Source organism: Gallinula chloropus, assembly GCF_964237585.1.
Source record: "Gallinula chloropus genome assembly, chromosome: 28".
Classification (NCBI taxonomy): domain Eukaryota; kingdom Metazoa; phylum Chordata; class Aves; order Gruiformes; family Rallidae; genus Gallinula; species Gallinula chloropus.
This window is the reverse complement of record NC_140113.1, coordinates 790,879-921,945: the sequence shown is the minus strand read 5'-3', so window position 1 is coordinate 921,945 and position 131,067 is coordinate 790,879. Positions and strand designations below refer to the sequence as shown.

Genomic DNA, 131,067 nt, shown 5'->3' with positions numbered 1-131,067 from the left:
TTTTGCCCCAGCTGAGAGACGAGCACCACGCAGTCAATTGTTTGTTTAAAAGGAAGGGAGGGGGGGAAGTTCTTGGGAGGGAAGTTAAGGGAAAGGAAAAATACAAGCCAAGAAACCAAAACCCCGGAGGCTGGGATAAGGATAGTTTACTAGAATAGCAGAAAGATAGATATAACAATGACAAGAGCACTTTAGAGCAAAACATATGAAACTGGTGACACACAATGCAGTTTCTCACTGAACCACACAACTCAGGCCGTGCAGCCCAGAGCCATCCCAAGAAACTGGACTGTCCACAAAAAAAGCATGTCCTAGAGCCGCCTGCTCCTCCTCCCACCAGCCCCCCTTTATACTGAGCATGACATAATTGGCATGGCATATCCCCTTTGGCCAGTTTGGGTCACCTGTCCTCACTGTGTCCCCTCCTTTCTCATTAATAGGGAAAAATGAACAACTGAAAAAGTCCTTTATTGCTTGGCAACAACTAGAAACATCAGGGTGTTATCAGCACTGCTCACCCTAACTCGCAAACACGGCATTCCATCCACTACTAGAAAAGAAATTAACTCCATCCTAACCGAAACCAGGACAGTTTTGCTGGATATGGTCAAGTGGGTTTTGCTGGATGATGTCCAGGCAGCACCAGACGAGGCTGTAGAGGTGATGGAGTGAGCTGGGCAGAGGTTGGTGCACCAGCTCCAGGATTTTGGTGTGCCAGTCCCAGCCAGCGATTGCCACTAGCCACCAAGTGTGAACTGAGTTTTCAGTGCTCAGCCAGTCCCTGTCTGACCCCCTGGGCTTTCCGCGGCTCCTTCCCGGCACAGCACGTCGTCGTTTGCTGGCAGTGATGGCTGGTGGTGGGGCAGAGGTGGTGATGCTGGTACCCGGGCAGTGATACCCGCCCTGCAGATGAGATGGAAGCCTCCATCCTCCCAACACCCACGTGCAGCTTCAATGCGTCACTACTGCAGGTGTGATGGGTACAAGGCAGAAATGCACCACTGCAGGTCAGAAGTACGACTGCACTTGTCACAGCCACAGGAGAGTCGCACAATGCGCTACTGCCAGCACAGCAGTCAGGAAATGCAGCGTTACAGCCCCAGCTGAGTCCCGGTGCTCACTGCTGCCGCCCGCAGGCAGCTCACAGTGCTCAGTGTGACAGCCACAGCAGATTCAGGCAACTCGTGGGCACGCTCCATACTACACGGTGTAAGTCAATCGCCCCAGACTACAAACTTTAACCATGTCACATATTCACTTCCTCATCTCACCGGGTCAGGGCTCTCGGGACATTCCCTCAGCCAGCCTCCTGGCAAGGGGGAAGGGTCTCCTTGCAGAATTGAAGCGGCTCCACCCCCCCCAGACTGAAACCCAGGGGTTTTATGACTTTGAGCAGTGTGACAGTGGGCAGGACTGTGCCGGGAATGGACAATGCCACCTTCCATCTGTGTCATTAGCGGTGCCCCCCCTATACCTATATATACCCTACCTGTAGCATGTCTTTGTATTGCCTGGGCCCACAGAAGCCAAACGGGCACCCTCTGGCTTGCCTTTATCTTACTGCCAGGCAGCTGAAGAGCAGCTTGACTGGGACTTGGGCACATTGTTTATTGAAGGAATTCAAGGCTCAACCCAGGTTTCAATTTGCTGAATTAGGCAGCGCTGCCCTGTTTAGGCTGAGCTTACAGGGCAACTCAGGTTTGAGCGATCTACACAGCTTCCCATGGGTTGTCTCTGCAGAGATGGGGCCTCAAGGCAATCCAAGGCTGAGTCGCTTTTACAGCCCCCCAGGGGTCTCCTCGTGCACTGGACATCACTGAAACCTGTTTGTGCAGCTCTGAGCCAGATGATCCCACATCGCTGCAGAGCCCACGCGCACCAAGCACGTGTCTGTGCTGCAGCATCTCCGTGGGATGCAGAAGTTACACACAGAGCTGAGCTGCACCTGCTGCTGGCTGCTATGAAGACACCTGGCTGCAGCTACCACTTTGTTGATAGAAGACTTAATTTGTGACAAGAAAAAATTGCCCTTTTTATTACTTTTTCCCAGACTCGAGTCTGAAGCTTTTAAGAAGCTGCAAAACTTTTCTATTTCAACAGAAAAAAATCCAAAGAGCAGCTCATCCCTGGTGAGCACTCAGTTGCCTCAAAACCCAACGCACCAAGATAAGAGGCTCTCAGAACGTCCTTAGCAATACTCAGGATTCATTTTTAATGAATCCCTTTTCATTCTAACCTTCCATTAACCTGTGTGTGGATGCTAGCACAGAGCTGAGATGCTGTCCTGTCGTCACAGATGACACATGGAAAGGCCCCAAACGTTGTCTCTTTGAGGATTTACCTTTACACTTGGCTTGGTCTACAGCAGGTCTGCGCTAACCAGGACAGCCTTTCCTGGGAGGAAGCCCTGCTTCCCTGTGTCCCGAGCACCAGCTCTGGCTTCTCACAAACCTCTCCCTGCGGGGGGCAAATAAAGCTCAGGCTTGATTTGCCTCAGGAAACAATCTCTGCTGCCTCTGCAAGTGCAGTCTCTGCACCCCTGACCAAAGTGTCTCTGGATTATGAGAATGTCTTGACCCGCTTTTAAGGTCACAGGTTCCCTCAAGGTCTGTGAAGGCTTTCTGTTGTGCCTGCCTACGACAATATGAACATCCAACCTGGCCTAGCTCTGCCGATGGGAGGAGCGGGCTGGAGTTGGGACGTGGCCTCTAGTAAGAGCATCTCCAGCGAAGGGTTTGGGCACTAACAAAAAGACCCTTTTTCTGAGGGACATCATAATTGCAGAAGCCTGAGCACTGTCCCTGCCAATACAGGCTCTGCTCCTGGCCTGCCCTTTGACACACACCTTCCCTCTTGGCTCCTCTGGCCAGAAAAGCCCAGCACCTATGCACAGCAGCACACACAGCAAGGGAATTTTGATCCAAAAGCCCTGAGGAGCTAAGAGGACAGGATTGCTCACCCCTACCCACATTAAAGACCATCTCAGCTGGGAGAAATCAAGAGGAGTTTTGCAGCTCAGGGGACCTGACACAGCCCCAGTAAGGTAGCATCACCTCTCACACAACAAGAGCCTCAAAAGCCGCTGAAGGGGAAACCACCACATTGTCAGCACCCCGAATATCGAACCCCACAAGCCTGCCTGACTGGGCAAAAGGGATTTGGCCCACTGGTTTCTGCCCAACACACACCGAACAAAGCATCACCCGCAGATGCTGGCTCCTGTGCCCCAGTACTACCAGAGCTGGTGGTGCTGGGGCAGCCCCCGGTACCTTCACCAGCACTGCTGAGAAACCCCTTTTGTCATCAACTGAGTCAAAAGTGCACATAGGGTCAAGGCTGGGTCACTCATCACTGGGAGAAGGTAGGAGGATTAATTAGGTTATAAAAACCCCACTTTTGACAAGAGGAGAGCATGTTGCAGAGCAGCAACAACTTCACTCCCCCCAAGGACTCCCCTCATCCCTTGCAGCGGGGGCACAGGTCCATGAGGGCAGCAGAACCACATACCTGGGTCTCGCTCGGGGCACAGCAGGTCTGGGGCTCACTCTCACTGTGCCCCTTTGGCTCTTTCACTGCCTGTGGGCAGGAGCAGAAGAGATGCTGCAGGGAGGGAACAGGACCAGGGGAATACAATGATCTCTGCCCTGATGTCAGCACTGCTGCTGCTGAACAGATCTTGGTTTGTGGGACATGAAAATACTCCAAAGCAACCTACAGGAGTTTCCCCAGCAGAACTTCTTTTTGGGAGAATTCTTGCAGTTATGTAGCTGCAAAAACAAAGCTCTTGGATGGAGATGATCAGGAAACCAAATGCCTTTTATAGTTACCAAATGAATTTACAAACCCTCTTTGACCCTTGAGATTCTACATGGGTAAAAAAGACACTTGAAATTTTACTCGATTTCATCATTACTGTAGTTTGCCTGTTTATTACAATTTTTAATGCCTTCTTGGATGTGTTTCTAACCAGAGGAATGAATCTCAGAGAGAGGTTTGGAGATAGGAGTAAGTCATATTTCAGGGATGCAATAAAAACCTAAGGAAGGGAATGTTAAAGTGGAACAGAATTTAGTACAAGCAGTACAAGGAGATGCTGACGAAGCAAGCGCCCGGTCCAGGACATCACTGCTGCCACTTCTGTTGTAACATCAGTTGGGAAGAACTGTTCAGATGACAGTAATAAATACCAGGTAAGGAAACCTGGTGTCAGGAACAGAAAGAATATCAGGAAGAGCATCAAGAATGAACTTGGAAGAGAGAGATTTCTTGTGGGCTGCTCTTCTCCCAGAACCAAGGAAGAAATGGAAAAGCAACTTATGTGTGCCCATGGATGCCAGCCTACCAACCACCCCACAGCCTGCGTGCACAAAGGCACCTGCAGCAGAGTGACACGGTCAGACTGCAGACAGACAGAGCTCCCTGGTTCTGGTACTTACAAAGCCCAGCTTCCTGGGGGAATTCCCTATAGAAAAATCACTTCCAATGCTGAAAGAAAAACACCCTGAGCAGGAAAGAAAAGGCAAGAGATACATGATGGCAAAAAGCAATTCCAGTTTTCAAGAAGAGCACTCCTGGGCACAAGGCATTTTCAGGGTGCTGAAGGCATTTGGTTTATTACCTTTTATATCGGTACCTCTTCATCAGCAAAGCAAAGAATGATGAAGTTCTCAGCTGCCAGAAGCTGGACTTTGGCTGCTGTTAACCCTTGCCAACTCTCCAGTTACAGACACCACTGGCTCTGGAACACAAAGTGTTGTTCACACCACCACCTTCTTCCTGAATTGACTGAATGATACAGAATAATACTTCAACTTAAGGAGAACAGAAAGAATTTGGGTGGTTGGGATGTGAGGGGAGTGTGGCTACAGCCCTTTGAGCTGTTCTTCTGGGGCAGCTACAGAATTTACTCCTAACAGTCTTGAAGACAAAGAGAGAGAGGATAAGGAAAGACTAAATAATGAGACCAAGGACCAATTAAGAGACAGGGTGTATCTTGTTTTCAGATAAGAGGGGTTCCTAACTCCTTTGTGCAGGAATGGCGTTTTGAGCCCAGAAAAGTGTTTTTGAGACTGGAGAAAACCGAAAAGAGCAGGCACAGAAGGAAAGGGGAAAAGCTCACTGAGAGGAAGATGTCCAGCCTTCATCCCTTAAGACCACCAGAAGATCCCCTGTGTGGCACTGAGCATGCTCTATCCAGGAGGAGTTAATGTAAATGACATCCTGGAAGTAACTTGCATAACCCTGCCTTTTCCTAGGTAAATATGTATGGTCAATCTCTGAGCAAAAGGAGTGATCTGGCTTTAAACGCTGCACACATTAGGAGGAGTGATGCCCTGTGTGCCCAGCACTGCAAGAAAGAATCCTGCTTCACAGTCACCAAGGCCGGGGAGTTTGGATTCCGCCTTTTCCAGGGTTCAACAAACACAAGACACTGACAAAACACACACTGCTTTTCATCCCAGGGAACGGGACCCTCACCTGAACTTCTCTCTGTTAGAAGGGATTTAGATCTAATTATGACCATTTAAAAATATCTCTTCAGCACTAATGATGGGAGGGAAACAGAGCAGCAGAATCCCTAAGAAAAGCCCTCTGTGCTGTGCAATTCTGTATTGGGAAGATATCGGAGGGGAACCCGGTGGGAGCCTGAGTAAGAAGAATTTGATGAAGTATTGCAATTAATGCCTTTTCTTTCCCTTTTCTAAGGAGAGAAGGGAAATGGGATGAAATTGGCTGTGCTAATTGGATTTTCACCCTCCAAGATCATCTGGAATGGCAGAGGGAGTGTGGGCTGCAGGATCATTTAGTATTGGCTTTAGAAAAAGACAGAACCAGAGAGAAAGAGAAACGACTGTCAGAAGGGCTAAAGCCCAACTGGAACTCACACCAGCCAGTTCTGTAAAAGATAACAGAAAATCCTTCTCTAGATAGATTAACAGTAAAAGGAGGGCCAAGGAGAATCTCCAGCCCTTATTGGATGAAGAGGAAACATTAGTGAGAAGGGATGAGGACAAGACTGAGGTACTTCAGCTGCTAGTATCTTAATGGGAAGAGATGAAAGCAATATTCCCTGAGTCTGCTTTACACAGATACAGAGCTAAAACCTCTTCCAGCTTCTGGCTTCTTGTCTTAATCCTAGTTGGGGAGCTTCAGATTCCAACTATGCCATAAAGAGCTAAACAAACAAAGCCATGTCTCCACGAAGACCTTAAACCCTTTACTAGTTCCTTGTAAAGTTGTGTACGGGGCAATGTTTGACCTAAGAAGGTGAAGAGACTTGCTAAGGGCCATGTGCACGCCTGTTGCACAGTGCTACACTTACACTAGGACATATTTTGCCCTATATGAATCAAAATATGATGAAAGAATGAAATATAGATCTCTCTGCCATTTCTTTATGCTAAGAACACCTGTCCCCTGTATTCTGATCTGGAATAGTAATAGTCTACAAGAAGACCAGAGTGGAATTATGGCCACATCGTTTCTTCTAGACATTAGGTCTTTTAAAGCTTCTGCATTGAACTTGCTCCCATATAATGAGGACTCTGTATTCACCTACTATTAGTTTACTGAGGAAGAACATGTTTTTGGAAAAAACATACCATTCTCCTGCCTATGGCTATCTTTAGGACAGGCTCCTTCTCACCCTTCCCTGCAAATCCTTGATTTTGCCTGCTAAAAGAAAAACCTAAGGGTTTCCAAAAGCCCAAGTGACCCTCAATGACACTGATGCCCTTGACAAAGAGCAGATTTTCTTGTGAAGAGTACTTGGAAAAGCTATGAAAACAAAGAACATGGTATGAATCTGAGAGATATATGCTATTCTTTGAGAAGTCTATAATAAATATATGGGACTTGAAAAGCCACAAGGGAAGAGAGATGAGAATGACTGGTTCTTGTGCCAGTGGTGTATGTAAAAATATATATGCTGCTATATTCATTATACAGCTACAGCTCCAATCCTGGACTGCTAAAGAAAAAAAGAAAAGAATTATGACCTAAAGCTGGAATCAAAGATGAACCTAGTTAAAAGGAAGAAAATGTAACAAATTACTCACATAGCTTTACTTAATCTGTTTCTTTTCCCTTACTCTCCAGGCTACTGATCCAAGGAGCCATGGATCACTCAGCAAATAATCCATTTTGCAAAGTACCTGCATCCTGACACAATATCAAAGTACTAATACTTCTCATACATGATACTAACATCTCCCACGGTCTTGAATGGCATTAGATGTGATACCTAGTTCAGAATTTTAGCACTTGGTTTTCTTTGAGAATATTATTTATACTGTTTTTAAAGGCTGTGATCAAAAGCAGCAATGCAGAGGAATTCCAGTGCTGTGAATTTCACTTCAAGGGCATCATTTTAACACATTTGAGTGCAGTCTGACTGACGTATCAAATCACTGAAAAACAGGTCACAATTGGAACCAATCCTGTGGAACTAAAAGGAGCTACGAAAAAAACTCACCAACCTTTCTAGTGTGGAGTTCAATACAGAGACTGGAGAGAAACAGGATCAGTGCACATTAGGGGGGCTCAGGATTTCCACCTAAAAGCACTGAAGACGTTTTTATCTCAGAAATTCTTTTCCACTTAGTTGCACCACAGTATGTACTGAAGTGCTGCAAACTACTTTTCACAGTCATCTCGGCAGCAAATCTGAAAGCAGGAACACCCCAGCATTCCCCACCCTCCCTGCCAGCATTGCCTCCTCTTCCTCCCTTCTGCCATTGCTTTTGTTCTGTTGTTGCTTTGGCCCTCATCTCTAGCATCAGCAGCATCCCTCAGTAGGGCTTTGCCTACTGTTCCTAATGCAGGCAGGACAGACAGCTTCAGGGTGTCGTGGGTGTTCTTCAGACAACACCAGTATGGACCACATCCATCACCAAAGTCTCTAGATTTAAAACCCCAACAGGCTAGCAAGGAAGAAGCCTAGTGAAGCCTCTGGACTACATTTTCGTTTGAACTCAAATGGTTTTAGAAAATTCAGCTGAAGCTGAATGCCTGACAGAGAGCTCAGCATTCACTGACATCAGCTGAGTGCTTATTTAAGTGGCCATCATCAAATACCAATGATACATTTAAAAATATTTCATTCAACATTCATTAGTCATTTCAACATATTAAAACCTCTTCAACATTGTACCTGAATTCTGTATTCACCACTAGCACTATGCAATTAAACTGACTCCAACTGCTGCTTCTTAGAAACTTTTAAGATCAATGCATGAACTGAATGCCAAATGTGCCAAAGAGTGCCCAAATGTAGGACACAAGGCTGAGAATTCATACCCCTTTGGTCCTTTGCCCTGAGATCTGGATTAAATTCCTTCCTCTGTAGCTCTGTCAAGTCCTATTCATGTCTCCATACTTCACCTTTAGTAAAAAAAGGATCGTTGTGTTTTCCCCTCCTGCTAAGTCTGTCTTGTCTCTTGGGATAGAATTTTCCACAGTACAAAGGCCACTCTGGAAGGCATCTTACACTGAAAGCCAAACCAGGTTCACACTTTTTACCTGCATCTCTGAAAACCTCCTTCCTGCTGGAAGTGCTGTATAATCAGACTGCATATTCAAATATCTTTGAAACTATCCTGTCATCCAAAGGATTACATTACTCAAGTTCTTCATTTGCTTTAAAAGTCAGTACTCTGAGGGAGGAGACCCAAGACAGCCTTACAATGTGAAGGCATGATGCAAAAGCAACGATCCAGGGGATGCTCTGGCTAGTCAACAAGCTCGGGTCTCAGCCCTGGAAGAGTAATACTGATGAAAACACTGACAAGGATTCCATGAAATTCTAAAAGAATGTTGTTAGGCTTGTGCTTCATGGGAAACAGCTGTGGAAGGAATAAAATAGATCTAGCAAAAAATGCATAAAGACCTGAGTTCATAGAGTTAGAACTGTTGATACAGGCCGATACTTTAAGGCTTGACACAGGTCATCATGCTGGTACAGTTGATATCTTCAAAAAAGGGATACCCAAGGCCGTACCTCTCACAGAGAGGTGAGAGGCCGGTGATCAGTCTCTCCAGCAAGGAACACGTGTCCCTGGTGCTGCAGAGGCTGCCACCAGTGCAAAATAAGGACACCACGGGTACCATGACTTACTCTGCCACACAAGAGTGTCAGGATTTCCAGAAGAATGCTGTGAGCTGTGTTGATGCTGACCCACAGTCAGAGACTACTGAAATATTTCTCAAGTATTTTGCTTGGGAGTTCTTCAGGAAAATGACTCAGTAACAATGCAATTCTGCCCAGTTACCCCCACAGTTCATTACCAAGGACTAGGCTGTAGAGACACCTCCAGTCTCTCTCACTCTTTAGCCCCCTTTTACAGCAGTGCAGCTGCACTGGTCCTCAGGGAATCCCTCCTGGGGTGGATTATTTCACAAGGAATCAGAAGAACCCAAACTAAGTGCATACTAAAGCCCAAGGCAGAATGTCTGGAGCTTAAACACACTGTCCCAATGAAAGGTCATGTCTGCAGTCTCCTCCTTGCACACAGTGTCACAGCGCTCTCTTAAAAAGGTCACAGGGAGGCTGGAAGTTCAGTGACAGGAGTATCGTGCCTTGAGCTACAGCATGACTTACTGCAAGCAGTGCTGCACAAGTGTCTAACACTAACTCTGAGACAGCACGGGGGGGCAGGAGAAGGAAACGCCACACAAGCTGTGACTATTTATCACTTTAGAAGAGGGATCGAATACTCTCCAATGAGCAGAAGCTGCCAGAACAGAAGCAAGGCTTCTCAGCACAGCAGGCAAAGGGACATTTTGCTACCTAAATGCTTCTATCTTCATCTTTCAGGCCACTTCTACCTGACACAAATCAGAAACAGCAAAAAAAAGAAAATAAAAAAAAGCAAGAAACGTCTACGTGGTGTCAGACAGCAAAACACCTCTGCATGGCATCGATACAAAGGTCAAGAATGAACACACAGGATAATATACTATTATTGTCTTTGTAAGAAATACTTTGGCATGGATTTAAGTTTATTTCCTAAAAGTACAAGCTGCCATATGCACTTGCCAGAACCCTTGACCTGATCAATTCCACAAATCATCATTTCAGTTCCTGATGGAAACCTAACCAGGCTGGTATGATGTGATGTCAAACAGTGCTTGTCTTTATTTCCAGCCACTCAGATGTCTGCACCCCTCTCTGCTCTTCTAAAGAGATGCTATTGCACTCAACACCCATACCCACACACACCATCTACCTCATCTGACTTTTGTCTTGACTGGTCAACACGTAGCAGTAAAAACTAATTCAGGATCAAAACATGAAGTTTAAACCAAGCATTTAAGTACCCCATAAGCAGGGTAAAAAGAAAGATGATTAGCATGGCAATTAATTCTGTCTCTGAGGAGATGACACCAAAGACAGGAAGGTTTTGATAAGCAGTTATCTACACAACACAACTGGTTCCAAAGGATCCTTCATTCTGAACACTCAGATCTATTTTAGCTGCACAGGCAACTGTTTGATAAGTTTGCATGAAGATGTTTTATAAATTCGAGCTGTACTTCTGCGGGGTTGGGTGTTAGTTAAGTATTTTGAGTGACAACAACTACAGTACTTGTTTTAAACACTATCCAAGCATTCCACAGAGCTGGGTAAGCAGACTAAAAGCAGCAAAAAAAAAAAAAAAAAAGCAAAACCTCAAATGCACCATACCAGGCAGGCTTTTAAAAATAATGAACCTAAGGTCAAATAAAATGTTGTCAATTAGCGAGAAAGAAGTCTGAAAACATAATATCACTGTGGAGTTCTGTGCACTGGCTGCCATGTCAGTCTAGTCTAGATCACATTTGATTCTCCCCTTTGTTCCTAACTGCCTGTTTGGTAGGCTGCAGCTTTATTGTTCAAGGCTTCAAATTACCTTCATCAATTTTCCCCTTAGCCTAGTGCCAGTTTGAAAGAGTAAAACAACTTTAAGTACTTTTGTAGTCATTTTGGGATCTTGCCCCCTACCCTAAATTACTACCCTGCAGCTGAACTTCAACCTCCTTCATTTGCTGATAAAAGCATGAAGGGAAAATGTGCTCAATTTACAGGATTGTAACAAGTGTACCTGGTCCTCACCCATTCCAGGACAGACACTTTCAAAGCTACTGCAGCATTACTGAGGTTTCAGAACAGACCTTTATTAACTAACCCTCAGTGATAGAAAATGGTCAGGAACTAAGGAGAACTTTTCCACAAATGGGGAGACCTATTTTTGCTCCCAGGTTGCATTAACCCAATTAGGAGGTGATCTTGAAAATCCTCATTAGCCAGAATCTAGCAAAGCCCTTCCTTGTCTTTCAGACACTGGTAACATAGGAAACAGCAGGAAGACCATCTAAATCTCTATCTGCACAACCCAAGGAGTTGTTTAGTAATCTTAATAACAAATACTGGTTAAAGAACCTGCAAGGCTGCCAAGAGACAAAGGTTGGAACCAGCTGAGCTTTCACCTGCCCAAAGAAAGCTTTCTGCAGAAACTTCAACAAAACCATTTCCTGCATTTTTTCTTTCCCTGACATCACAGGTTATCAGCCCCAAAAGTTTTCCCTGTTCACTTCAGTCAGGTCACATTCTGTGTGCACTTCAAGACAGAAGAACGTGACAGGAATCACATTTCTTCAAAATTAAAGAAAGCCCCAAACACACCCACACCACCACCACATCCCTCCCCCCACCCGCCCCCGATGAAATTACACACAATTTATGCTTTTAGCAGAAGAATGTAACACCTTGTTTTTGCAAAGAGGGAGGAAGGACATGGAAGTGGAAGCACGATTCATTAGAAACAAAGGGTGCCTGCAGATCTCAGATAAGAGCACAGCAAAGCCCCAGCTCCCTTGCATCCCTCCTTGCTAACAAACTTTTTCCCCCCATGCTTAACAGCCACAGTATGTTCATACCCTTAAAATGTGGGAGTGGGTTCAAATGAGTCCCCACTCCTGGATCAGCATTTCTCTATTCAGACTGTATCCTTTGCAGGACTAGTATAAAAATAGGCAACACTGCGTCAAAATAAAAGGACTGTCAGTTAGCAGATGCAAAGTACCTGCTGCAACTCTAAAAGTCAAACCCACCATTCAATGAAACTGCTTTTCACACTGCAGAAGCTGCATCTGAATCAAGTTCCCAGAGCTGCAGTGACACATGTGCTGTGCTAACAGCATCCTTTAACGGCGCTACGAATCCCTGAGGCAGAAGGACACAGCACAAACATCCCATTCTCAAGGGACTTTTTTCCCCCAACACAAATACAAAAAAATAGCATCAGCCAGCAACCAAACCACTACAAGCATGAATAGATAAAGACTGAAAATCAATGGGGAATCTGTAATATTTGGTTATATAGCATGCAACAAGCAATTCAGGTGATGTTTCTGTAATGGCTTTTCTCCTTTACAACCTACTGAGAGATGAGGCTTGGAGCTACATTATTAAATGCTGAAGGTAAAACCAAATGAATGAAACACACAGAAGTTGGAAGGAATCAATGCTGACAATGTGAGATGACATTTTTTTTAAATCAGGTAATAACAAGAGGAACAAGCATCTGCAGTTTCTCTGCTGTTCTACTTCCAAACAAAAACCTAGCCTTTTCTCAATAACATCATCTTTAAATGTTTTATGCCTTTCACTCTGTTAAGAAAAACTGAGAAACAGCATGGAACAATGCTTCCTGTTGTTGGCATCTAAAATGGATGTGTTAGTTTCACCACTGAATTGAAAGGTATGGGGCAGCAGTTCCCACGTATCCATAGATTATCTAACTAACCAAGACTGGCTATTTTCTCTTTTCATTTAAAAATGGACTGATTAATTGTAGTCACTATAAATTATAAAATTATTTATTAATTAGAAATCCCTCTTTCACTTTAATTGCATTCATTAAAAATATTATCCTACCAAAAGAAAAGGGTACACAGCTGCCCTTGCCTGCATCTTCTCCTTCCCCTCTGAAACAGGGCTGCCGGGCACACATGGGCACCATCCCAGGAATAAAGCCTGAGCCCTCACAGAATCACAGGGGAGATGGACAGTGTTCAGTGGTAGGACAAAACATGAAGTTCCAATCACATTTTGCTGCCAACTAATTAGCTGGTATAAGGCAGGGCTGCTAAGAGAGGCTGTGTCTGTACTACTGGATAGGAGACAATTGCTACTACAACGAGCACTAATAAATGTGATATCATCGCATCCCAAAGCACCACAAAGTAAAGTGAAAGTGAAAAAGGGATTTCCCATGCTTTTTCTCCAAAACAGAGGGCATCACTGTAACACTCCCACTCATACCATCCTTATCATAACAAACGATTCAAATCTTACTCAAGGGATGACCAGGCTGTAAGGAAAGCGCCTGCTGCTCTGTCAGAGCTCAGCTCTGAGCTGCACTGGGGGGGAAACAAACTCTGCTCTTTTAAAAAGTCGATAATGAGGCCAAGAGGAGCCATCTCCCACCCCAACAACCCATGCATTGCCCAGATGCAGCTTCTGCCTCCCCACCCTGCTCCTTCATGCTGGGGCTGCAGGCCCACCAGTGCCTGTTTCCATGGGATTGAGCTTGGTGGTGGCCGTGCTGGGCCTCTCCCAAGGATTGCATGGAAGGTCTCCCATCTCCTGCCCTGCAGGGCAGATCCAGGTTCCAGGGTGGGGCCTGCCCAGTGCTGAGCTCTGCCCCTGATACTCTGGCTACTCCTGTCCACTGCAGGCGTGGTGTCCCTGGATCCGCAGGGCTCTTTGAGAGCTACTTCTGTGGCCATGCTGGAGAGTAGGAAGGGGGAGACAGAGGAGGGTGATGGGGGTTGCAAGTGCCCCAGATGGGACAGCGAAGAAGGGCTGCCCATGCCCTAATGAGGCTCCAATATCCTCCAAATACCCTGCATGAGCACCCCAACAATGGAAGAAACCGGTCCTCGAGGACAGGATGGGACCACACAGCTCCCCGGTACAGCCCCTGCTCTGCCCCACTGCCCCTCCCCAGGAGTTATTGCAAATCCGTTACTGACTCTACATGGCAGGAAATATAAATCTCCTGTGGAAAGGCAAGTTGCTCATCGGGTGCTCAGGAGCTGCCGGATGCACCAGGCTGCTTTAAAACCACATCCTTTGCTGCCTTTGAGGTGCAGATTTATGTATGTGGGCAGGATTTGAGGCCCCACTGCCAGACAAGGAGCTGAAATTCTGCTTTTTAGCCTCTAAAGTAGAACCTAGATGTTCCCCTCTATTGGGTTCCCAATGCATGAGCCATGCTGAGCAGTCAGTCCCCAAACCACACAGCTGTCCATCCCAGTGGTACAGCAGCATCCTTGTAGCCACCCCTGTCCTTTATCTTACAACCCAGCAACTCTAAAGCCACTTGAACCAGAGTGCAAAGCCTTCCTCATCCACTCAACTGCCCCAGAAACTGAATGGGAGTCAACTTTCCGCCTTGCCCACTCCTCTCCTGGACCCATAACTGGGTCCAGTTCTGGGACCGGTGGTGTTTAGTATCTTCATCAATGACATCAACAGTGGCATCCAGTGCATCCTCTGCAAGTTACAGATGACACCAAGCTGAGCAGAGGGTTGACATGCCAGAGGGGTGGGATGTCATCTGAAGGGCCTGCAAACTCCCCAGGTCAGTGAAGCAGGAGGGTCCCAGCCCCAGCCATATCCTGCCCATTAGCAGTATGGTGGTGACAGCATCACCAGGAGTGGCTCCAAGCATTGGTACAGGCTCTGAGCAGTTGGGTTCCTGGACTCCACATTGTTCTTGGTTCCTGCAGCCCCAGACTCTTCCCTGTCTCCCCCACCCCTTTCTATGCCCTTTAGGTCTCCTCCACCACCTCACCCATCTCACAGCAGCATCCTATCGCATCCCACCCCACTGCATCCCAATACAACCCATCCAATCTAATCCCAACCCAACGCACCTCATGCCATCCCCACCCCATCCTACACTGCTCAGCTGTGGGTATGGCAAGTCCCAGCATCCATACCCAGACCTGGGGAAGGGGTCCAGGGTAAGGCCCATTGACCCACAGGTTGTCAGTGAGCTGTACCCAGCTCTGGGGGGCCTGGGAAGGGCAGAAGGGGGTTAGGAGGCAGAAACAGGGTTCACAAGCACCCAAGGTCAGTGTAGCAGTTGGGTCCCATCCCCAGTCTGGACTGGCTCTGAGCAGCTCGGTGTCCAGGCTCCACTTTGTTCTTTGATCCCACAGCTTAAGCCCCTTCCTGTGCACTGCATCCCCCTTCCCATACCCTGGAGGTCTCAGCCAACCCCGGATCCCACTCACAGCCGTATCCCATCCCTATCCTGCTCAACCCAACCCATTAAAACCAAACCCAAGCTACCCACATCCAAACCCACCACATCCCCATCCAACACCACTGCCTCCAGCTTCGCTGCATCACCAAACCCCACAGCAGCAGCAGCCACAGTGATCAATATTGCTAAATATGGCTTTCTGAGAGCCCCAGGCTGGGAAATTCTTTCCCTGCTCAGGAGTTTCCTCTTCTTCTGCCCCTGAAGCTCCTCTGGTACAAAGAGGCTTTCAGGCACAGAGCCTGGTCCCTAAACCAGCAACGAGCTGCTGTCACCTGTACCAAGGGCCCAGCTCAGAAGGGCAGGAGGGAAAGACACCTCAGGCTTGATCCCAACAGGATTGTGTGGTGTGGAAGGATGCAGACAGAAAAGAGGCATCAGGGGACACAGTGTGCTGGCAAGCAAGACCCGTGGCTGTCCCAAAAGCCAGATTGTGACCTGGTGTGCAGGACACCAACACACACACAGAGAGGGACTGAACTTATTCCATGCCTGTGCAGAGACGGGTGCTGGGTGGTAATTCCACAAAGCCAGCACCCAGCACACACAACTTGCCCCATCTTGATCTTGTGACAAGGTTAGGAAAAGACACATAAACTGATGCTAACTGGTTAGTAATCACCCCATCATCTGCTACTGGTCAATCATATCTAAATTAGCACAGATGTTCCTTGAAGGTGTTGGGGGATCACTTGCACAGTGCTTTAATTGGGTGGGTGATCCCAAACTGCTCCTACCACCTTTCCCTGCCCCCAGTTCCTGCCCATTCCTGTTGCCTTCATCCCACTCTGGCCATCCCTCAGCCCTCACCCCTGCTGGGGCAGAAGCTTTCCTCTTCCTCAGATGTTCAGCTCTCCCCAAGGATGCTTGTTATCAAAGCGTGCTTTGGATGAGTCCTTGGGCTCGTCTTCAGAAGGGGAGTTGTGAGCAGAGCCAGCCAGAGCCCTGAACCCTCAATTAACCATGCCCTATGCAGACAGAAATTCCCGTGTCTTTGCACTAACATATCCAGGCCCATTACCAGTTTTAATTTGGTGGGGGATGCCCAATGCAGCGAATGTGCCTTGCCAGTGTGGAACAGCATCTCGACTCTTTTCCCTGGTTTCAGCTGTAGCCCAAAGGGCTGCAGAAGCTGTGTCAATAGACACCTGCACATCCTTCTGCCTGCCAAATTCTGGGATATGAGTAACATCGGTTTGCCGAATTTGTAGTGCTGGCAGCCCATGGGGATCCACACCAGTGATCTGTACAGGTGCAAAAGGCTGGCAGCAGGGACATGTTTGTACAATAGTACCAGCCATTGCCCATGGTACGTGGAAGTGTCACAGCAACATTTTGGCAGATTGATAGGAAAAGGCATGGGAGAGCCGACCTTGTTCCAGCATACCAGGAACCAGCACAGACCATGCCGGTGCAGTGACATGGTCTACGCAGGCATTACCTTCTGTGAGAAAAACAGGCGTATGACTATCTATATGCACCACATAGTAAGGAGCTGGTCTGTTACTTAACAGAACTCATAGTTGTTTAAACAAAAGAAACAATGGTTCCCTAGTCACTTGCTTCAACCAACCTTTTTCTATCCTTCTAACAACCCCTGCTATGTATTGGGAAACCGTTACTGAATTCAAAGGCCTCAACCATCGCTAGAAGACTCTAACTGCTGCAAATAATTCCACAATTTGTGGTGAGCCTGTGATCTTAGCGATGTTGTGCTGCCAACAGCCGTTTTCAAACCACATAATAAGGGCTTTACCTGTCCTTCCTGAACCATCTGTGAACACCATCCTGCCTGCAGCAAGAGTTGGGTGACACATGGGTTGAGGCATTATGGATACCTCTTCACAAAAAGTAAACAACTTATGTGCTGGAAAATGAATGGAAATATGTCCTGGAAATCCTTCCAGAGCAATTTGAAGGGACAGGCTATTGGCTTGATACCACTCAAGGTATTCCAATGTTCGTGGCAAAAATAGAGTTTGCATGTCTTTACCACTCAATTCAATAGGCTGCCTGTGGCCTTTCTGAATTAAAATAGAAAACATTTCCAGTCGGGTCACTCTAGTTCTCTTTGATTGATATGATTAAAACACCCATTCAATTATAATTAATGGATCAGTTTCCAAATTTGGGATCCATTGTGCCAACAAACCCACAGGTTGCCTTTCTTGATTTGTAATACACAATTGTAAATCAGTCTTCTACCATTCCATGTGCTTGACGTTGTTGCAACATATGTGAAACCTGCGCTATTGCCTTTTGTGCTTCAGGTGTTAATGCAGGAACAGAAGCTAAGCCTGAGCTCCCCTTCAACAATGCAAACAAGGGTGCTAATATCTCATTGTTGAGTCCTAATAATGTTCATACCCAATTAATTGAACCCAGCAGTTTCTTTAAGTTGTTCAGAGTTATAATAGGTGTGTGCAAAGCCACTGTCTGAGGTTTGATAGCATGTTCTAAAATGTTCCATCCTAACTATTTCCAAGGTGCTTCCTTTTGCACCTATTTCCAGCCCATGCACAGCAAGACTACTGATTGACATTGAGTAGCAAAATGCTGCCCTTTTCTGCATCACAGGCAGATGCCAGCAGGCCTAGCAGCACTGTTGGCAGTGGCGTTTAATCCACTCCCTTGCCAATCAGGACAACAGCATTTGAAATGTCCTGGAATCTGTCAATAAACTGCATGTAGGGCTCTGTGGGTCCCTGCTTGATGCTGGTAAATGATTTTGCAGCCTTTCCCATCTCCAGTATCTCTAAAATGGCCTGATAAGTCAGTTTGACAGACTGCTTCAGGATTTCAGGTACCAGCCAAGCTTGGAGCTGCAGCGTGGCAATAGGCACTTCCCCCATTAACTGAGGGATCCCTGCAAGCTGCAAAGGGTCTCCTTCTTGTCTGCCCAGTTTACGACTGATGCCATCTGGCACAGCCCTCGCCAATGTGACTCCCACAGAACACGTTGGCGGGGGGTGTGTGTGTAAATATCAAGCCCGCTAACAAGCACATATCAAAAGGGGTGAGAAGATGACCTTTCATCACTGCCTGTAGTGAACTCTGGGCCTAGGGGGATGTAAAACCATGTTGCATTACTGTTTTCCGTAATTCCTTAATTAAGTCCCACTGGAACGGTTGCCAGTCATTTGTACAATCAGTGCAAATCACTACAGGGCATGCAAGACCAGCAGCAACTTCCAAATCCCCCTCTAAAGCAGCCTGCTTCCATACATCCCTCCAGTGTGCAGCCAGATTGTAAGTAGTCAAGGGGAGGGGTGTCACTGGGAGGGTCGTTCTGTGAACTCAAATCTGCCAGATTTGAGTTGCTAGGCCCTCACAGGGGTACCAAACCCTGGGAGTGATGGTGGTAACCAAGGCAGATGGATTAAAAGTGAAGGCGATGGCGACAGTGGTGGCGAAGCAGTACGGGTTTGCCTACTAGCAATAGGATGCCTTTAAGAGGCAGATTTGATTTCTCCTTACATTTCAACTGTTGCAGTGAGTCTGAGACCAGCCCCCACGTAGTTAAAGCTTTTGTAGCCATTACATCCCCTTTTGTAGCTGCCTCCCATAAACCCTCTCCTGTTTTTTCCCAAGCCGATGATAGAAAAGCAGTTTCTCAGTCAGCTGTGATGCCTTTACTTCTCAGCCCTGTCAGTAACAGAGTGTATACTAGTCATAGTTAATACCTCATTTCTTCAAAATATTATCAAGGATACACAAAATAGACCTTTCCACTGAGGACATCTTAGGCCCCATCTCCAAGGTCCCAGCCACTCACCTGTCAGGGTGATGATCATTTGCTAACTGCAACTGTTGGCTCCAGGTGGTGGAGAGACTACGTTGACCTTCTCAAGAAACTGAAGGAATTCAGTGTTTCCTAGGTCAAAAATGAGTGCAAATCCTCAGTGGAACAACATTATACTGGGGGATGGCTACAATGATGTCAAGTATCCCAACATCGTAGAGTTGCAAGAAGAACAAGTTAAAGAATGGGACCAATCCCAAGTTTGAGCTGCAAACTTTGTGAAAAGCCATAATTATAATGAAAAATGATACAGGTGCCTTAAAATTAGAAGAATTATACAGCCCTAAATTGGAGTTTGTGGTTTGACCCATGGAAAGGAAAAGCCTCTTGTCAAAACACTTCCACACCGAGTGGGTGTCCCCTCCCTGTAATTCAGGGATTGAGAGGAGATTTTTCATGTGACTGTATTCCTAAAGGATTATGGTGGCTATGTGGAGAAATGTTGCTTTACATGGCGCACACATTCAGAGGAGTGATCCCCTGTGTGCCCAGCACTGTGATAAAGGATACCTGCTTACTAGCCACCAAGGCTAGTGAGTTTTGATTCCGGCTTTTCAAGGCATCAAGTTCTGCAAGGAAATGCCTCTGGCCATCCAGAAAAGGTGTCACAGAATCACAGCTTCACAGAATCGTAGGAGTTGGAAGGGACTTCAAGAGATCATCAAGCCCAACCCCCCTGCCCAAGCAGGTTCCTTAGGACAGAACAGTACCTGTGTCAGTAAGTCCCAATCGGTATCTGTACCCACCTCTTCTTGGTTGCTCAGAGAAATCAATTTGCCAGTAGTTCCCTAGTATGTTTCCTTTTCCAGTGTTCCCTAATCATACCCAGTTACCTGTGTTGGAGTGACTTTTCAAACATATTTCACATCATTGAGTCACTGTCAAATTGTAATATAGAGAGATTTTTCCCTATTCATTGCGATTTAAAATTTATACACACTTGTTAAAAGTCCATGCCATTTCCAGATTGCTCCATAGGCATGCACAGCTCCAAAGGCACACTCAGAAACTGTCCATAGATTTATCCTTTTCCCTCTGAAAGTTCTCATGCTCTGGCTAAGGCAATAGTTTCTACCTTTTGGGCTGGAGGTCCAGTAGGAAAAGGATTTGATTCTATGAGCTGGTCGGTAGTGGCCACTGCATACCCAGCCTTATGGATACCTCGCTGTACGGAACTACAACGTCCGTGAACCAGGGATGTTGGGCATCTTCTGAAGGTTCATCTTCTGAATCAGGTCTGCTGGAATGCACAGCTTCCATTGTGGCTAACCATGTGTCTGCGGTTCGGTTGTGGTTTCACTGATGAGGGAAGCTGTTTCACAGTGTTGGTTACTCTAATCACAGCCTTGTCAAACGCTTCAGAAACACCCAGCCCGCCCTTCCTCCCACGCTGCTTTCCAGCTCTCGCTGGCTGCTTTCACTGCTTTTCGCTTTCACTCGCTAACCTGCAGACATGGGATCTGCCTGGCGCCCAGTGACGTCAGAGGCGTCTCGGGTTGCCATTGGCAGGCAGGTGGCCAAGCAGCCAATCGCGGGGCTCGGGGCAGGTCTGGCAGCCAGTGGCCCAGAGCCGGGCTCCTTTAATTCATTCAGCTCCTGCAGCCCCAGAGCAGAGAGATGGAACTGAGCCGGGCACTGGAGCTGGGCCAGGGCCAGGGCCTGGGGATGGGGCGACTGCTGCTGCTGCTGCTGCTGCTGCTGGGGCTTCTCTGCGGGGCGGCATGTGGTGAGTGCAGGCAGGGATCTGGAGCCCTTTCCCTGGGCGCTGGAACCCCTGGGTTCCCTTTCCTGGGTTCTGGTGCTCCATTCTCTTGGTTGGCACTGGGACCGCTCTTGACCCTCCTCCAGCCCAGAGCACCAGGACCACCCCGGGCTGCCCTTCTCTGGGCACCAGGAACTCCCCCAGGCGAAGGGAGCACCCAGTCTCTCCCACGGGACAGGGGGTGGCCCGTCAGAATGCTCCCCCACTTCCCCTCCTGCCCGGCTTCACCTTCCCCCGCTCAACCTCAGGGCCAAGAGGGACATCTGCGCCTGCAGCACTGAGGAGAGGAGTGTGGGCAGTGTCTGCAGAAGGGCAGGGGCTCTGCAGGGGACTTGCCCGTGGCCACAGATGCTTTGGGCTGTCCTGATCTCACAGGGATTGATCCAGAGTTACCCATCCCTTTGACTTGAGGTGACGCTGGAGTTGCAGCTTGTGTGGTACAGCAGCACAGGCACAGCTGCAATGCCCTGGCTGTCGGGCAGCCCAGGGGTACGTACGGCCATTGCTGTCACCAAACTCCTCCCAGACACAGCATGGGATGCTGATCAGCTTGACAGCACTACAATCAGCAGCTACTGCCACCACCTCCCAGAGCAGACTCATCACAGGTCCTACTGGGTTTTGGGACCAGCCACCAAACCCACCCCAACTTGTGCAGGAACCACAGACCACTGATGTCCAATGGCCCCAGATCTCCCACCAAACACCCCATCAGGGCAAGGCCAAGCTCCCAAACTTCAGCACCTCAAGGCAGCATCTGCACTGACACGTCTTTGTTCAAGAAGCCCCAAGATTTCCAGGCAATGTGCCAGGTCACCTGTGGCACAAGAGGACAGGATGTAGATCTGGGGAGGACACACAAGCCCAGGGAAAACAGGACCACACCCCAGCAAAAGCACACCAGCAACAAACCTGTCACCTCCAGGTCCACCATAGCTTCTCCATAAGACATGCCATCTGTCACAATGCAGACGTACTGACCATCATCAGAGGGTCTCAACCCAGTGATTTGCAAGTCCAGGCTTCCTCTGGAGAGACCATCTCTGACCAACTCTGTCCTCCCAACATATTCCTCCATCTGATCCCTGGACACGTCCTTCCCATTTTGGAAGTGGTGCACCGTTTCAGAGACCCTGCGCCGGATCCACCTGATGTCCAAACTCTGAACATCAACGCTGGGGGACAAGTGACATGGTAATATGACATCCTGCCCCACGGTGACACGGAGAGGGCGTCCTGGTCCCACCACCCCGAAGTCAGCTTGTCTGTGGAAAAAGCCACCTGGAGGGTGTAAGAGTCATATGGGGTCCCCCATCTTACCCCATCTTTCTGAATGTTGAGAATTAAATCATGATCCTACACTCCTGGAAACTGAGTTCTGCTTTAGTGCTCCTTATCTCTATGTGAGTATCCACAAACAAGCTGCTACATCGCAGACAAATTCTCTGTGGTGTATTTTGAAAGTAGCGAAGTAAAAATTAGATGAGAGAGAGTGAGCATGAGGGGGGAAACTGGGAAGGAAACATGAGTTTGGAAAACTCCACATCAGATCAGATGAGAAAAATGGATTGAACACTTGGGGGTACGGAGACCCCTTGGGTTTAGGTCAGGGTTTTTCTTAAAATAGTCAAATGGTTTTGAAGGTGGGAAGCTAAAAACAGGCTTTTTAGCCTCTAAAGGACGACCTAGATGTTCTCCACATCAGGCTCCCAATTCACGAGCCAAGCTGAGTGGTCTGCAAACCCCACAGTCCTCCGTCCTGCATCTATACAACCACCCCAGGGTTGAGGACTGACCAGCCACCCCTGTCCCTTTTCTTATGACACAGAACTCTAAAGCCACTTCAATCACAATGCAAAGCCTTTCCCACTTACCCAACTGCCCCAAAAACTCAACCAGATGCAAATTTCACCTTGCTGGCTCCCCTCCTGGAACCACAACTGGGTCTGGTACTGGAACCAGTGTTGTTTAATATCTTCATCAATGACAGGCTGCTTCACAAGAAGTGAAGCACATTGAGGTGATTCTCCCTCTCTGCTCTGCTGAGAACCCAAGTGCAGTACTGACTGCAGCTCCAGAGCCCTCAACAAAAGAAGGACATGGACCTCTTGGAGTGGGTTTGGAACAGGACATGTGGATGATCCAAGGGCTGGAGCACCTCTCCTACAAAGACAGTCTGCAAGAGTTTGGCTTGTTCATCCTAGAGAAGAACAGGTTCAGGGAAGACCTCAGAGCCCCTTCTAGTCCCTGAAGGGACCTAAAGCAAAGCTGGGAAGGACTGTAAGGCAATGTAGCAATAAGATGAGGGGCATGGTTTTAAACTAGAGCAGGGGAGGTTCAGACATGAGGAAGTTCTTCACTCTGAGGGTAGTGACACACGAGCACAGGTTGCCCAGAGAGATGGTGGAGGCTCCATTCCTGGAGACATTCAAGGTCAGCCTCGATGAAGCTCTGAGCAACTTGATCTAGTGAAAGCTGCCCCTGCTCACTGCAGGGGGTTGGACTCGATGGCTTTTAAAGGTCTCTTCCAACCCAGAGCATTCTGTAACTCATCACTCAGGGCTGGAGGAGCCCCGGGGTCGTCTCCACCCCCAAGTGTCAGGAGAGGGCAGTGTGAGGCCAAAAGAGCTGCTGAGCCCCAGCTCCCAGGCAGGACCAGCAGATCACCTCCCAGAAGAGCATCCTCCTGCCCAGGCTGGGATGCTTGTGTTACAGTCACCCTAATAAAACAGCTTAACTTCTAGGTTATTTTGGTTTTAGTTTAGAATATGATTTTGTTTTTAGAGGAGTTACAGCAGCTCTGAGAATATAAAGTATGTTAAGGCTTTTAGGGACAAGATGGTGTGTGCCCTTATCACTATGGAAAATCTCTATGGACTCTGAATTAAAACAGTGGCTACTGGTTATGGACCTTGAGTTAAAACAACAGGTAGATAAAGAAACAGGCAGTGGTTATGAAAGACCAGCTGAAGATGAGATGAGCATGCGCAAGAATGGGGTTCACTCGCGGACACGGTGAGGAAGACTATCGACCACCACCAGAGGACCCCACTCAACATAACCACACATGTGTGGAGGTCATTTACATATAATAATGATTCCCAGGAAGTAACATGAAAATGGTAATCAATACCCTCCCCTCTTTGTATTTAAAACAATCAGCACAGCTAACCAATGATTTTTATAGAATCAGAATATGGATAAAGTGAAGCAATCAAAAGCCAATCATGGCAGAGGTCAAGCTAAGAAGCGAGCATTTTGTGCAATGATTTAGATAAAAATTGTGTCAATATCTTGTACTTTGTACCTGAGGGGTGTCAGGCAGGTTCTGCTGTTCTCTTCCCAATCTCACACTTTTGCTGTCTGCTGACAGGACAAGCTCAGGATGAACCGTGTTGGGATCCAGGGTCACCATGTCTGCAGGGACAGGAGGAACCAGAACATCAGAGAGAGTGCTGAGGTGCTGGAACAGGCTGCCCAGAGAGGTGGTGGATGCCCTGCCCCTGGAAGTGTTCAAGGCCAGGTTGGATGGGGCCCTGGACAACCTTGTGTAGCTCCAGGCCTGGAGGTTGGTGTCCCTGCCTGTGGCAGGGGGTTGGAACTCTATGATCCTTGGGGTCTCTTCCAACCCATGCCATTCTATGATTCTATGATTGTATGATCAGAGACAGAGCTCAGTGTGAGGCAGATTTAACCACCCTGGGGCCAGGATCTGCCCCATGGGGCAGGAGATGGGGCATCGCCTTCCTCATACAGATCCCATCCCGGGGCTGGCCTGAGCCACTGCCAAGTCCCATCCCATGGCAATAAGCACTGGTGGGGCCTCTTCCCCAGTGTGGAGATGCAGGATGGGGAGGCAGTGGCAGGGTCTGGGTAGTGTCTGGGGGAAGATGGCTCCTCTAGGCTCCACTGATAGAGCTCACAAGGGGTGGGGCAGGCTAGAAAACAGCAGGGGAACAGCCTAGTGCCACAGTCTGGGTGTGAGAGTCACCCAATACACCCAGGCATAGCTTGGCCCCAGAAACTGGCCGGTGCAGATGCCCCTTGAACATAAGGAATGGGAGGAGAACCACCTCCCATGAATGTGTGCGGCAACCAAACCCCAAATGACCTGGACTGTGGGGCAGCAGGCTACAAGGAGAGAGGAGAGCTGGTCACATCCCAGAGCTGGTCCCAGCAGTTCTGGGTAGGGCAGAGGGCCTATCCCTGTGCTGGTCTGCTTGGGCTGCTGACTCTCCCAGGCACATTGCCATGGGATTTCCCAGACCCAGGGATGCCAGGATAGAGAGGACGGGCAAGGATGGAAAGAGCCAAGCACAGAGCACCTGGGAATAGGACCCCACAGTGTCCCAGATCTCAAAGACACTCACCCAGTGCTGCATCTCATTCCTCTGTGAGGTGGTTTGGCCCTGGCTAGAGGCCAAATGCCCACCAATGCCGCTCTATCACTCCCCTTTTCAGCCAAAAAGGGGAGAAAAATATATATTGAGAGGCTTAGGATTCAAGATAGGGACAGAGAGGGATCACTCTCCAATTAGTGCTTTGGGCAAAACAGACTCCACACAGAAGAAAGAAAACTAATTTATTACACTGCACTACACACCCAGTGAACAAGAGTCAGGTAATGAGAAGCGTGGCCAGGTCTTAAAGCACCTTTCCCCCACCCCTCCTTTCTTAGCAAACTTCACTTCATTCATGATTTTACTTCCTTCTTCCCCAGCAACACGGTGCGAGGAGGGGCAGGGAATGTTGAGTGGGGTTCCAGTCAGTTCCTCACAAGCCACTTTCCTTCTCCAGATCTTAAACCACCTCTACTTCCCCCCACCCCTCCCCTCTTAGAAGACTTTAGTCATAATTTCGATCCCTTCTTCCCTCCCCCACCCCCCACCATTGTGGCGTGGGGAGGGGCAGGGAATGGGGAGTGGGGTTTTCAGTCCGTTCCTCCCGAGTTGTTTTCCTTCTTACTTGGGGGGAGGGCGGGGAGAGGTATTCCACACACACCACTTCCCCAGCAGCACCGTGGGGTCCCACCCATGGCAGACGGTCCTCCACAAACTCCTCCAGTGTGAGTCCTTTCTATCAGGGTATCATCTCCTCACCATGTGCCTCAGCCTGGTTCCCTTCCATGGGGTGCTGACCTTCGGGTCCAAACTGCTCCAGCCTGGTCCCCCACAGAGTCACAAGTCCCCCAGCAAACTTGCTGTGGCATGGACCAGGCTGTAGATGTCTCTGCTCCCTGTCCTTTTCCATGGGCTGTGAGGGGACACCCGCTCTACCATGGTCTTCTCTATGGGCTGCAGGGGAATCTCTCTCTCTGGCACCTGGAGCACCTCATTCTTCCTCCCTGGCCTTGGTGTCTGCACAGTTTCTCACATCTACTCACTCCCTTCTCTGGGGGTAAAAAGCAGCTACTTGCAGTTCTTTCTTCTAAATGTGATTCCCAGGGGCGCTGTGACAATTGCTGATGGGCTTGGTCTTGGTCAGTAGCAACTTGAATCGGCTGATGTTTACTCTCTGGGGCCTGCAGAGCTTCTAGCTGCTTCTTACAGCAGCCACCTCTGCAGCCCCCAGTTCTCTACCTGCACATTGCTACAGAAAACTGCTACACTCTGGAAAGCAAAACCAAAAAGCAATGTGTGACCAGAGGGAACAGCTTCTCCTCCTGTAAGTGCTCCCGCAGGAGCTGTCAGAGCTTGGCAAGACCTCAAATTGCTTGTTTGGGAAATGGTAAAAGATCCCAGTCCCCAGGAATGTCTCCCTTGGACAGGTCATGTCCCATGGCTAATGCCCAGGGACAACCAAAGGGAAGAGGGGACAAATCTGGGCTGGTTTCCCCAAAGCAGGAAAAGTGCATGAATTGAGAGGATAGGCAAGGGAAAGGGCTGAGCACAGAGCACACGCGACAGGACCCCACGTCGTGCAGGTGCCCATGGCCACTCACCCGGTGCTGCACCTCATTCCTCTGGAAAGAAAATCAAAAAGCAATATTTATCAGGTAGGACACCTTGTCACCCCAGAAATGCTCAAGAAGAGCAGGAAGAGCACTTGCAGTTCCCAAATTACTGATTGGGAAGTGCAAAAAAACCCCAAACCCCAGGAATGTCTCTCCACAAGACTCACCCAGTTCTGCACCTTGTTCCTCTGGAAAAGAAGGAAAAAATAATATTTAACCAGGTAGGACATCTTGTCATGCCATAACTGCACATGAAAAGTAGGCAGAGCTCAGGCAGGCCCCAAATTACAGGTTTGGAAGTGCAAAGAGCCCCAAATGTCAGGAATGTCTCTTTCCACAAGACTCACCTTGTTCTGCACTTCGTTCCTTTGGAAAGAAAAACAAAAAGCCATGTTTGATCAGAGGGAACATCTCAAGAGGGTCTCTGGGACCTTTCCACCAGCCGGGTGCTCTGGCCGTGCTCCCTGTCCCCCTGCCCACACCCCACCGTGCCCTCATCCCATTCAGTCCTTGCCCAAGGGGAATTTTGATGAACGCAAAACATCTTTCTGAAGCAAACTTACGTTTCCTTCTCCAGAGATAAGCACCAACGCCAAGGAGCCCAACAGAGAGTACGAGGAGAGGCACACTCAGAACAGCTACCCAGGGACATGTATTGTGGAAAAAGGGAGCTGAGAAACAAACAGATCCACAGAGAAAGGGATGGATGTACAGTGGAGTCTGTGGGAAGAAGGACCAAGAAACTACCGCCCCACACCTCCCAGCCCTTGTGCCGCAAGCCCTGGACTCAAGGGGACAGAGTCCTCCCATGATCCCACATTCCATGCTGCACCCTAAGCTCAGAACAAAGCAGCTCCAAACAAGGCAGCCAACCCCCACTTGCTGCAGCCGTCGCACCGGGGATGTGCAGGGACGCCTCCTGCTCCTGGTCCAGGCGGCGGTTCCTGACCACACAGGACCAGTTCCCATCTCTGGTCCCCGTCACCACGATGGCATCTTCAGTGTCAAACAGTCCCCTGGCATCAGGGAAAAGTTTCTGGGAGACCGAGGGGACACGGTGCCCGTCGGGGTCTTTCCACAGCACCTCTGGTTGCGGGAACCATCCAGCCGATCGACACAGCACCCGGATGCCTCCGGCCTCATAACCCTCCAGAGAGAGTTGAGGACAAGAGCCTGTGGCTGGGGAAGAGCCCGGGGTTGGGGTCAGGGAGGGATGGGATCAGCTCTGATGCCACCACTACATCCCAGAGCAGACCCCTCACAGCTCCCACCAAACCCACCCCAACCTGTGCAAGAACCACTGAGTGTTGATGCCCAACAGCCCAAGATCTTCCCCCCAAACCTCACGGGAGAGCAAGACCGAGCTGCCCAGCTTCAGCACCTCAAGGCAGCATCTGTAGTGACCTCTCTTTGTTCAAGAAACCCCAAGGCTTCCAGACAATGTACCAGTTCTCCTGGGGCACCAAGGGAGGAGACAGGGATCTGGGAGGGACACACAAGGCCAGGGACACCATGACCACCCCTAGAAACACCACACCAGACACAAACCTGTCACCTCCAGGTCCACCATAGCTTCTCCATAAGACATGCCATCTGTCACAGTGCAGACGTACTGACCATCATCAGAGGGTCTCAGCCCAGAGATTCGCAAGTCCAGCCTTCCTCTGGAGAGACCATCTCTGGCCAGCTCTGTCCTCCCAGCATATTCCTCCATCTGATCCCTGGACAGGTCCTCCCCATGTCGGTAGTGGTGCACCGTTTCAGAGACCCTGTGCCGGATCCACCTGATGTCCCAGCTCTGAGTATCCACGGCTGGGGACAAGTGACACGGCAGCACAACCTCCTGCCCCACGGTGACACAGAGAGGGTGGTCTGGTCCTACCACTCTGAAGTCAGCTTGACCATGGAGAAAGACACAGAGACATGGAGATGGCACCTATGTTAATCAAGGGCGTTGAAAGCCAGGGCTGAGTTTGGCATGAGCCATGCATGCTCCATGCCGTGGGCATTGCTTTACTCTCCCATGGTCCAGAGACCCTGGAGAAACTGGAGTGGGAGTTGGAGGACTGGAAGGAGAAGGAGATTTCCCAGGAGCGGGAACTTGCTCCAGAAAACAACCTCCACCCCAGCCAGCCCCGCTTCAAGTGAGAGCCATTTGACGGGAGCACTGCATGACAGGACAGAACTGCCAGGGAAGCCAGGGTGAGGGACATACAGTGTAAAGAGCCCAAGGGAAAATGAAGCCATGCGGGGCCAAGCACTAGACTGGGGTCCCCCCACCCCACAGGAGGTCCCTGCCCCACATCTGCCACCCATAGCAGGTGAAAGCCCCGATCAGCCCTGCAGGATCCCTACCTGAACACAACTGGAGGATGTAGAGGGTCACCCAATACATCAGGAGGTCCCCAGGGCTCGCCGGGAGCCACATCTGTGGCTGTGCAGCTGCTGCTCTGCCCCACTTCCACTTACCACAGTTCATGGTAAATCCGTTACTGACCCTAAATGACAGGAAATATTCAACCCCCCTGCGAAAAGAGAGGTCCCTTCTAGGACAGAACGATTCACTGAGTGAAACATGCTCAAAATCATTCATCATTCTGTATTTGTGGTTTCCTTCTCGGTTGGGGGGTGGGGCATTCATTCTGGACCCCCTTCCCCTGCTACACCGTGGGGTCCCACCCATGGCAGACAGTCCTTCATGAACTTCTCCAACAGCAGCCCTTTCCCACAGGGCTTCAGCTCTTCATCAGCTGACCCATTGTGGGTCACTGCTATGGGTGCAGTCATAAATCACAATGTCTCTCAGTCCCAATCTTCTGTGGGGTCACCAGCCTCCCCCCAGCAAGCCTGCGCCAGCACAAATCTCTCCCTTGCTCATCTCCATGTCTCTGTCTGTCTCCATGGGGTACAAGTGCTGGTAGGGGATTGCTCCAACATGGGTCACAGCATCTCCTGTTTGTCTCCCCCTGCTCCAGTGTTGGGCCTCTCCATGGGCTGCAGGTGGGGTCTGGGCCTTTTCCATGGGCTGTGGGGGGACACCTGCTCCACCATGGGTTTCTCCAGGGGCTGCAGGGGCATCTTTCTCTCCGGCACCTGGGACACCTTCTCCCGCCCTCCCCGGACTTGGTGTCTGCACAGCTCCTTACATCTTCTCACTCCCTTCTCCAGTGGCAAAATGCAGCTGCTTGCAGTTTTCTTTCTCCTAACTATGATTCCCAGAGACGCTGTGACCATCACTGATGGGCTCGGCCTTGGTCAGTAACAACTCCAGCCTTGAAACAGCTGATATTTACTCTCTGGGATGTGCAGAGAGCTTCTGGCTGCTTCTTACAGCAGTCATTTCTGCAGCCACCCCCCCTTCCCCCCACCTTCCACCAGAACCCAGCCACTAAAAACTGGGACACTCTGGTTCACCATGTTCTACAGCTTTTGTTTGGGGTGCAGGGGACTCCCCAGCACCCACATTCCCCGTGTTCATGTTGAGGAGCACTGTATCTGCTCTGGACATTGCCAGATCCAGCTGGAGATGGAGGGCTGTCACAGCCCAGACAAAGTCATTGTGGTGTATTTTTAAGGTGTCATTGCAAAACTCCGATGAGAGGCAGTGAGCATGAGGGGAAAATCAGGGAAGGAAACTCCCCAACTGATAAAAACAGATGAGGTAAATGGATCAAACCCTTCTGAGTACAGAGACTCCTTGGTTTCAGAATGGGCTTTTTCTTAAAATAGCCAAATGGTTTTGAAGGTGGGGAGCTAAAAAGGCTTTTTAGCTTCTAAAGTAGAACCTACATGTTCCTCTCCATCAGGTTCCCAATGCATGAGCCATGCTGAGTAGTCCCCAAACCCCACAGCCCTCCATCCCAGTGGGACAGCAGCATCCCTGCAGCCACCCCTGTCCCTTATCTTACAACCCAGCAACTCTAAAGCCCCTTGAACCAGAGTGAAAAGCCTTCCTCATCCACCCAACTTACCCACAAACTGAATGGGAGTCAACTTTCCACCTTGCCCACTATCCACCTGGACCCACAACTGGGTCCCATTCTGGGACCAGTGTTGTTTAGTATCTTCATCAATGATAATGACAGTGGGATCCAGTGCACCCTCTACAAGTTGCAGATGACAGTGAGATGAGCGGAGGATCAACAGGCCAGAGGGACAGGCTGTCATCCAGAAGCACTTGGACCAGCTGGAGAGGTGAGCCCACGCAAACCCCATAAAGTTCAACAAGGCCAAGCTCAAGGTCCTGCACTTGGATCGGGACAATCCTCGCTACCAATACAGGCTGGGGGATGATGTGATAGAGAGCAGCCCTGCGGAAAAGCACTTGGGGCTGCATAACCCAATGCATCCTGGGCTGCATCACAAGAAGTGTTGCCAGCAGATCAAGAGGTGATTCTCCCTCTCTGCTCTGGTGAGATCCCACCTGCAGTGCTGAATCCAGCTCTGGAGCCCCAAACATAAGATGGACCTCTTGGAGTGGGTGCAGAGGAGGTCACAAGGATGATCAAAGGACTTGAGCACCTCTCCTAAGAAGACAGGCTGAGAGCGTTGGGATGGTTCAGCCACCAGCAGGTCACCTCACGGAAGTGTGTCCAGAAAAATGCAGTAGTGATGTCAATTGGGGCGTCCCACTACGCTGCCTCTGACTCCAGTTCCTGCTGGAGCTCCAGCATGTCTGGCACAGCAGCGCTCATGGGCAGGGTGACTCCATCCAGCCCACAACAGCCTGCTGTCACTCTCCACTCTCCACTGGACTTCACACTGTTCTTAACAGAGGAAGCTCTCTGTGCCCGCACACATCAAGGATCTGAGTCCAAGCCAGTGCAGAATGTCCCATGCGCACCTGAGCAGGGGGTACCCAGGCTGGGTCTCACCTCACCAGTACCCAGGGAAAAGTGCTCAGAACCCAGGGGGACAGGAGGGAAGAGCTGCTGCCCAGCCATCCCAGAGCCAGCTCGGTGGGCATAGCTCTGGCAGCACAGCCAGCAGTTCAGAACCAATCCTTGCTGGGACAGGATCAAGACGTTTGGGAAAGGTTTTGCCATGTTTGGGTTTCTCTCACTGGATGGCTACGCAGTCTCCTTCAGCTTTTGAGGATGCCTGTAGCTACAACAGTTGCAACTTGTATTAGAATCAGTTGTATTCAGCACGCCATAGTAAGGTCAGTGTCAGTTGTACAATATGCTCCCTTAGGACCTGGTGATGTAAATGCCACCCCAATACAGCCAGAGGACAAGTGAGACAACCCAACCACAATGAGCGTTAAGACTCAGCAAGGCTGTGTTTCCTTTTAACGGCAGAGACAGATGATGGTGGTAGAAATGGAATCCGTTGAGAGGGATATTATGAGTCATGCTCAGAGCACTGGTCTGTGGTCAGGGGCTCTCTCCATGGGTTGGGACCGCACCTGCAGTTCATGTTCTGCAGAGATCGAGAGACCTCATCTCCCATGGGTGAGGGCTTATGCACTCTTTGGGTCATAAACCATAGATCTCAGGAGCTGATAAGTCCATGGTAATAAAATCCTGACCAATACCCCAAACAAATGGGTTGTTAATGTCTGTTGGAGCCAGAGCAGTTTCATAGTTTCGGGGGGGGGGGGGTGGGGGGTGGGGGGGGGTGGGTGTTCAGATGTCTTCCTTTTTTCCTTTTTTTTTTAATCTTTTTTCTTTTTTTTTCTGTCAATCTGTCCTGGCCTGTTGTGTGAGGTTCTGTGACAGTTGCTCTCCTGTTTTCCTCAGAATTAGAGTTAATCTGTATTTTGCAGTGAGTGTAGTGCTGTGTTTTGGATTTAGGGTTATGGTACCACACTGATGGCTTAGTTGTTGTTAAATAGTCAAGGAGTTTTCAGCTTCTCATCCTGCCCTGTCTCTGAGAAGGGGGAGGCAGTCAGTAAGCTGGGAGCACAGCTCCTCCTGGCACCCTGAATGCTGGTGCTGGTCTGGATGTTCAAAGCCCTCATGGTTCCCATGGCAGTCGGCACCCCAGAACCAGAGGGGCTCCTATACCTTGGGCACACGGGGTCTGCGTCACAGCTTTATGTGATGTGCCCCCCGAGTCCTGTGGGCCTTGGGCAGGGTGGGGGCAGCTCTCATGTCGGTGCACAATCATCCCCAAGCCTCACTAAGAACAGGAGTGGGGGGTGCTGACAGGGTCCTTGCCCCACTGAAGGCCCAGGGTTGCAGCGGCCCCACAGCCCCATCTCCCTGGTCGTGTTTCAGGGGCTCACACACTGCAGCACATGTTGGCTGTGACCTCCTGGAGGAAAGTAGCACCAGAGGCTATTACCAAGGGACAGTCTTTTGGCTCTGGTTTCTGGCTGCTGCCCTTTGTCCCTGTGCCACCCCTCTTTACAGCAGAGTTGGCCGGGAGCTGCCTGCAGAGAGCTGATCACGCTGCGCCTGCCCCCACTGCTGCTCTGGTGGCTCTCATTGCTGGGAGAAATGCCTTCTTTCTCATACTTTGATAATTGGGCAATAGGGTTTTTACCAGTGTTTTAATTTTGAGATTGCAAGTGATGTCTTCTGCATGTGTACACATGGTAAATGGTCCCACCCTCCAGTGGGCTGTGCCTCCTCTCCCTGTGCCTGGGCTGCTCTCACAGCCTCGGGTCAAGGGCTGTGGTGGTTTTCCCTGGGCTAGAGCTGGTTTTCCCTGAGAGCTGAGTTTCTTCCCAACAGCCCAGTATGGTGCCGTGTTTAGGACTGTGTTGGGTCTGGCTGAGGTGGAGTTCATTTACCTCCAGCAGCCTGGCTGTGCTGTGCATTGGGAGTGAGCAGGGTGTTGGTACCAGCCCAGGGATTTGGCTGCTGGGGAGCAGGCCTGGCCCAGCATCCAGGCTGTGTCTCAAACATCCCCCTCACCACTGGACTGTGGGTGGGCAAGACCTTAGGAGGGGACACAGCCCGGACAGCTGACCCAAATGGCCAAGCAATATTCCAAAACCATCAGGTCATCCATAAAAGCTGAAAAGAGAGGAGGACAGGGCAATTTTTTTATTTATGATGTTTGTCTTCTGGAGAACTCCTATGCATACTGAAGCCAGGCTTCCTGGGAGGTGACTGGGCAGGGCCCACTGTGTGGGAAAGTGATGATCTTGCCAGTGTGTGGAACAGGCTGTGCCAGCGACCCAGTCGCTGCCTCCCCACCCTTCTACTCCCCACTGAGGCTGCAGCTCCACCATTGGTTGTTTCCCTGAGACTGAGATCAGCTGCGGTCATGCTGGGGCCAGTCCTGGGATAGGATCTTTAGGAGATGTCCTGTCTCCTACCCCATGGGGCAGATTCTGGCCCCAGGGTGGTGAAACCTGCCCAGTGCTGAGCTCTGCCCCTGATGCTCTGGCTCCTTCTGTGCCATGCAGATGTGCTGACCCTGGATCCCAACATGGCTCATCCTGAACTTGTCATGTCAGCAGATGGGAGAAGTGTGATAAGAGGAAGCGCATGGAAGAACCTACTCAACACCCCTCAGAGATTTACACTTCAGTGCTGCGTGCTGGGCTGGGAGGGGTTCATGGAGGGGAGGCATTGCTGGACTTGGAAACTCTGGGTTGAGACCCTCTGATGATTGTCAGTACATCTGCACAGTGAAATATGGTGCCTCTTATGGAGAAAGTGGTGTATCTGGACATGGCAGGTTTGTGGTTGGTATGGTGTTTCCAGGGGGTGGTTCTGGTGTCCCTGGGATTATGTGTCCCTCTCAGACCTCTGTCCTGTTCCTTCGTGCCACAGGACACACTACATGTTTTCTGGAAGTGTTAGGGCTTCTTGAAAAAGATGGGTTGTTGCAGATGCTGCCTTGAGATGCTGAATCTCAGCAGATCAATCTTGCTGTGCCAGGATGTTTGGAGAGAGATCTGGGGCTGTTGGGCGCCAATGCTCTGTGTTTCTGCACAAGTTGGGGTGGGTTTTGTTGCCAGTCCTGCAGCCCTGTTGAGAACTATGATGGTTCTGCTATCAGATGTGTTCATCACTTTGAGCTGAGGGCACACCTACCTGACTGTTGTGGTTTGCATGGCAAGGTGTTAGGCGTGGGGATGAGCACTGTAGGAGTTGACTTCTGCAAGAAACTCCTAGAAGCTTCCCCCAGGTCCAACAGAGCCAGTACCAGCCAGCTCAAGGACAGACCCACTGCTGACCAACGTCGTGCCAATCAGTGGCAGTGGTAGCACCTCTGTGATAACATATTTAAGAAGGAAAAAACCTGCAAGTGGCTGCATTTTGCTGTCAGAGAAAGGTGTGAGAAAGTTTGCAGACACCAAGGTCAGTGAAGAAGGAGGGGCAGGAGGAGGCACTCCAGGCACTGAAGGAGAGATTCCCCTGCAGCCCATGGAGAAGACCACGGTAAGGCAAGCTGTATCCCTGCAACCCATGGAAGATGATGGGGAGCAGAGATCCCACCTGCACCCTGTGGAGGACCGCATGCTGGAGCACCTGGAGATGCCTGAAGGATGCTGTGACACAGTGGGATGCCCACACTGGAGCAAGCTTAATGTTTGGTGACAGCAATGGCTGAATGTACTCCTGGGCTGCCAGACAGCCAGGGTATCATGGCCATTCCTGTCCTGCAGCACTGCACAGGCTGCTGGAACTCCAGCATCACCTTGAGTCAAAGGGACGGTGACCTATGGATGAGTCCCCAGAATAACAGGACACCTCAAAGTGTCAATGGCCAGGAATAAGTGCCCCACAGAGCCTCTGACCTTCTGCAGCAGAAGAGGAAACTCCTGAAGGCCACAGTGTTCCCTTCTCCCCAAGACCTCTGTGCTTCTTTTCCCTTACTGCTTCTCCTTTATTTTTCTTTGGCCTTCTGCTTTTTTCCTCCATTGTCCCAAACCCCCAAATGTCCTAAAACCACCAATGTGAAAGAGATGGACTCAGTGGAACTGGCTTGGATGGACAATTTGCCTGGGTCTGGTCAGGGTTGTGCTCATTGCCTCAGAAACAATGGTCATACATGAGAACACCAGCCCGTTTTGTGAAGGAAACATCTTCTAAAAGTGCTGAAACTCCCCTAGTGCTATTCTCCAGCACAAACTGCTGTGAGAGGCACAGGGTCCCTCACATTCCAGCTACAGTAAATCTGCAACTGACACTGGCTTAATGGTTGTTGAGGTTTTAGTCAGCCTTGTGCATCCAGCAGCTCGTGGCCACAGGGGGTTTCAAATATTACTTTCATTTAGGGCCAGTAACGGGTTTGCAATAAATCCTGGTGAGGAACAGTGGGACAGAGTAGGGGGCTGCACCAGGGACTCATGCACAGTCCTGTCTTGCCATTGAACACTGGTTTCTTCCACCATTGGGGTGCTCGTGCAGGGGGTTTGCAGACTTCAGTGTCTCTTTTGGGGGCAGGTGCAACCCTTCCTTGCCATCCTCTTTTGGGCAGGTGTAACCCCCATCACCCACTTCTGCCTCCCTTACCCTCCCTTCTCTCCAGCACGGATGCAGATGTGGCTCCTGGTGAGCCCCGGAGTTCTCCTGAGGTATTGTGTGACTCTCCATGTGTTCCTGCAGGAAGGGATCCTGCAGGGCTGGAGGGGGCTTTTTCCTGCTCCAGGTGACAGATGTGGGACAGGGAGCTGCCATGGGGCAGGGGGAGCCGTGGACAGAGCTGAGCCCCACACGGGTTTCACTTTCCTTTGGGCTCTTTACACTGTACATCCCTTGCCCTGGGTTCCCCTCCAGTCCTTTGAAGATCATTAAGTTCAACCAATCACATCCTAAGCTAAACCAGATCCCTAAGTACCTCATCTACCCTTTTTTTAAACTCATCCAGAGATGGTGACTCAATCCCCTCCCTGGGCAGCCTGTTCCAGGCCCCATCAACTCTTTCAGTAAAAATTTTTTTTCTAATACCCAATCTGTCCCTGCCCTGGCCCAGCTTCATGCCATTTCCCCTTGTTCTATCTTCTGTCATCTGGCTGAAGAGACCATCACCCACCTCTCTACAACCTCCCTTCAGGTAGTCGTAGGTGGTGATAAGGTCTCCCCTCAGCCTCCTCTTCTCCAAGCTCAAGAGCCTCATCTCCCTCAGCTGTTCCTCATATGATTTGCCCTCCATCCCCTTCCCCAGCCTGGTTGCCCTTCTCTGGACTCTACACTTGGCCATGTTAAACTTCATCCTGTTGGTCTCAGCCCATCAGTCCAGTCTGTTCAGATCCCTCTGAAGAGCCTCTCTACCCTCAGGCAGATCAACACTTCCTCCCATCTTAGTGCCATCTGCAAACTTACTGAGGGAGCATTCAATCCCTTCATCCAGGTCAGTGATCAAGATGTTGAACAGAACTGGCCCCAGGACTGAGCCCTGGGGGTGCCACTCGTGACCGGCCTCCAGCTGGATTTGGTTCCATTCACCACCACCCTTTGGGCCCAGCCATCCAGCCAGTTTTGAACCCAGCTGAGGGTCCACCTGTCCAGGCCAGTGGCAGCCAGTTTCTCAAACAGAATGCTGTGAGAAACCGTGCCAAAGGCTTTACTGAAGTCCAGGTAGACACATCCACAGCCTTCCCCTCATCCATTAAGCGTGTCACCTTGTCATAGAAGGTGATCAGGTTAGTTTGACAGGATCTACCTTTTGTAAACCCATGTTGACTGGGACTGATTCCCTGGACATCACGTGTGTGCTGCATAGTTGCTCCCAAGATGACCCTTTCCATGATCTTCCCCGGGACTGAGGTCAGACTGACAGGCCTGGAGTTCCCCGGATCCTCGTTCCGACCCTTCTTGTCTATGGGGGTCACATCTGCCAGGCTCCAGTCGAGTGAAACTTCCCCAGTCTGCCAGGATTGCTGGTAGATGATGGAAAGGGGTTTGGCAAGCACATCTGACAGCTCTCTCAGGACCCTTGGGTGGATCCTATCTGGCCTCATTGATTTGTAGGTGTCTAATTGGCCAAGTAGGTCACTAATCATTTCCTCTTGGATCATGGGAGCTTTATTCTGCTCTCCCTCCCTGTCAGCCAGTTCCTGAGGATGAATACTCAGGGAACATCCAACTTTACTATTAAGACTGAGATAGAGAAGGAATTAAGGACCTCAGCCTTGTCCTCATCCCTTGTCACTAATGTTCCCACTGCATCCAATAAGGGCTGGAGATTCTCCTTGACCCTCCTTTTACTGTTAATATGTCTATAGAAGGACTTTTTATTATCCTTCACAGAACTGGCCAGTCTGAGTTCCAGTTCAGCTTTAGCCCTTCTGACTTTCTCCCTACATTGTCTCACTAAATTCCTATAGTCATCCCAAGACAACTGCCCCTTCTTCCAAAGGCCATATTTTTCCCTCTTTTCCCAAATATCTTCCCAGATCTCTCTACTCAGCCAAGATGGCTTCCTTCCTCACTGACTTCTCTTCTGACAGACTGGGACAGCCTGTTCTTGTGCTGCCAAGATTTCCTTCTTGAGGAGCATCCAGCCCTCTTGAACTCCTTCGCACTCAAGGGCTGCTGCCCATGGAATCTTATCAAGCAGCTTTCTGAAAAGTCCAAAGTCAGCCCTATGGAACTCTAAGGTGGCTGTTTTGCTGTCTCCCTTCCTTACTTCTCCTAGTACTAAGACTTCTCCTAGTACTAACTAGAACTAACTCATTCCTCTGGAAAGCAAAATCAAAAAGCAATGAGTGATCAGAGGGAACAACCACTCACCCCATGGCTGATCCTGCGGGAGCAGCCAGAAATCAGGGTTGTTCCCCAATTTCTTCTTTCTGGAGAGTGGGAAAAGACCTCCAGAAATGGTTCCCTGCCAGCCGATCCCACCGTCAGCCCACCTAGCCTCTCTAGAATTGAGCATGAACATCAGGAACCCCCCAAAACCCAAGTCCTTCCTGGTGGCTCCTGTGCCAGGAGGTTTTGCTGGGGGAAGGGGCCAGAAGGACTCACCCAGCTCTCTGGACAGCAGCACTGAAAAGCAAAGCCAGAGGAAGAGGAGGTCAGGAGAGCAGCTTGCTTCCTCAGCAGGAACAGCTCCAGAGGGTCTCTGGGACCTTCCCACCAGCCAGATGCTCTGGCTGTGCTCCCTGTCCTCCCATCCACAACCCACCGTGTCCTTGTCCCCTTCCATCCTTACCCAAAGAGTTTTTTGATGAAGGCAGCACATCTTTTGGGGGCAAACATACCTTTCCTTCTCCAGAGATCAGCTCCAAGGACAAGGACTCCAACAAGAGAGCACGAGGAGCACACCCAGACTGGCCATCCAGGGACGGGCATCATGGAAAAAGGGAGCTGAGAAACAAACAGATCCACAGGGAAAGGGACCAATTTACACTCATGTCTGCAAGGAGAAGGACCAAGAGATCCCCGCCCCACACCTTCCACCCCTTGTCCCATGAGCCCTGGACTCAAGGGGACAGAGTCCTCCCGTGCCCCCACACCACCACGCTACATAGAATCATAGAACGGTCTGGGTTGGAAGGGACCCCAAGGGTCACAGAGCTCCAACCCCCCTGCCACAGGCAGGGACACCAACCTCCAGGCCTGGAGCTACACAAGGCTGCCCAGGGTCCCAGCCAACCTGGCCTTGAACACTTCCAGGGACAGGGCATCCACTACTTCTCTGGGCAGCCTGTTCCAGCACCTCACCACTCTCTCTGTAAAAAAATTCCCCCTAATATCTAATCTAAACCTTCCCTCCTTTAGCTTTAGTCCATTCCCCCTTGTCCTGCCATTATCTGCTCTTCTAAAAAGTCGAATCCCCTCCTGCTTATAAGCTCCCTTCAGGGACTGGGAGGCTGCAATGAGGTCCCCCCACAGCCTTCTCTTCTCCAGGCTGAACAAGCCCAGTTCCCTCAGCCTCTCTTTGTAGGGCAGGTGCTCCAGCCCAATGCTGCTCCAAGCAAGGCAGCCAATCCCCGCCCTGCTCCAGCGCCGCAGGGGCTGCTGCAGCCGTCGCACCGGGGATGCGCAGGGACGCCTCCTGCTCCTGGTCCAGGTGAAGGTTCCTGACCACAACGGACCAGTTCCCCTCTCTGGTCCACGTCACCACGATGGCATCTTTGGTGTCAAACAGGCCCCTGGCATCAGGGGAACGTCTCTGGGAGACCAAGGGCACACGTTGCCCATTGGGGTCTTTCCACAGCACCTCTGGTTGCGGGAACCATCCAGCTGATCGACACAGCACCCAGATGCCTCCGGCCTCATAACCCTCCCAAGAGAGATGAGGGCCAGAGCCTGTGGCTGGGGAAGAGCCTGGGGTTGGGGTCAGGGAGGGATGGGCTCAGCTCCAAGGCCACCATCACATCCCAGAGCAGACCCCCTCACAGGTCCCACTGGGGCTGCGGGACTGGACACCAAACCCACCCCAACCTGTTCAGGAACTGCAGAGTATGGATGCCCAACCACCTCAGAGCTCTTCTGCAAACCTCATGGCAGAACAAGTCCGATCTGCCGAGCTTCAGCACCTTGAGGTAGCCTCTGCATTGACCAGTCCTCATTCAAGAAGCTCCAATGTTTCCAGACAATGTACCAGGTCTCCTGTCACACAAAAAGTATGGGCCAGAGTTCTGGGAGGGACACACAAGCCCAGGGACACCACCGCTACCCCTGGAAACACCACAACAAACACCAACCTGACATCTCCAGGCCCACCGTAGCATCTCCATAAGAGGCACCATCTGTCACGGTACAGACATACTGACCATCATCAGAGAGTCTCAACCCAGAGATTCGCAAGTCCAGGTGTTTGTTGGTGAGACCATCTCTGGCCAACTCTGTCCTCCCAACGTAGTCCTCCATCTGATCCCTGTATATGTCCTCCCCATTTTGGTAGTGGTGCACCATTTCAGAGACCCTGTGCCAGATGTACCTGATGTCCCAGCTCCAAATATCCTCACTGGGGGACAAGTGACATTGCAGCATGACATACTGCCCCACAGTGACACAGAGAGTGCGGCCTGGTCCCACCACTCTGAGGTCAGCTTTGGATAAAGACACAGAGACACAGAGATTACACCTAGGTTAATTTAGGGTGGGGCATCTCCTTCCTCTGAGAGATCCTATCCCAGGGTCTGGCCCAGAACAGCCACAACCAGGCTCGGTCCCATGGGAACAGGCAACAGTGGGGCTGCTTCCCCGGCATCGAGAAGCAGGATGGGGAGGCAGCGGCTGGGTCTGGGCAATGCCCACACCATGCAGTACCACCAGCCAGAGCAGAATCACCTTGAGCAGGCTGTAGAGAACAACATCCAGGCAGGTTTTGAAAGTTTTGAGATGGAGACTCTACAGCCTCTCTGGCCATCCTGTCCCAGGGCTCTGCCACCCTCACAGGAAAGAAGTTCCTCCTCGTGGTTAGGTGGAACTTCTTATATTCCCTATAAATATGTCCCTGGAGATATTCAAGATCAGGCTTGATGGGGCTCTGAGCAACCTGATCTATTGAAGATGTCCCTGCTCACTGCAGGGGGGCTGGACTAGATGTCCTTTAGAGGTCCCTTCCAACCTAACACATTCTATGATTCTACTTTCAAATTTCTGCCCATTGCCTCTTGTCCTGTCCCTGGGCACCACCGAACACAGACTGACCCCATCCTCATGATACCCACCCCTCAAATATTTATCAGCATTGAGAAGATCCACCACCACCTCAGTCTTCTCTAGGCTAAACAGTCTCAAGTTCCTCAGAGATGTTCTAGTCCCCTCTCCATAGCCCTTTTTTGCACAGTCTCCAGGAGGTCCTTGTCTTTCTTGACCCAGGGAGCCCAGCACTGCATACAATATTCTGGATGAGACCTTCCCAGGGCAGAGCAGGGGGGGCAGGAGAACCTCTCTAACCTGCTGCCCACACATTTCTCTTCCCTGACCCTGAGGACATGTTGCTGGTCATGGTCAGCCTGAGTTCCAACAGGACTGCCATGTCTTCTTCCACAGCGCTGCTTCCCAGCAGGTCAGCTCCTAACCTGTACTGGTGCCGGGAGTTATTCCTCCTGAGGTGAAGTACACTACACTGGCCCTTTGCTATTTTGTGCCTGGTTCCTGCTTCCAGGTTTAGTTATTGAGTTTGGGCTTTGGTAAGAGGATGAAGAACTTCAGCAAAGCACCTGGGGTGGGGCCTCAAGTACTGCCCAGAATCAGAAGTTCCAAAACACAAATATAAAATGATGAGTGATTTTGAGAAGTGTGTTTCCTATGTAAGATAGTGTCTCCTAGAAGAGGCTTCTCTTTTTGCAGGGGGTAGAATATTTTCTGTCATTTAGAGTCAGTAACAGAACTACCAGAAATTGAGTTAAGTGGAAGTGGGTGAGAGCAGGGGCTGCACTGGGGAGCCGTGTGTGCCCTTGAGCACTAGTTTCTTCAGCCATTGTGCTCATGCAGGGGGTTTGTCGATTTCAGTGCCTCTTAGGGGGCAGGGGCAGCCCTACTTTGCCAGCCCCTCTGGGGTGGCTGTACCTCCCATCGCCCTCCTCTACCTCCCTTCCTCTCCCTACAGTCCAGCACAGCCACAGATGTGGCTCCCAGCAAGCCCTGGGGACCTCCTGATGTACTGGTTGACTCTCTGCGTCCTCCAGTTGTCTGCAGGGCTGGCAGGGGGTTTCATCTGCTATGGGTGGCAGATGTGGGGCAGGGAGCTCTGGTGGGGCGGGGGGACCCCAGTCCAGCGTTGGGCCCCACATAGCTTGACTTTCCATTGGGCTCTTTACACTGTATGTCCCACACCCTGGGTTCCCCTCCAGAACTGTCCTGCAGTGCTCCCATCAAACGGCTCTCGCTTGCACCGGGGCTGGCTGGGGTGGAGGTTGTTTTCTGGAGCAGGTTCCCACTCCTGGGAAACCTCCTTCTCCTTCCAGTCCTCCCACTCCTGCTCCAGTTTCTCCGGGGTCTCTGGACCATGGGAGGGCAAAGCAACCCCTGCAGCATGGAGCGTGCCCTGCTCATGCCAAGCTTGGCCCTGACCTACAATGTCCTCAATTAACACAGGCGCCATCTCCATGTCTCTGTGTCCTTCTCCATGTCCAAGCTGACTTAAGAGTGGTGGGACCAGGCCATGCTCTCCATGTCACCGTGGGGCAGGAGGTTGTGCTGCCGTGTCACTTGTCCCCAGCCATGGACGCTCAGAGCTGGGACATCAGGTGGATCCGGCAAAGGGTCTCTGAAACGGTGCACCACTACCGACATGGGGACGACGTGTCTGGGGAGCAGATGGAGGAATATGTTGGGAGGACAGAGCTGGCCAGAGGAAGGCTGGACTTGCGAATCTCTGGGATGAGACTTTCAGATGATGGTCAGTACGTCTGCACTGTGACTGATGGCATGTCTTATGGAGAAGCTATGGTGGACCTGGAGGTAGCAGGTTTGTGTCTTGTAGGGTGTTTGCAGGGGTGGTTGTGGTGTCCCTGGGCCCATGTGTTCCTTCCAGACCTGTGTCTCATCCCTTGGTGCCCCAGGAGAGCTGGCACGGTGTCTGGCAGCTTTGCGGGGTGCAGATGCTGCCTCAAGGTGCTGAAGCTGGGCAGCTCGAACTTGCTGTTCTGGGAGTTTTGGTGGGAGATCTGGGGCCGTTGGGCATCAACACTGGGTGGTTCTTGCACAGGTTGGGGTGGGTTTGGTGGGAGCTGTGAGGGGTCTGCTTGGGGATGTGGTGGTGGCCTTGTAGCTCTCCATCCCAGCATCCCTGGGGCTCGGAAAGCCCAAGGCCATGTGCCTGGGAGTGTGGGCAGGTCGGGCAGACCTGCATGGGGATGGACCCTCTCCCTTCCCAAGAACTCCTGGTACCAGTATGGAACATGACCAGCACGAGGGAAGCCATTCCTGGAGATTTTTGGGGGGTTCCTTTCCCCACTCAGGAATCTGGGGTTTGCCCGAACTCTTCATGGGCAGTTCTGGGGTGACAAGCTCTGCCCTCTGATCAAATACCGCTTTTTATTTTCATTTCCAGAGGAATGAGATGCAGCACTGGGTGAGTGTCCAAGAGCTCCAGCACAGCGTCGGGTCCTGTCCTGGGATCTTGGTGCTCAGCCCTTTCCCTCCCTGCCCATCCTCCCCATCCCTGCATCCCTGGGGCTGGGAAAGGCCAAGGCCATGTGCCTGGGAGGGTGGGCAGCTTGGGCAGACCAGCATGGGGATGGACCATTTGCCCTTCCCAGAGCTGCTGTGCACCAGCTATGGGATGTGGCCTGGCTGGTAGGGAGCCTTTCCTGGGATTTGGGGGAATTTCCCCGTTCCAAATCAAGAATTCAGTCTTTTCCCACGTTCTTTTTTCTCTTCATGAGCAATTCTGACATGAAAATCTGCCCCATCTGATCAAACATCTCTGTTTCTTTTGCAGAGGAACAAGCTGCAGCACTGAGTGTCTCCTTTTCTCTGGCATGGCGTGGTGTCCTGTTCTGGCATCTCGGTGATCGGCCCTTTTCCTCCCTGCCCGTGCTCTCCATCCCAGCATCCCTGGGGCTGAGGAAGCCAAGTCCATTTGCCTGGGAGTGTGGACAGCTTGGGCAGACCAGTGCGGGCATGAACCCTTTGCCCTTCCCAGAGCTGCTTGGACCGGCTCTGGGATGTGGCCAGGCTGGTAGGGAGCCTTTCCTGGGATTTGGGGGCAATTCCCAGTTCCCAATCCAATATTCAGTCTTTCCCACGTTCTTTTTTCTCTTCATGAGCAGTTCTGACACAAAAATCTGTCCTATATGATCAAATATCTCTGTTTCCTTTGTAGAGGAACAAGCTGCAGCACTGGGTGAGTGTTTCCTTTTTTCCATACCTGGGGCTGGGAAAGGCCAAGGCCATGTGCCTGGGAGGGTGGGCAGCTCAGAGAGACCAGCTCGAGGAGGGGCCCTCTGCCCTGCCCAGAACTGCTTAGACCGGCTCTGGGATGTGACCAGCTCTCCTTTCTCATTGTAGTCTGGAGGAAGTTTCTGCTGCCCCACACTCCAGGTAATTGGGTGTTTGATGCTTATCTGGGTGGTTCTCCTTCTGTTCTTCATGTCCAAGGGGCATCTGGGCTGGCCAGTGCGTGGGACTGGCTGTTTCTGGGAGCGTTGCGTGACTCTCACACCCCAAGCGTGGCACTGGGCTGTTCCTCCACTGTGTTCTAGGCTGTGCCACCCCTCATGGGCTCCATCAGTGGGGCCAAAAGCAGCCATCTCACCCCTGGCACCACAACCAGCCGCTGTCTCCCCATCGTGCACCTCCATGCTGGGTCTGCAGCTTCACTGGTTTCTGTTCCCATGGGACCGAGCTCAGCCATGGCTGTGCTGGGACCACACCCAGAATGGGATCTCTTGGAGGAAGGAGATGTCCTGTGTCCTGCCCCATGGGGCAGATGCTGTCCCCAAGGGGGTGAAACCTGCCCAGCGCTGAGCTCTGCCCCTGATGCACTGGCTCCTCCTGTCCCTGCAGACGTGGTGACCCTGGATCCCAACACGGCTCATCCCTGGCTTGTCCTGTCCCAGGATGGGAGAAGTGTGAGATGTGAAAGCAAATGTCAGGATCTGCCCGACACCCCTCAGAGATTTATGTATTGTGCCTGTGTGCTGGGCCAGGAGGGGTTCAGTGAGGGGAGGCACTGCTGGGAGGTGGAGGTGAAGGGGGCGGTGGCAGGGGATTCACGGTGGGCTCTGGGGGTGGCCAGGGACTCTCTGAACAGAAGAGGGAAATTACACATGAGCCCCAAAGAAGGGATCTGGGCGGTGATGCACTATGAAGGGAAGTTTCAGTCTCTCACCTCTCCTTGCACCCCCCTGTCCCTGTCCCTGTCCCAGGTCCCCAGCAGAGTCTGGGTGTGTCTGGACTGCCCGCAGGGGCTGGTGACTTTCATCGACGCTCACAGTGGGGCCGAGATCTTCACTTTCCCACCAGCCCCGTTCAATGGAGAGATCATCCGCCCCTTCTTTTGGGTGGAGACAGAGGGCACCGGGCTGTGCCTCAGGGAGGCCACAGCCCACCCCACTCCCTCCCTCCTCACAGCCCTGTAGAGACCCTGCCCTTCTGCAGACCCTGCCCGCACTCCTCAATGCCACGGAAGCACCTATATTGTCACTTCCCAATGCACAAAGCACAGCGGACCTCTGCCATACCCAGTCCTGCTCTGGCACCAGCATCAAGCCAGGCAGTGCACATCACAGAAAGGCATCTCAGAGGATGAGCAGCACAGTTCCATCAGAACCAGACCCTTCCAGATCACTCCTGATGGCCAAATAAATTCTGGAAAAGCTGATAGTGCTTTCTGGAGCAGTGCTGACGCTGTGCTTCTCTGTAATTTCTCCAGTAATTATCATTTATCTGGCCTGTTGTGGGTTGGCAGGAAGGCAATAATGTATCAGGTTATTAATTATGTTGCTTTGTCAATTCTCCACCATAGGTACAAGCAGATCTGTACCCCACCTCTGCCTGAGCACATAGTCACAGCAAGTCACTAGGTATTATTAATGGCACCACGTCACTCTCCACAGAGATTCAGCCCCACTTCCATGCAGAAATGGATTAAATGAGTCCTTTTCCATAACTCTGTGTAAAAAATGAACCTAAGATGAAGGTCTCCACAGGAATGTTATTTTTAAGCTGGAACTGCATATTCCCCACTATGGCCATGTCACCCCCACAACAGGGGCAACATTTGACCAAATGACACTTTGAAAATTGCCCTGAAGTCAACCAGCTCCCATGGATGAGATGTCTGCAGGGAAAGATCACCAGCTGTGTTGTGGCAGTGGCAGCTCTCCCAGACAGGGAAGCTCCTCTGCTGGATCTGGGTCAGGAGATCCCCTCCCGACCCCAGCTAGCCCTTATCCCCAGGGAGAGGGCACAACCTGACCTTTCCCTCTTGACTGTTTAGAACAGCCTTTCACCATCACTAGGCAATTAGACAAGTGGGAAATGTGTTTTTAAGGTGATGAGGGCTCACATTTCTCTGGTCAGAAATCACCCAGAAAAGCTTCTGCCCAGCCTGGAGTCCATCACTATCCTTTTGGTGGTCTTTGGTGGTCTTTGGTGGTCTTTCGCAATCGTGTGATTCTGTGATTCTGAGACTCCGGCCTTGAGCCAGCTGATGTTTTCTTCATCAGTATAGGGAAAGCTTCCAAAAGGCACACAAAAACACATGTGCCAAGTTTTCCTCTGGACACCATCCCTTCTGTCAAGTGTATAAAGTCACCACACAGCTCAGTGTCAGCCACACCTTGCTGAGGGTGCACTCGATCCCACTGTGCATGTCACGGGTACAAATATTCAATAGGACGGGTGGCAGGATGAACCTTGGAGGGGCAGCACTTTGGAGTGGTTTCCACTTGGACATGAAGCCATGGAGGGTAACTCTTCCTGTAAGCTTTTTGTTAACCCTTTCCATGCCCATGGAGGGCTGGCAAAGCTGTTGGGGGCAGCAAAGGACTCTGGGAGTGGCCCCGTTGCTACCAAGGATACGCGCAAACAGAAGCACCCAGGCACCATCCTGTAGCTGACCCTCCAGCGACCATGGCGCTCCCACCTCTGTGGTGCACTTCATGGGGTCTCTCTGCCCCCACCATGATGCCGCCCATCTTCCCAACCCCCTACACTGGAGGGAAGGCCTGAGCCCACTCCTGGCTGCTCGGGGACACACTCTGGGGAACTCCACAGCCCCTCTCGCCCCTCTCCCTGCTCCCTCTCAGTGCCCTCGCGCACACTCCTGGCCCAGCTGGGGATATGGTCACCAGTGTGTGTTCATGTCTCTCTTTCAGGACCCACCAACCTCTGCCAACTGCCAGGGCAGCAGCAGCAGCAGCCCTTCCCTGCACCCTCCCACTCAGCTGGGACAGACCAGAGGTTGGTCCACGTTTGGGGCCTGCTCGGCGGGTGCCTGAGGGATTCCCTCCGCCCCCCAGCCTGACACATCTCCCTCTCCCCCCTGCAGATCTGCCAAGCGGCAGCTGATCAGAGCTCCCCATTTCCAGTACCAGTCTGCCTCTGGCAACCCCCTCAATGATCAGTCACGGCATCGCTCCCCTGGCTGGCACTGTGCTTCAGGGGCCACACAGCTGCAGACACCCAGCAGCCTGCTTACACCAACAGCCCCCCAGGGACAAGCACAACTGTTCCTGCCCTACAGCCATCAGGGGACAGCAGCATCGCTTCCCCAGGACCACCCGCTCCCTGTCTGCACACAGTCCATCCTCTCCAGTGGAGACACAGACAGTCCGGTCCCCATGGATGTGGACAGTGTCTCAGGCTGGGACACCTGTCCTGTCCCTATGGATGTGCACACTGTCACAGTCTGTGACATCTCTGTGGACACAGATGTCCCCATGGAAGACGACACCCTCCCAGGCTCTACCATCTCACTTCGTCCTGTTGCAGGGATGGGGGGGAAATGAGAGGAAGGGAGACAGAGAGGGTGAGAGAGAGGGAGGATGGGAGGGAGGGAGGAAAGGGAGGGAGTGAGGGAGGGAAAGAAGGGAGGGAAGAGGGAGGAAGGGAGGGAAGGGAGGGAAGAAGGGTGTTAATTCTGTAGTTAGTACCTTTGATTACTGTTTTGTTCCAATTTTTCATTAAAAGCCATTTCTTGAGAACCTTTCTGTGTCTGCATGGGATGGGCGGGGAGTCAGGGGGCACCAGGCATCAAAATGGGCACAGTATAGGCACCCCATAGATCCCCTGCAAGCACCCTATAGACACCCTATAGATGCCCTGCTGGCACCCTAGAGATCCCCTGTGGACCCTATACATACCCTATGGACACCCTATAGGAACCTTATGGGATCCCTATAGACACCCAATGAGCACAATACAGGCACCTATAGACACCCTACAGATACCCTGTAGGCACCCTATAGATATACCCTATTGACACCCTATAGAAACCTTATGGGAACCCTATAGACACCCAATGGGCACAATACAGGCACCCTATACATCCCCTGCGGGCACCCTCTAGACACCCTATAGATCCCCTGCGGGCACCCTATAGACACCCTATAGGGAGGGGTGTGGGTACCCCCGGGGGTCTGGGTGGCCCAGAGGGTCCCTCACCTGCCGGTCCCTGGAGTCCCGGGGCCTTCTGGGGGTTGGGGGCTCAGCGACGCTGCCCCCCCTTCCCTCCCCCTCCCCGGCCATGCTGGCCCATGGTGGCCCTGGAGGCTGCTGGCAGCCGGGGGATGCTGGGGGGGCCTCTGTGCCATGGGGGTGCCACACGGCGGGGACAGCGACTGGACGGGGACCAGCGCTGGGGGGGCTGGGGGGGCTGGCATGTGTCCCCCCTGTGCTGGCCTGGGGGGGGGATGCTGAGCCCCCCACTCTGGCCTGTGCCACCTCCTGTCCCCCATTGTACCTGGGGGAGCTGGGACCTTTGGGGGGTCCTGGGGGGGGCAGGGAGGATCTCTGGGGGTCAGCAGGGACAGGGTTGGGGGTGTCCAGCCCCACCCTGGATGTGACCCACAGACCGACCCTCTCGCTGCCATGAGCCACTTTATTAATTAACCAAAGCCCTTAATTGGGTGGGAGCGGGGCCCAATCCAGGAGGGATGGGAGGGGTGGATTGGGGTGTGGGGGGGTCTCACCCAAAAACGTCGCCCAGGGGAATAAATCTGGGACATTTCTCTGTGGGGATGAACCTTCGTTCTGCTCCCCCACCCCCTCCAGGGCTTGCTGAGACCAACCCCAGCCCCCCTCCTCCCCCTCCAATTCGGGGGCTCCTTGGGGTACCCCCGCCCTTTGCTTTCTGCCACCCTCTCCTCGTCCTTCTGGGTCCCCCCACCAAGACCCCCTGCCCCCTCTCAGTTCAGTTTGGGGACTTCTTCCCTTCCCACCACCCCTCCTGGGATCCCTCCCCTCCCACCCCCAATGCTATGGGGACCCCCCCTGTATCTCCCCACTCCCAGGGACACCCTCACCCTCCTGGCGCTGGCCCTGTGCCTGAACCCCGAGGGGCACCCAGTCCCGCCATGGAGGAGACATGAGTGTCCCGGGGAGGAGGGTGGGGGTGGGCCCTGGTGTCCCCCCACATCTGAGCCCCCCCTGAAGCCCCTCACCGAAGCATCCCTTCGGTGGAAGCCTATGAAGCCGCCATGGTGCTGAGTGGGGTGGGGGACGCGCTGGGCTACCGGGGGGGGTCTCTGGGAGTACTGCACCTCCAGAGCCCAGATCCACGCCGAACTGGTTGAACTGGGAGGGCTGGGGGCCATCACCCTCGAGCCCCCCCAGTGGCCCATCAGCGATGACACCGTCCTGCACCTTGCGACTGCCGAGGGCCTGGCCACAGGTTGTGCCCCCACTGCACCCCTCAGGTGAGGGGGGGGGGGGGGGTTCCCCATTGTACCCCAGGGATGGGGGAGGTGTGGGGGAGGCTGTACAGGGGGGTCTGGGGGTTCCTCAGAGCTTGGGGGGGATGTTTTTGGGGGGGATCTCTCCATAGCCCCCCACAGATGCAGGGGAGGGTCCCCAATGTACCCCAGGGATGGGAGGGAGGGGTGTGGGTGGATTCCCTGCTGTACATGGAGATCTTGGGGGGACCTTATTTCTTTGGGGGATTTCTGAATGGGGGGGGGGCAGGTCACCATTATCACCCTGACCCAAACTGGGGGGGGCTTTTAGGTGCCCCCAACCACCCCCTGAGGGGTGGGGGCTCCAGAGAGTCTCTGAATGTCCCCCCAAAACCCCACGGGGCGTGTTCCCCATCTCCCCTTTCCTGGGAGTGGGTTCTATTGTACCCCAAAGCTTTGGGGGGTCAGTGGGGGAGGTGGGGGGGAATCAGTGGGGGGTGTGCCCACATTTCCCTGCATTTGAGGGGTCCGGGGGAGGGCTGTGGGTGCCCCCGCCCAGAGGGGCCTCACGCTGTGCCCCCAGGGCTGGAGGGGGAAGCTCTGCTGCAGGAGCTGGCTCAGCGCTACGTGGCCGCCATGAGCGACATGGAGGGCCACAAGCCGGGCCCCACCAGTATCCTGGGTGAGTGGGGGCCGGGAGGGGCCGGGGGGGGTCAGGTCAGGGGGTCTCATGGCCCCAACCCTTCTCCCCAACCTCCCCCTCGCAGCTGCGGCCTGGGGAGCCGGCGGGGTACCGCATCCCCTTCAACCCCACGGGCAGCGGGTGCGGGGCCGCCATGCGGAGCCTGGCCATAGGCCTCAGGTGGGGCAGGGGGGCACAGGGGTTGGGGAAGGTTCAGGGCTGGGGGCGGGGACGTGGAGGGGGTTACAGGAAGGTGGGAGGCCATCAGGAGTGGGGCAGGGACATGGGGGGACAGGGGGATGGGGGGTTCGGGGATGGGGGGTTCAGGGATGGGGCAGGGACATGGGTGGGCACAGGGGGCTTGGGGCGGGGTCAGAGCTGAGGGTGGGGACATGGGGGGGCACAAAGGGTTGGGGAGGCTCTCGGGGGGGACATGGGGGTACAGGGGGTTCGGAGAGGGGTCAGGGATGGGGGGGACATGGGGGTACAGGGGTTTTGGGGAGGGGTCAGGGCTGGGGGTGGGGACATGAGGGTCTGGGCGGGGACATGGGGGTACAGGGATTTTTGGGGAGGGTTAGGGGCGGGGACATGGGTGGGCACAGGGGGTTGGGTGGGGTCAGAGCTAGGGGGGCGACATGGGGAGCACAAAGGGTTCAGGGAGGGTCTGGGTGGGGACATGAGGGCATATGGGGATCGGGGAGAGGGGGGCTGTCAGGGCTTGGGGAGGTTTCACAGCGGGGACAGGGGTCAGGGTTGGAAGGGCTGGGGGGGGTTACAGGCGGTCACGGGGACGGGGGTGAGCGGCTGGACAAGAGGACATGGGGACACGGAAGGGGGGACATGGGGGTGTCAGAGTTGGGGGGTGGGGATATGAGGGTGTCAGTCTGGGGTAGGGGACATGGGGGGGACGGGGCATACAGGAGTGTGGGGGATGGGCCATGGGGGAAGGGGGGAGGGGCAAATGGGGGAACAGAACATCAGGGCCAAGTGGGGGGGCAGCATCGGGACGGGGGTCCCGGCCCGGGGGGACAGGGTGGTGCTGGTGTAGGTACCCGCACGCCCGGGAGCTGCCGGCGCTGATCCGGGTGAGCATCGAGAGTGGGCGCATGACCCACCACCACCCCACTGGTGGGTGCCAGGCAGGAGGGGGCAGGGGAGGGGGGGAGACACTGGAGCCCCTCTGAAAGCCCCATCCACATAGGGTACCTCGGGGCACTGGCAGTGGCCCTTTTTGGGGCGCTGGGGGCTTGGGGGGAGTCCCCGGAGCACTGGGGGGCTGAGCTGATGCGGGTCCTGCCCCTGGCATGGGACTACGTGAAAAGTGCTGGGGTGGCTGTGGGGGACAATGCTGAGGCCTGGCCCTTCTTCAGGGATGCCTGGCACCGGTGAGGGGGCACTGAGAGGGTTCGCTGGGGTCACTGGGAGCACTGGGAGGGGGTGGTGGGGATACCGGGAGGGGATCAGCAGGTCACTGGCATCACCCATTTCCACAAGGCTCTCTCCCAGTCCTGGCAGCGCAGCGCACTGGTATCACTGTGCTGTGCCAGAGCCTCGATGTCCCAGTGTCCCCTGCCCCACTGTCACTGCTGTCACTGCCGACCCTGGTGCCCAGTCAATCTGCAGGTTCGCCAGTGCCCACTGTGTCCCTGCCGCCCCCGGTGCCCCCAGGATGTCCCCAGTGTCCCCAGGACCCCTCCAGTGTCCCCAGGATCCCTCCTGTATCCCCAGGATCCCTCCAGTGTTGCCACCCTCAACACTGAAAGCGTGTCTGAGGAGTGCTGAACACCCCCTCTGCCCCCAGTGTCCCCAGTCACCCCAGTATCCCCAGTGCTCTTGGTTTCCCTGCTGTGACCGGTGTCCCCACTGCATCCACCACTACGGTGTCACCAGTGACCCCAGTGACCCCAGTGACACTACATCCCCGCTGACTCCAGTTCCCCCATTCCCCCGCTGTCCCTGCTGCTCCCAATACCCCCACGTCCCTGCTGCCCCCCGGCATTCCCAGGGTCCCCAGTGTTCCCAGTGACCTCTATGTCCCTGAAGGTACCTGGAGTCCTGGGGCCTTCTGGAGGGTGGTAGCCCAGCGACGCCGCCCCCCCTCCCCTCCCCGGCCGTACCTGGGCTGGGCACTGCAGGGGTGGCCAGGGTGCGGCAGCCACGATGCGCCCATGGTGGCCCTGGAGGCGTTGCTGGCAGCCCAGGGGTGCTGGGGGGACCTCTGTGCCAGGGGGGTGCTGCATGGAGGGGACAGCGACTCGACGGCGACCAGCACCGCAGGGTGCTGGGGGCTGCGCTGGGGGCTGGCCCGGGTCCCCCCCGGGCTGCACCGCTGCCTCGAGCACCGCGGGCGGCTGCGCGATGCTGCCCACCGCCTCCACACGCTGGCCTAGGGGAGATGCTGAGCCTTCCCCCCCCAACTCTGGCCTGTGCCACCTGCTGTCCCCTGCCCAGGGAAACACCATTGTACCCCGGGGGAAGCTGGGACTTTTGTGGGGTCCTGAAGGGGTCCCGAAGGGGTCCCAAACAGCCCTGGGAGAGCCTAGGGGCAAGCAATGCCCTTCAAGGTCTGCTAGGGGGCTCAAAGAAGCCCTGGAGACCACTGTAGCCCCATCCTGCTGGTCCTACTTCCCTCCACTGTTAGAGACCCCAGAATCTCCCCAAAGAGCCTTGGACACCCCCACAGTAAAAAAGCATCTTCCCAAATCACTGTCTGTCCAGATTTGTGTCCTGCATCTCTTGTCCTGTCACTGCCATGGCTCAGATGTCACATGGGCAGACCTCCTGCAGCCAAATCTTCTCTAGGCTGGTCAGTTCTGGCTGACCAGCTTCTCCAAGAGGCATCCAGACATGGGGCAGCTCAGGGGCCCTTCACTGGGCTCTCACAGTCGCTCAGTCTCTTCTCCTGGTAGCCCAGAACTTGGGCCCCGTGTTCCAAGGGTGGGCTCATCATCATCAGTGATGGGTGGAGAGGAAGGAGCCCACAAGCCCTGCAGCTGCCACCCAGGATGGTAGAAGACTCTTCTGGTGGCTTCTTGTGGTCACCTTAGTGGGCACCACAGCCTGAAGGTCTTTTGAAACACACAGTGCTGGGCCCCCAGGGCTCAGCATCCAGAGGGTGATGGCCTGAAGGAAGGGTGGACCACTGTGGTTAATCACCCCAAAGGTGGTGTGCCCAAGGGGTCTTGGGGTCAAGGGATCCCAAAGAGATGGTGGCCCAGCACTGCTAAACACCACAGTGGTGATGGGCCCCTCTGGAGGTTGGATGCTGGGGTTTCCCAGCCCATGGCTGATGGGTTCCCAGGCTTAATTACTCCAAGGCAGGATGACAATCCCATGACAGGGATATCCAAAGCACGTGACATTGTGCTCAGGGACCAGTTGGACATTGGAGGGTGCCAGGCTGGGAGCTGGAGGAGCTTGTTGGAGAGCCAAAATCGAAAGATCACCCCAGAATGAGTAACTCAGTGTCAGGTGAGGTGTGTCTCACTGGGGAGTCTTTGGTGTGTCATCACCTGAGGGACCCCCCACGGGACACCCCACCACCAAAGGCGGGGACACCCCCTTCCCCCGGGACTCCCACCCCAACCCTCCCCCAGAGGTCACTGAGTGCAGCCAGAAGCAATAAAGGAGATTTAATGTGTGGATGGGGCTTGTTGGGGGCTACTGGGGGGGGGGGGTAAAGGGGGGAGGGTGCAGCTAGGGAGGAAGGGGGGCCCGGGTGGGACTTGGGGGGGAGGAGGTAAAGGGGAGGAGGGCAGCTGGGGAGGAAGGGGGGACCTGTAGGAAGTAGGGTCAAGGCTTTTTGGTGTTGGGGGGTCCTGGGGGAGGAGAATCCCCAGGGGGTGTTGGTGGGGTGCGTGAATCTTTGTGGGAAATGTTGGCTTTTGGGGGGATTGTTGGGAGGCTGCCCCATTTCCCCCCACCTCCTCCCGCAGAGGGGCATGGGGATGGGGGTCAGATGGCAAGGGTTTTGCTGCTCCTTCTTCCTCCTCTTCCTCCCCGCCTTTGGTGGTGGTGGTGGGGTGTCCCGTGGGGGGTCCCTCAGGTGATGACACAGGTCTCCCTGCGAGTGAAGCTGCGGCGCTGCTGGCTGAGGCCTTGCTCCAGGCGAGCATCCTCCTCCTGCGCCCTGCAGGGAGGGGAAGGGAGGGCCAGAGGGGGTCGGACACCCCGCCCATCATCATCTTCCCCTTCGGGACTCTCACATCCACCCACGCCAGTCCAGGTCCCGCACCAGCTGGTCCCACTGGTTCACCAGTGACACCAGTTCCTCCAGTAGCAGCTGCTCCTGCTGGCACCAGGCAGAGGACTTCAGCCAGTCTTCAGCCAGGATGGGATGACGACTGCATCTCTGCCCCAGCGCTGATCCCCCTGGGGTGGGGCTCCTCCTGTCCCATGCAGATGTGCTGACCCTGGATCCCAACACTGGTCATCCAGAACTTGTCATGTCAGCAGATGGGAGAAGTGTGATATGTGGAAGGGCATGGAAGAACCTACTCAACACCCCTCAGAGATTTACATTTCAATGCTGCGTGCTGAGCTGGGAGGGGTTCATGGAAGGGAGGGACTGCTGGGAGGTGAAGGTGAAGAGGAGGTAGAGGAGATAATTCAGGGTGGGTTCTGGGGGTGTCCAGGGACTCTGTGAACAGGAAGGGTTATACGGACCTGAGACCTGAAGGGATGATACTGGGGGTGCTGCACTGCTTTGGGCACCTCTCCTCCCACCCCCGTCTCTGTCCCAGGTCCCCAGCAGTCTGGGTCTGTCTGGACTGCCCGTGGGGGCTGATGACTTTCATCGATGCTGACTTTGGGGTCAAGATCTTCACTTTCCCACCAGCTTCATTCAATGGAGAGACAATTCTCCCCTGAATTTGGGTGCAGACAGAGGGAACCGAGCTCCTGCTCCACTTCTACCCTCCCCACAGCCCCACAGAGCCCCTACTGTACTTCAGACCCTGCCTGCACTCCTCTCTTTGGTTGCAGAGGAGCAGATGACCCTCTGTGCCTTGTCCTAGCTGGTAGGAGCTGCATGTTATAGTCCTGCTGCAGACAGAACTGATTATAGTGTGATGGTGGAATCCATGTGGGGATGTGCAAGCTGTGGCCAGGACAGGTTTGTTTGCCCTGTGCTAGATTGTATTTCCCACTGACACTGCTGTAACCTCTTGGTTGCAGGCTCTGGTGCTTGTCATGCTGAAATCTATGAAGTAGATTTTGCAGGTGGGCAGGACAGAAATGTGTTTGGGTTGCTACCTGGACACGGTTAATTGAGGGTTCAGGGCGCTGCCTGGATCTGCTCACAACTCCACCTCTAAAGATGAGCCCAAGGACTCACCCGAAGCACGCTTTGGTAACAAGCATCCTTGCATCTGTTTAGGTGGCTTTTCCTAACCCTGTCACAAGACCAAGATGGGGCAGATTGTGTGTGCTGGGTGCTGGCTTTGTGGAATTACCACCCAGGTCCCGTCTCCGCACAGGCATGGAATAAATCCAGTCTTTCTGCTCTGTGTGTGTGTGTTGGTGTCCTACACAGCAGGTCATGATCTGGCTTTTGGGACAGCCACGGGTCTTGCTTGTCAGCAACCTGATGCCTCTTCTCTGTCTCAATCCTTCCACACCATGCAGTCCTGTTGGGAACAAGTATCAGTACTGGCTCGAAGCTGTCAGGTGCCTGGGCACCGCTTTGTTCTCGGTTCCCACATCCCCAGCCTCTTCCCATGCTTGGAGGGCTCGAGCAAACCTGGCCCCCCACTGACAGCAACATCCTGTCTCACCTTGCCCATCACAGCCCTTCCAAACCCACTGAAACCCATCCCATTACACTCCATACCACTGTATCCCATAACAACCGAACTCACCCCATCCCCATCCTGCCCAACTCTACTGACCCCCAGCTCCACTGCAGCATGAAACCACTCAGCAGCAGCAGCCACAGCAATCAATATCACTAAATATCGCTTTCCCAGAGCCCCAGGGTGGGAAAATAATTTCCCCAGTCAGGACTTTCCTCTTCTGCTGCCCCTAAAGCCGCTCGGGTACAAAGAGGCTTTTGTGCACAGAGCCCAGTCCCTAAACCAGCCACGAGCTGCCGCTGCCTGTACCGAGTGCCCAGCTCGGAAGGGCAGGAGGGAAACACACCTCAGGCTTGATCCCAACAGGATTGGGTGGCGCAAAAGCATGCAGACAGATGAGTGGTGTCAGAGGACATGAGGTGCTGGCTGAGTAGGGGGAACCCCAGAACCAAGACGAGAGGGGCCTGAGTTGGGAGTGGCCCCTGCCTCCCACCCTCTGCCCCGTGCTCACCCTGCTGGCAGCTGCCCCCAGGCTCCTGCTCCAACCACTGCTCCAAGCCCGCTGCAAATCCCCTTCAGTGACAGCCAGGAATCAGCACAAACCCCGCAGGAACCCCCACAGCTAGAGTCCATGTTCAGGTGCAAATCTTTACTGAAGCCAGTATTTATTGTTCAGGGGAGAGTGTCCAGCCCCATGCAGGTTTCTCAGAGATCACAGAACTCATCATCCTCCAAGGAAAAGTGCGACACCACATATATGGGATGGATGAAAATAGAGGACGTACAAGGAGAGTTAAGACCTAGCAGAGCTGGCTCAGGACAGGACCCCATGCCATGCCGGAGGTCATGGAGACTTCCCAGCTGCTGCTGGTCCTTTCAGTGGGAAGCGAATAATAAAAGGATGTATAATAGAGGGAAGAACTGTACATCTTATGAGCACTCATGAAGAAGCAGTCAGAGCTAAGGCAGACCTCCAAATCTCTCTTGATAGCTGTTGTAAAAGCCCAGGTCTTGAGCTTGCGTTGCTAGAAAGAAAAAAAACCCACAACAACATCTGATCAGGTGGGAAAGCTCCTCATCTCAAAATAGTTCATAAAGGAGCAGGAAGAGGTGACACAGACACCAAATTCCTTCTTTCTGATGTAGTAAGAAAGTCCCCCAAACCCAGAAATGGCTTCCTGCCAGCCTGGTCACATCCCAGAACCAGTCCCCAGCAGCTCTGGGCAGGAAAGAAGGTCCAGCCCCGCACTGAACTCCTTGAGCTGCCCACCCTCCCTGGCACATCACCCTGGGCCTTCCCAGACCCAGGGATGACGGGATGGATGGAGAAGATGGGCAAGGAGGAAAAAGGTTGAGAACAGAGTGCTCCTGTGGGACAGAACCCCACACTATGCCAGAGCTCACGGAGACTCACCAATCAGTGAAGCTAACATCTCTGTAAAGCAAAATCAAGGTTCGATCATCCGACTATGCTGCACTTGGAAGATGATTTTGAAGATAAAGCCTGTGAATGACATCAAACGGTGTGTCTGGGGAGTGCAAAAAGACCCCAAACCCACGAAACTACTCCTGGCCTGCTTGGTTGTGTCTCATGGCTGGTGCTCTAGAGAGGAATGAGGGGCAGGGCTCAGGCAGAATGTAAATTTCTTCCTTTTGGAATGTGGTAAAAACATAATGAAATGACAGAAATGGCTCCCTGCCACCCCAGGTACATCCCATGGCTAATGCTCTGCTCTCTGGGACCTTGGGAAGGTGAAGCCCCACACTAGTGTCCCTGAGCTGACCACTCTCCCAGGCATGTGATCTTGCGTTTTCCAGACTCAGGGATGCAGGGATGGAGAGGACGGGAAGGGAGGGAAAGGGCTGAGCACAGAATGTCCAGAACAGGATTCCACACTGTGCCAGAGCTCACGGAGACTCACCAAGCAGTGGAGCTAGTTTCTCTGTAAAGCAAAACCAATATTAGATCAAAAGACACAACTTGTCACCCCATAAGTGCTCATGAGTGAGAAGTCAAAGCATGGGAATTACATCAAACTGTTTATCTGGGGAGTGCAAAAAGACCCCAAACCCACGAAACTACTCCCTGCCTGGTCATGTCTCATGGCTGGTGCTTTAGAGAGGGAAGAGGGGCAAGGCTCAGGCAAAACTTAAATTTCTTTCCTTTGGAATGTGGTCAGACTTCTGTGAAATTACAGGAATGGCTCCTTGCCACCCAAGATACAACCCATGGCTGATTGCCAGGGCCAGGGCTCTAGGAACTTTAGAGGGTGAAGCTCCACCTTGGTGTCCCTGAGCTGACCACCCTCCCAGGCACATGGCCTTGGGCTTTCCCAGTCCCAGGGATGCAGGGATGGAAAGGATGGGCAAGGAGGAAAAGGATTGAGAATAGAGTGCCCGGGACAGGACCGCACGCCGTGCCAGAGCTCATGGAGACTCACCAATCAGCAGGACTAGCTTATCTGTAAAGCAAAACCACTATTAGATCAAAAGACACAGCTTGTTATCCTCTAAGTGCTCATGAGTGAGAAGGCAAAGCATGGGAATTACATCAAACTGTTTATCTGGGGAGTGCAAAAAGACCCCAAACCTACGAAACTACTCCCTGCCTGGTCATGTCTCATGGCTGGTGCTCTAGAGAGGGAAGAGGGGCAGAACTCAGGCAGAACTTGGATTTCTTCCTTTTGGAATGTGGTACAACCATTGTGATATGACAGGAATGGCTCCCTGCCACCCCAGATACATCCCATGGCTGATGCTCTGCTCTCTGGGAGCTTGAGGTGAAGCCCCACCTTGATGTCCCCGAGCTGCCCACCCTCTCAGGCACATTGCCTTGGGTTTTCCCAGACCCAGGGATGCAGGGATGGAGAGGAAGGGCAAGGAGGGAAAGGGCTGAGCACAGAACACCCAGAACAAAGTTCCACACTGTGCCAGAGCTCACGGAGACTCACCAATCAGCGGACCTGTTTTCTCTGTAAAGCAAAAACCACATTCAATCAGGGGACACAGTTTTTCATCCCTTAAGTGCTCACGAGTGAGCAGACAGATCTAATGGAATGACATCAATTCACCTGGGGAGTGCAAAAAGACCCCAAACCCCATGAAACTACTCCTTGCCTGGTCATGTCTCACGTCTGGTGCTTTAGAGAGGGAAGAGGGGCAAGGCTCAGGCAAAACTTAAATTTCTTTCCTTTGGAATGTGGTCAGACTTCTGTGAAATTACAGGAATGGCTCCTTGCCACCCAAGATACAACCCATGGCTGATGGCCGGGGCTCTAGGAACTTTAGAGGGTGAAGCTCCGCCTTGGTGTCCCTGAGCTGACCACCCTCCCAGGCACATGGCCTTGGGCTTTCCCAGACCCAGAGTTGCAGGGATGGAAAGGATGGGCAAGGAGGAAAAGGATTGAGAATAGAGTGCCCGGGACAGGACCGCACGCCGTGCCAGAGCTCATGGAGACTCACCAATCAGCAGGACTAGCTTATCTGTAAAGCAAAACCACTATTAGATCAAAAGACACAGCTTGTCATCCCCTAAGTGCTCATGTGTGAGAAGGCAAAGCATGGGAATTACATCAAACTATTTATCAGGGGAGTGCAAATAGCCTCTCTAACCACTGAACTACTGCCTGCCTACTTGGTCATGTCTCATGGCTGGTGCTTTAGATAGGGAAGAGGGGCAGAGCTCAGGCAGAACTTAAATTTCTTCCTATTGAAATGTAGTCAAAATGGGAAAAGGGGAAAAAGGCCAAGCAGAGAGCCCCCAGACCAGGACCCAACACTGTGCGAGAGCTCACAGAGACTCACCCCATGTAGAAGGTCGTTTCTCTGAAAAGTAAACAAAAAGCAATATTTGATCAGAAGAGAAAGTTTCTCATTCCATAACTTCTCAGGAAGAGCACACAGAACTCAGGCAAACCCAAACTACTTCTTTGACAAGTTGTAAATGCCCCCACCAAACAGCAGGAACGGCTCCCTCCAGCCCAGTGAAGCCCAATGGCTTTTGCCCAGGTCTCCTGAGAGAGGGTGCATACCCACACTGGTCTCCCTGAGCTGCCCACCCTCCCAGCCACATGATCTTGGGCTTTCCCAGACCCAGGGATGCCAGGATGGAGAAGATGAGCAAGGAAGGAAAAGGCTGAATACTGAGTACCATGCAGGAGCTCATGGAGACTCACCCAGTGCTGCAGTTTGTTCCACTGAAAAGCAAAGAAAAGCAATATTTGATCAGGTGGGACAGATTTTTATGAGATAACTGCTCATGAACATCAGGCAGAGTTAGCACAAGTGTCAAATTGCTTAAAGGGGAACAAAGAAAATTCCCCAAAACTATGGGAGGGGCTCCTATACAGCCAAATCATATCCCATCAATGGTGCCTACGCTCTCTGGACAGAAGAGAGGGTTCAGCCCCATTCTGGTCTTTGTGGGCAGACTGCCCTCATTCCATAAGAACTCAGGAAGAACATAGAGAACTAAGGCTACTTCTTTGAACTTAAACTACTTCTTTGAAAACTGAAAAAAAACCACAAACCCCAGAAATGGCTCCCTTGAGCCTGGCCACTTCCCATAGTGAAGCAGAAGGCCTCAGGGCATGGGAGAGGGTCAATCCAAGGACTGGTCTCCCTGAGCTGCCCACCCTCCCAGGCACACTGCCTTGGGCTTTTCCAGATGCAGGGATGCATGGATGGAGAGCATGGGCAAGTAGGGAAAGGGACAAGCACAGGGGACCTGGGACAGGACCCCACGCCGTGCCAGAGCTCACAGAGACTCACCCAGCGCTGCAACTTGTTTCTCTAGAAGACAAAGAAAAATCAGTATTTGATCAGGTGGGAGAGATTTTTATGAGATAACTGCTCATGAAGATCTGGCAGAACTAGCACAGACCCCAAATTGCTTCTAATGGAATTAAAAAAATTCCCCAAACCCAGGGGAATGGCTCCCTGCCAGCCTGGTCATATCACATTCATGGAGCCAAGGGTCTCTGGAAAGGGGACAGGGTCCAGCCACATTCTGATCTGTCTGAGCAGAACATGCTCAATCCATCACTGCTCAGAAAGAACATGCAGAACGAAGGCAGACATTAAAGTACTTCTTTAAAAAGTGCAAAAGAGCCCCCAAAACCCAGGAACGGCTCAATCCAGCCTGGTCATTTCCCATAGGTTCACAGGTCACTGGGCAGGGGAGAGGGTCTACGACTGAGCTGGTCTCCCCGAGCTGCCCACTCTCCCAGGGACAAGGCCTTGGGCTTTCCCAGACCCAGAGTTGCAGGGATGGAGAGGATGGGCAAGGAGAGAAAGGGATGAGCACAGTGGACCCAATGCCATTCCATAGCTCATGGATACTTACTGATTGCTACAGCTTGTTTCTCTGGAAAGCAAAGAGAAGTAATATTTGATCAGGTAGAACAGATTTTTATGTGATAACTGCTCATGGAGATCAGGAAGAGCTAGTGCAGACCCCCAGTTGCTCATAAGCGTATTAAGAAAACTCCCCAAACCCATGGGAGTGGCTCTCTGCCAGCTCAGTCATATTCCATAGCTGTTGCCAAGGGTCTCTGGACAGGGGAGAGGGTCCTGCTCTATGTTGGTCTCCCTGAGCTGCCCACCCTTCCAGGCACATCACCTTAGGCTTTCCCAGATCCAGGGATGCAGGGATGAAGAGGACCAGCAAAGAGGGAAAGGAATGAGCACAGAACATGCCATGCTGTTCCAGAGATAACAGACACTCACCCAGTGCTGCAGCTTGTTCCTCTGGAAAGAAAAGAAAAGCAATATTTGATCAGGTGGGACAGATTTTTATGTGATAACTGCTCATGAAGATCAGGCATACTGAGCACAGGCCCTAAATTGCATATAAGAGACCTCAGAAAATTCCACAGGATCATGAAGTAGCTACCATACAGCCTTGTCATATCCCATGGCTGGTGTCAAAGGTTTCTGAAGATGGGAGAGGCAGCAGCCCAGTTGTGATCTCCCGAAGCAGACCGCCCTCAGGAAAAGCATGCAGAAGGAAGGCAGATACTAAATTACAGCCTTCATAAAAGCAAAAGGATTCCAAACACCAGGAATGGCTCCCTCCAGCCTGATCACTTCCCATAGCTGGAGCAGAGGACCCCGGGACAGGGGAGAGGGTCAGTCCCCGTACTGAACTCCCTGAGATGCCCACCCTCCCAGGCATAAGGCTTTGGGCTTTACCAGACCCAGGGATGCAGGGATGGGGACTATGGACAAGGAAGGAAAGAATGAAGCATAGAGGACCAAAGACAGGACCCCACACCATGATGGAGCTCACAGACACTCACTCAGTGCTGTATCGTTTTTACCTGGAAAGAAAAAAGGTATTTGAACAAAGGGGGCAGCTTGTTTCCCCAAAACTATTCCTGAAGAAGACAGCAGAGCTTGGGAAGACCCAAACCAACTTCTTTGAACAGTTGCAAACGCCCTGCCCAAACAGCAAGAATTGCTCCTTCCAGCCTGGTCATATCCCATGGGTTGTGCACAGGTTGCCTGGGTAGGCAAGAGGGTTGAGACTCACGCTGGTTTCCCTGAGCTCCCCACCCTCCCAGGGACATCTCCTTCGGCTTTCCAGACTAAGAGAAGCCAGGATGGAGAGGACGAGAAGGACAGAAAGTGCCAAGAATGGAGTTCCTGAGACAGGACACTAAGTCATGATGGAGCTGAAGAAGACTCACCCATTTTTTCAGATTCCCCGACTGGAAAGTAAAGAAAGAGAAATATTTGATCAGGAGGCCTTCATTTTTATGTCAACTGCTCATGAAGAGCAGGCAGAGTTCATGAATATTTAAAATTGCTTCTCTGGGAAATAGGAAAATACCATCAAATCCCAGAAATTTGTCCCTGCCAGATTGTCATGTCCCTTGGCTTGGGCCCCTGCTCTTGGGCAGTGGAGAGGGCTCATCCCTGGCTGCTGTCTCTGAGTTGCCCAGCCTCCCAGGGACAATGCCTTGGGCCTTCCCAGACCCAGGGATGTTGTGATGGAGAGGAGGGGCGAGGACAGAAAGGGACGAGTGCCTAGTGACCAGGGTATCACAGAATCACAAGGTTGGAAAAGACCTTTAAGATCATCAAGTCCAACCGTTCCCAAACGGATGACCCTGGATGACCTCAACCGTTCCCTGCATGACCCCACGCCATCCAGGAGCTCATGGAGACTCACTCTGTTCTGCAGCTTGTTCCTCTGGAAAGCAAACAAAAAAACATTTGATCAGGTGGGACAGGTTATTACGTGATAACTGCTCATGAAGATCAGGCAGAGCTAGTGCAGACCCCATCTTGCTTAGAAGGGAACTAAGAAAATCCCCTAAACCCCTGGAAGTGGCTCCCTGCCAGCCTGGTCATGTCTCATGGCATGTGCCAAGGTGTCTGGGCAGGGGAGAGGGTCCTGCCATGTGCTGGTCCTTCTAAGCTGACCACCATCAGTCTATAACTTCTCAGGAAGAGCATGCTCTTTCAGCCTGGTCACATCCCATAGCTGGTGCAGAGGAACCCAGGGCAGGGGAGAGTATCCGTCCCCATGCTGGTCCCCACGAGCTGCCTCCTCCTCACAGCTACATCACTTTGGGCTTTCCCAGACAAAAGGATGTAGGGATGGAGAGGATGGGAAAAGACAACAAGGTCTGATCACATTGGACCTGGGACAGAACCCCACTTTCTGCAGGAGCTCACGAAGACTCACCCAGTACTGCAGCTGGTTCATCTGGAAAGAAAGGAGAAGCAATATGTGATCAGGTGGGACAGATTTTTATGTGATAACTGCTCATGAAGATCAGGCAGAGCTAGTGCAGACCCCAAATTGCTTATCATTAAGAAATTTCCCTAAAACCAGGCAGCAGCTCCCTGCCAGCTGGGTTATGTCTCATGGCTGGTTCCAAGGGTCTCTGGACAGATGAGACATTCAAGCTCCATGCTGGTCTCTCTGAGCTGACCACCCCTAAGTCCATAACTGCTGATGAGGGCCCATGGACAGGGGAGAGGGTCTACGCACCAGCTCTTCTCCCCAAGCTGCCCACCCTCCCAGCCACATTGCTTTGGGCTTTCACAGACCCAGGGGTTCAGTGACAGAGAGGATGGGCAAGAAAGGAAAGGGACGAGCATAGAGTGACCAGGAGAGGTCTCAGTGCTGTGCCAGAGCTCATGGATACTCACTCAGTGCTGCAGCTTTTTTCTCTGGAAAGTAAAGAAAATATGGATCAGGTGGGGCAGAGTTTTATGGGATAACTGCTCGTGAAGATCAGGCAGAGCTAGTGCAGACCCCAAATAACTTCTATGGGAACTCAGAAAATTCCCCAAACCAATGGGATGGGCTCCCTGATACTCTGGTCATATCCCATGGCTGGTGCCAAGGGTCTCTGGACAGGAGAGAGGGTCCAGCCCCATGCTTTTCTCTCCTGGCTGACCACCCTCAGCCCATAGCTGCTCAGGAAGAGCAGGCAGAACTCAGGTAGACATTAAACTACTTCTCTGAAAACTTCTAAATGCCCATATACCCCAGGAATGGCTTCCTCCAGCCTGGTCATGTTCCATGGCTGATTCCCAAATCCTCTAGCAGCAGAGAGTTTCCAGCCATGCACTGGTCTCCCTGAGCTGCCCACCACCCCCAGCCACATCAACTTGGGCTTTCCTGGACCCAGGGATGCAGGGGTGGAAAGGATGAGAGAGGAGGGAAAGGCCTGAGCACAGGGGATCTGGGACAGGACCCCATGCCATGCCAGAGTTCATGGACACTCAGTGCTGCAGTTTGTTCTTCTGGAAAGCAAACAAAAGCAATATTTGATCAGGAGGGACAGATTTTTTAACGTGATAACTGCTCATGAAGGTCAGGCAGAGCTAGTGCAGACCCAAATTGTTTGTAAGGGAACTCAGAAAATTCCCACAACCCACGTGAGTGTCTCCATGCCAGCCTGATCATATTCCATGGCTGGTGCCAAAGCTCTCTGGACAGGGAAGGGGTTCCAGCCTCATGCTGGTCTCTCTGATCTGACCACCCTCAGTCCATAACGGCTCAAGAAGAGCATGCAGAACTTGGGCAGACAGTAAACTAGTTCTTTGGAAAGTGCAAAAGGTCCCCAAACCCCAAGAATGGCTTCCTCTAGCCTGGCTGTGTCCCATAGCTGGTGCCTAAGGTGCCTGGTCAGGGCAGAGGGTCCATCCCCATGCTGGTCTGCCTGAGATGCACACCCTCCCAGGCACAAGGCTTTGAGCTTTCCCAGACCTAAGGTTGCAGGGATGGGGACCATAGGCAAGGAAGGAAAGGGCCAAGCACAGACAGCCTGGGACAGGACACCACACAGTGCCAGAACTCAGGGACACTCACCCAGTGCTGCATCTGTATTACCTGGAAAGAAAACAAGTATTTGAATAGAGGGGACAGCTTGTCACCCCACACCTTTTCCTGAAGCAGAAGGCAGATCTTGAGGACACCCCAAAATACTTTGAAGAGTTGTAAATTCCCTGCCCAAACACCATGAATTGCTCCCTCCAGCCTGGTCATATCCCATAGTTGATGCCCAACTCTCCTGGGTAGGGGAGAGGCTCAAGCTCTACGCTGGTCTCCCTAATCTGCCCACACTCCCAAGCATATTGCCTTGGGCTTTGCCCGACTCAGGGGTGCCACAAGGGAGAGGACAGGAAAGGAGGGAAAGGGCCGAGCACAGAGTTCCTGGGACAGGACCCCACGCCATGCTGGAGCTCAAGAGGACTCACCCATTTCATCAGTTTCTCCAACTGGAAAGTGAAGAAAGTAAAATATTTTATCAGGTGCCCTAGATTTTAATGTCAACTTTCATGAAGAGAAGACAGAAGCCACGCATACTTAAAACTGCTTCTTTGGGAAATGGGAAAAACCCCCGAAACCTCGAAACCCTCCCAGCACTTCATGGCCCTTGGCTCGTGCACAGTCCCCCTGGACAGGCAAGAGGGTCCAGCTGCCTGATGGCCCCTTGGAGTTGCCCACTCTCCCAGGCACATGGCCTTGTGCTTTCCCAGATCCAGGGATGGCAGGATGGAGAGGACGAGCAAGGAGAGGAAGGGATGAGCACAGAGCACACAGGACAGTACCCCACACCATGCCAGAACTCATGGAGACTCACTCAGTGATTCAGCTTGGTCCTCTAGAAAGCAAAGAAAAGCAATATTTGATAAGGGGGGGCATATTTTTGTGTGATAACAGCTCACAAAGATCAGGCAGAGCTAGTGCAGACCCCAAATAACTTCTATGGGAACTCAGAAAATTCCCCAAACCAATGGGATGGGCTCCCTGATACTCTGGTCATATCCCATGGCTGGTGCCAAGGGTCTCTGGACAGGAGAGAGGGTCCAGCCCCATGCTTTTCTCTCCTGGCTGACCACCCTCAGCCCATAACTGCTCAGGAAGAGCGGGCAGAACTAAGGCAGACATGAAACTATTTCTTTGAAAAGTTCTAAATTTCCCCCTAAACCTCAGGAATGGCTCCTCCAGCCTGGTTACATCCCATAGCTGGTGGAGAGGGCCCCAGGACAGGTGATAGACATGCTGGTGTTCGTAACTGTGCCCACCCTCCCCAGGCACATTGACTTGGGCTTTCCCAGACCCATGTATGCAGGGATGGAGGGGACAGGCAATGAGGGAAAGGGACAAGCACATTGTACCAGGGACAGGACCCCACCCCATGCCAAAACTCACGAACACTCACTCAGTGCTTCATCTTGTTTCTCTGTAAAGCAAAGAAAAACAATATTTGATCAGGTGGGACAGATTTTTATGTGATAACTGCTCATGAAGATCAGGCAGAACAAGCATAGACCCCAAATTGATTATAAGGAAGTAAGAAAATTCCACAAAACCATGGGAGTGGCTCCCTGCCAGCATGATCAAAGCACATGGCTGTTGCAAAAGGTCCCTGGACAAGGCAGAGGACCCTTCCCCATGCTCGTCTCTGAAGCTGACTGCCCTCAGTTCATAACTGCTCAGGAAGAGCATACAGTACCAGGGCAGACATTAAACTACTTCTCTGAACAGTGCAAAAAGCCCCCAAACCTCAGGAATGGCTTGGTCCAGCCTGGTCACTTCCCATAGCCAGGGCCTAGGGCCCCAGGGCAGGGAAGAGCTTCCATCCCTGGATGGTCTCCCTGAGCTGCCCACTCTCCCAGGCACATGGCCTTGGGTTTTTCCAGACCCAGGGATGCATTGATGAAGAGGATGCACAAGGAGGGAAAGGGATGAGCACAGTGTGGCTATGACAGGACCCCACAGCATGCATGAGATCATGGAGACACACCTGGTGCTGCAACTTTTTTACCTGGAAAGAAAAAAACAATATTTGAATAGAGGGGACATCTTGTCACACCATAACTTTTCCTGAAGGAGAAGTTACACCTCAGGAAGGCACCAAACTACATCTTTGAACAGTTTTAAATGCCCTGCCCAAACACTAGGAATTGCTCCCTCCAGCCTACCCACTTCCCATTACTGGTGCCCAGGTCCCTGGGCTGGGGAGAGGATCCATACGGACACTGGTGTCCCTGAGCTGCCCAACCTCCCAGCCACATGGCCTTGTACTTTCCCAGACCCAGGGATGCAGGGATGGAGAGGAAGGGCAAGGGGGAAAAGGGACAAGCACAGGTCAACCAGGACAAGTCCCAACACCGTGCTGGAGCTCATGGAGACTCACTCAGTGCTGCAGTTTGTTCCTCTGGAAAGCAAAGAAAAGCAGTATTTGATCAGGTGGGACAGAGTTTCATGTGATAACTGCTCATGAAGATCAGGCAGAGCTAGTGCAGACCCCAAATTGCTTGTATGGCTCTAAGAAAATTCCCCAAGTCCATGGGAGTGGCGCCCAGCCAGCCTGGTCATACCCCATGGCTGGTGTCAAGGGTCTCTGGACAGGGGAGGTGGTCCTGCCGCACGCTCGTCTCTGCGAGCTGACCGCCCTCAGTCCATCCCTGCTCAGGAAGAGCACGCAGAACTAAGGCAGACATGAAACCAAACCTGTGAAAATGCCCCCAAGCCCCAGGAATGGCTCTGTCCAGACTGGTCACATCCCAGAGCTGGTGCCTAGGGCCTTGGGGCAGGGGAGGGGGTCCATCCTCATGCTGGTCTCACTGACCTGCCCACCCTCCTGGGCACATCACTCTGGGTTTTCCCAGAACCAGGGATGCCGGGATGGAGAGGACATGGAAGGAGGGAAAGGGCCAAGCACAGGGCCCCCTGGAAGAGGACCCCATACTGTGCTGGAGCTCATGGACACTCACCTAGTGCTTCAGTTTTTTTTCCTAGAAAGAAAAGAGAGTATCTGAACAGAGGGGACAGCTTAATCCCCCAAAAGTTTCCTGGAGGAAAAGGCAAAGCTCGGGAAGACTCCAAACTACTTCTTTGAAAAGTTGTAAACACCCTCCCAAACAACAGAAATGGATCTGTGCAGCCTGGTGATAGCCCATTGCTTGAGCAGGGGAGAGGGTCAAACCCCATGCTGGTCTTTCTGAGCTGCCCACCCTCCCAGGCACATCAACTTGGGCTTTCTCAGATCCAGGGATTCAGAGATGGAGAGGGTGGGCAAGGAGGGAAAGGGACAAGAACAGAGCACCCAGGACTGGATTCCAAGCTGTGCAGGAGTTCATGGTGACTCACTCAGTGCTGCAACTTGTTTCTCTAGAAGAGAAAGAAAAGCAATATGTGATCAGGTGGGACAGATTTTTATGTGATAACTGCTCATGAAGATCAGGCAGAGCTAGTGCAGACCCCAAATTGCTTATAAGGGATCAAAGAAAATTCCCCAAACCCATGGGGTGGGCTCCCAGCCAGTCTGGTCATATCCCATGGCTGGTGACAAGGGTCTCTGGACATGTGAGTGGATCCAGCCCCATTGTGGTCTCTCCAAGCTGACCACCCTGAGTCCATAACTGCTCAGGAAGAGCACGCAGAACTCAGGCAGACATTAAACTACTTCTTTGAAAACTTCTAAATGTCCTCCCCAAACCTCAGCAATGGCTCCCTCCAGCCTGCTCATTTCCCATGGCTGCTGCCCAGGTCCCCTGGGCAGGGGAGAAGGTCTTTTCCCTGCACTGGTCTCCCTGAGCTGCCCACCCTCCCAGGCACAAGGCCTTGAGCTTTCCCAGATCCAGGGATGCAGGGATGGAGAGGACAAGCAAGGAGGGCAATGGACGAGCACAGAGCAATTGCAACAGGACCACACTCTGTGCCAGAGGTCATGGACACTCACTCAGTGCTGCAGCTTGTTTGTCTGGAAAGCAAAAAAAAAAAAGCAATATTTGATCAGGAGGGAGAGATTTTTATGTGATAACAGCTCATGAAGATCAGGCAGAGCTAGTGCAGAACCCAAACTCTCTATAAGGGAAATAGAAAATTCCCTAAACCCATGGGAATGTGGCCCTGCAGCCTGGTCATATTCCATGGCTGGAGCCAAGGGTCTCTGGACACAGGAATAGTTCCAGCCCATCCTGGTGGAGCTGAGCTGACCACCCTAATTCCATAACTGCTCAGAAAGAGCATACAAAACTAAGAAGGACAGTAAACTAGTTCTTTGGAAAGTGCAAAACCCACCCAAATCCCAGGAATGGCTCCCTCTAGCCTGGCTATGTCCCAGAGCTGGTCCCTAGGGTGCCTGGACAAGGGAGAGGGTTAGGAAGAGCATACATCACAAGGACTCACACTGTGCTGAATTTTTTGCACCTGGAAAGCAAAGATAGAGAATTATTTGATCAATTGGCATAGAAGTTCAGGACATAATTTCTCATAAAGATCAGGCAAAGGTCCAGCCCCCAAAAGCTGTGTCTTTGAAATGGTCAACCCCTTCAGGAATGTCTCATTTGAAGCATGATCATATACCATGGCTGGTGCCCAGGGCTCTGTGCAGGGACATGTTTCCAGCTCTGTGCTGGTCTCACTGAGTCACCCACTCTTCCTGCCACATCCCCAGGGGCTTTCCCAGACCCAGGGATGCAGGGATGGAGAGGGTGGGTGAAGAGGGAAATGGCAGTGCACAGTGTGTCCCAGACAGGACCCCAAGCTGTGCCAGAGCTCAAGAAGACTCACCCATTTCTTCAGTTTCTCCAGCTGGAAATTAAAGAAAAAGAAATATTTCATCAGGTAGCCTAGATTTTAATGTCAAATGCTCATGAAGAGCAGACAGAGCTCATGCAGAGTTAAAATAGCTTATTTGAGAAACGGGAAAAGACCCTCAAACCCCAGCATTTCATGTTTCTTGGTTTGGGCCCAGAGCCCTTGGGCAGGGCAGAGGGTCCATCCCTGCACTGGTATCCTCAAGCTGCCTATGCCTGCAGACACATTGCTTTGGGCTTTCTCAGGCCCAAGGATTGCTGGATAGGGAGGACGAGCAAGGAGGCAAAAGGGCCAAGCACAGTGTGCCCAGGACTGGAGCCCACACCATGCCAGAGCTCACAGACACTCACTTAGTTCTGCAGCTGCTTCCTCTAGAAAGCAAAACCAAAAGTAAGATTTGATCAGAGGCAACAGCTTCACTCCTGTGGAGCTGAGATTTTGGGCTTATCCCCAGCTCACTTTTGTTGGGGTGTATGAACACACTGCCTTGCACCAGGAATGGATCTCTCCACCCATCCTCCCATCAGCCCACCCAGGCTTTTTGTATTCGACCCCTAATGTCAGGAGCCACCCAAACCCAAAGAGTCCCTTCCAGGGATTTGGGGCTCCCCAGTGCAGCACCCTGCTCTGCCCCACTGCCCCTCACCAGGATTTACTTACTCTGAATGAGAGGAAATATTCTAACCCCCCTGTACAATAAAAAATCACTCACCAGACGCGTAGGAGCTGCTGGTGCTTCAGTCTGCGCACAGACCTTTGCTGAGTTTCAATTAACAATCTGTGCGTGTGAGTTGAGGCTCCACCCCCTGGAAACAAACAGAAGTTCCACATCCGCCTGCCAAAGCCCAGAGTCAGAAAATACAACTGCAAGCAGGACCCAGGGACAAGGCAGGAAAGGGAAACCAACATCCTCCCCATCCCCACCTGGGTGCCGGTGCTGGAGGTGGCTTTTCCTGGAGGGGCACCTCTCCCAGCAGCCTGTGCTGGGGAACAGCACCTGGTGAGGGTTGGCACCTCAGGAGGTGTTAGGGGCAGAGTTAACATACAAAGATGTTTCAGGAATCACGAGATAATGGCCACCAGTAGCAAGGCAGGGATCTTTACTGGTGCAAACAACCTTCTTTTGTGCTTTCTGGGGGAAATGAGGGAAGTAACAGACACTTGATGCAAACCAAACCATTCCCTGAGGTCTTGGTTCTTGTCCTCAGTCAGTCTGCCAATCCTCCCACCTGGCCCTTAGCCAGTCCCTCCTCTAGTAATCCCAGCATCTGCAGATCCTAGGACAGACTGGGGGTACGTCTGCTGGGGAGGTGTCCATCATTGGTGATTTGGTACAGATGGCTCCCAAAAAGCCTTTCCAATATGTTTCTGATGTAAGGTCAAATAGTCCACCTTAAGGTGACTAGCAGGAGCCTGCTTGCACCATTTGCTCCTGGCATCATGCTGCACCTCATACCACAGCAAGGGTGATGCCTGCACGAGGCTTCCTGCAGGAAAGCAACAGGAAATGTGCAGTTTGCTCTGCTGCTTCAGCCCCCAAATAATACATGGGCTGTGGGTCATGGTACCTTGCTTTGTTTCCTCTATATGGTTTCTTTACCCAAAACTCAGAGTCACTTGGAGTGGTTCAGATATGACCCCCCCTCTCCTATTTAAATATGAGACCCACACAGGTTGCACAAAGCCCACTGCACTTCATGAGCCTAAACTCCCTATGCACAGCAATTAACAACTATTATCTTCCTCTGAAACATTTCACAGTCCTGCTGACACGCAGACCAGCTCATTTTTAATGGAGTTTCATTCTCACTGAATGATTTTCTGAGCTTCTACGGGTTCAAACACACCAACAAAGTGTTCTTCCAACAAAGTGTGTGCCCTCAGATGGCTTCTGATTTTTACCAAGGCAGGATCTCACGCTGAATGACCTTCCACACCTGCAGCACTGATTTCTCTCCTCTGTGAGTTTTCTGGTGCACAGAAACTGGGGATGGGCCTAGGGATGGGGCCTGGTTCCCTGGGGCCTGGCCCTGGTTTCCTGAGGATGGGGACTTGTTCCTGGGGCCTGAGATGGGCCTGAGGACCTGAGGATGAGGCCTGCTTCCCTGGGGGTGGGACTCGAGGGGCTGGTCACCTCGGGATGGGGCCCAGGCCTGGGGATGGGGCCTGAGCTTGGTTCCTCTGTCCTGGGGTCCTGAGGATGGGCAGGGGCCTGGGGATGGGGTCTGGGGATGGGGCTCAGGCCTGGCAATGGGGCAGGTGGTGTGGGGAGCAGCTGTGGGTCTGTGTGGCAGTTTGGGGTGGGGGGCTGCAGGGGCGGCTTCTGCAAGAAGTTGCCTGAAGCTTCTTCCCCCAGGTCCAACAGAGCCAACACCGGCCAGGCTCAAGGACAGCACAAGGAGAGCAGGGACAAGGGACAGCTCCCCGGAGCCCGGGGGTGCCCACACTCCCCAGGAGGTTTTTATCCTTGTCCCATGTGTTTCACCAACAAACCCCCAGGGTGTCAGAGCCGGGTGGGGGGAGCCACGGGGCGCCAGACGCCGGGGTCCCCCCTGGGACAGGCAGGTCTGGGGGCCTCGGGGTGCCCTGAGAGAAGGGGCCATGAGCGGGGCCGGGGTGTGGGGAAAGAGCCGCGACTTGGGGGGCCCAGGGGTGACCCCAGGCTGGGGGATACGGGGAAGTGGGGCCGTGGTGGGATCTGGAGCCCTGAGGAGGGCTGGGGGGGGGCGTTGAGGGCTGGGCGGCCCCGTGGGGAGTCCTGGGCCGAGGGTACGGGGAGGCTGTACCCGCCCCCCCCCCTCCCCCGCGCTCCTTTCAATGCTTTCGCTTTTGCTTCTGCCAACCTGCAGAGACAGGATCTGCCCGGCACCTGATGACGTCAGAGGCTTCGCAGGCTTCCGTTGGCGGGCGGGTGGTGGCGCAGCCAATGGAGGGGCTCGGGGCGGGGCTGGCAGTGAGGTCTGTCCCGCGCGGGGCTCGTGCGGCTCATTCGCCTCAGGCGGCACCGGAGCGGAGCGATGGGGCAGGAGCGGGCGCTGGGCGTGGGGCTGCTGCTGGGGGTCCTCGTCGGGGCGGCGTGCGGTGAGTGCGAGCGGGACCCGGAGCCCTTTCCCTGGGCGCTGGGACCCCCCCCCCCCCGGACCCTCTTTCCTGTGCTCTGCTGCTCCATTCCCCGGGCACCGGGACCCGTCTTGACCCTCCTCCACCCCGCAGCACCAGGACCGCTCCGGGCTCCCCTTCCCTTGGCCCCGGGAACTCCGTCCCCTGCCGATCTCTCCCACACTGGGTCCCCCCTCGGAACACTCTCCCCCTCTCCACCGCTCCCCCCCCCCACCTCCCTGCTCCGGCTTCGCCTTCCAACCTCCCCCATCCCCCTGTGAGAAATGACTCGGTCCCAAACAGGATTATAATCAAAATTTACCATTTATTAAACGAATAAAGTCAGGCAAACAGCGCTGGGGTGCACAGCCAGCGCTGGGTGCGCCGGGAGTCTCCGCTCCCCCAAGGCGCAGGCTGTACAGTTCCAGTCCCTGGCTTATCTGTCCTCCAGGGACCGGCACATCTTCTTGGGTTGGAAGGGACCTCGAGAGATCATCGGGTCCGACCCCCCTGCCAAAGCAGCTCCCCAGCTCATATTGCCCAGATAGGTGTCCAGATGAGTCTTGAATATCTCCAGAGAAGGAGACTCCACACTCCCCTGGGCAGCCTGTCCAGGGCTCCCTCGCCCTCCCTGTGTAAAAGTTCTTACGCATGTTGGTGTGGAACTTCCTGTGCTCCAACTTGCAGCCATTGTCCCTTGTCCCCACAGACACTGAAAAGGGGCTGGCCATTTCCCCTGCATCCCATACTTAAGATATTTATAAACATTAATTAAGTCCCCCCTTAGTCTCCTTTTCTCCAGGCTGAACAGCCCCAGCTCACTCAACCTTTCCTCACAGGGGAGATGCTCCAGGCCCTTCATCATCTCCATAGCCTCCTCTGGACTCTCTCCAGGAGATCCCTGTCTTTTTTATCCCAGGGAGCCCAGAACTGGACACAACGCTCCAGGTGGGGCCTGACTAGGGCAGAGTAGAGGGGGAGGATCACCTCCTTAGACCTGCTGGCCACACTCCTCCTGATGGATCCCAGGATCCCATTGGCCCTCTTAGCCATCAGGGCACACTGCTGGCTCATGGCCAACCTGCCATCAACCAGGACCCCCAGGACATGCTGGAGTGCCCGCTAGGTGACCCCCAGCCCCAGCAAGACACAGCAACCATATACATCCTAATCTGTCCCTCCCAGGCCCATGGCCATACCAGGGGATGTCATTATGAGGCCCCAACATTATACCATATTAAGAAGAATCAGATGGACATATTTCACAATCCCCCATTTTCTTTTTTTATAGTATTGATTCATCTTTTTGTTTCTAATTGATCCAACACTTGCTGAATTGGTATTAATTTTGGATCTTCTTCTGCTTTTATTATCATCAGGGGATGGGTTTTCTCTTTCCCTGGTTCTGAGTCAACAGGTAGTGCAGATATTGCATCCCTTGTATAACCGAGTGTATTAATCTGGTAAAACAAGGTATTAAGCATGGAATTATTAACAATCCTCTGCATATCCCCAATGCAATTATCCTTGATTTTAGTAAGCCAATCACCGCCCTTAAGGTCCCCCCATAATCCTCCTGGATTGATTCCATTCCAGGTTTGAACTGGAACATGTGCAATTTTCTTCATTTCTTTTAAAAGCTCATTTACAGCTTTTCCTTCATCAGCAGTTTCCAAACAACAACTACTAACTTGGAATTTTCTACAGATTCCTCCTTCTTGTGCTATCAAATAATCCAAAGCTGAGTGATTTTGATACAAGGCCGTTCTCATCTTGGTGTTTTGCTTTGCAATGAATCCAAGTGCATCTCCAGTTTTAGTTACAGCTATTTACAGCTTGTAGCCTAATGATTCTATTAAGCATATATATTGGAGTCCTATAGCCCCAGGATCCGTCTTCTGCCCACATAGCTGGATCATAATAGGCAATGATTCTCTCAGGGGGCCATTTGTTATCTTTCCAGTGTCCAATTTGTAAGCTCCACTTATGGCATCTTTCTCTTAGCTCATCAGCTTCAGCATACACTGGGATTCCTAGTCGCTCTCCCCAATTTATGGGTAACAGGAAAAAACTGGGTCTTATAGTTCCTAATACACAGGATCCTGCCCAATTCTCTGGCAAGCATGCATAAGCTAGTTTGCCACAAATCCAATAATGTCCTTCAGGAGTTGGCCAACCATTTGGTATGTTTGTTCCATTGGTCCAATTTTTAAATAGATTATTCATTTCCAGTGGGCTTCCCCATTTATCCCAGCTATTCTGAGTTTCATTCCATAGGAAACCTCCTTCACACTCCAGGTTACCTACGTGTCTTCCTTTGCTTTTTAGGTTTTGCCAACAACTCCTTCCAATTCTATTTGTTTGGAGTACCCATTGTTGTTTCCTATTATTCTTTCCCATTGTTCTCCATACTTGGGGATCGCTTATGTTGCTCTCCATAGCCTTCCATGGCCGTTGTTCACCTTGATTTGTTCCCCCACAGACATGACCATTAGTTTTATTCAATGACTTGGCAGTGTTTTCAGCAAGATTTACAAATAGATTTTTAGCAACTGTGGGGATTTCATACTTTACTCCTGTTTCAATTTCATGATCAAATGAATTAAACAACAGCCTATGTTGCACAGATTCTTTTGTCCTGTCTTTGATAGGACACAAGATGTGGAACTGTTGGAGAGGGGTCAGAGGAGCCACAAAGATGATTTTTGTACACTCCTACTGTTTTGCATTTAAAAGTCTCAAAAAAACCCCAAAACAAACCCGTCACTTACTGGTGTAATACAATCTATTCTGAAGGCAATGTAATGTTCTGCAAAAGTGGAAACCCCCCAATAATTACATATAAAGTATAGTTGCATTTATTTTCCCACAACTGAATGAGGTCTATTTGTAAATCAAGGTAAAAGTCCCAAAAATGTATCACCTTAATAGCTAGTGAAGTGTACTCCCAATGGCACATTTACAATCTGAAGAACCATGACTGTGGTTCAGAATAGTCAATGTACCAGCCAGGAATAAAAGTTTCTTGAAGAGCCACCAATACACTCTAGAACAATATAGGGAGCCAGTGCCAGTTTAAGTGATGGCCAGTTTTCAGCACAGTTAACTAGAACTTAAGACCAGCTATCACCTTTCTGAATAAAAAAAATACAGCTTAATAAGAAAATCAAGCTAGACTGCACAATGTTTTGCCAGTAACCTAGGGAAGAGGTTCATAGTGCACAGAAAAGACCCAACACAACTGGTTACCTCATCCACAAAAATCATAGAATCACAGAATCACAGAATCAGAAGGTTGGAAGAGACCTTTGAAGACCATCAAGTCCAACCAATCCCATCCTAAGCTAAACCAGATCCCTAAGTACCTCATCAACCCTTCTTTTGAACGCATCCAGGGAAGGTGACACAGCCCCTCCCTGGGCAGCCTGTTCCAGGCACTGACAACTCTTTCAGTAAAAAGTTTTTTCTAATACCCAATCTGTCCCTGTCCTGTCCCAGCTTCATGTCATTTCCCCTTGTTCTATCTTCTGTCACCTGGCTGAAGAGACCATCACCCACCTCTCTACAACCTCCCTTCAGGTAGTTGTAGGTGGTGATAAGGTCTCCCCTCAGCCTCCTCTTCTCCAGGCTCAACACCCCCAGCTCCCTCAGCTGCTCCTCAGAGGATTTGCCCTCCAGCCCCTTCCCCAGCCTGGTTGCCCTTCTCTGGACTCGCTCCAGGACCTCAATGTCCTTCTGATGGTGAGGAGCCCAGAACTGGACCCAGCACTCGAGGTGCAGCTTCACCAGTGCCCAGTACAGGGGCACACTCCCCTCCCCAGACCTACTGGCCACACTGGTTTTGATACAAGCCAGGATGCCATTGGCCTTCTTGGCCGCCTTGGCACGCTGCTGGCTCATATTCAGCCTGCAGTCAACCAACACCCTCAGGTCCTTCTCTGCCTGACAGCTCTCCAGCCAGTCTCCCCAAGCCTGTAGTGCTGCATGGGGTTGTCATGTCCCATGTGCAGCACTCTACACTTGGCCATGTTAAAATTAGAAGTGACATTCCTATAAAGTTATTTCCCAAAACACTAATCCCATTGCATAGATGTCTGCTCATTTGAATGACTCAAAATGTTTCATATTTATGTCTTAAATACACTAAGACAGGTAAGCACAATATCATTTTCTATGTATGAAGGTGTGTATTGATTTTAATTATCCATTGTCTCTGTTTATGTGCAAATTAGTTTATGGGTTGTTCTTGACAGAGCTTGAGCACCCTCTCTCAAGGGCACTGCTGATATGTTGCCTTTGAAAGAGAATCACAATTTATTTATTCATGAAAATGGGAAAGGAGTGAAAAGAAGCAGTTGACAATTTGGAGGCTCTAGCCCTGCTACCAGCTCTCTGGGAGCTTTTGAATAGTGGATTTTTCAGCCCCTGTGTTCACTAAGAAATAAAATTTCTCTCTCTATGGGGACCAATTAATAATTTTATCAAGGGCTGTGTTGATGTTGCAATCCCTAGAAGATACAGCCCCTGACACCCCTGTTCTTCTCTGCTTGTCCCTGCTCAGGACAGCTCCTCTGAACATGTCCCTTCTTGTGGCAATAGTAACAAAGGGGAGTTGTGACTCTCTCTCCACTGGGCTGTCCCCTAGGTGCTTTTCTCACTCCCTCTTCCCCTGTTTCCCTTCAGACAAGGCTCCACCCTTTTGACCTTCTCCCACTGCAGCCTCAAAGACCCTGGCCCTGGCTTCCTTTGATGGCAACTTCACCGCAGCAGGAAGCTCTTCATGCCCAGAGATGACATAGTTCCTGTCCTGGGCGGCACCTGGTTGTGGAGCAGCATCGCTGACGAAGTCTGGCGTTTCCTTCCTTCCTGCCCCTCCTCATACCTCCCATCATACAACTTCTGTGCTTCCAGCTCCTCTAATCCCCTCTCTTGCCAGTCCTCCAGCTTTTCTAATTTCCTTCTTAAGTCCTCCCCCCAGGATTTTGCTACAAATTGTATTCTAGTCTGTCTTTTCCAAATTCTCATTCCAGCTTGTCTAATCATTCCCTTCTTGAAATTTCTTTCATCTGTGGTATTGAAGGGGACTGTCATAAACCCACTGCCTCCCCGATTACCTCTGAGGGGTACCTCTCAGGAGAGATACAGAGAAGTTCCCTCAGATATGGCAGTCCTTGTACATGCAGCTGGAGGTCGGTCTAATTCTGGTGCTGTTGATACTGGAGGCAGGGGCAATGGTGGTACTGGTGGAAATACCAGGGCCACTGGAGGGGGAGCCACTGCAGGGGTTGGGTTGTTAAGATATGGAGGTGGTGGGTTATTCAATGATCATGCAAGGGGTTTGGGTATTTCAGAGCCTCTTTTGGGGCAGGTGTGGACCTTTTTGGCCATCTCCTCTCAGGTGGTTTTTATCTCAGTCATCCTCCTCTGACTCCTTTCCCTTCCCTCCTCTCCAGTGTGGCTGCAGATGTGGCTGGCAGCGAGCCCCAGAAACCTCCATGTGCTCTGGCTGGGATCAGGTAGGGATCCTGCATGGCTGGTGGGGGCTTTCACCTGCTCCAGGTGGCAGATATTGGGCAGGGAGGAGTCAACCCCAGAGCTCAGTCCCTACATGCTTATGCTTCCCTTGGGCTCTTTACACCATACATCCCTCACCCTGGGTCCCTTTAAGTCCTGTCCTGTTAAGTGCTCCCCTCAAACTTTTCTCACTTGCACTAGGCTTGGCCGGGGTGGAAGTTGTTTCCTGGAGCAGATTCCTGCTCCCAGCAAATTCCTTCTTTTAAGTCCTCCCACTCCAGTTTCTCCAGGGTCTTTGGAACATCAGAGGGCAAAGCAGTGCTCATGGCATGGAGCATGTACCAGTCATGCCAAGCTCACCCCTTGCCTGCAACACCCTAAACTAACGTAGGCACAATCTCTGTGTCTCTGTGCTTTTTTCCATGGACAAGCTGACTTCAGGGTGGTGGGACCAGGACACCCTCTCCGTGTCACCGTGGGGCAGGATGTCATATTACCATGCCACTTGTCCCCCAGTGTTGATGTTCAGAGTTTGGACATCAGGTGGATCCGGCGCAGGGTCTCTGAAACGGTGCACCACTTCCAAAATGGGGAGGACGTGTCCAGGGATCAGATGGAGGAATATGTTGGGAGGACAGAGTTGGTCAGAGATGGTCTCTCCAGAGGAAGGCTGGACTTGCGAATCTCTGGATTGAGACCCTCTGATGATGGTCAGTACGTCTGCATTGTGAGAGATGGCACCTCTTATGGAGAAGCTAAGGTGGACCTGGAGGTGGCAGGTTTGTTGCTGGTGTGTTTTTTTCTGGGGGCTGGTCCTTTTTCCCCTGGGCTTGTCTGTCTTCCCCAGACCTGTGTCCCATACTCTTGTGCCACAGGTGACCTGGCACATTTCCTGGAAACCTTGGGGCTTCTTGAACAGAGATGGGTCAGTGCAGATGCTGCCTTGAGGTGCTGAAGTTTGGGAGCTTGGCCTTGCTCTGCTGGGGTGTTTGGTGGGGGATCTGGGGCACTTGGACATCAGTGGTCTGTGGTTCCTGCACAAGTTGGGGTGGGTTTGGTGGCCGGTCCCAGCGTCCAGTGGGGCCCGTGATGTGTCTGTTTTGGGATGTGGTGGTGGCCTTGGAGCTGAGCCCATTCCCACCTGATTCCAACCCCATGTTCTTCCCCAGCCACAGGCTCTGTCCCTCAGCTCTCTCGGGAGAGTTACAAGGCCGGAGGCATCCGGGTGCTGTGTCGATCGTCCGGATGGTTCCCACAACCAGAGGTGCTGTGGAAAGACCCCGATGGGCACCATGTCCCCTCGGTCTCCCAGAGACGTTCCCCTGATGCCAGGGGACTGTTTGACATCGAAGATGCCATCGTGGTGACGTGGAGCAGAGAGGGGAACTGGTCCTGTGTGGTCAGGAACCGCCGCCTGGCCCAGGAGCAGGAGGCGTCCCTGCGCATCCCCGGTGCGACGGCTGCAGCAGCCCCTGCGGCGCTGGAGCAGGGCGGGGATTGGCTGCCTTGCTTGGAGCAGCTTGGGGCTGGGCTTGGGGTGCAGTGTGGGGGCACAGGAGGACTCTGTCCCCTTGAGTCTAGGGCTCACGGGACAAGGGCTGGGAGGTGTGGGGCAGGGGTCTCTTGGTCCTTCTCCTCACAGACATGAGTGTAAATCGGTCTCTTTCCCTGTGGATCTGTTTGTTTCTCAGCTACCTTTTACCATGATGCCTGTCCCTGGATGACTTGTCTTCTGCTCTCCTTTGGGCTCCTTGCTTATCTCTGGAGAAGTAAAGGTACATTTGCGCCCGAAGGACGTGTTGCCTTCATCAAAAAGCTTTTTGGGAAGGATGGAAGGGGATGAGGACATGGTGGGCTGTGGGTGGGAGGACAGGGAGCACGGGCAGAATCTGGTGGAAGGAGCCATTCCTGGGGTTTGGGGGTTTTTGCCCTTCCCAAGTACGAATTTTGGGTCTGCCTGAGCTATGACAGTTCTGGGATGATGACATCTGCTACCTGATCAAACATTGCTTTCTCTTTGCTTTCCAGAGGAACAAGATGCTGCCCTTAGTGAGTGTCCGTGAGCTCTGGCACAACATGGTGTCACTTCCCTTGACTTTGGTGCTCGGCCTTTTCCATCTCTCCTTTTCCTTCCCTTTCTTCATCCCAGCATCCCTGGTTCTGGGAAAGCCCAGGGCCATGTGCCTGGGAGGGTGGGCAGCTCGGGGAGACCAGCACTGGGATGGACCCTCTGCCCAGCGCAGAGCTGCTGGGGACTGGTTCTGGGGTGTGGCCAGGCTGTAGGAAGCCATTGCTGGGCTTTGGGGTCATTTCCCAGTTCCCAATCTAGAATTCCCTCTTTGCCCAAGCTCTGTTTTCATTTCATGAGCAGTTCTAACAAAAAAATCTGTCCCCCTTATCCAATATCTGTTTCCTTTGCAGAGAAACAAGCTGCAGCAGTGAGTGAGTATTTGCTTTTCTCCAGCCCTGTGTGGGGTCCTGTCCTGGGATTTTGGTGCTCGGCCCTTTCCCTCCTTGCCCATCTATTCCCCATCCCTGGGTGGGAAAGCCCAAGGCCATGTGCCTGTTTGGGTGGGCAGCTCAGCCAGACCAGTGTGGGGATGGATCCTCTCCCTTCCCAAGTACTCCTGGTCCCAGTATGGAGCATGATCAGCATGGGGGCAGCCATTCCTGGGGATTGTTGGGTGTTTCCATTCCCCACACAGCAATTTGGGGTGTGCCCGAGCTCTTCCTGGGCGGTTCTGGGGTGACAAGCTCTGCCCTCTGATCAAATATCACTTTTTTATTTTAATTTCCAGAGGAACAAGCTGCAGCACTGGGTGAGTGTCTCTTTTTCTCCAGCACAGAGTGGGGTCCTGTTCTGGGATCTCGGTGCTCGGCCCTTTCCCTCCCTGTCTGTCCTCTCCATCCCCCATCCCTGGGGCTGGGAAAGCCCAAGGCCATCTGCCTGGGAGGGTGGGCAGCTCAGGGGGACCAGCATGGGGATGGACCCTCTGCCCTGCCCAGAGCTGCTGGGGACCAGCACTGGGATGTGACCAGCTCTCCTCTCTCCTTGTAGCCTGGAGGAAGTTTCTGCTGCCCCACACTCCAGGTAATCGGGGGTTTGGGTGCTGCTCTGGGGGGTTGTGTTCTGCCATGGGACAAAGCTCAGCTGTGGCAATGGTTGGACCAGCCCTGGGGTGGGATCTCTTGGAGGAAGGAGATGCTCCCTGTGTCCTGCCCTGCAGGGCAGATCCTGACCCCAGGGGGAGTAAAACCTGCCCAGCGCTGAGCTCTGCCCCTGATGCTCTGGCTCCTCCTGTCCCTGCAGACGTGGTGACCCTGGATCCCAACACGGCTCATCCCTGGCTTGTCCTGTCCCAGGATGGGAGAAGTGTGAGATGTGAAAGCAAATGTCAGGATCTGCCCGACACCCCTCAGAGATTTATGTATTGTGCCTGTGTGCTGGGCCAGGAGGGGTTCAGTGAGGGGAGGCACTGCTGGGAGGTGGAGGTGAAGGGGGCGGTGGGAGGGGATTCACGGTGGGCTCTGGGGGTGGCCAGGGACTCTCTGAACAGAAGAGGGAAATTACACATGAGCCCCAAAGAAGGGATCTGGGCGGTGATGCACTATGAAGGGAAGTTTCAGTCTCTCACCACTCCTTGCACCCCCCTGTCCCTGTCCCAGGTCCCCAGCAGAGTCTGGGTGTGTCTGGACTGCCCGCAGGGGCTGGTGACTTTCATCGACGGTCACAGTGGGGCCGAGATCTTCACTTTCCCACCAGCCCCGTTCAATGGAGAGATCATCCGCCCCTTCTTTTGGGTGGAGACAGAGGGCACCGGGCTGTGCCTCAGGGAGGCCACAGCCCACCCCACTCCCTCCCTCCTCACAGCCCTGTAGAGACCCTGCCCTTCTGCAGACCCTGCCCACACTCCTCTCCTCAATGCCACGGAAGCAGATGTCCCCCTTGGTCCCATCCCAGCCCAGGGAGCAGGGGGGCAGTGAGGGGGCTCAGAAGGTTTTACCTGGGCTGGAACTCATTTCCCAACTGTTGCTGGCACGGGCTGTGTGTTGTATTCCTGCTGCAGGCAGAGCTGGTAACAGTGTGATGATGCAACCGTTAGGAGCCATGTGGGGATGCACAAGCTGTGGCCAGGACACAGTTGCTGACCCTGGGCTCCATCCTATCTCCAGCTGTCCCAGCTGTGATCCGTTGGTTGCAGCTCTGGCTCTGGCTGGGCTGAACTCTATGAAGTCACATTTTGCAGGTGGGTGGGACAGAAATGTGTTTGGGTTGGTGCCCAGACACAGTTAATGGGGGGGGGGGGTGGTCAGGGCTCTGCCTGGTGAGTCAGTGAAATATAATAATGCTGAATAGATTGATGTAGGTGCAGCTTAAGAAACAATTAATATAACTTTGATGTAAGAATTTTCCTGGGTTTAAGAATAGATTAGTGTAAGAGAAAGCTGTAACTTTGTAAGTAGCTTCTGAGAGCAGCTGCAAAACTTCACCATACCAATGCAATAGAAACAGCCTTGAAGATAAAGAAGTAAGAATTTGTGTATTTTCAGGAATAGGTTAGTTTTGATTTTAGCAGGATTTGGCTGTAATCACATGAGCTGTTAACTGAAAGCAGCTACAAAACTTCACCATAATAGTGTAACGGCCTTGAAACTAGAGGAAATAGGAGATAGGGGAGTCATAAATAATGAGACTAACGACCAATTAAGAGACAGAGTATATCTTGTTTTCAGCGAAAAACTAACTAGTTGGTGCAGGTGTTGGGAGCCCAGATAAGCATGAAGAGGAGGTGTGGGGAGTGTGCGATGAGAGTGAGGAGGGCGTTCAGCCTTCATCCCTGGGGACCCCCTGGCTGTCACTGAGCATGCTCTTTCTGTGGGGAATTAATATAAATGACTTCTTGGAAATAATTTGCAAAACTCTGCCTTTTCCTAGAAATTATAATGACTATGTAGAGTTAATCTGTATAAATATGAGAAATTTGTCTTTAATGGGCACACACACTGGGAGGAGCGATCCCCTGTGTGCCCAGAGCTGCAATAAAGGATCCCTGCTTAACAGTCACCAAGGTTGGTGAGTTTTGATTCCGGCTTTCTGAGGCATCAGTTTGGCACCCAGATGGGACCCTCTCTGCTGGGCTGCAGGACCCAGTGAGGAACAGGACTCCCCAGGCATGCCCTGGGATTTCCCACAGGGACTCCTCGCCCTGCTCGGGTCACTGCGGCAGCAGCCCAGGACCATCCTCTGATTTTTAAGGTATTCCTTTAACTTTATTTGAGCTCCTGGTTTGGTGGATGCCCGTCTGTATCTGGTGTACTTGGGTATCTTGGCATTTGGTTTCTGGAGACCGGTCGTCTGGGGATACTGTCAGCTGTTGGGAGACGCCCCACGCGAATGTCGTATCCCAGGTCACTAGTGGCTGATGGTCTACACCTGGTTAGTAGCCTGTAAATGCTGCCAACAATCGGAATCTCCAGAACTGTATCGAGTGAGTATTGTTCTGGTTTGGATTTATCATATAAAGATCTTGTGCAGCGTGACCGAGGCGTTTCAGTGATCACGAGGGGAGTGTGGAGTCCTGCTGCCACCCTCTGTCACAGCGTGCTGCTCTGCGGGCAGTGAGAGAGCTCCTGCCTGGCACAGGGAGACCAGGGTTTGTGCCACGGGGAAGGATGCAGAGCTGGGACACCCTGGGGACACAGGGTGCTGGCAGAGTTGGGGCTCCACAGAATCATGACAAGCAGTGCCTGAGTTGCCCTGAGTGCCCCCCACTTCCCAGCCCCTGCTCACCCTGTCAGGAGCTGTCAGGAGCTGCCCCCAGACTCCTACTCCAACCACTGCTCCAAGCCCGCTGCAAATCCCCTTCAGCAGCAGCCAGGAATCAGCACAAACCTCCCAGGAACCCCCACAGCTGGACTCCATGTGCACCACAAAGCTTTATTGAGTCGTGTCCTGCTCTGCTGGGTCAGGATGGGCTGGGGCAGGGCTGAGAGGGACATCTGCTCCTGCAGCAGTGAGGAGAGGAGTGTGGGCAGGGTCTGCAGAAGGGCAGGGAATCTGCTGGGGACTTGCTCCTGGCCACAGATGCTTTGGTCTGTCCTGAGCGCACAGGGCTTCAACCAGAGGTCCCCATCCCTTTGACTCGAGGTGACACTGGAGTTGCAGCCTGGGTGGTACAGCAGCACAGGAACAGCCGCAATGCCACAGTGTCAAACAGGCCCCTTGTGTCAGGGGAATGTCTCTGGGAGACCAAAGGGGCAGCACCCACAGCACCTCCGGTTGCAGGAACCATCCAGCCGATCGACACAGCACCCAGATGCCTCCACCCTCGTAACCCTCCAGAGAGAGCTGAGGGCCAGAGCCTGTGGCTGGGGAAGAGCCCAGAGTTGGGGGTCACGGGGGGATGGACTCAGCTCCAAGGACACCAGGTCCAGGGCCACTGGGTCCATCTTTGGGGGTTTGGGGGTCCCAGTACATTGGTCTGTTCTGGAGGAAAAGGCAGGAGTGCATGAGCCCCAGGAACCAAAGAAAGGAGGAGAAAGAAGGGAAAATACTGCAGTTGCTGAGGCAAAGGGCTCTGGAGTGGGTGACTGTGTTGGGGGACCCTTCCTGAAAGCGACAAAAGCTTCCTAGAGATGTAATGTCCAGGTCTCTGGATGCAGGGAGATCGTGATCCTGCTGCTGCCAGGGCAGAGCATCAAGAACTCCCTCTGTGTGAGGTGCCCACAGGTGGATGATCTGCTCAGCATGGGAGCTGAGCAGAAAGAGGATGCTGAAGACTGAGGGCCACCAGGGACTGTGAGTGGGAGGTCGACTGGTGGAGTAGCTCCCTGGCATCCCAGAGGGAAGGGCTCCAGGGAGCTACCCCACAGTTGGTGGCAGACCCCTTGCCTTGCCCCTGTCAAGTAGAAGAGGGCGACCTCAGTGACAGGGAGGGTTGGAAGAGAGTCTTGGCTCAGTATCATAGGCACACCCCCTTCCTGCCTACCCCACTCCCCCAGGTTCCCCTAAGCAATAGGTTTGGGGCCCTGGAAATTGAAGGGAGGTAAGTGAGGAGACAAAGGAAGACCTTTTGCCTCAGAGGATGCAGGTGCCTAGGATGACGCGGTCGCCCCACGCCTTGAGACTGCCTCTGCCAGGAAAGAAAGAAGGGGAACTGTGGGAGGCAATTCCCTTCTCAGGGAACCAGAGGGCCCCATGTGCAGACCTGACCCAACACACAGGGAGGTGTGCTGCCTCCCTGGGGCACAGGACAGAGACATCACCAGAAAGCTTCCAGGACTGGTGAGTACCTCTGATTACTACCCATTTATTGATAGTTCAGGCAGGCAGTGATGTAGTCACTTAGTGCAGCCTGTGTGCTATCCAAAGAGACCTCAGGGGTCTAGGGGGGTTGACTGAGGGAAGGGGAGCGCAAGTGACATTTTCCTCTCTCCCTTCCAGTGAGGTGAGGGATTCAGAGCGGGCTGGGAGAACCCAGGCATTGAACAAGGGGCTGAAAGGCTGGTGCTGCCACAGGAACTTTGGGTTTTTTGACCATGGGATGGCTTACTTGACACCTGGCCTGATGGCTGAGGACGGGGCTGTCGCAGTTTTGCATGGCTGGGTCCTGGTGGAGAAGGGGGGGGCTGCAGGGGTGGCTTCTGCAAGTAGCAGCCAAAAGCTCTCTGCAGGCCCCAGAGAGAGCAAGCACCAGCCAGCTCAAGGCCAGAGTTGTTGCTCACCAAGACTGAGCCCATCAGCAACGTGCACAACGCCTCTGGGAATCACATATAGGAGAAAAAATGCAAGGAGCCTCTTTTTGCCCCCAGAGAAGGGAGTGAGAAGATGTAACAAGCTGCGCAGACACCAAGGCCAAGCCCAAAGGAGATGGGGGGGAAGAAATGAAGCCCTTTGGATGCTGGAGAGAGAGATTCCCCTGCAGCCCATGGAGAAGACCATGGTGGAGCGGGTGTCCCCTCGCAGCCCATGGCTAAGGACGGGGAGCAGAGACATCCACAGCCTGTGAAGAGATTGAGCCACAACTCAGCAGGTTTGCTGGGGGACTTGTGACTCTGTGAGGGACCAGGCCAGAGCAGTCTGGGCCCGAAGGTCAGCACCCATGGAAGGGAGCCCTGCTGAGAGGCCTGTGGTGAGGATGTGACTCCCCAGTAGAGAGGACTCAGGCTGGAGAAGTTGGTGGAGGACTGTCTGCTGTGGGTGGGACACCACAGTGCTGCAGGTGAAGAGGGTGTATGTGTGGAATGTGCCCCCAGCTAAGAAGGAAGACAACTCAGGAGGAACGGACTGAAAACCCCCATTCCCTGCCCCTCCCCACACCATGTTGTGGGGGGAAGAAGGGAATGAGATTGTGAATGAACTTTAAGTCTGCTAAGAAGGGAAGGGTGGGGGGAAGGTGCTTTAAGACCTGGCCATGCTTCTCATTACCCGACTCTGGTTCACTGGGTATATAGTTGTAGTGTTATAAATCACTTGTCTTCCTTTTATTCTGTGTTGAGTCTGTTTTTGCCCATTACACTAACTGGCGAGTGATCCCTCTGTCCTTATCTCGAGTCCTAAGCCTCCCAATATACATATATGCGGCTTTGGTGGGCATTTGGCCTCTAGCCAGGGCTAAACCCCCACAACAGCATTGCAGGGGTTGGCAGGGACCCCCAGAGATCATTGGGTCCAACCCCCAGCCAAAGCAGGTTCCCTTGGACAGGTCACACAGGTCGGTGTACAGATGGGGCTGGAATCTCTCCAGAGAAGGAGACTCCACACCCCCTGGGCAGCCTGTCCCAGGGCTCCCTCACTCTCACTGAAAAAGTTCTTCCACGTTGGTGTGGAAATTCCTACGCTCCTACAAGATGCCATTGCCCCTGGTCCTGTCTCCACAGACAAGTGAACGTGGTAGTGGCATTTCTTTACTTGGTGGTTCCCTGAGCAGTGAACCCCCTCATCTACAGCGTGAGGAACCAGGAGCTCCAGGATGCTGTGTGGAAACTGATGACTGGATGTTTCTAAGCAGCAACAAACTGCTGGTCTTCTGTGCATCGCTGGCCACGAAACTCACGTTAGCACCAGGCTGTATTTAGTAGGTTTTTGAGTAGTTGGTTTGGGTTTTTTTACTCCTAGTGTGTCTAAGCCATAATAACATGGTGCACGTTCATCCCATGAAGTATCTCCCGGTCTTGTGTGACCCAGACACCGCGTAAGGACGAGCTGTGCTCCCTACGAAACGTGTTTGAACAGACCAGAAAAACTCCACACACTGGTAAGAGAACGTTTTCTTTTAAGAACTTGCCAAACCAAATTGTAACACTGCAAAATAAGATTTCTCTGCAGAAATAAGTGTCAGAGCATCCGGGGCATCTCTAGTGGTCAAGCCGCTGAGCGGCCCTCTTTCCACTAGAGCTCTGTTCACTGACAGCATCTAAAGGGGGGGCAAAAGAAGTAGAAAGGTGAACAAGCCACTGGAAAGAACCACCAGCCAGTTGCTGATCAACACTCTGCATCACCATCATCGTCAACTCTAAGAGTGTTGAAAAAACAGGCATGTGGCCAGACACACCTCATCTCCCATCGAGTTCAGAGCTCTACCAGTGGCAGACCTGTTGCACTGTCATAATTTGTGACCTGGAAAAGACAGACCGACATCAGTGTGCAGACAGACACCAGTCCTAGTCGCGAGTGTGAGCGATTCTCAGCAGTGCCCTGCCCTGAGCCACAGAGTTGGCACGGCCAGCGTCAGCCACTGCGCTGCCGATGCTGCACCAGGAAGGTCTCAGCACCAAGGTTTCTCCACCAGAGCCCTGCCCAGCAGCCAGGCGTCCAAGCTGGGCCTTTGTTCTGGCCTGGAGCACACACAGGATGCTGGGGGAGAGGGGACAACAGCAGCACTCAAAGCAGCAGCAAGGCTTTCCCAGACAGCTCCCACTGACCTGCGCCAGCAGGACTGCGCCTCTGGTCATCTCCACCATGGCGGCGTCCGCTTGGGATGAGAAGTGATCCTCGTCTGTGGAGAGAGCAGAGCAGGAGACAGCAGGTGAGATGGTGCCAGGCTTCACAGGCCAGGAGGGACTAAGCAACCAGCCTTGCCTGACCTCTGACAGCAGCCCGGACAGAGAACCCTCCCCTGCCACCGCTGGAGGCATTTGCTGGACCCAGCCTATCCAGCTGGAGGTCACACAAGTATTATCCCTGCTGTGCTGCCGAAGGGAAAGGACCGAGCGCTTTCTAAAGCCACCTGCATGTGAACGCCAGCAGCTGATGAATTGGGAGGCTTGAAAGGCAGAAGAGCAGACTTTTCATCTGCCATTGCTGTTTTGACTCTGACTAGTAGGAAAATCTCAGGCGTTTGTCTAGCAAATTAAAAGCTAAGTTTGCCTTGGTAACTCCTGCAGGACAGGAGGTGGCAGAGTAGCTCCAGCTACTTCACCTATACCCTGAAGGTCCTGCCAACCTGCTCTTCAGTAAAGTCATTCCTTCTCTCCTCCCTCCACACAGGAGAAAGCCTGGCCCTTCCCCATCTCTCCCCTGGAGCCTGACAGGTTGTGCCACACTCACACATTTAATAGAAAATACGTTTTCTCCAGCCCTCACTCCAGTCCCTTCAGAGGCTGCGCTCGCAAGGGGAGGGAGAAGGCTGAGACAGAATCAAGGCTGGTACACAGCTGGCACCCAGGGAAACCTGCCAGAGCACCACCAGGGTACGTCTCGAGAGCTCCGTTACCTGCCAGCGGGACCACGTTGTCCAGCAAAACTTCTGCTGCTTGGAAAGGCAGCGATAAGAAGTCAGACCTGAAAGAAAAGGGAATAAACCCAAAGAAGATGGATTTAAGTTACTCCTGTATTCTTGAAGGTTACAACAATTAATCAACTGCTTTAGCAGGAATTCAGTTTAAAAGTAACGACCCTCCAAAGACCCCAGACCACGCGCCCAGCAATCCAAGTGGCAGCAGCAGAGGAGCTACAGACCTGATCTTCCTGAGCTGGTGGATCTTCACTCTGTCGTAGCCTCCATAGTCCACGTAGCAGAGCTCCACTTCACCTGTCTCCTCAAAGTACCTATTGACTTGAGCCCGTAACCACGCCCCATCCAGAGCCGGAGCCGCGCAGATCCTGCCAACTGCAAAGCAGAAGAGCTCAGGGTGAGTGGATGCCCAGAAACGAGCCCTTCGGGCGGATCAGCCGCACTGCGCAGCGACCTCCTGAGAACCAACAGCATTCCTTCTGCTGCTCCCATCTCCCTTCCACACCCCTGCCCCTCCATCAGACCCGCCTGCAGCTGCGACACAGCAGAGCTGCCTTGGACTCTCAAGTCTGTCTGCCACTACCGTGCTCAGGGGCATTGGGCTTTTGCACAACCCTACAAGTTTCTCAAGCAAACAGCTTGTGAGCAGTTGAGTTACTTGCCTTCTACTAGAGTTGGCAGAGTGGGAATATCCAATTGGGAATAGCAGGCATTCATCTGCTGGCCATGTCTATGCTGGACACAGAAAGTAGGGTGTGTATACTGCTGTAAAAATATGTGGCCAGCATTGACTTGGAGTTCAGCACGTGGGGGGCCATGCAACTCTTCACACAGAACTGACAGGGTTCAGGGCACTTGGTCTGCAACTAACTGACTCAACCACAGCTCCTCAGAGCACGTCTCTGCCTCGCCCAGCAGCACCTCAGAAACCTGCTGCCATCCATCCATTCAGCAGCAGCCCATAAAGAGAGAAGAACCCCGTGCTTACTGGAGGCTGCCTCAATGGGAGCAGAAACCATTCGTGTGAGCAGGTCTCAAAGCAGCGGGGTGTTCAGCACCCAGACATGGCCCATTTCACTGGGCTGCTCAAGCACACCCTCAGCTTTAGACAGCAAACTCCATGCTGAAAGGGGACCAGCCCATTCACCCCTTTGCAGCAGACCCTGAAATTCACCCAGAGCCAACAGCAATGGGAATTCTGAGAGCAAATGCAAACCCACCTGTACAAGGGCTAAATATTCATCTACTGAGAGGAATAGATTTAGAGGGAGAGGATAGATTTAGACATGTTCTGAAGCACAAGGGGTACAGCACATAAAACACTTGGTCCCCGTGTATTTGTAGGAGGACTTTGAAATCCCTTACCTCCTGATGGACCTTCACCCATCCCCGCTGCCCTGCTACCGTCACGATGCAAGGCCAGAGCATCCTGTTTATGCACCCCTTTACTGTGGGGCATGATGCTGCCTTCAGGTAGAGCCAGAGTGGGAGGCTTTTTTCTTGGTGCTGAGCTCTGCTCAGCAGGCACATCTTGGCTTGCAGATACCCTCTGAGAATCCAACTGCTGGCCTGATGCACCAGACCACCTTGTCTTCTGCGGCGGGGCCTTCGCACTCGTCCCACCTTCAGATGCACGTGCACAGCCAGAGGACGCAACGCTCGCCATCTCCAGAGGCAGGGAGGCTGAGGCTTCATCCCCTGGGCACTGCTCTTCCTTGGAGGCTGCCTCTCTCACCTCAACGCTCGCTGCTGGTGTTTCCTGCTGCTCTTCAGCGGCTCTTTCTTCTTGATTAAAGGTGGCAGACTTTCTCCTTTGGCAGCACAGCCACCAGCAGCCAACAAGTGCCAGCACTCCAGGTATGGCACACAGGACTCTGTGGAAGCGCCCAGCCATTTCACACAGCCTCAGGGATTACAGCTGGGAAGAGAAACAAGAAAGCACCTTACAACTATCATTGGGAAAGTAACACAAAGCCTGAAGCTTCATAAATGCCTGAAGGTGTTTCTATGAGCACCAACAGGGTCGTTTCCCAGCCACTCCTGAAATTCACGTCCCTACCAGAGAGCACACCACAAGTTCCTCACCCAAGACTGGGGGTATCTGGACATTTCGCACCAATAGACTTCTGGATTTCACCTGATTTCACCTTTATACTTCAAACAATTTCACCAGGCAGAATCAAGGAAGACCAGAAAGCCCTGGGGGTGCCAGTGGAAAACACTGGTGCCCAAGTTGGCTTTTCCTCCTTTTAATGAACAGGCTGGGAAATCTCACACCTCTCAACTCCTGGCTACACGGCTGGTACTAAGGCCAGGGGGTTGGCTTGGACAACAAGGGGATGTTCTTTGGTGACTCCAACCTGTTGGAGAGGGACAGGATCCACCTGTCTAGAAGGGGCCCTCAGGAATCCCAGACCCAGGAGGTAGGATAAAGTCTGGAGAAAGGGCAGACGGAGTAAATACCGGCTTTACCATCTCTACCATCACCCGGCTGAGCCATCAAAGAGAAGATTTAAGAAATGAAGAAGAGAAGAAAAGGAAATTCCTCCCAGGCTGCCCAGGGAGGCTGGGGAGTCTCCTTCTCTGGAGGGACTCAACACCTACCTGGACCCTGTCGTGTGTGACCTGCTCAAGGTGATCTCCCCGGACAAGACCGGAGGTGATCTCCCTTGACAAGGCTGGAGGTGATCTCCTCTGACAAGGCTGGAGGTGCTTCCCCTCTGGGAAGTGACCTCCCAGGTGATGCCCCTCTGACAGAGATGTCACTGGTTGGTCACCAGAGGTCCCTGGCAACTGTTGCAATTCTAGATCTCTATTGGGTTGGCTTGAGACAGGGGGACAGCAGGCAGAAAACCAGGATGCACATCTTGCAGATGGGGACAAAGCCAGGAGATTCAAGATCCTGTCAAACTAGAGTTTTTTTAGTCCATCTGCTGCAGATACAGGACTGATTTTTTTAATTACTATTTTTTAAGAGAATAGGCATAGCACTAACGCCATAGTAATAAAAGAAGTGAGAATGAATAAAACCTGAAGTATCTCTGTTTATCACACTCACAGGCCCCGTTACAAACCTGTAACTTGGCAAGTAAAAGCAGGTGAACAAGTTTGGATAAGAAAATAAATACAAATCTAATATCAATAGCAGTTCAATCTAAAAAATAAATTATAATTTGATTAAAGAAGTTGCAATTCAACTTCTTAAAGAAGTTGCACATGACAATTTGACATTCAATGAAGCCACAATTTGAGTATGTGGAAGTATTGAGTATGATTATCAAAACTTTCAAAGGGGGAAATGTGACAGTCACCCTAATAAAACAGCTTCACTTCTACGTTATTTTGGTTCTAGTGTAGGATTCGATTTTGATTTTAAAGGAGTTAGAGCAGCTGTGAGAATATAAGGGGGAAATAACAGAAAGAACCCCCAAAAAACCCACTCCAACATGATTGATGACATATTGTTTATAGGGTCAACGCCGCTCCGGTCCCAAACAGCTTCACACCAGCACGGCTTTTTTTTTTATAGAATTTAAATATTTAATGCAATAAAATAAATAAATATTTCTCTTTGCACATTTAACAGACAAAAACAGAACAACAAACACAACCCCACATTGCAGGGACTTGGTCAAACTTCAGAAGAGAAACTAAAACGAGGGTCAGTCCAAGGGGATCACAGTGTGACTGCAGTGGTGCCCGTCTCACAGCAGCTGCTGGTGGATTATGGCCCACACAATCTTCCTGTGGAAGTGAGGGATGTGACTCTGGAAAGAGGAGAGAGAAAGTCATTAAATAGAAAGTCAGGGCGGCAAGGAGGCACAAACACCCGGTTCGTTAGGGATGGGGAACGCAGCTCTGCCCTGCTGAGGCCACCCCAAAGTGCCGACCCCAGCAAGCGCACGCCCAAGGAGAGGTACAAACCCTCAGCCCCTGCCCCAGGCTGCTGCCTGAACTCCCCTCCCCCAGCTCTTGAAAAAACCCAGGGCAAAAAGCTCTGGAGCTGTTGGAAACCTTCGCTCACCTGAGGAAAGGTCATGGGCTCGTCTTGGGAGATGCCGTCTGCGTGTTGGCAGGTGAAACCCCCGCAGTTGCTGCTGTTCTGCTGCTGAGGGATTTCCTAGGGAAGGCAGAGGAAGGCAGAGGATGTGCCCTTCCCTCAGAGGACGAGCAGCAGGCGTTACCCACACCAGCCCTGCGCTAACCGCACCCAACTCGGGATGCGCTTCCCACTCCCGCAGGCTCGGCGGGTCCCCCCAGCTCTCGGCACACCCAGCTCTGCACAGCGCTGTGTCTCTGCAATCAAGGCTTGAGGCCTCGCTTTTCCCTCGGAGGGAATGTCCTGAGAAACACTGGCACCAGCCCCTGCTCTGTCACACACTGGGCTCTGTGCTCCAAGCCAGAATCAATCCTCATCCCAGAGCTGGGTTTGGCAGCCTACGGTCTCTGACAAGGGCTCAACAGATCCTTAAAAACTTATGGAATGGGGACAAAGTCAGATTCACCTGAATGGGGCAGACTGATTAAACAAACCCCAACCCCGAAACAGCAAAGAGAGCGTTGGGCCAGCGAGAAGAGGCTCTGCTTGGAGAGTCCAACCCAGCTTCCCATCTCCGCTCGCAGCCAGAGGTGGTGCCATAAGAACAGGAGAAGCTCCGGGCTGATGACTTGGGCTGAACTTGGACGGGTTCAGACCCTCACCACAAGGAGCTTCATTTTCCAAACCCAAGCAGCGCTCACTTACGTGGGGCTCTGTGCTGTGAGGAGTCCCCTGGGAACAAGCCAGCTGCACTTTTATTTTTTCCCGGTTTTCTTCTTGCAGGAATTTGCTGTTTAACCCAAAAGAGAACAAAAGATCCTCTTTATCTCCAGCATTTATTCCCACAAAAAGCCAGCTGATGAAGGAGACTCCCACAACAGCAGAAGCTCATTTAGGAACCCTCCAGATCACCCCTTGTCAGAGGAGGAACAGGAGAACCGAGCAAGGAACTGCAATGCCCACCCTGTACCCACATACCAGGTGCACCTCCAGGAAGAGGAAATACAAAAGCTTTTGGGCAGAGGAAGTTCCCAGGCCGGGGGCTGGGACAATACCTGGTGTCTGCCCTCCAACACATGGTGTTACAACCACCAGCTTACGTGGATTCAAAGCTCTGCTGCCACAGAGAGAGTCACCAACAGCATGAAAAAAGGACTGAAGAGCACCACGTAACCACAAGCCTGAGTTAAGTAGCGGGTACCTAAGGGGGTGCAGTAATGTGTCACCCTCCACAAGTCCAGACAACCAGATACTACGTCCTCCTGCTGTGTGGTGCAGCTACAGTCTACCCACCAAGTGGGACAGGTACGAATCATGGGGATACTCACAGGTCTTTGGAGTCCCAGATGGAAAGGGATCTCCTCCATATTTCTGTTGGTCCAGCTGATACAGAGTTGTCACTGGTTGGCTGGAGAAGGTTGGAAAACCAGACAAGGATGGAAGACGGAGCAAGGGTGGAACAGCAGAGTAGAATGGCATGTGGCAGTAGTAGGATGGAAAACGGGAGTAGGATGGCAAGCTGGAGTAGTAGGATGGCACACGGCAGTAGTAGGACGGCACACCGGAGTAGGATGGAACACAGCAGTAGGATGGAAGACTGGGGTGTGATTTAACTCCAGAGTAGATTCGAGCAACGGTGTAGATTGGAGCACTGTACAAGAGTGGAGCAGGGGGGAAGGCTGGAGCACTGGAGAAGGCTGGAGCAGTCAAGGGGGCCTCAGCAGTCGAGGAGGCTGGAGCACTGTGGGGCAGGAAAAAACAATAGAGAAGAACCACAGTGTTCATAAGCACGGCATTTGGCATTGATACGTGTCAGAGCACCAGAAAGGAGACAATTTATTCCTACACAACTGTCTACATGTGAGTGGGGAGCCACAGCTAAAGGAAAAGAAATACCTGAAGTACAACGAGACTGTCAAACCCCTGGACAGAAACATCCTGCACTGGTGTCATGACAAAACACAGTGGGCATTTCTGTGCAGAGGCTCTTCACACTCAGCTGGGTGACTCTGAACTTGGGCAGACCAGAGGAGCAGGAGTCAAATTTGTCACCTTAGTGTTACCCAAAAGAGAAAACTGCCTCTAAGTTGTGCGAGAAGGACCAGGGGAGGTGGAAAGGAAGAGAGAAAATCCTGGCATCCCCTGTCATTACCTTACAGTTCACGGCCCCAGATTAAAAAAAAAAAAAAAAAAAATCTCTAGTTGAAAGGGGAGGAAGGAAAAATAAAAAGCTACTGAAGGTTCACCTCCCTTAGGAGAGCAGCCCAGGAAACCTTGGAAAAACATCCCTGTGCGGACAGAGACAAATGTTGGGCAGCACAGAGGAAGTTCAGGAATGAAATGGAAAGCAAACCTGTCAGAGAAGAAAGTCAAAGCAAACAGAAGGGTTTTACCTGGCACAAGGAGCTGTCTTGCCCCAAAGGGAGAGTGTTCCATTGCCCAAGGGAGTCCCACAAGGCATTTGATCTACAAGAGGAGAGCATAAGCAAATCAGCCACTGTTAAAGGCAACTGAGGAGGTTGATGAGCTTCCCCAAAGGTCAGTGTTTCCTCTCTCCCCTACGTCCCCACATTCCCTGTGTTCTGTTGCTTTAGAACAGTCTCAGATTTCCTTACTGGCAACTGCAGCAAGTTGCACTGGGCATGAGGTATCGCCAGGCTGAACCCCAGATTCAAACCCAAAAAGGGTTCTGGGGATCTAACACCCCAAACCAAACCAGTTTCCTTCTGGCCAGCTGGCAGCAGCCGTATCGCAGCTGGAGCTGCAGGGAAGAGACTGAGTTCCCACCCCAGCACTGCCAGACGCTACCGAGGGGCGATGCCGCCACAGCCCGTCCGTGAGCCGAGGGGGAGAGTCGCACCACACCCCAGGAAGAGCGCAGGAGAAACAAGCTCACGCCCTGACGTCAGCCTTACCAGTCTGCACCAGTTCTTCCTCCAGCACAGAACTTCTGGGTCTTTTCACTGCAGGCTCAGATGACAGGGCCTGAGTCTGGAACAGAAACAAACAAAGCACCGCCCTGAGTTTAACCTGAACACCAGCCCAAGCCAGCGGAAGCTTCTGGAAAGGGAGGAAGCTCTGGTCCAATTTAGGGACTGGGATTTGCTGGCTCAGAGCACAGCAGAAGGATCTTTGCAGGATCTCTGACCAGCAAGCTGCCTTTGGGTTTGATTGTTAATAGGGGCTCTCTTATGTGCAGGGATTAAACCCCCTCAGGCTTCCTGCCCAGTTCCCCTCAGGCAGCTCCTCAGCATTCCAGAGTTCAGCCCTGACTCTGGCTGGGGGAGAGCTGAGCCCCTCAGAAAGGGGTTTTGTACAAACAAAGAGTCAATGGTGCTCTCAGGGACAAATAATAGAGCATGAGGGTTTCTTACTCCTCTCACCCTACGGGGCAGTAAGAAAAAGAACATTGCACCTCCCAACCAAACTAAGGGGTCAAGCAGCTCAGGACCCCTTTTTACAGAGCCAAAGTCCTACGGGAATCCTCTCCCGGGCCGGTGGATACCCAACCCAGCAGAGAGGGCTTTATCCAGAGGAAGCAGGCGATTGTTCTCACATGGTCATGTAGTTTGGGTGGGTGCTCCTTCCTCAGCTCCACGTGCCAGAGCAGAGCAGGCAAACCTGAGCGAGGCAAACCCAGCACACAAGAGGCACCTGCTGTCAAGGGCAAAGAAGAGCCTGAGGCTGCACAGGTTCAGGAAAGTCTCTGCTAACCTCTCCCACAGACTCTGCTCCTGGAGCGGCATCGCTGCCCGAAGCTCGGCGTTTCCTTGCTGCCCTGGCTGGTACCTTCACTGCAGCAGCAGAAACTTCTTCAGCCTTCTCTTCACACCCAGGGATGGCAGCATCTGAACAACAAAAGCAGGCCACATGACAGCGTGACTTAAGAGGGGTTCAGATTGCCACTTGCATGGCAGCCCAGCTCCTCGAGCCCACCCAGAGCACTGGGATTCACTCCAAGCTGCACACCCTTCTGCAGTTTCAGACACCCCTCAGTTTTCCAAGGGACACCAAACCCCAGAAGAACCAGGGCTGTGAACTACCTTTGTCATGGGCGCCACCTGGTTGTAGCTTTGGAGGTTCCTGCCCATCAGGATGTTCCACAGGCAGATGAGGGCTGTGGAGAGAAGACACAGAACAGGGATGTACAACCACGGCTCAGCTTCACACAAGCACAACTCCCAGAGCTAATTGCTGGAGTTCCCTTTCCAAGCCCTACTGGGATCATCTCAGACATACTCACAGACACCACAGAGCAGCCCCCGCCTCTCCCAGCCAAGGCACCGCTAATTATCCCACTACAGTGGGGTAATTCCCTTCTGTTAATGCTTCTTCATGAGTTACGCTTGTTCCCAGCACCAAACACATGGCTTTGGCTAACGTGGAAGGGGCTTTGTTTCACTCTGCACAGGTTAACCCCCCACAAGCCACACACTGCCCTTCAGCGGGGCAATGCCCCTGTGCACAACGCTGAGTGACTCTCCCCGGGGGTTTCACCACCCACACCCGCAGTTTTGCCTCTTTCTACCCTGGGACACAGAAGCCACAGGCACGGCACGGCCATCGCTGCCCATAGCAGGGGGGCCGGAACAAGACGGGTCTCTCCGGTCCCTTCCAACCCCACAACCACCCACCATCTGTGCCTGGGAGCTCCGGGACGCCGGCACCGGTTCAGCCCCGGGAAGGCAGCCCCGTGTCTCCACACGCCCTACGCCGGGACTCGCCCCCAGCCGCTGCTCCCCCCTCACACACACACTCACACACACAGAGCCCTCTGCTCCTGCCCCACGCGCGCTCCCAGGGCCCGTTTCTTTCCCAACTCCCCGCTTCCCGGACGGAAAAGCCCCCGGGGGGCCAAGGGGGGCGGGTTCGCCAGGGGCCTTCTCGGGGCGGGGGGACTCGCAGCTCCGCTCCCGCCCTGGGCTCCAACGCCGAGGAGAGGTCCCGCAGGCCGCACCCGGGAGGCCGCGGGGCCTCAGGGACGGGGCGAGGCCCTCGGGCGGCCGGGCGGCCTCGGGGCGGAGCGCTGACCTGGGGGGCGGCCTCTGCAGCGGCGGCGCGGCCGGGGACGGCGCGGGGGGCGCGGCGGACGGCGGCGAAGAGGCCGCCGAGGGGCCCCAGCAGTCATCGGCACAGAGGCACCGGCAGCCCGCGGCGGGAACGCGCCCGTCCTGCGCCGCGCCCGGCCCGGCCCGGCCCCTCCCACCAGCGTGCGGAGCAGCCCCGCCATTGGCTCCGGCCGCTGCCTGTCTGGGCAGGGAGAACGCGGAGGAGCCAACGGGGGTGTGTGTGGGGTGGGGGGGTGTGGCCCAGGGGCGGCCACGCATGCGTGGTGCTGCTCCCCCTCCCTCGGCAGCGCCAGGCTGGGCGGAGCTGGGCCGGGCCGGGCAAGCGGGGGGCAGAGCCGGGGAGGGACGGCCCTGCCCGGCCGCCCCTCCCAGGGCTGTGCGGGGCAGCCCCGCCATTGGCTCCTCCCGCCGCCTGTCTGGGGAGGCAGAGCCCGGGCAGGAGAGGGGCGGCCCTCTCCCTCTCCCTCTCCCTCTCCCTCTCCCTCTCCCTCTCCCTCTCCCTCTCCCTCTCCCTCTCCCTCTCCCTCTCCCTCTCCCTCTCCTCTCCTGTGTTTCTCCTTCCCGGGGAGAACAGGATTCCCCACCGAGGCAAAACTCCTCACTGCCAGACGGGAGGAGCATCGATCCCTTTGAACAGCCAGCGCTGGGTATCTCCTGCCTTCAAGTCAGGCTGCCAGCACTAGAACTAGATGCTGCCTCTCTCAGCACAGAGCAGATGAAGCCCCCAGCCCCATTTACATCAGCTACAAAGTCCCCACCACAAGGGCAGGGCTTATTCTCCCTGTCATGACTTCTTGGCGCTGGCGGGCAGCGGGTCAGCCGGGCTTCCAGGCCATTCTCCCTTCCCTTGTTGGAGGAGCTGTTTGTCCATCTTCTTCTCTCCTTGCTGAACATCCTGGCAGAAGGGAGGGAGGGGGAGAAAGAATTAAAAAAGGAGCTCAGGAGCTCAGGGTGTGAAGGGAACGTTTGTGATCTGGGGACAGAGCAAACTGCACAGGCTGTTCCCAAGACACTGGCACGTGTGATGGGGGTGGACGTATAGAAGGGAGCATAAGAAATCGCATTCATACTTTACACATAAATAAGAGTAAATTCAATTACTAACTATTGCAAGATGCTTGGAGGGAAAGGTGCTAAGGAGAACAAAATAAATGAGAGCAAGGTTGTGACTCGTGACCCCAGCATCCCAAGGCAGGTGGCACCTGGGACGGATAAGGAGGAAGCATCAGAAGGAAGGTAGTTCTTGGGATGGGTAAGGAGGACCCCCCTACTCGCTCAGATCACTGTGGGGACAGACAGGGACCATCTGTCAGCAGACAGACGGTCTGTTTAGATAGAGACGGGCGGGAAGCCGGGTTTATCCCCCACACCGGGACCCCGCTCCAGGGATCCGCATCTCTCGGGGGGGAGGGAGGAAGAGATCGGGATGTCCTCCCAACACCAAAAAACCTTTTAGTATAAACCCCTCTCATCGAAGACGTATCAGATATTAAACTGATAAGAACAGATACTACACTTGATCTTAGGCAAAAAGCCGAAAAACAATGCCTGACACACACCCCCAGAACCTCCACACACCCCCGCCGGCACTCACACAAAACACGGTAACTCCACATTTGCCCCAGATCACTCTCAGGTCCCCCTCACATTCATATTCCCCTGCCTATCCCCCTCTTCCCGCTGGGATCCGCTGCTCCCGGCTCCATTAAACCGGCGGAGAGCTCCGCACCGAGCACTCCCAGCAGCCCGTGCGCGCACCTGTGATCTTTATTTGCATAGACACGCCCCTCTCCGGCCGCTCCTCTGCCCGGTATCCTCCCCAGATAGCACCCAGCTTCTTCCTTCCCAGAACCGGCCACAATAAGATGGTCAAACAGCCGGTGTGCGGATGCTTTTAGGCATCAAAGGTAAACTAAGGATATTTGGCCATAAGATGGGTTATCAGAACTCGTTATAATCACAAACCAGTCAGTGGGGTGTGAACAGTGTCTGTAACCAAGTAGCAGTTGTTCAGCTTGCCACCTTTGCAGTAACAAATGTCTCTAATCTGTGGGATTTCACCCAATAAACGGCTTCACCTGAAATTCATATCGAATTGGGTGTTGCTCTTTGCCGGTCACCACAAATGGTGACCCCGACATGATCCCGAGATCGACCGACACGACCTGAACCTGCGACCGACCAGCTCCTGATACCATGAGTGAAGAAGCCAGCGAAACTCCAGAGGGAAAGAGCAGCTGGAAACAATCCCTGCAGCAACCAGACAGTGCTCAAGGATGAGGGAGAGAAGAGAAAACAACACCCTGCAGCAGTACGGCTGAGAAGGGGAGCAGCTGTTACAGCTCTGGGGAATGAGTTCTCTAGTGAGGAAAGGGCCACAGTCAGGATTTAAGCAACAACCCTTTCAAAGGGGCATAAAATAGGATGAGCCAGCACTGGAGCGTCTGCTGCGGTGGGGTTGTGACCATGGAGTTTCACTCCAACTGCACTTAGTGCTCAGTGTAAACACCTGGCAAGGGGTGGGGGATAAATTATGGGATGCAGTCTCTAGGGGAGACAAGGAGGTCAAGAGAGTTGCTGCTGCTGGGAAACTTGGGATGTCCACTCTGGAAAGCATAAAAGCGGAGCAGACAGATGCCACGGGGGCTGCTAAAGCTCTGGCGGCAACGGCACGGCCTGCTGGGAAAGGGTTTGAGCCCCCAGCCCCAGGACCGACCGCCCCCCCACCCGAAGGCTACGGATACAAAGAAACACAGACTAAAGCACCGGTCAGTGTTGTCCCCACGGCACCTCCTGAGCCCATGGACACTGACAAGGAGCCTGTGCACACGGACAAAAGCCCTACAGAGACGGTCCCGAAGCCGCCTGGCCAGAATCTGCCTTGTCAGCCATCGGATCAGGGACCCACTTGGTCTCTACACCCACTGCTCCCATCCACACCTCCCACCCAACCCCCCCAGAAATCACTGTCTCCTGATGAATCGGTTTGCAGCATTTGCTCGTATGTGCCACAGGCTCAGGGATGCGTTTATCCACTGAGAGCAAGGCTGGGCACAGAGCAAAAGGATTTTTGATGGTGACCATTGGAAGTGGGCAGCTTCCTTGAAAATTCACCTGGAAAACACAACCCCCCGTTTGGGTCGAGCCATGGCCGCTTACTAAAGAAAAACTTGCCCACTTCCAAGATTGAATAGAGGAGCAACTGACCAAGGGACACATCCAGCCCTCCACAAGCCCGTGGAACTCGCCTATTTTTACCATCCCTAAACAGGACGGGAGATGGCGCTTGGTGCACGAGTTAAGAAAAGTCAGTGAAGTGATGGAAGACACGGGAGCTTTGCAGCCCGCTCTGCCACCTCCAAACGTGACACCTAAAAATTGGGACGTTTGGATTGTTTTTTCACTATTCCCTTACACCCTGATGATTATGAAAAATTTGCCTTTTCAGTCCCTACTGTAAACAGAAATGAACCCATGGAAAGGTGTCATTGGGTGGTGCTCCCACAAGGCATGAAAAACTCACCCACTATGTGCCAGGCTCATGTAGCCTGGGCACTTGCACCAGTACGAAGAGCCCATCCTGAAATTCATATCGTATTGGGTGTTGCTCGTTGCCGGTCACCACAGTGATAGAGTACACAAATAGTGGGGCACATGGAGAGACAGTAAAGCCTTTGACATGGTTTCTCACAGCATTCTGACTGAGAAACTGGCTGCCACTGGCCTGGACAGGTGGACCCTCAGCTGGGTTCAAAACTGGCTGGATGGCCGGGCCCAAAGGGTGGTGGTGAATGGAACCAAATCCAGCTGGAGGCCAGTCACGAGTGGCATCCCCCAGGGCTCAGTCCTGGGTCCAGTCTTGTTCAACATCTTTATCAATGACCTGGACGAAGGGATTGAATGCTCCCTCAGTAAGTTTGCAGAGGACACTAAGCTGGGAGGAAGTGTTGATCTGCCTGAGGGTATAGAGGCTCTTCAGAGAGATCTCAACAGACTGGACCGATGGGCTGAGACCAACGGGATGAAGTTTAACATGGCCAAGTGCAGAGTGCTGCACATGGGACATGACAACCCCCTGCAGAGGTACAGGCTGGGGGAGACTGGCTGGAGGGCTGTCAGGAAGAGAAGGACCTGGGGGTGTTGGGTGACTGCAGGCTGAATAGGAGCCAGAAGTTTGCCCAGGTGGCCAAGAAGGCCAATGGCATCCTGGCTTGTATCAAAAATAGTGTGGCCAGTATGTCTGGGGAGGGGAGTGTGCCCCTGGACTGGGCATTGGTGAGGCCACAGCTCAAGTACTGTGTCCAGTTCTGGGCTCCCCAACATAAGAAGGACATTGAGATCCTCGAGTGAGTCCAGAGAAGGGCAACCAGGCTGGGGAAGGGGCTGGAGGGAAAATCATATGAGCAGCGGCTGAGGGAGCTGGGGGTGTTCAGCCTGGAGAAGAGGAGGCTGAGGGGAGACCTTACGATCTCCTACAACTACCTGAAGGGAGGTTGTAGAGAGGTGGGCAATGGTCTCTTCAGCCAGGGGACAGGGGATGGGACAAGGGGAAATGGTTTAGATTGGATATTAGAAAAACATTTTTTACTGAAAGAGTTGTCAGGGCTGGAACAGGCTGCCCAGGGAGGGGGTTGAGTCACCCCCTGGGTGTGTTCATAGAAAGGGTTGATGAGGTACTTAGGGTTCTGGTTTAGCTTAGGATGGGATTGGTTGGACTTGATGATCTTCAAAGGTCTTTTCCCACCTTGTGATTCTGTGAAATGTGAGAAACTGGGCTTGAAGCGGCGCTCCCGCATCTGAAAGAGAGATCTCCAGTCTGCCCGGTGCTGGGATAAAGCCGACCCGCTTCACAGACACAGAGGCTGTTGAGTTTAGATTCAGGCTTTTCAAGCCTTTGGCAGGAAGATGTGGAATGTCAGCTCGTTGTTTGTGCTGCAGAGCCTCAAATCCCACCCCCTGATGGGAAACTTAGAAAAGATCCTATGTTTTCCTCATCCTGCAGAGTCCCAGAGTTCATTGCCTTTCTGAGTGAAGATTTCATTCTCCAGAGCGTTTAGAACATTTCCCTACATTTCGAGCTGATACGGGATTTGGGATAACTCCTGGAGAGGGGCCGTGGGGCAGAGCAGGGGCTTCCCTGGGGACCCGTCTGCAGTCCCATCCTGCCCTTGAGCACTGGCTTCTGGCGCCGTCGCAGTGCTGGTGCAGGGGCTCTGGGGATTTCAGCCCCTCTTTGGGGGCAGAGGCAGCCCTTCTTTGCCAGATCCCCTCTGGGGTGGCTGTGACCCCCATCACCCTCCTCTACCTCCCTTCCCCTGCCTTCTCTCCAGTGTGGCAGCAGATGTGTCTCCCAGCGAGCCCCAGGGGCCTCCTGAAATACTGGGTGACTCTCCACGTGCTCCAGCTGGGATCAGGTAGAGATCCTGCAGGGCTGGTGGGGGCTTTCACACGCTCTGGATGGCAGATGTGGGGCAGGAGCTGCCATGGGGGTGGGGGGGGTGGGGGGGGAAAGCCCAGCCTGGAGCTTGGCCCTGCATGCTTTCACTTTGCCTTGGCTGCTGTGGCTGGAGTGGGGCTGACTGGGGTGGAGGTCATTTTCTGGAGCAGGTCCCCGCTCCTGGGAAACCTCCTTCTCCTTCCAGTGCTTCCACTCCTACTCCAGTTTCTCTGGGGTCTTTGGAACATCAGAGGGCAAAGCAGTGCTCATGGCATGGAGCATGTACCAGTCATGCCAAGCTCACCCCTTGCCTGCAACACCCTAAATTAACGTAGGCACAATCTCTGTGTCTCTGTGCTTTTTTCCATGGACAAGCTGACTTCAGGGTGGTGGGACCAGGACACCCTCTCCGTGTCACCGTGGGGCAGGACGTTGTGCTGCGCTGTCACTTGTCCCCAGCCATGGATGCTCAGGGCTGGAACATCAGGTGGATCCAGCACAGGGTCTCTGAAACGGTGCACCACTACCGACATGGGGAGGACCTGTCCAGGGATCAGATGAAGGAATATGCTGGGAGGACACAGTTGGCCAGAGATGGTCTCTCCAGAGGAAGCCTGGACTTGCGAATCTCTGGATTGAGACCCTCTGATGATGGTCAGTACGTCTGCACTGTGACCGACAGTGCCTCTTATGGAAAAGCTTTGGTGGACCTGGAGGTGTCAGGTTTGTGTGTGGTGCAGTGTTTCCAGGGGTTGTTGTGGTGTCCCTGGGCCCATTTGTCCCTGCCAGACCTGTGTCCCATCCCTTGGTGCCCCAGGAGAGCTGGCACGGTGTCTGGAAAGCTTGGAGGGGTGCAGACGATGCCTTGAGGTGCTGAAGCTGGGCAGCTCGGTCTTGCTGTTCTGGGAGCTTTGGTGGGAGATCTGGGGCTGTTGGGCATCAACGCTCAGTGGTTCCTGCACAAGTTGGGGTGGGTTTGGTGGGAGCTGTGAGGGGTCTGCTCAGGGATGCGGTGGTGCCCTTGGAGCTGAGCCCATTCCCACCTGATTCCAACCCCGTGTTCTTCCCCAGCCACAGGCTCTGTCCCTCAGCTCTCTCGGGAGGGTTACGAGGCCGGAGGCATCCGGGTGCTGTGTCGATCGGCTGGATGGTTCCCACAACCGGAGGTGCTGTGGAAAGACCCCGACAGGCACCGTGTCCCCTCGGTCTCCCAAAGACGTTCCCCTGATGTCAGGGGCCTGTTTGACACTGAAGACACCATCGTGGTGACGTGGAGCAGAGAGGGGAACTGGTCCTGTGTGGTCAGGAACCACCGCCTGGCCCAGGAGCAGGAGGCGTCTCTGCGCATCCCCGGTGCGATGGCTGCAGCCAGCCCCTGCGGCGCTGGAGCAGGGCGGGGATTGGCTGCCTTGCTTGGAGCAGCTTTGGGCTGGGCTTGGGGTGCAGTGTGGGGGTGTGGGGGCACAGGAGGACTCTGTCCCCTTGAGGCCAGTGCTCACGGGACAAGGGCTGCATGGGGCTGTGGGGTGGGGGTCTCTTGGTCCTTCTCTCCACAGACACAAGTGGAAATCAGCCCCTTTATCTGCAGATCTGTTTGTTTCACAGCTCTCTTTTTCCATGATGCCCATCCCTCGAAGGCCAGTCTGAGCGTGCACCTCATGCTCTCTGTTGGGCTCTCCGTTGGGCTCCTTGGCCTTGGAGCTTGTCTCTGGAGATGGAAAGGTGCGTTTGCCCCCGAGACACGTGTTGCTTCCATCCAAAAGCTCTTTGGGAAGGATGGAAGGGGACGAGGACATGGTGGGGTGTGGGCGGGAGGACAGGGAGCACAGCCAGAGTTCCTGGCTGCTAGGAAGGTCCCAGAGACCCCCTGGAGCTGTTCCCCTGACCTCCTCTTCCTCTGGCTTTGCTTTTAAGTGCTGCTGTCCAGAGAGACGGGTGAGTCCTTCTGGCCCCTTCCCACAGCAAAACCTCCAGGCACAGGAGCCCCCGGCAGGGACCTGGCTTTGGGCAGTTCCTGATGTTGGGGCTGAGCTCCAGAGAGCCTGGGTGGGCTGGTGGGGGTGTGGCTGGTAGTGAGCCATTTACTGGATCCAGGTGGTCTGTTCCTACTCCCCAAAAAGGAGGAGCTGGGGATCAGCCCGAGCTCTGTGTGCTCCTGTGGGATCTGCCATCGGGTGAGTGGTTGTTTCCCTCTGGTCACACGTTGCTTCTTGGTTTTGTTTTCCAGGGGCGGGATGAAGAACTGGGTGAGTCTGGTGGAAGGAGCCATTCCTGGGGTTGGGGGGTTTTCCCTTCCCAAACAGGAATTTGGGGTGTGCCCGAGCTCTGATGGCTCCTCATGGGGAGTTGAGGGATGGCAAGATGTCCCACCTGATCACACATGGTTTCTCTTTGGTTTCCAGAGAAATGGGATGAAGCCCTGGGTGAGTGTCCCTGAGCTCCAGCACAGAGTGGGATCCTGTCCTGAGATCTCAGTGCTCGGTCCTTTCCCTCCCTGCCTGTCCTTTCCATCCGCCATCCCTGGGGCTGGGAAAGCCCAAGGTGAAACCTTCCCAGTGCTGAGCTCTGCCCTTGATGCTCTAGCTCCTTCTGTCCCTGCCGAGGTGGTGACCCTGGATCCTGACACGGCTCATCCCAACTCATCCTGTCTGAGGATGGAGAAGTGTGAGATGGGGAAGAGCATGTCAGGAACTGCCTGACAGCCCTCAAAGCTGGAAGGCTATACCATGCTGTATATAAAGGAGAGGGCTCATATCAGTTAGGAGATTCTGATTTGCAGAAGGAAGGTCTTTGGGAGTAAGGGAACATTTCATGAACCAGCCTTGATGAATGGTTGGCATAGCAGATGTGCAGATAGTTTCAGACATCAAAGAGAAACTAATAACGGTGAAGTATAGGATGTGCTTATCAGAACCTGTTGTATTTCCTAACCAATCCACTTAGTGTGACCAGTGTTTGTAAGCAATTAGCAGTCATCTAATTGCCATGTTTGTAGTAACAGGTGTATAAAATCTGTGTGCTTTCTCTCAATAAGCAGCTTCACCTTAATTCATATGGAATTGCATGTGCTGGCCATCGTCGGTCTCCTCACTTATGTACAGCTGACACAAGCTACTGGATGAGCTTTGAACTTATCTGGCTGTTGGATATGTACAGCACTGCCCAAGGAAAACATGGAACTGCCCCTCTTTGGAATACCAGTGGCATCTGCTAATTGGAGTTGGCCCTATAACTCCTAGAAAGATTCTCTGGCTCCAGATAGCGGAGAGGCTGTAGGTTCTCAAGCGACTGAAGGAGTGTTTGCCTGGTCAAATTTCCCAGTGGAAAAACATTGTGCTGGGGAACAGCTACAGTGATGCCAAGTATCCCGACATCATACAGTTGTAAGAACAAATTAAGGAATGTCAATCCCAAGTTTGAGTTGCAAAGTCTGGGAAAAGCTGTAATCATAATGAAAAATGATACAGGTGCCTTAAAATGAGGAGACTTTAATGTGAATTACACAGCCCTAAATTGCAGTTTGTGTTTTGACCCATGGAAAGGAAAAGCTTCTTGTCAAAACACTTCCACAGCAAGTGGGTGTCAGCTCCCTGTAGTTCAGGGATTGAGAGGAGCTTTTTCATTTGACTGTATTCCTAAAGGATTATGGTGGCGACGTGGAGATGGAAAGGCCTGGAAAGTGTCACCACATAAATGGAGCAGAACATGTACTTTAGGATACCTAATTCCTGGAGACTGAATATTTAATCACTCACACCCTCCAGCAGGAATTCTACAGACCCGCTGAAGGAAAATATATAAAAGGAGAATACATCCCCTAGTAGTACAGGCAACTGCTTTTCATGGTTTTGCAAGGGCATTCCTCCCATGGCTTGGAGCAAGTGAATTGGAAAAGATGGAGTTAATATGTATGCCAGCATGGAGTTACTCCAAAGGGACATCAGTGATGCTATCCATAGATTGCAATTAGAAGTTTCCTCCTTAAGTAACATAGTTAGACAAAATGGGGTTGCATTAGCTCTGCTGCTTGCCAAGGAATGAGGTGTGTGCATGGCAACAAGCCAAAGCTGTTGCGCAGATAGAAATCGAGGAAAGGAAAATTAAGCAGATTTAGGTAATATGTGGAAACAAAGAAAAATTCTTCACCAAGTAGCTCAGGTTGATACATCGTGGGGATTTAAAGAGGTTTGGAATATACTTACTTCCTGGCTCCCAAACTTTGCCTGGCTCAAACTTTTCACATTTGTTCTTATGAGAAGTATCTTAGTTTTAATTTCTTGTGTGGGGATTCAATGTTCTTTGTGTTGTAAACAGATCACTAGAACAGGCGAAGATCGGAGGACAAACAAAATAAGCCATCAAGAAGAGACAGGTAAATACTCTTCAAAATCACCAAACCACGAGAGAATCATTTGAGATTACAAAAGAATTTGTAAGGATAATGAAAAGGGGGGAATGATTCAATGAAATGTAGTAATGCTGAATAGATTGATGTAGATGTAGCTTAAGAGACAATGAATGAATGAATATAACTGTAATATAAGAAAAATGTGTATGTTTTGAGAATATACAGTAGTTGTGTTTTAAGAATAGATTTGTTTTGGATATTAGTAGAATACAGCTGTAGCCGTGTGAGCTGGTTCGTTAGAGCAGTGACACAATTTAACCCTAACAGGGGAACAGCCTTGAAGATACCAAGGTGAAGATAGGGGAGGAATAAATAATGAGACCAACGACCAATTAAGAGACAGAGTCTGTCTTACTTTGAGCTAAAAAGGGTCACTTATGAGTTTGTGCTGTTTTTGAACCCAGGAATGTGTTTTAGAATCTCTGGAGGAAACCGTGAAGAGGATTCGCTGAGGGGGAGGAAGACGTCCAGCCTTCATCCCTGAAGGCCCCCCGAGTGTCCCTGGGCACACACCATCTGGCAGCAGTTTCTGTAAATGAGTTTCTGTACATAATTTGCATAACCCTGGCCTTTTCTTACATGTTCTATCCCCTGTGTGTGGTCAGTGTGTGTCCAGAGGGGGAGGGTTTGTTTACAGGGCGCAGACACTGGAGGAGCGATGCCGCCCTGTCTGCCTGGCGCTGCAATAAAGGGTCCCTGCTGAACAGCCCCCGGGGCTGCGGAGTTTTGATTGCGGCTTTTGGAGGGTTCAGAGCCCGGGGGAAGGGGCCGAGAGCGGGGCCAGGCTGGGGCGGGGGGAAGAGCCGCGACTTCGGGGGGCCGAGGGGTGACCCCAGGCTGGGGGATACGGGCGAAGTGGGGCCATGGCGGGGTCTGGGACCCTGAGGAGGGGGTCGAGGATGGGGCTGAGCGGCCCCATGGGGGGTCCCGGGCTGAGATTACGAGAGGGCTCTGCCCGCCATTTCCCCCCTTCCCCGCGCTGCTTTCGGCGCTTTCGCTTTCACTTGCCAGCTTGCCCAGCGCCAGGTGACGTCAGATGCGTCTCGGGCTGCCATTGGAGGGCGGGTATTGGCACAGCCAAGGGCGGGGCTCAGGGCGGGGCTGGCAGCGAGGTCTGTCCGCGAGGTCTGTCCCGGAGCGGGGCTCGGTGGTCGCACTGGCTTCATTCGACCCCGGAGCAGAGCGATGGGGCCCGGCCGGGCGTCGGGACCGGGCCTGCGGCCGGGCCGGACGCTGGGTCTGGGGCTCTTTTTGGGGCTCCTCGGCCGGGCGGCGTGCGGTGAGTGCGGGCGGGGACCCAGAGCCCTTTCCCTGGGCTCTGGGACCCCCTTGGACCCCCTTTCCTGGGCTCAGGGATCCTCCCCCGGGCCCCCTTTCCTGGGCTCCGGTGCTCCATTCTCTGGGCACCGGGACCCCTCTTGACCCTCCTCCACCCCAGAGAACCAGGACCATCCCGGGCTCCCCTTCTCTGGGCCCTGGCAACTCCCCTGGGGCAAAGGGAGCCCTCAGTCCCTCCCACGGGACAGCAGGAGCCCCCTCGGAATGCTCCCTCCCCTTCCCCACCCCCTGTTCCACCTTCACCTTCCCCCCCTCCAACCCCCTCCCCCCGCTTCCCATCTGCTTCGCCTTGGAACCCCCCTGCCCCCCCCACTCCCCCCCTCATCACTGACACCGGGGACCCACCGGTCTTCCCTTCCCAGGCAGGGAAAACCCCTCCTGGACACATCTCGCTGCCCCATCAGTCCCATTCCCCCTGCCCCGAGGGTCCCTGTGCCCCCCACCCTTCACTGGGTGCCATGTCCCCACAGAGTGCCATTCTCTGCGCTACTTCTATGTCGGGGTGTCAGAGCCCAGCCCAGGGGTGCCCCAGTTTGTGTCCGTGGGGTACGTGGACGGGAACCTCATTTCACGATACGACAGTGACACGAGGAGGGCAGTGCCTGGTGCAGAGTGGATGAAGGACAAACTGGACCAGCAGTACTGGGACTGGCAGACCCAGATCGGACAGGGCAATCAAGAGATTGTCCGTGTGGACCTGGACACACTGTGGGAGCGCTATAACGAGAGCAGGGGTGAGTGTGGGCTGGGATGGGAGAGCTCCCCACCCCACGCAGAAGACCCTTCCCTGCCCCATGCTGCTGCCCTGGCCTGTGCCCACCCTGCCCTGCCCGGTGCCACTGTCATCAGGTTCCCAGCTTTGAGGGGGTGTCTTGACCCAGAGCTGGGGAGGCCCCCCAAACCCAGCACAACCCACCCCAGTCCCCAGCACCCCTTCCCAGGCTTGGCTACCACATCCCACCCCACCCCTCACTGTCCCCATGGCAGTGGAGACACCCAAAAATAGAGGAGGTCCTATGCCATGTCCCAGCCCCACCCCCTCCCATTCCTATGGTGCTTTCTATTCCCCACCCCAGAGCCAGAGGGGCTCCCCCAACCCATCCCTATACCTCCGACCCCAGAGCCAGAGGGGTTCCCCCAACCCATCCCTGTATCCCCCACCCCAGGGCCAGAGGGGGTCCCTCAACCCATCCCTGTGCCCCCCACCCGAGAGCCAGAGGGGCTCCCCCAACCCATCCCACCTCCTGTCCCTGCCCCCCCAAAATTCAGGATCCTGTCCCGTCCTCTTGCTGTCCCAGGGTGCCATGGGGCTGGGTGCCAGCCCACCCATGCCCAGGGTGCAAGGGGTCTGTATCACAACTCTGTGTGACACCCTGAGTGCTGTGGGCCCTGGGCAGGGTGGGGGCAGGTGTCGTGTCGGTGCCCAATTCCCTTGGGGACCACACAGGGCTGGAGTGGGGGGTGCTGCTGGGGGGCCTTGCCCCTCTGAAGGCCCAGGGCTGCAGCAGCCCCTCAGGCCCATCTCCCTGGTTGTGTTTCAGGGGCTCACACATGGCAGTGCATGTACGGCTGTGACATCCTGGAGGACAATAGCACCAGGGGGTATTGGCAAATCGCCTACAACGGGAGGGACTTCATTGCCTTCGACATGGACACGATGACATTCACTGCAGCAGATGCAGCAGCACAAATCACCAAGAGGAACTGGGAGCTGGATGGGACTGTCGCTGAGCACAGGAAGCACTACCTGGAGACCCTCTGCCCTGAGTGGCTGAGGAAATATGTGAGCTATGGGCAGGCCGTGCTGGAGAGGAAAGGTGAGGGGAGATGGGGACCCTGGGGAGTGGCCAGTGTGGATGTGTGTGCCAGCCCTCACTGCCACCCCCTCCCCAGAGCCCCCCACAGTCCGAGTGTCGAAGGAGGAGACCCATGGGATCCTGACCTTGCACTGCCGCGCTTACGGCTTCTACCCACGGCCCATCACCATCAGCTGGCTGAAGGACGGTGAGGTCAGGGACCAGGAGACCCAGCGGGGCAGCATCGTGCCCAACAGCGACAGCACCTACTACACCTGGGTGTCCATCGAGGCCCATCCTGGGGAGCAGGACAAGTACCGGTGCCGTGTGGAGCACGCCAGCCTGGCTGAGCCGGGGGTCTTTGCGTGGGGTGAGTCTGGTGGCCTTTGGCATGTGGAGGGGTGGGCTAGGGGGTGTTCCCCTTCCCCTCCTCACTGCCCTGCTCATCCCCAGAGCTGGAGTCCAACTCATCAGCCAGTGTGCTTTGGGTGGCTGTTGCCATTGCTGTCCTGACTGTCATTGCCATCATTGGATTTGTCGTCTGGAAGTGCAGATCAGGTAAAGCCTCAGGGTGTGGGAGGCAGACAGAGGCTGGGGGGCTGACAGGGACTGTGGGCATGAGATGCTGCGCTCTGGGGAGCTCCCAAGCCTGAGGGTGAAGCACGGTGGATGCTGATGCCTCTTTCTCTCTGCAGGGAGGAATGGCTGTGAGAAGGCATCAAGTGAGTACCAGGGTCAGGTATGGCTCCAGCCACTGCCCAGTGCCAGGATGGTCTCGTGGCTCTGGTTTCTGGCTGCTGCTGGTGTTACCCCACCCCCTTCCTCTCTGTGCCACCCCATAGTGGGGATGTATGGCAGAGGGGGTGTCTCCCCTTCAGTGCTCATGGTGCCATCCTGCTCTGCCAGTGGCTGCAGCATGGCCACGGTTCCTGGCATGTGCACTGAGCCCACAGTGAGCACAGGGCTGGCAGCTCACAGCTCTTTCTCCCTCACAGGCACAGACGGGGTGACCGCCGTCACAACCGGTATGTTGTGGGGCCAGGGTGGTGGATGGGGCAGCCCCAGCTCTCTGTGCTTCCCCCATGGAACCCATGGCCTGAGCAACTTCAGGCTGGGGAGGGGGATGCAGAGACCCCCAGAGAAGAGTGTTGGGGACAGGGAGGTGGCCCTGGGTGACACTGTTTCTTCCTTGTGTCCTTGCAGCTTAACTGCTCCAGGAAGGTCTGGGGGGGAGGGCTGGATGTGGGCCCTGCTCTCCCACTGGCTGCACACAGAGGTGCTGATGCAGAGACCTGCTGATGCTGCGCCTGCCCACGCTGCTGCGGTACTGGCTCTGATGGTCGGGGACACGCTTCATTTGCAATGCTTTGATAATTGGGCAGTTAGTTGTTTACCAGTGTTTTAATTTTCAGGTTGGAAGTGATCAATTTGTTTGATTTCATGATATTTAATAATGCTGAGTAGCTTGATACCACTGTAGCTTGAAACAGTTAACTGTCATGAATCAAGTAATGAGTGAATTAATACATGACAATTCATTAGCTGTCAGGGAGAGAAGGACGAGGGGGTGTTGGGTGACAGTGACTGCCCTTGAGACAGCTGTGTACTCGGGTGGTCAGGAAAGCCAATGGCATCCTGGCTTGTATCAAAAATATGTGGCCAATAGGTTTGGGGAGGTGATTGTGCCCCTGTACTGGGCAGTGGTGAGGCTGCACCTCAAGTGCTGGGTCAAGTTCTGGGCTCCTCACCATAGGAAGGACATTGAGGTCTTGGAGCGAGTCCACAGAAGGGCAACCAGGCTGGGGAAGGCACTGGAGGTCAAATCATATGAAGAGTGGAGGGAATGGGCCTGGAGCAGGGGCTTTGAGCAGGGTCAGGGTCTGGGATGGGCCTGGAACAGGGGCCTTGAGCAGTGTCAGGGACTGGATCAAACCTGGAGCCTCTTCAGGGCCTGGGATGCATAAGGAACAGGGGCCTACGACAGGGTCAGGGCCTGGAATGGCCCTTGAGCAGGGTTGAGGCCTGGAGCAGGAGTGTCCTGCCCAGGGGGGGGCTGAGTCCCCGCTCCTGGGTGTGTTTAACAGCCGGGGAGATGAGGGGCTCAGGGAGATGGTTCAGCACAGGACAGGAACTGTTGGACTTGATGGGCTCAAAGGTCTTTTCCAACCGTGTGACTCTGTGATACCGCCCTAATATAAGGAGAATCTGTGTGTTTTGAGCACAGACAGTATTTGCCTGGTTTGGATTTTAGTAGAATCCGGCTGTAGCCGTGTGAGCTGGTTCGTGAGAGCAGCTACACAATTTAACCCTAACAGGGGAACAGCCTTGAAGATACCAATGTTATAAACATGAGTTGACAAATTGTTCGCTCGATTTAAAATATCCAAATAGAATTGATTTGAGCAAGCAATAAGCAGGCACAAACAGCGCTGGGCGGCTGGGATGCTTCTTGCTCTACCAACGGCACGCACCCCCCTCTTCAGTTTTCATGCTTATATACTGTTGCGGAGCAGCCACTCCTCCATATGATTGGTCCGTGTTCTGTCACTGGCTGAAGCTGCTCAGCCAGTAACAGTCACTGCGGCTGCATCACCCATGGGTGTTTCAATGTCACACCGGGTAACTAAGTGATGGGAAGGCACCTGCAGGACCGCTAGACCCAGCGCTCAACCCCCTTTTCCCTCCAGAAACTTTACATTGCCCTCGGCCAGACAGGGGTGCAAAAATGTCACGTCCCACTGTGTGGCCCCGACATTGTTTCATATCCATTTTGGATCTTCTTCTGGTTTTATTCTCATCAGGGAATGGGTTTTGTCTTTCCCTGGTTCTGGGTCCACAGGTACCAGCTGTTTGCATTCCTTGTGTAACCGGGTGTATTAATCCTCACCCCATCTGCTGGTTTGAGAACAAATTCCTTATGTTCTTATTTATTACAATTCCCCCCTTTTAGTTTTTACCCTTTTGTTCCTCAAACCGAGCAACAGTCTCTCGGGCTAGAGAGAGTTAGAGTCTCTCCTTTGCTGTTTTCAGCCTCGTCTAGGTGTTCATATTGCCCTTTTAACAGCATTAAATGGGCCGCCTCTAATCTACTCTACCATCCTTGTTGAGCCTCCCTTTCCTTTTTGCGTTTCTCGAGACCTTCCCACAGTTTAGCCATCATATCTCATACCACCCCTGTGTGATCAGCATAAAAGCAACATTCTTCTCCTAGAGCAGCACAGAGCACCCCCTTGCTGTAGAAAAAGAATATCCATTCCCCTTCTATTTTGTAACACTACCTCTGATAGTGAAGTCAGAGACTTTTCTAATGCGGTGATTGACTAATGCGTTCCAAATCCTCGTCTACTGCTGCTCTCAGGGAGTTGAAACCTTGTTGTTGTTCGTTAAGAGACGTTATTCCTGTCCCTGCCCCCACTGCCCCAATACCCAATAATGTGGCTATTGTGATGGCAGTCATGGGCTCCCTTTTTATGATATGGGGCATTCCCATATCCCAGATCATAGACTACTTTCTCTGAATGATATAATATTCTTGGGACAATGATAACCTGGACGCAGTATTCACTAGAAGCATTAAACACCTTTAGGGATACACATGGAGTAAGGCCTGTTCTTGAGCATATCCACCGGGCCCCTGCTGAGGGAATGACCCACATTTTGCTAGTTTTATTTATTGTGGGAAGGAAAGAGCTGCAAAACCTTCGTTTTAGCTCCCGTATGTTACCTATGCAGGTTCCTGTCCCAGAGATGTGTTGCATGGTGTCCTGGTTTCAGTCAGGATGGAGTTAACTTCTTTTGTAGCAGCGGATAGAATGCTGTGTTTGGGTGTTAAAATGAAAGCAGTGCTGATAACACCCTGATGTCTTTAGTTGCTGTCAGACAGTCAAGGACTTTTCTCAGTTCTTCATATTTCTCTATTCATGAGAACGGGGGGGTGAAGCCAGGACAGGTGACCCAACTGACCAAAGAGAGTATTCCATGCCAATTTCATCATGCTCAGTATAAAGGGGGCTGATGGGAGGAGGAGTGGGGTGGCTCCAGGACGTGCGGTTTTTGGGGGACAGTTGGGTTGTGGGGCGGCTCTGGGTGGCCTGAGTTGTGGGTTCGGTGAGAAACTGCATTGTGTATCAACAGTTTCATAGATTTTTTGCTCTAAAGTCCTGTCAGCATTGTTATATTTATCTTTCTGCTATTTTAGTAAACTATCCTTATCCCAACCCATGGGCTTTTGGTTTCTTGGTTTTGGGGTTGTTATTTGCCCCTTCCTTTTCCCTTCCCTTGCCTCACCCCCCACACACACTTCTCCCCCTCCTCTTTTCTTTTAAAGAGCAGGCAGCTGCGTGCATCTCGGCTCTCAGCCGGGGTAGAACCACAACAGGGGGCAAGGGACAGCTCCCTAAAACCCTGGGGGGTGCCCACATTCCCTGGGAGGTTTTTGTTGTTGACCCATCAGTTTCACTCACTGACCCCCAGGGTGTCAAAGCCAGGTGGGGGGAGCCATGGGGCACCAGGCACCTGGGTCCTCCCTGGGACAGGCCGGGGTGCCCCAGGGGAAGGGGAGAAGGGCTGGGGTAGGCGGGAAGAACCGCTACTTGGGGGGCCCAGGGGTGTCCCCAGGGTGGGGGATATAGGTGAAGTGGGGCCATGGGAGGGTCTGGATCCCCAAGGAGGGGTTGGGGGTCTGGGTGGTCCTGTGGGGAAGTAACTGGTAAGAAGTGTCTCAGGCTGCCATTGGCGGATGGGTTGTGGCGCAGCCAATCACGGAGGTTGGAGTGGGGCTTGCAGCAAAATTTGTCTCAGAGCAGGGCTCATTCAGGGACCTGGAGCAGAGAGGAGCGCTGGGGCTGGGCCGGGTGCTGGGGGTGCTGCTGCTGGGGATCCTCGGCTGGGCGGCTTATGGTGAGTGCGGGTGGGGACCCGGGAACCCCCTTGGATCCTGTTTCTTGACAACTGTTCTCCATTCCCCATGCACCAGACCACCCCGGGGCACAGGGACCCCTGGTCACACTCCCTGAACACCAGATGCCCCGTCGGAACACTCCCCTTTCCAGCCCTTTCCATCCCCTTCCCAGATGCTCCCACAGATCTATTTCTCCTTGATGCCGAGGACCCCCTTAGACCTCACTTCCTGGGCACCTTGGCTTCTTCATTGCCAGGGTCCCCTTTCATTGTCACCATGACCCCCAGGCTTCCCTTCATGGGAAAGGGGACCCCTTCCTGGACACAGATTCCCCCAACCAGATACTTCCCCTTGAAGCTGAACCCCACACCTAAAATCTTCTGCTCTGGAACTGCTACCCAGGCTCACCACCCAATCCTGCACCCCATCACTATGGGCACCCTCACCCTGCACCCCCTACCCCTCATTGCCCCCCGTGTCCTCACAGAGCTCCAGTCCCTGTGCTACTTCCACACCATAGTGTCAGAGCCCAGCCCAGGAGTACCCCAGTTTGTGTCCATGGGGTACGTGGACGGGAACCTCATTGTGCGCTACGACAGCGAGAAGGGGAGGGCGGTGCCCCGGGCAGACTGGATGGCGGCCAACCTGGACCAGCAGCACTGGGACCAGCAGACTCAGATTGAACAGAACAATCAGGAGATTTACACTGTGAACCTGGACACACTGCAGAACTGCTACAACCAAAGTGGGGGTGAGTGTGGCCTGGGAAGGGGCTCTGTGGGATGGGAGATCTCCACTCCCTCCTCCCCCGTGAAGACCCTTCCTCATGCTACTGCCCTGGGATGTGCCGATCCTTCCCAGCCCAGTGCTGTTGGCAGAGGGCTCCATGCATCCCTGTCCCCCAGTCCCACACTCCATGGCATACTTTGTGCCAGATCCAGGGAGGCTTCTGAGTGCCCCACCAAGCACATTCTGGCCTTCTCCCCACCATGCCCTGCACCCCATCCCAGACCTGGGTGCTACATCACAGCCCTCACCATCCTGTGGCAGTGAGTACTCTCAGAACCTGAGAACTCTCAGAGGGGATCCCACCCTGTGTCCCAGCCCCGCACTATTCCTATGGTACTTTGTACACCCCACCTCAGAGCCAGAGGGGCTCCCACTACCCGTGCCATCTCCTATCTGATCCCTCTCCCAGCATTCAGGACTCTGTCCCATTCCCTTGCTGTTACACTGTGCCATGGGGCTGGGTGCCAGCCCAGCCATACCCTTGGCACAAGGGGTCTGTGTCACAGCTGTATGTGATGCCCCAAGTGCTGTGGACCCTGGGCAGGGTGGGGGCAGCTCTTGTATCTGTGCCTGCTTACCTCGAGCCTCACACAGGGCTGGAGTGGGGGGTGCTGCCAGGGGTCCTTGCCCCACTGAAGGCCCAGTGCTGCAGCAGCCCCTCAGCCCCATCTCCCTGGTCATGTTTCAGGGGCTCACACACTGCAGAGCACAGTCATCTGTGACATCCTGGAGGACAATAGCACCAGGGGGTATTGACAAATTGCCTACGACGGGAGGGACTTCATTGCCTTTGACAAGGACAGGATGACATTGACTGCGGCAGATGCAGCAGCACAAATCACCAAGAGGAACTGGGAGGCAGACAGAACTGTCATTAAGCACATGAAGCACTACCTGGAGAACACCTGCCCTGAGTGGCTGAGGAAATACTTGAGCTACAGGCAGACCGTGCTGGAGAGGAAAGGTGAGAGGAGATGGGGACCATGGAGAGCAGCCAGCGTGGATGTGTGTGCCAGCCCTCACTGCCACCCCCTCCCCAGAGCCCCCCACGGTCCAAGTCTCCGGGAAGGAGACCCAGGGGATCCTGACCTTGCACTGCCGCACTTACGGCTTCTACCCACGGCCCGTCACCATCAGCTGGCTGAAGGACAGTGAGGTCAGGGACCACAAGACCAAGCAGGGCAGCATCATGCCCAACAGTGATGGCACCTACTACACCTGGGTGTCCATCAAGGCCCATCCTGGGGAGCAGGACAAGTACCGGTGCCATGTGGAGCACGCCAGCCTGTCCAAGCCAGGGGTTTCTGTGTGGTGTGAGTCTGGTGGCCTTGGGCACATGAAAGAGTGGGCTGGGGGCTTCCCTTTCCCCTCCTGACCACCCTGTTCATCCCCAGAGCCAGAGTCCAACTCATCATCCATCGTGCCATGGGTGGTTGTTCCCCTTGCCATCCCGGCTGTCATCATTGGCATCACTGGATTCATCATCTGGAGGTACAGACCAGGTAAATCCCCAGGGTGTGGGAGGAAGGCAGAGCCTGGGGGGGCTGGTAGGGGCTGTGGGCACAAGACGCAACTCTCTGCAGAGCCCCTGAGCCTGAGGGTAAAGTGCAGTGGATGTTCATGCCTCTTCCCCTCTTCTCTTACATGCACTGTGCCCACAGCGAGCATGAGGTGGCAGCTCACAGCTGTTTCTCCCCCGTAGACATGGATGGGAGCTCTGGCAGCTTGGCCAAAGGTATGACATGGGACTGGGGGGGTGGATGGGGTAGGCCCAGCTCTCTGTGCTCCCCCTTGAGACCCATGGTCAGAGCGACACTGGGCTGCCTGCGGCGGATGCTGAGGCAACCATAACAGAGGGTTGGGGACAGGGTCTTTTCCCAGGGTGACACTGTCTCTTCCTGCCATCCTTGCAGTGATCTCAGTCTTACTGCTCCATGAGCAACCGGGGCAGCTGGATGTGGCCCTGTGGTCTCACCAGCTGGAGAGGCTGGGAGCTGCCTGCAGAGAGCTGACCACACTGCTCCAGCACATGGTTTATTACTGACCATGCTTGTGTTCTGGAGCAGCCACTGCGCGTACTGAAGCCCGGCTGCCCGGGATGTTGCTGGGCATCTCCTGATGATGGGAAATAGCGAATGATTCTTTTGTTTTTCCTTTGCTTCTCCACATGGCTTTTGCTTTTGCCTTACTGAACTACCTTTGCCTTGGTCCCCACAGGTCTTTTTTCATCTTCTTTTTCTTCCCTGCAGCTCGGGCACCTGATGCCACCAATCATCACCCTGTGCCCACCTTGTGCAGGCACTTACCTTTTCGGCATGAGAAGGGTGCATGCACTCACCAACACCTCCTGCCTGTACTGCAGTTTCCTTCCTTACACCTTCTGTCTGTGTGGATGCATCAGGAGTCTCAGGGGAGATTTTCTCTGTCAGAACACTTTTGCTCTCAGAAGAGTACCCACCATTTTGGCAGAGACCCAGAGCACTTCCCTGGGCTGTGGACCTACAAGCAGACCTTGATCTCCCCTCTTTCAGTAGCAAACCATCGCCCTTGTCCTACCACTCCAGGCCTTGGTAAAAGTCTCTCTCCATCTTTGTTCCTTCATGGGGAGCTGCAGCAGTCACAGCCAGGCAGCTGGGCCTGGACACTGCTGCCTGGGCAGACCCCCATTACGTAGATGTCCAAGAACTGTGTCCCTGGAGACCATCAAGACAAGGACCAAGGAAACCAGGTGGCTAAAACTGGAGATGCTCAGGTAGATCTGGAGTGGGAAGGTCGTCATGAGCTGTTCGTAGTTCCATGGGCCTGTGGGACATGGGGACAGAAACACCACGGACAGATGGGCTCACAATGGAGGGTGCACCTGACCTGAGCACTGCAGCCATCGCCCAGGTCATGCATCAAGGTTAACGATGCACTGGAATCGAGGCAGTGAAGCCTCCTGGTACAAAGGACAGTGGACACGAGAATCCATCACCAGGGCCTGAATTAGGGCCACCCTCTGCCACTGTTCCCCGAGATCTGTATCCCCAGCTCACCCACCTCTGTGTGAGATGGGGGTGAGGCTGGGGACACAGGGACAGTGAGATTGGGGGTAATCTCCTTCCTGTGATATAGCCCCAGGGCTGGTGGGTGATAAAGGTGTGGGCACCCACCCGGGTGGCTGCTACTGTCACCTGCGCCTGGCTCCAGCTCTCCGGTCCATACACGATGCTGCGTGGAGCGAGCGGGAGAAGAGCAGTGGCTCCTGGGGGATGGCAGCCACATGCAGCAGAGGGGATGGCTGGGGACACAGCAGGGATGCCAGGGGGGACATGGTGAGGATATGGCAGGTTATGTGATGGGAACAGGGCTGGGAAAGGGCTGGGCTCTCAGCAGGGATGCAGAAGGAGATGTTGGGGATGGGTGTGGCAGTACTGCTTCCCTGATGGAGCAGCAGCATTAAACACCAGCCGAGCGAGCTGGCAGCAAAGTCTTGTGCTGTTTGGTTTTAAACCTGTTGGAAGCAGCAGCGCTGAGGGACTGACAGGCTGACTCCTGTTCTTCCCTCTGCTGTCAGAGTGGATCCAAAGAATGTTTGTCAATAGGTGCTTTATAAATAAACAAACAACTAACTAACGAAGTAAGTGTCTATATTTCTATCCCCCCTCACTGCAGGGGACATAGCAGGGGACTTGGCAGGGACATGGAAGGGAAAACTGAGCACACGGCAGGGATGCAGTGGTGACATGGCAGGGACATGATGGAGATGGGAACACAATGGGGATGCAGCTGGGCATGTGGGGGAGACATCTGGGGACACAGCAGGGATGTGTTTGGGACATGGTGGTGACGGCTGGGGACATGTCAGGGACATGGTGGGGATGTCCCATGGGCATGGCAGGGATATCTGGGGATGCTTTGGGGATGGTTGATGATACAGCATGCTGATGAGCTGTGGTGGGGATGGGTGGTGACAGCTGGTGGCAGTGGGGACCCGTTGGGGATGGGTGGTGACAGCAGGTGGCAGTAAGGACACATTGAGGATGGGTGGTGGCAGCAGGTGACAGTTCAAACCTGTTGGGGACATCGTGTGTGACGGGTGGTGGCAGCACCTGGCCGCACAGGTAGGAGGACTGGTAGTCAGGGAGGGGGTGACTGTCCCAGAGCACCTGCCCAGCTCTCGGTGTCACAGGCACAGGACCAGGGACACCAGGGGGATCTTCCCTGCCCCCGGGGGGGGGGCACCACCGCCAGCATCTCTCCAAGCTGCAGCTTGAGGGACACACTCTGGGTGACAGAGGTGACACCCTGTGGCCCCTCCCCCAGTGCCCCCAGCCCTCACAATGCAGTTTTACCTTGTTCCCACCGTGTCCCAACACCCTCCCCACCACATCCATATCCCTATGCCCTTCCTGCCATGTCCTCACTGTGTCCCCACTGTCCCTGCCATGTCCCCACAGTTTCCCCACCACCTCTCTATCCCCATGCCATGTCCCCATGGCCCCCACCACATCTGTGTCCCCATATGCCCTCTTCACCTTGTCCCTATGTCCACCTGCCATATTGCCACCATGTCTGTCCCCCTGCTATGCCTCCAAACTATCCCTGCCAAGTCCATATCCCCATGCCCTCCCCACCATGCCCTCCTGTCCTGTCCCTGCAGCCCCCGTCCTTCCCCCATGCCCACCTTGAGGATGGGCTTTTGCTGCTCAAGGTAGCAGAACCAGACATCCTTGAGTTGGAGGTGGCCCTCCAAGACATCAGGCAGCCTTGTCCCCACGGCTGTCACCAACTCCTCCCTCCACCATATCTCCACATGCTCTCTACCACCTCTGGGTCCCCATGCATTCCCCATGTCTCCCCATCATGTGCCCCACTCAATGTCCCACGCCCTCCACACTGTGTTTCCATGTCCCCCTCTATTTCTGTGCTCCATCCCTGTGGAGACCAGCAATGAGCAACACCCAATTCGATACGAATTTCAGGTGAAGCCGTTTATTGGGTGAAATCCCACTGATTAGAGACATTTGTTACTGCAAAGGCGGCAAGCTGAACAACTGCTACTTGGTTACAGACACTGTTCACACTCCACTGACTGGTTTGTGATTATAACGAGTTCTGATAACCCATCTTATCGCCAAATATCCTTAGTTTACCTTTGATGCCTAAAAGCATCCGCACACCGGCTGTTTGACCATCTTATTACGGCTGGTTCTGGGAAGGAAGAAGCTGGGTGCTATCTGGGGAGGATACTGGGCAGAGGAGCGGCTGGAGAGGGGCGTGTCTATGCAAATAAAGATCAGAGGTGCGCGCACGGGCTGCTGGGAGTGCTCGATGCGGAGATCTCCGCCGGTTTAACGGAGCCGGGAGCAGCGGATCCCGGCGGGAAGAGGGGGATAGGTAGGGGAATAAGAATGCGAGGGGGACCTGAGGGTGTTTCGGGGCAAATGTGTATTAACCGTGTTTTGTGTGAGTGCCGGCGGGGGTGTGTGGAGGTTCTGGTTAGCAGTCAGTCATTGCTTCTCGGCCTTTTGACTAAGATGAAGTGTAGTATCTGTTCTTATCAGTTTAATATCTGATACGTCTTTGGTGAGAGGACTTTGTATTAAGAGGTTTTTTGGTCCTGGGGGGATATCCCGATCTTTTCGCCCCCTGAAGGATGGGCGTGCTTGGGGTCGGGTCTCAGTGTGGGGGATAAACCCGGCTTCCCGCCTGTCTGGAAACAGACCGTCTGTCTGCTGACAGGTGGTCCCTGTCTGTCCCCACAGTGATCTGAGCGAGTAGGGAGCTCCGTCCTCCTTATCATCCCAAGAACTACCTTCCTTCTCATGCTTCCTCCTTATCCGTCCCAGGTGCCCCCTGCCTTGGGATGCTGGGCTCACGAGTCACAACCTTGCTCTCATTTATTTTGTTCTCCTGAGCACCTTTCCCTCCAAGCATCTTGCAATAGTTAGTAATTGAATTTACTCTTCTTTATGTGTAAATTATAAATGCGATTTCTTAGGCTCCCTTCTATACGTCCACCCCCATCAACCATGCCAGTGTCTTGGGAACAGCCTGTGCAGTTTGCTCTGTCCCCAGATCACAAACGTTCCCTTCGCACCCTGAGCTCCTGAGCTCCTTTTTTAATTCTTTCTCCCCCTCCCTCCCTTCTGCCAGGATGTTCCGCAAGGAGAGAAGAAGACGGACAAACAGCTCCTCCAACAAGGGAAGGGAGAATGGCCTGGAAGCCCGGCTGACCCGCTGCCCACCAGCGCCAAGAAGTCATGACAGGGAGAATAAGCCCTGCCTTTGTGGTGGGGACTTTGTAGCTGATGTAAATGGGGCTGGGGGCTTCATCTGCTCTGTGCTAAGAGAGGCAGCATCTAGTTCTAGTGCTGGCAGCCTGACTTGAAGGCAGGAGATCCCCAGCGCTGGCTGTTCAAAGGGATCGATACTCCTCCCGTCTGGCAGTGAGGAGTTTTGCCTCGGTGGGGAATCCTGTTCTCCCCGGGAAGGAGAAACGTGAGGTAAACACAGGGGGTGCGGGGATTCTCGGGGTGGAAACCCGGGGGCACCCCGAGAAGCCTCACCCCGGCTGCCCGCGCAGCTCCCTCCCTCCCTCCCCGCATCCCCGCCCTTCTGGCTCGGGCAGGGCAGGGGGAGCGGGGTGGCTGCGGGACCCAGCCGAGCCCAGCGGGACAGGGGAAACCCGCCCCGTTCCCGCCCGCTGGGTTCGGCCATTCCCGGCGGGTTCGGCGGCCGGTCGCGCGTCGCCGTTGCCCGGGCAGCCGGTCCGGCCGGTCCCGGGCGGGGCCGTTAAACGCTTCCCAAGTCCCCGCTCCGTGTCCCGGGACACGCGTCCTGCCCACCCGCCGCTCTCGCTCAGTCGAGCCTTCGGCCATGGCTGAGCCGGGCGGTGCTGCGGGAGCGGAGACCGGCCCCGAGCGCCGGGAGAGCGCTGGGGAAAGGGCTCGGTAAGCCCCGGGTCTCCGTCCTCTCCCCCGCTGAGCCGGGGGGAGGAGACCGGAGGGGGAACCTGCCCAGGGGCCGGGCCGCCGGCCGCTCCCACCCACCCGCGTCCCTCGGGCCGCAGAACCTGCGGTGGGGGGCGGAGAGAGAGAGGAGAGGTGGGGAGAGAGCCGCCCCTCTCCTGCCCGGGCTCTGCCTCCCCAGACAGGCGGCGGGAGGAGCCAATGGCGGGGCTGCCCCGCACAGCCCTGGGAGGGGCGGCCGGGCTGGGCCGTCCCTCCCCGGCTCTGCCCCCCGCTTGCCCGGCCCAGCCCGGCCCAGCCCAGCCTGGCGCTGCCGCGGGAGGGGGAGCAGCACCACGCATGCGTGGCCGCCCCTGGGCCACACCTCCCCACCCCACACACACCACCGTTGGCTCCTTCGCGGTCTCCCTGCCCAGACAGGCAGCGGCCGGAGCCAATGGGGGGGCTGCTCCGCACCCTGGTGGGAGGGGCCGGGCCGGGCCGGGCGCGGCGCAGGACGGGCGCGTTTCCGCCGCGGGCTGCCGGTGTCTTTGTCCCGATGGCTGCCGGGGCCCCTCGGCGGCCTCTTCGCCGCCGTCCGCCGCGCCCCCCGCGCCGTCCCCGGCCGCGCCGCCGCTGCAGAGGCCGCCCCCCAGGTCAGCGCTCCGCCCCGAGGCCGCACGGCCGCCCGAGGGCCTCGCCCCGTCCCTGAGGCCCCGCGGCCTCCCGGGTGCGGCCTGCGGGACCTCTCCTCGGCGTTGGAGCCCAGGGCGGGAGCGGAGCTGCGGGTCTCCCCGCCCCGAGAAGGCCCCTGGCGAACCCGCCCCCCTTGGCCCCCCGGGGGCTTTTCCGTCTGGGAAGCGGGGAGTTGGGAAAGAAACGGGCCCTGGGAGCGCGCGTGGGGCAGGAGCAGAGGGCTCTGTGTGTGTGAGTGTGAGGGGGAGCAGCGGCTGGGGGGCAGTCCCGGCGTAGGGCGTGTGGAGACACGGGGCTGCCTTCCCGGGGCTGAACCGGTGCCGGCGTCCCGGAGCTGCCAGGCACAGATGGTGGGTGGTTGTGGGGTTGGAAGGGACCGGAGAGACCCATCTTGTTCCGGCCCCCCTGCTATGGGCAGCGATGACCGTGCCGTGCCTGTGGCTTCTGTGTCCCAGGGTAGAAAGAGGCAAAACTGCGGGTGTGGGTGGTGAAACCCCCGGGGAGAGTCACTCAGCGTTGTGCACAGGGGCATTGCCCCGCTGAAGGGCAGTGTGTGGCTTGTGGGGGGGTTAACCTGTGCAGAGTGAAACAAAGCCCCTTCCACGTTAGCCAAAGCCCTGTGTTTGGTGCTGGGAACAAGTGTAACTCATGGAGAAGCATTAACAGAAGGGAATTACCCCACTGTAGTGGGATAATTAGCAGAGCCTTGGCTGGGAGAGGCGGGGGATGCTCTGCGATGTCTGTGAGTGTGTCTGAAATGATCCCAGTGGGGCTTGGAAAGGGAACTCCAGCAATTAGCTCTGGGAGTTTTGCTTGTGTGAAGCTGAGCCGTGGTTGTACATCCCTGTTCTGTGTCTTCTCTCCACAGCCCTCATCTGCCTGTGGAACATCCTGATGGGCAGGAACCTCCAAAGCTACAACCAGGTGGCGCCCATGACAAAGGTAGTTCACAGCCCTGGTTCTTCTGGGGTTTGGTGTCCCTTGGAAAACTGAGGGGTGTCTGAAACTGCAGAAGGGTGTGCAGCTTGGAATGAATCCCAGTGCTTTGGGTGGGCTCGAGGAGCTGGGCTGCCATGCAAGTGGCAATCTGAACCCCTCTTAAGTCACGCTGTCATGTGGCCTGCTTTTGTTGTTCAGATGCTGCCATCCCTGGGTGTGAAGAGAAGGCTGAAGAAGTTTCTGCTGCTGTGGTGAAGGTACCAGCCAGGGCAGCAAGGAAACACCGAGCTTCGGGCAGCGATGCCGCTCCAGGAGCAGAGTCTGTGGGAGAGGTTAGCAGAGACTTTCCTGAACCTGTGCAGCCTCAGGCTCTTCTTTGCCCTTGACAGCAGGCGCCTCTTGTGTGCTGGGTTTGCCTGGCTCAGGTCTGTCTGCTCTGCTCTGGCACGTGGAGCTGAGGAAGGAGCACCCAAACTACATGACCATGTGAGAACAATCACCTGCTTCCTCTGGATAAAGCCCTCTCTGCTGGGTTGGGTATCCACCGGCCCGGGAGAGGATTCCCGTAGGACTTTGGCTCTGTAAAAAGGGGTCCTGAGCTGCTTGACCCCTTAGTTTGGTTGGGAGGTGCAATGTTCTTTTTCTTACTGCCCCATAGGGTGAGAGGAGTAAGAAGCCCTCATGCTCTTATTATTTGTCCCTGAGAGCACCATTGACTCTTTGTTTGTACAAAACCCCTTTCTGAGGGGCTCAGCTCTCCCCCAGCCAGAGTCAGGGCTGAACTCTGGAATGCTGAGGAGCTGCCTGAGGGGAACTGGGCAGGAAGCCTGAGGGGGTTTAATCCCTGCACATAAGAGAGCCCCTATTAACAATCAAACCTGAAGGGCAGTGTGCTGGTCAGAGATCCTGCAAAGATCCTTCTGCTGCGCTCTGAGCCAGCAAATCCCAGTCCCTAAATCGGACCAGAGCTGCCTCCCTTTCCAGAAGCTTCCGCTGGCTTGGGCTGGTGTTCAGGTTAAACTCAGGGTGGTGCTTTGTTTGTTTCTGTTGCAGACTCAGGCCCTGTCATCTGAGCCTGCAGTGAAAAGACACAGAAGTTGTGTGCCAGGAGAAGAACTGGTGCAGACTGGTAAGGCTGACGTCAGGGCGTGAGCTTGTTTCTCCTGCGCTCTTCCTGGCGTGTGGTGCGACTCTCCCCCTCGGCTCACGGACGGGCTGTGGCGGCATCGCCCCTCGGTAGCGTCTGGCAGTGCTGGGGTGGGAACTCAGTCTCTTCCCTGCAGCTCCAGCTGCGATACGGCTGCTGCCAGCTGGCCAGAAGGAAACTGGTTTGGTTTGGGGTGTTAGATCCCCAGAACCCTTTTTGGGTTTGAATCTGGGGTTCAGCCTGGCGATACCTCATGCCCAGTGCAACTTGCTGCAGTTGCCAGTAAGGAAATCTGAGACTGTTCAAAAGCAACATAACACAGGGAATGTGGGGACGTAGGGGAGAGAGTAAACATTGACCTTTGGGGAAGCTCATCAACCTCCTCAGTTGCCTTTAACAGTGGCTGATTTGCTTATGCTCTCCTCTTGTAGATCAAATGCCTTGTGGGACTCCCTTGGGCAACGGAACACTCTCCCTTTGGGACAAGACAGCTCCTTGTGCCAGGTAAAACCCTTCTGTTTGCTTTGACTTTCTTCTCTGACAGGTTTGCTTTCCATTTCATCCCTGAACTTCCCCTGTGCTGCCCAACATTTGTCTCTGTGTCGGCACAGGGATGTTTTTCCAAGGTTTCCTGGGCTGCTCTCCTAAGGGAGGTGAGCCTTCAGTAGCTTTTTATTTTTCCTTCCTCCCCTTCCAACTAGAGATGTTATTGGTTTGTTTTTTTTTTTTTAATTTGGGGACGTGAAATGTAAGGTAATGACAGGGGATGCCAGGATTTTCTCTCTTCCTTTCCACCTCCCCTGGTCCTTCTCGCACAACTTAGAGGCAGTTTTTTCTTTTGGGTAACACTAAGGTGACAAATTTGACTCCTGCTCCTCTGGTCTGCCCGAGTTCAGAGTCACCCAGCTGAGTGTGAAGGGTCTCTGCACAGAAATGCCCACTGTGTTTTGTCGTGACACCAGTGCAGGATGTTTCTGTCCAGGGGTTTGACAGTCTCATTGTACTTCAGGTATTTCTTTTCCTTTGGCTGTGGCTCCCCACTCACATGTAGACAGTTGTGTAGGAATAAATTGTCTCCTTTCTGGTGCTCTGACACGTATCAATGCCAAATGCCGTGCTTATGAACACTGTGGTTCTTCTCTATTGTTTTTTCCTGCCCCACAGTGCTCCAGCCTCCTCGACTGCTGAGGCCTCCTTGACTGCTCCAGCCTTCTCCAGTGCTCCAGCCTTCCCCCCTGCTCCAGTCTTGTACAGTGCTCCAATCTACACCGTTGCTCGAATCTACTCTGGAGTTAAATCACACCCCAGTCTTCCATCCTACTGCTGTGTTCCATCCTACTCCAGTGTGCCATCCTACTACTGCCGTGTGCCATCCTACTACTCCAGCTTGCCATCCTACTCCCGTTTTCCATCCTACTACTGCCACATGCCATTCTACTCTGCTGTTCCACCCTTGCTCCATCTTCCATCCTTGTCCGGTTTTCCAACCTTCTCCAGCCAACCAGTGACAACTCTGTATCAGCTGGACCAACAGAAATATGGAGGAGATCCCTTTCCATCTGGGACTCCAAAGACCTGTGAGTATCCCCATGATTCATACCTGTCCCACTTGGTGGGTAGACTGTAGCTGCACCACACAGCAGGAGGACGTAGTATCTGGTTGTCTGGACTTGTGGAGGGTGACACATTACTGCACCCCCTTAGGTACCCGCTACTTAACTCAGGCTTGTGGTTACATGGTGCTCTTCAGTCCTTTTTTCATGCTGTTGGTGACTCTCTCTGTGGCAGCAGAGCTTTGAATCCCCGTAAGCTGGTGGTTGTAACACCATGTGTTGGAGGGCAGACACCAGGTATTGTCCCAGCCCCCGGCCTGGGAACTTCCTCTGCTCAAAAGCTTTTGTATTTCCTCTTCCTGGAGGTGCACCTGGTATGTGGGTACAGGGTGGGCATTGCAGTTCCTTGCTTGGTTCTCCTGTTCCTCCTCTGACAAGGGGTGATCTGGAGGGTTTCTAAATGAGCTTCTGCTGTTGTGGGAGTCTCCTTCATCAGCTGGCTTTTTGTGGGAATAAATGCTGGAGATAAAGAGGATCTTTTGTTCTCTTTTGGGTTAAACAGCAAATTCCTGCAAGAAGAAAACTGGGAGAAAAGAAAGGTGGAGCTGGCTTGTTCCCAGGGGACTCCTCACAGCACGGAGCCCCACGTAAGTGAGCGCTGCTTGGGTTTGGAAAATGAACTGTGGCTCCTTGTGGTGAGGGTCTGAACCCGTCCGAGTTCAGCCCAAGTCATCCGCCCGAAGCTTCTCCTGTTCTTGTGGCACCACCTCTGGCTGCGAGCGGAGATGGGAAGCTGGGTTGGACTCTCCAAGCAGAGCCTCTTCTCGCTGGCCCAACGCTCTCTTTGCTGTTTTGGGGTTGGGGTTTGTTTAATCAGTCTGCCCCATTCAGGTGAATCTGACTTTGTCCCCATTCCATAAGTTTTTAAGGATCTGTTGAGCCCTTGTCAGAGACCGTTGGCAGAGGCTGCCAAACCCAGCTCTGGGATGAGGATTTATTCTGGCTTGGAGCACAGAGCCCAGTGTGTGACAGAGCAGGGGCTGGTGCCAGTGTTTCTCAGGACATTCCCTCCGAGGGAAAAGCGAGGCCTCAAGCCTTGATTGCAGAGACACGGCGCTGTGCAGAGCTGGGTGTGCCGAGAGCTGGGGGCACCCGCCGAGCCTGCGGGAGTGGGAAGCGCATCCCGAGTTGGGTGCGGTTAGCGCAGGGCTGGTGTGGGTAACGCCTGCTGCTCGTCCTCTGAGGGAACGGCACATCCTCTGCCTTCCTCTGCCTTCCCTAGGAAATCCCTCAGCAGCAGAACAGCAGCGACTGCGGGGGTTTCGCCTGCCAACACGCAGACGGCATCTCCCAAGACGAGCCCATGACCTTTCCTCAGGTGAGCGAAGGTTTCCAACAGCTCCAGAGCTTTTTGCCCTGGGGTTTTTCAAGAGCTGGGGGAGGGGAGTTCAGGCAGCAGCCTGGGGCAGGGGCTGAGGGTTTGTACCTCTCCTTGGGCGTGCGCTTGCTGGGGTCGGCACTTTGGGGTGGCCTCAGCAGGGCAGAGCTGCGCTCCCCATCCCTAACGAACCGGGTGTTTGTGCCTCCTTTCTGCCCTGACTTTCTCTCTCCCCTTTCCAGAGTCACATCCCTCACTTCCACAGGAAGATGGTGTGGGACATAATCCACCAGCAGCTGCTGTGAGACGGGCACCACTGCAGTCACACTGTGATCCCCTTGGACTGACCCTCGTTTTAGTTTCTCTTCTGAAGTTTGACCAAGTCCCTGCAACGTGGTGTTGGGTTTGTTGTTCTGTTTTTGTCTGTTAAATGTGCAAAGAGAAATATTTATTTATTTTATTGCATTAAATATTTAAATTCTATAAAAAAAAAAGCCGTGCTGGTGTGAAGCTGTTTGGGACCAGAGCGGCGTTGACCCTATAAACAATATGTCATCAATCATGTTGGAGTGGGTTTTTTGGGGGTTCTTTCTGTTATTTCCCCCTTATATTCTCACAGCTGCTCTAACTCCTTTAAAATCAAAATCGAATCCTACACTAGAACCAAAATAACGTAGAAGTGAAGCTGTTTTATTAGGGTGACTGTCACATTTCCCCCTTTGAAAGTTTTGATAATCATACTCAATACTTCCACATACTCAAATTGTGG

At 53.5% G+C, this 131,067-nt stretch overlaps 5 protein-coding genes and 2 long non-coding RNA genes across 12 annotated transcripts; 5 read left to right on the top strand and 2 right to left on the bottom strand.

Moving 5' to 3' along the window:
• Positions 1 to 42,955: 42,955 nt before the first annotated feature.
• On the top strand, positions 42,956 to 53,052 carry LOC311201698 (ADP-ribosylhydrolase ARH1-like; the record flags this gene model as incomplete). Its single annotated transcript, XM_084276127.1, is given in 14 exon segments — positions 42,956 to 43,099; positions 43,692 to 43,712; positions 44,466 to 44,486; positions 45,550 to 45,719; positions 47,637 to 47,711; positions 49,600 to 49,694; positions 49,742 to 49,824; positions 49,826 to 49,979; positions 50,564 to 50,697; positions 50,748 to 50,842; positions 51,711 to 51,790; positions 51,864 to 52,047; positions 52,706 to 52,774; positions 52,776 to 53,052. Coding segments are annotated over 14 exon segments (1,602 nt in total).
• A 4,036-nt stretch (positions 53,053 to 57,088) lies between these two features.
• On the bottom strand, positions 57,089 to 71,289 carry LOC311201802 (uncharacterized protein). 6 transcript variants are annotated; one of them, XM_084276254.1, is made up of 29 exons: positions 71,241 to 71,289; positions 70,502 to 70,522; positions 70,118 to 70,138; positions 69,669 to 69,689; positions 69,077 to 69,097; positions 68,701 to 68,721; positions 68,121 to 68,141; positions 67,728 to 67,748; positions 67,143 to 67,163; positions 66,561 to 66,581; positions 66,175 to 66,195; positions 65,786 to 65,806; positions 65,197 to 65,217; positions 64,618 to 64,638; positions 64,148 to 64,168; positions 63,629 to 63,649; positions 63,144 to 63,164; positions 62,754 to 62,774; positions 62,182 to 62,202; positions 61,799 to 61,819; positions 61,225 to 61,245; positions 60,630 to 60,650; positions 60,259 to 60,279; positions 59,917 to 59,937; positions 59,406 to 59,426; positions 58,896 to 58,916; positions 58,377 to 58,397; positions 57,869 to 57,958; positions 57,089 to 57,479 (listed from the first exon to the last, which is right to left on the bottom strand). In XM_084276254.1, exons 2-28 carry the CDS (start codon positions 70,503 to 70,505, stop codon positions 57,903 to 57,905), a joined length of 585 nt encoding a protein of 194 aa, XP_084132380.1. In that variant the 5' UTR covers positions 70,506 to 70,522; positions 71,241 to 71,289; the 3' UTR covers positions 57,089 to 57,479; positions 57,869 to 57,902. The 6 variants fall into 6 exon arrangements, with proteins under 6 accessions (XP_084132380.1, XP_084132375.1, XP_084132377.1 ...); XM_084276249.1 differs by lacking the exons at positions 69,077 to 69,097; positions 69,669 to 69,689; positions 70,118 to 70,138; positions 70,502 to 70,522; positions 71,241 to 71,289 and having other exon boundaries at positions 68,701 to 69,065; XM_084276251.1 differs by lacking the exons at positions 58,377 to 58,397; positions 69,077 to 69,097; positions 69,669 to 69,689; ... (1 more) ...; positions 70,502 to 70,522; positions 71,241 to 71,289 and having other exon boundaries at positions 68,701 to 69,065.
• A 2,305-nt stretch (positions 71,290 to 73,594) lies between these two features.
• On the top strand, positions 73,595 to 83,408 carry LOC311201697 (butyrophilin subfamily 1 member A1-like). The gene is made up of 7 exons (XM_084276126.1): positions 73,595 to 73,609; positions 79,081 to 79,143; positions 79,573 to 79,920; positions 80,311 to 80,592; positions 80,784 to 80,791; positions 82,205 to 82,232; positions 82,452 to 83,408. Exons 2-7 carry the CDS (start codon positions 79,092 to 79,094, stop codon positions 83,018 to 83,020), a joined length of 1,287 nt encoding a protein of 428 aa, XP_084132252.1. The 5' UTR covers positions 73,595 to 73,609; positions 79,081 to 79,091; the 3' UTR covers positions 83,021 to 83,408.
• Positions 80,800 to 81,575, top strand: LOC311201827. The gene is made up of 3 exons (XR_014617886.1): positions 80,800 to 80,916; positions 81,170 to 81,190; positions 81,563 to 81,575. It is a non-coding gene; the product is annotated as an uncharacterized lncRNA (long non-coding RNA).
• A 9,995-nt stretch (positions 83,409 to 93,403) lies between the features above and the next one.
• On the bottom strand, positions 93,404 to 102,576 carry LOC311201696 (uncharacterized protein; the record flags this gene model as incomplete). Its single annotated transcript, XM_084276125.1, has 9 exons — positions 93,404 to 93,644; positions 93,902 to 93,997; positions 94,622 to 94,706; positions 95,245 to 95,657; positions 96,310 to 96,382; positions 96,832 to 96,907; positions 97,631 to 97,764; positions 97,960 to 98,033; positions 102,509 to 102,576. 7 exons carry the CDS (start codon positions 102,574 to 102,576, stop codon positions 94,672 to 94,674), a joined length of 873 nt encoding a protein of 290 aa, XP_084132251.1. The 3' UTR covers positions 93,404 to 93,644; positions 93,902 to 93,997; positions 94,622 to 94,671.
• A 5,935-nt stretch (positions 102,577 to 108,511) lies between these two features.
• Positions 108,512 to 109,516, top strand: LOC311202015. The gene is made up of 3 exons (XR_014617896.1): positions 108,512 to 108,607; positions 108,737 to 108,794; positions 109,235 to 109,516. It is a non-coding gene; the product is annotated as an uncharacterized lncRNA (long non-coding RNA).
• Positions 109,517 to 110,015: 499 nt separating this feature from the next.
• On the top strand, positions 110,016 to 118,409 carry LOC311201695 (class I histocompatibility antigen, F10 alpha chain-like; the record flags this gene model as incomplete). The annotated part of the gene is made up of 9 exons (XM_084276124.1): positions 110,016 to 110,109; positions 110,639 to 110,902; positions 111,710 to 111,985; positions 112,062 to 112,452; positions 112,960 to 112,989; positions 113,168 to 113,288; positions 116,719 to 116,863; positions 117,352 to 117,615; positions 118,342 to 118,409. The coding sequence occupies 9 exons, from the start codon at positions 110,016 to 110,018 to the stop codon at positions 118,407 to 118,409; spliced, it is 1,653 nt and encodes a 550-aa protein (XP_084132250.1).
• Positions 118,410 to 131,067: the final 12,658 nt, after the last annotated feature.

Bases quoted from the DNA above. Each gene is read 5' to 3' on its own strand.
- LOC311201697 (XM_084276126.1), top strand. From the start codon at position 79,092: ATGTGGCTGGCAGCGAGCCCCAGAAACCTCCATGTGCTCTGGCTGGGA. The intron at 79,921-80,310 runs GTTTGTTGCTGG...GTTCTTCCCCAG, and splicing joins GGTGGACCTGGAGGTGGCAG to CCACAGGCTCTGTCCCTCAG. The intron at 82,233-82,451 runs GTAATCGGGGGT...CTGTCCCTGCAG, and splicing joins TCTGCTGCCCCACACTCCAG to ACGTGGTGACCCTGGATCCC.
- LOC311201802 (XM_084276249.1), bottom strand. From the start codon at position 68,917: ATGGGGTTTGACCCTCTCCCCTGCTCAAGCAATGGGCTATCACCAGGC. The intron at 66,582-67,142 runs GTGAGTGTTCGT...TTTGCTTTCTAG, and splicing joins GAAACAAGATGAAGCACTGA to AGGACCAAGCTGAATCACTG. The intron at 65,218-65,785 runs GTGAGTGTCCCT...TTTGCTTTCCAG, and splicing joins TAATACAGATGCAGCACTGG to AAGAACAAACTGCAGCACTG.